This window comes from Metopolophium dirhodum, chromosome 1, assembly GCF_019925205.1.
Source record: "Metopolophium dirhodum isolate CAU chromosome 1, ASM1992520v1, whole genome shotgun sequence".
NCBI lineage: Eukaryota > Metazoa > Arthropoda > Insecta > Hemiptera > Aphididae > Metopolophium > Metopolophium dirhodum.
The window spans coordinates 105110335-105254513 of NC_083560.1; the positions used below are offsets into that span (position 1 = coordinate 105110335).

General features: G+C 28.4%; 5 protein-coding genes and 3 pseudogenes across 7 annotated transcripts in view; 4 read left to right on the forward strand and 4 right to left on the reverse strand.

Moving 5' to 3' along the window:
- LOC132937069 (peroxidase-like) overlaps nt 1-3686 on the forward strand; it is a 12880-nt gene extending 9194 nt beyond the window's left edge. For all 3 annotated transcript variants that reach the window (XM_061003899.1, XM_061003900.1, XM_061003898.1), the window contains 4 exons: nt 2533-2686; nt 2805-2981; nt 3056-3245; nt 3312-3686. In XM_061003899.1, the coding sequence (XP_060859882.1) occupies nt 2533-2686; nt 2805-2981; nt 3056-3245; nt 3312-3508 (718 nt within the window). In that variant the 3' untranslated portion in view covers nt 3509-3686. The remainder of the gene's footprint in view (nt 1-2532; nt 2687-2804; nt 2982-3055; nt 3246-3311) is intronic.
- A 21859-nt stretch (nt 3687-25545) lies between these two features.
- LOC132937544 (trehalase-like) lies at nt 25546-31773 on the reverse strand. The gene is made up of 3 exons (XM_061004366.1): nt 31043-31773; nt 30622-30755; nt 25546-26114 (listed from the first exon to the last, which is right to left on the reverse strand). Exons 1-3 carry the CDS (start codon nt 31771-31773, stop codon nt 25546-25548), a joined length of 1434 nt encoding a protein of 477 aa, XP_060860349.1.
- A 34587-nt stretch (nt 31774-66360) lies between these two features.
- Nucleotides 66361-67885, reverse strand: LOC132936173 (E3 SUMO-protein ligase KIAA1586-like). Its single transcript, XM_061002862.1, has 2 exons — nt 67067-67885; nt 66361-66968 (listed from the first exon to the last, which is right to left on the reverse strand). Exons 1-2 carry the CDS (start codon nt 67346-67348, stop codon nt 66537-66539), a joined length of 714 nt encoding a protein of 237 aa, XP_060858845.1. The 5' UTR covers nt 67349-67885; the 3' UTR covers nt 66361-66536.
- Nucleotides 67886-70605: 2720 nt separating this feature from the next.
- On the forward strand, nt 70606-73505 carry LOC132936607 (uncharacterized; annotated as a pseudogene).
- Nucleotides 73506-99583: 26078 nt separating this feature from the next.
- LOC132935347 (uncharacterized) lies at nt 99584-101809 on the forward strand. Its single transcript, XM_061001872.1, has 2 exons — nt 99584-99860; nt 100213-101809. The coding sequence occupies exons 1-2, from the start codon at nt 99804-99806 to the stop codon at nt 101536-101538; spliced, it is 1383 nt and encodes a 460-aa protein (XP_060857855.1). The 5' UTR covers nt 99584-99803; the 3' UTR covers nt 101539-101809.
- A 977-nt stretch (nt 101810-102786) lies between these two features.
- Nucleotides 102787-106917, reverse strand: LOC132936777 (peroxidase-like; annotated as a pseudogene).
- A 305-nt stretch (nt 106918-107222) lies between these two features.
- Nucleotides 107223-109157, forward strand: LOC132949185 (peroxidase-like protein 3). The gene is made up of 4 exons (XM_061019954.1): nt 107223-107461; nt 108547-108759; nt 108906-109023; nt 109101-109157. Exons 1-4 carry the CDS (start codon nt 107223-107225, stop codon nt 109155-109157), a joined length of 627 nt encoding a protein of 208 aa, XP_060875937.1.
- Nucleotides 109158-126794: 17637 nt separating this feature from the next.
- Nucleotides 126795-135716, reverse strand: LOC132949194 (trehalase-like; annotated as a pseudogene).
- Between the last annotated feature and the right edge of the window lie 8463 nt (nt 135717-144179).

Genomic DNA, 144179 nt, shown 5'->3' on the forward strand with positions numbered 1-144179 from the left:
TACAGCGAAATAAGAAAATCGCTATCTTAGAACTCAAGTAAATATTCAATCTTGTAAAAATTTGAACTTCAAACGTTCATAAAAATTTAATTTAATTTTCAGGTAGCATTTTTTTTGATAAAAGTAGAAAAATGTATTAGGAATTTTAGTTAAAATTTACAAATCTGAAATTTATGGAGAAAAATGTTTATGTTTCTTATTCAAAATAAATTGCACATTTCGTAGTTTCTTATATATTAAGAGCTATGTATTAAATTTTCAAAATTTTTGACCCAACGGATAAAATTCTATTGACATTCCTAGAAAAAAAACTAATAAAATTGGAAACTGTAAATGTCCGTATACAGTTCAAAACACATCAATATATTTTGAAAATGTTAGTTTCTAGAAAATGCTACCATTTTTGTTTTAAATTTCCCTGCGATTTTGAAAACTATAGAGAATTTTAAATTTTGACCTCAGGAATGCACCAACTAGAATTACTTTCCCTTCCAACAATATACTTTATGTTATACTTAGCAATATACTGAGATGTTTAAGAAAATCAAAGCAGTGGTACTGCCCCAGGCGGTGATGACAGACACAAAAATAAATTAATATTTAAAAAAAAAAAACATCATTGTAAAGTCATTACATTCCTTTCAGAATCTAAAATATATTGTACATTCAATAATAATATGTAATCACTTTTCTTTTTTTATAAATAATAATTTTTATTTATTAATAGTTTTTCCTTGTGATTGTGAATCTTAACACTCAACATTAATTTTAATCATTAGACTTGTATGATTGTATTGAAAAATTGATTATAAGAACTGGGTAGGTGTAGTGACTTAAAAAAGGACACTGAGATGAATTTTCTAAATTGAGATTAGTTTTGAGTTAGTGAGTCTTTAATAATTACTAATATTATTGTAAATTGAGCAAAGCCCCCCACAACTTAATTTGGTACACAGACTTCTTGCATACCCTTACATAAATGTTTGGCTACGCCTATGTTTAACACCTATAATCAATACAGACTTCATTTAACTATTAATAGTTACTTAAATAAAGAAATTACAATGGATATTCTTTTAAATACCATCGAGAGACTATTGCAAATATTATGAATTTATATTTATACTATTGTGACTATTGTGAATTTATATTTTATTTAATTTTGGAGAACTTTTAGACAATGTAGGACAAAAAAGACACTGAAAAAAAATCCACGGAAAAAAAGTTAAATAAAAATTAATAAATATATAAAAATAAATATAATTTAAGTATTAGTAATAATAATAATATTAGTAATATTTTAAAAATATATTAATAAGTTTCAAATATGATATTTAAAAAAAAAAATTATTCAACTTAACCAACTACCGTATTCATAATAACAATAAAAATAGACTGTAAAATATTTTAATCTTACAAACTGACAAATCATGTAAATCTTTTACTGCTCCAAAAAGCGATGTCAGACACACCAAAAAAAAAAGACACATCATTACTATAGAATACTATTGATTTTATTATAAAATTAATAATATAATAATTGAAAACAACTGAAATTTATAAAAATTAGAATTTAAATAGCTCATAAAAATTTAATTTGACTTTTTTATAGACATTTTTTTTTTTTTTTTGATAAAAGTAGATAATCTTATAAGGAATCATGTATTACATTGAAATACTTGGACTAAAAAAGAAAAATTTTATACAATATAGTAGTAGCCTTGTATTAAATTTTCAAGTATTTTTAATCAACAAATAAAGTTTTATTGACATTCATAAAAATTAAGTGAGTAAGTGGATGTCGGTCTGGTGTACAGTAGGTTACAAGTGTGTCACTGTTAAGGATGGTGTAAAATTTTAATTCAATGAAATTTATCAAATCAATTATTATAGTGACCCCTTGCGGAAAAAGGAAAATAAGTACGTTCTATTGTGTTTTGAATTAAAGAAATGAAATAGGCGGAATATTGGCACTATAATTTTTTTTATTTTCAGTGATTCAAAAAATCTGTTGATTACGTGCTGTCGGTAATACGTTGGTTCCTTCTAAATTAGAAGGACTCAAGATTTTATATAACATGCACTATTTGGTTTAAATAAACGTATACCCATCCACTGTTCATTTTTAAAATGTAAGAAGGTAAAATTGCTGAAATAAAACTCAATCACTGTTTTAGATCAGAAACAAGTTTATTGGTACACGCGAATTGCGGTGTTATAAATTAGAAAAATTCTACTGTCACTTCAGCACAGATTCCTTCGTTGTTTGACCTATCTACATTTAAAAGTTACTAAAATATATTTGCACCTATACTACCTATATTATATTAAATACAATTATATTGACGACTGTCTACATTGTAGACTCAACAATATAATATGACAACAATAAATACATGTGCCAACCTAAAAATTGATAATGTACACAAGAATATATTATTATGTCGATTGCTGTGCTTTTGTTTCTAAAGAGAATCATCGCATATAGCCTACTTATAATTACTAATTTGTATGAACCTACGTATTTTTTAGTTTATATACGGAAGGCCGAATGATCAACGCAAGTCTTTCACTAAAGGAACATTACAACCGACCAACTGGTTTACTATTAAATTACATGGATCAGCTTGTCAGAGGGCTATCTACGCAGAATACACAAAAAATTGATATGCTATTTACTAAAACGGTAGGTTTTTGAAATACAATCAATATAACGCAATGACATTACATTACATAATCCTTTTAACAGACTATATTATACGTTTAACTATAATTTAACATTAGTGATTTAAATTTTTTATCAGCTTACAAATCACTTATACAGTGTTTATCCAAACCACGCGTTTGGAATGGACATCGTCAGCTTGGATATACAACGAACCCGCGATCATGGTATACCAAGCTACACAGAATTTAGAAAATATTGTCGACTAAAAGCTATCAGAAGTGTACAAGATTTATCCAAGATCATGGTTGAAGGCGTAAGTTTAAAAGTATATTAAATATTAAATAATGATATAGTACTTAATTTATTCCTGTATATTATAATATTTAGTCAACTGATAGACTATTGAAGCAATACAAACATTGGAGAGATATAGAGCTATTGGTAGGTGCATTGTTTGAGAAACACGAAGAAGATTCAATGGTTGGTCCAACGATGAGATGTATTATTAGAGAACAGTTTATAAGAACTAGAATGGCAGATAGATATTTTTACGATTTACCAAATATATTCAATGAATGTTAGTATATCTGAAATATTTTTAATGAATGATTCTGATTTTAACTATTTTTTTATAATTTTTAAGATCAACTGACAGAAATCAGAAAAGTGACGCTTGCCAGAATCTTTTGTGATAACAGCAATAATGTCACAATGATGCAGAAAAAAGTATTTTTGATACCTGCAATGGCTGATTTGCACCTCTGTAATTCCCAATCAATTCCAAAAATCAACATCAATCACTGGTCAGAGATGGTCGATACATTTCAAAAAAAACCTTAAATTTAATAATCAATAATCAGCGGAAGTACCTTCACTGGATGGTTTGTTCCCTCAAGAAACTCAAGCCATTGCATTTAATTTTATTTAAAAAACATACATTAGGCTTATTATACTTTTTTTTTAGTATAAATTGTATAAGTTCTAGATTAAAAAAAATAATCAATAATCAGCCTTTTCTTTCATTTTACCTATATATCTTGTTTTTAATAAATATTCTTAAATTAATTTGAGTCTAAAATTTGCTATGTTACGCACTTGTAAGACGGAGACAACAAATTTCACTGTAACGGCCCATTATGGCCAAAAAAATAAAAAAAATTTTTGTCTGTCGCAGAAAAATTATAGTCAGGCCAAAATACAATCATGATAAATTTTAGGTATGTATACTCTGCAACACCTCAAATGACGGCTCTGGTTTTGCCCGAATCCCGATTTTTATGTTTTACATAAACTACACCGTATTAATATGACAATATGAACTACCCACACAGCATTTGTCAATCAAAAAATTGTATAAATATTGAATTTGATATGGATTTAGATATTTAAATTTAAAAGTTAATGAATTATTGATAAAATATATTAATTTTTACGCTGTAACCAAAACATTCTATATTTATGAATAATATTTATAATATTTTAAAAATGATTAAAAATTGAATAAATCTTAAAACTCATAATTTATTATTCAATCTTTATTATTAATATTCTACCTTTATTTTCTATTCATTGAATAAAACATATTTTATTTCCAATAGTAATTGGAAATTAAATATATCTTATAATGTAACATTAAATAATTTAACTATATTAATATTTATTTTTTGTTAATAGGTACTCATAATTTATTTAATATTTATAATTATTATTCTATTTTTATTTTTTATTCATCGAATAAAATATATATTATAATTTTATTTTAATCTTCATTATCATAATAATAAAAAATAATATAATATCGATTACAATATAAGATATTAATAATATGCTTAGCAGCTATAGTCGACAATAAAATAATATATATATTCATATTATAGTAAAACCAATAAACGCGTGCAATCACAGTTTACAACATAATATATATGTTATAGACTATAGTTATAAGTATATATTATATATTTGTGATACGAAAAATAAAAATTAAATTACAAACTTGAAACTATACATATAGAACCGAGCGAACATGATATTTTATGATATTTGTAATTTTGTGTATATTTTTTTTATATTGACATGTATGTGAATGCTCAATAAGGCATATGCCATATAATATTATATGGTATAATATAATATTAGGTACTAATTGCAATTAAAAAGCATATATAGTTGCTGAAATAGTTGGTGGATATATATTTTGAACTTAAATCACCTAATACGACATTTTATTAATCTTTAAATATTTTGGTAAGTGAAACAATATAAATTAGTTATACATAATATTATATATAAATATAGCGGTACCAATTATAGGCACTAACACTAAACAATTTTATGAATCTTCTGTTTTTTTTTAATTAAGCTTGACGTGTTATTGCCAATTTTGCTGCTGATACTGACGACTGTCTACTGTACGTATTATTAACTTATTGTCTTTGCCACTATACTTTCAGTAATTCAAATATGTCAAACAATAAAAATATTAGTAGGTCTACTAAACATAGACGATTTTTGGAGGATCTGGAAATGGTAGATTATTTGTATGACAATGATAAAAATGTAGAATGTGAATTACAACCAAGTACATCATATGAAGTAGATAATAATTTAGCCAATGAAAATACTAATTTATCAGTATCAAATGCCAATAAACTATTTACCGACATAAAATTACCAGGTAGTATATCTCATGCAATGGGTTTTCGATTAAATCTTTAAATGAAGCAGATAATGAATTTGAAAATAATTTATTTTCTTCAAATTCTGATTTTGACTAGGATTTTGATACAAATGATCAGCTTAAAATTAGTTCTCTGTTTGATATGTATGAGGACGAAGATTGCATTTTAAAACCATTAGCAAAATGGTCAGTAGCTCATAATATCACGCTTAATTCTTCGTCTTCATTACTGAAAGTATTAAAATGTTATAAATGTTTTAAAGATATCCCAGTTGATGCTAGAACTGTATTAAAAACAGATAAACCTAATCAATGTAATGATATTCAAATTGTGTCACCTGGTTTATATTATCATTTTGGGGTTGCTAATGGCTTAAATTGTCTTGATGATATGCTGGTGCATTTTGATGATGTAATTAAAATTGTAATAGAAAATGACGGATTACCCCTTACAAAAAGTTCCTCAAGTACATTTTGCCCAATTTTAGAATATGCTCTGTACCCAGCTATTAATCCTTATAGTCAACATAATATATTTATAATAGGGTTGTACTGGGGAAAAGAAAACCCTCAATCTTGTAATGATTATTTAAAATATTTGGTGTCTGAACTTAAAGATTTGTATACAAATGGCATGCAAACAAAGTTTGGTAAAAAATGGTGATAGTTGATACTTTTTGTTGTGACTGCCCTGCTATGAGTTTTATTGTTTAATTACTTAAATATGGTTTATTTATATTTAATTTATGAAGTGCTGAAAAATCTACAAGCTAATAGTACTCTTACACAATCTGCAGATGGTCGTTATGCTTCAAAGTCATCAATTGTGAAACAATTATCTTTTAGTGATAATAATACATCTATTCATGAGACCTCCAAGAACAAACATATGGGTAAATGTTTTAAAATAATATCATATATAATTTGTATAGTAGTATGATGGGCAGGCAAATCAAATATTGTTTTATTTATTGGTAATATATATCTTGTTGTCAGTGTTTTTTTTTTTTTTAATTAAGTGGCTGTAGCTTTTATATTTTTTCTTGTGTAAGAATTTTAGCCTGTAAGTATAGCAAAAATATCTAATTTTATATATTTATTTTTTATATAGTTGATCAGACAAATCTTGAACATGATTATCTTGATAAAAACTCAAATAATAAAGGTACTGAAACTACCTGCAGTAATGAGGTAATATCAACTGATCTTGAAATTAGTAATTTCTTCATGCAATTTTATTTGAACTACCTATATATAAACAATCAAAAAAGTTAATATTTCTAATACGATATAATAGCTGATAATGGAAGCTCAGAAGTTATGCAGAGACACCTCAATATGCCATCAATCAAATTACAATCAACCAGACCCCAGAAATTTCTAATTCTGTATCAGTTTCAAAGGGTTAGTGTAATAAATAAAATAATATTAATTGTAAAACATCCATTTCATAATTACTTAATACTTTAACTGCACATAATAATAAATAATAGTTAACCATTTATTTTAGTTAATGCATATTGTGTCAAGTATAGGATATAGTTATATGGAAATGAAACTTTCATATAACTATAGTTTTATTTCTTATACAATCATCAAAACTCCCATTACTTGATTTTAGCTATGAATTATGATGATATATAATATAAATTTAGTTAAAGTAAATTAAATCTTACATTTATTATTTCTCTACATTTTGAATATCTATAGGGTTCTGTCCAACAATTTACAAAACTATACTAAAATAATTTTATTTTTTTTTGTGTTGGTAATTACCTCAAATAATAATATAAAGAGGTATAAATTATACATGAAGTACAAAAACTTTCAAAAACAAAGTGTATTTTGTTTAAAAAAATATCTGGAAAATCTAACTCAATATAGCATTTATGAATTTATGGGTGTAGCTGTGAAGGCTGTAGACCGCCTGAATTTAATAGAACATGTTTAAAATGTGTTTTATTTATGCATACCATTACGTTATTTATTTCAATTATTATTTTATTATTACTCGTACTTAAATATATTTATCTGAAAAAATTCCCCAAAAGCATGCCTGATAAATAATTAAAATATACCATAATATACCCAATATATCACCGTCTAAAACGTGTTTTATTTATCTTAAACATTCAAGTTACTCTGTATTTTTTTGTTTGGGTGCATTATCATTCAAAAAATCAGTGGCAAGTTACAACTAAATGCGCTAAAGATAATAATATGATATAATCACATATAATATAGAGTATAGGAGTGTATCTAATATTATGGATCACTGCAATAGTATATGAAATAATATGATATATTTATATTATAGATAAATAGGTATAAATAAGTAAGTACCTACTATGTATAATAGCGCATGATTTATAACGGAAAAAATAAAATGTAAAATCTTAATTTATGCTATCACCATTCACCACAATAATGATAATAACAGGTCATAAAATACTTACAAGTATCCAATGTTCTGCAAGCCTATTATTATTCTATAATGTGCACACGGGATATTCTACAACACACGCTCCGTGACTCCGAGGAATGGCCATATATAACATTGGACGTAATTTATAAAATTACTCATTATTAATAAATTTATATCATTGAGTTTAAATGCAGAATGATAATACATCTATTAGATTTTAAATTTTGTTTTAAATATTAAACAAGTTATATACCTAGATGGCTAGGTACGAGTAGAATTTATTCGTTTGTACCCATATTTTGTTATATGAGCGTCTAAAGATTAAATTATGAAGAAATTCGTCAATATTACAAAAAAATTTAATTATTTTGTTGTTAAAATTAATGTATACAAACTTAATTTGTGTAGGTAAGACATTAAAATTGAATACGGATTTCCTCATAGATAGTTCTTTCGAGGACTTGAAACTTTTACGTAGGCACCTATATCATTTGACTTAAGGTACACAATGGAATTTAAAAAATCATTAGATTAATTTTAAGCTAACTGTTACTTATTTATTTATTACTATACTAATTTAATACTATTTTAGTAAACCTTGCTAAAATTCAAAATAATTATTTAGTCATATTTCAGATTATTTTTTAATAATCATTATATTATTTTCAATACAATTAAAATCGAATAAATTGTTTATTTTATATTTCATTAGGTAAGAACCGTTCATTTTATAATTAATAGGTATTAAAATATACACATTTTTATTCATTTATCTGTATTTTTAAATACAATTATTATAAAAGTGTTTTTTATAAGACTGATGTGCGCTGCAGTTCACATACGCGACCAGTATCAGTTCTTGTGAACCCATTAAAAATAAAAATATGTCCGTATACCAAATAACGTTTAGTAAAAAAATTTGCGTCCGCTGTGAAAAAAAATTGAGTCTTTGACCTGGAAAATTTTAATTCTGTAAAAATCTTAAGGTTGACTGACATTAACTTCTAGAACTTAATCGAGGCGTGTTTTTAAATGTAAGTTTCTGACTTAGATAATATAGTTAAGTAACATTGTGTACAATTTGCACATATTGTTTATTACGATATTTTTTTGACCGACTTTATAGGAACACCTTAAATAAAATACAACATCATTGAAAACATATAACGATATATTGCTGTAATATTATTTTAATTGTTATACTATATAGCAGTGGTTCTCAATTTTTTTTGTACCGCGACCCAAATTTCCTCCGAAAAATTTTTCACGACCAACGTGGTTTAACTTTTCAAAAAGTAGTTATAAAAAACAAAATTTGTTTATTACTTTTATTAGGTATTTATTATTTTGTAGGTTTATAATCAATATATTTTTACGAAATAATGTACTTTTAATAATGAGGCGTATTAATACCCGTCGTAATAAATAAATATACGACGAATTATTATTTATAGAAGATTGTCTTAGATTGTATTTATTATAACTTATTATTAATAACTATCAAAAACAATAATGCAATGAAGTTATATCACTTATATGTGGCATGTGCACTACTATAGGTCTATGTTCGTTAATTAAAAAAATTTTGGTGAGAATTAGGTGTGCAGTAGCAAAATATCTTCATTTTAGACCCTGGAGCGTGTGTGTGTTGTCAATAATATTATATAAGTTCGGAATGTAAAACTGATGAGTACTGAATGGTGTTTGATATTGTATATTATAGTTTGTAAGTGTATGGTCATATCATATTTGTATGTATAAATATACTTATGTATCGTATGCTAACGATGTGTTTTATTGATATGTAAGTATATATTATATACATTTTAAGTATCTATGTATATTGTATATAAACTATATTATAATATATTTGAATGTGTGTTTGTTTGAGATGTATAACGTGTAGATATGTATGTATGTATGTAGATATGTATGTATGTATGTATATGTATGTATGTATATATGATATAGTCGATAGAAATGTACATCAGAATATTATATATATATTTTTTTTAACGTGTAAATAAAAGGGGAAGTCATGTATTTGAAGGGGAAGGTGTAAAATATATGTCGGTCACGTGTCGGATCGGGTGGCGGTTGTGATAAGTGACGAGTTATGTGTGTTGCGAGTTGCCTATACTTAATAATTTATACAAGGTTCGGAGGAGCCTGTACTACGAATTGCCTATACAGAGGAGCCTATGCTTTTGCATGTAAAATTTAAGAGGGAGGAGCTCCAGAACCTACATATTCATACTACTTATGTAAAAAATGACTAAAGCATTCATAATTAATAAATTAATTGATAAAAATGGTATTGCGATAAAAAATGGAAAAAATATTTGTGATGGTTGGTAAAAAAAATAGAAAACAATATCAAATAAAAAGGTTATGAAGAAAAATCATGGGAGGATAATAAATAGAAATGTAATCACCACATTATAAAATTGACAATAATAACGAATATAAAGATTTTTTCATATCTTTAACGAAGTTAGACACGTATTTAATCTTCGAGTAAAACGTTTAGTATTTAATATATATCACTTGCACAATCAATCCTAAATATTATGGAATAATTACAAGAGGCTAAACATAATATTATAACAGTTATTTATTTATTTACATCAATCTATGAAAAATAACCGTAAATATCTTAGTTAAATATTTGTTGAAAAAATCAAAATATACTAGTAGTTAGCGATTATATACTTACTAATTCACTATAAAACAATATTAAATATTTTTACTGGATCATATTATAAATGTAGCCTTGTGTGACCACTCTCTCCACTCTCATTAACAGTTCATAATTACGCCACTGACCTATACCACCTTATATAAGATACTCAAACACTTTATATAAGAAAGAACACCGGACTTGCGACGGCACATACCAATCTATCCGCCGCAGGATTGCTTATTTTTGTTTTGTCTTAGATGGGTAATGACTGATTTGCTGGACACTCTAACATGTAGATTTTCGAATTAACATTTTCTTACACGTACAAAAAAAGCACCGGACATACGCTGGGGGATTAACCTAACCTAACCTAACCTAACCTAACCTAACCTAACCTAACTATATGTACCTACAACTTTTATAATATATTTTATCATTAAAATTTTTCATTAAATTAGTGATATCTTATTATTTTTTAAAACACATGATATTTTTGAAATAAAATAAACTGAATTATAGACAAATATTTTTATTTCTATACTTTTTGTTTATATTTTCTCCCACTAAAACGCTTTAAATAAATTAAGGAAAAGTGGTCTTAAAAAGAAAAACTTTTTTGTGAAGACTGAAGAGTATATATTTTGTTTCAAATTTCATAATGTTTAAGTAGTTTTTATCGTAGTAGGTATATATTAGCAAGGTAATAAGACTCATTTGACACAAACAAATTAACTTCCGAACATTTCTCAAATCACCTTTAATGTATAGCTCTGAACAAATATGTTAAATAACATTATATCGTATTATTTCTTTCATATAATTACAAATTTTATTTGAGCATTTGTGGCCTTCCTATTACACATATTATTACTTAATTATAACTATTTAATAAATATGATCCAAACAAGTTTACATAAAAAAATCTTGCATCTAGTCATATAATACAATTTCCGATTTCGTATATTATAATATGGATCTAATATGTACCTACTGCGTATTCGTGTTCCTATAAATATTATTAGGTAGTGTTCTTGTCGCCATTACACACATATTACACACACACACATTACTTGGAATGATTAAAATTAAAATTTACTAATAGGAAAATAATATTTAAAAATATGTAGATATATAAATCGGATATCCAAAATGGAAAATTATAAAATATATTAATATAACTAGGTACTATAACTTGTAGGTTCAGTTATAATTATACTATTTTAGCTGACCACTTCTTTAATTATTGGGGGAATAGTTCAGTGAATAGTTGATTTGTCAACTACCGGCCCTAAATTCTCTGTAAATACTACTTGCGACTATGTCTCATATTATATGGGCCCTAATCATAAGTACATTATGAGTTAAATTATTTTCATCTAAGTTAATTCGTCTAAAATCTAAAATCGTCCAAAAAATATATTAGTTGTTTTTTAGCTTTACTTTACTTCAGGGCTTGCAAACGTTATAATAATGTTATGATTATAACGTTATATTTGACAAATAACGATTGAAATTTGTAAACGTAATTATAACGGAAAACGATAATCAAAAATAATTAAATACTGCAAAACAAAACATAACGATTAACAATATATATAATATATCATTAAACAAAAAATATCGCAAAACGTAATTTATAGAATATCATTACGAAAAATAACGCAAAACAAAATTATTTAAAAATTTAAAATCCATTTATTTAAAGGTATTTAAGGTATATTGGTTTCGTAGAAATATATTTTATTTCATGCTATTTATTTTTGTCTTAGAAAAAAATCTAAGAATTGATTATATTATATTCCGTATCTGGGACATTACCAACCCGCACTTTTTTGGAGTTATTGATAACTTTTAAACTGAATTGTCAATAGCTAATACCTAGTATAATAATAATAATAATAATGATTAATAATGCCCCGATAATTGCGCTGTAGAAGTATAGAGTATAGACTTATTTTGTATTCACTATTCACTCTGTACTTTGTATACTCTGTAGTCTGTACTACTGCGATCCTCTTAGTATACTGTTATTAAAACATCCGTTTTATTTATATTACCTAGCTAAATATTAAAACAAAAACGCTATCATGGGTAGTAAAGGTAGTATCATATATATACTTGAATACATTACTATTTACTTACATATTGGTGTTAGTATTTATTCCATTATTTGTGTATATAGTAATAGGAATACTATAATATTATAGTCTATACTCAATATTTCTATAATTTATTAGGCAATTGTAGCAAGGTATAAATACATTTCAAGTAATGTATTTCATGTACATTTCAGGTATATGTCAAACTAATCAGTGCAAATGTGTAAAACATAAATTACTGTCTAATTTTAAATGATATTTACATAATATGAAATGTTGTAAAAATGACTATATAATTCTAACACTTATAAAACTATAAATAAATAATAATGATTGATGATCAATTAGGTATAAATGTATAATACATTTAAAACAATAATAATTAATGGTTTTATTTTTGCTATTATAGGTAATATAATGTGTAGTGATTTTATATAATTCCTAGGTAATTTATTAAATTAAAATATTAAATAATAATTGGTATAGTATAGGTACCAACGTAATTATATAAAATACCTGGGTGTTTGGTATATAGAATACCATTTATACCAATATTGAATATTAATAAGATAATAAATTATAATTTTCTGGTAACGATGTTGAAAAAAATTAAGTAGTAAATTATTTACTGAATTGTTGGAAAATGTTGGGTAAAATAACGTTTTTATTCTTAATAATGATAAATTCAAAACTTGGATAACGTTTTAATTCTGAATAACAATAAACGCAAAAATTGTGTAACGTTTTAATTCTGAATAACGATGAACGCAAAAATTGTGTAACGTTTTAATTCTAAATAACGATAAACGAAAAAATTGTGTAACGTTTTAATTGTAAAGATGTACATCCTCTCCTTTAAACTTTCCTTTCAGTATAAGTTGCTTCTATCACGTTGTTCAGTAATTTTTTTATCGCTAACCGTGTGTCGTTGCACAGACGCGGTTGGTTGATATTTCGCAACATTATAACAACCGATCCAACCTTTAATTTAAGATTGTGAGGTGGAAATCCTGGTAAATCCAGCGAGCTTAAAAATTCCGGTGGATAGTTGACTACATCATCTTGGTTAGTTGCCGAATCAACTGATTTATATATCCTCGATTCACCTGTAATTTGTTCTTGAATTTTTAAATTTAATTCATTTACATCTATGTTTTTTGCAGCCAATATAGCTCGTTCGCTCAACCAATCATGGTTTCTGTAATTGCGAGCAATATCTGGATACACCTTTTGAATAAGTTCATATTTTGATCGAGTTAACTGACAAAAACTTCGAGGAAAGTTAATGCAGCCGGTCAATATGTCTACATGAAATTTGCCATAAAAAAAATAATAACCAAACACTATAAAATAAAATAAAATAAATAAGCAATTATGTTATATAAATTTATGGATTGTCAGTGTTCAAACTTAAATAATATTTGTTCTTAAAAAATATATCTGTCTCCTAATTTGAATGACAAAATTATATTTAATATGATTATGTACCTCAATATGTAAAATTTAGTTGTAACAAAATTGAATAAATGCAATTTAATGTACATTTCGAGACGAATCGAATAAAAAATTTAAAACCGATGAATATTTAAATCATCAAATAATTATATTGTGTTTCAAAATAATTAAGGTGTCACTAAAACTGAATCTATAATATAAAAATGATCAACTAATAATTATGATTAACTGCTATAATACATACCTTGAAAGTTGGCATAAAACTTTCACGAACTACATTGAAGTCATTTGAAAGAAATTGCTATATTGTTGGATATTTGTCAAAAAGTGTATGGAATCTGTTCCTATTCCTGAAACCAATGAGTACAACGGCTCTGGTGGTGGATCCAATGGTATCAATTTCACTTTACCATTTGCGCAACACAAACCATTGGCCTCGTTTTTGTATTTCAAAGCCTTACAATATGAGCAAACTGAGTTCATAGAACCAATAACAACACACTGGTAGTTACTGTAGTCAATTGACACATCGTAACTAAAAGCAGCTCGATTCAAGTTTGCGCGATTATTAGTTGAATTTCGCGTTCGCACTTCACGCGTTTGTGATATCCGAATTCTTTCACGTTCATTTCTGTCGTCACGTTCTTGTGGACTTTGGTTAGATCGGTAATTAGCTTGGTTGGTAGCATTTCGGGTTATTCTACCTAAATTGCTTCGTCGTATAGGAGGCATATCAAAATTAAATTATTATGTTTTTTTAATACAAATTTTTTTAAGGTATCCCAGTAATTTTTGTTTATAATTTATTCAAACAATTAAATTGAATAAATATTGTCTTTAACATTTCCATGGCAACAAAAAAATATTATGGTTTTAATTTATTTTTTATATTTTAACGGTTTCGGGTTCAAATCACAGACATCAAAAATATTTTTTGCACTTTTTCTACTTATTCGGTAGACTTTTTAAAAATGTTCGTTCATAAAAACCTTCTCCTGGCAATTCAGAACAGTTAAAAAAAAATTTCAGCCAAATCGGTCCAGGCGTTGTTGAGTTATGCACTTACCAACACATTTTGCGATTCATTTTTATATATAAGATTTAAATAACTCATGTGATCTGCTGAGCGTAAATTTGCAATTTTACATACTTGTAAGATGGAGATAACAAGTATCTTTGTAGCGGTTCTTAATGTAGTTACATAATGTTGATATTACTTCAATGGGATTTAAATTGAGATAGATTAGTTAAAAGTTACTCGTATTTTTTTCGTTAACTCATTAAGTTAAAAGTTAACTTTGAAAAAAAAAAAACTTAGCGTTAGTGTAAAGTTAAAATTTGCTAATCAAAAATAAAAAATTCTAGACACATAATAATATGCTTTATTATAATTTAAAATGATACATCAAAGTAAAAACCCATTCAAAAATTGTCATTATTCTTCGAACAAAAATTAACTTACTTTAGATACTTTTGAAATAAAATTAACTTGAAATTAACACGTTAATCTTGAAAAAAGTAACTTATTAAGTTAAAAGTTAATTTGAAAAAAAAAAATTAACAAGTTAATTGATTTAATTAAAATTAATTTCACGTTTTAACTTAATTTTAACTTTAACTCGTAAATCCCCAGCCTTGCTAATATATACCTACTACGATAAAAACTACTTAAACATTATGAAATTTGAAACAAAATATATACTCTTCAGTCTTCACGAAAAAGTTTTTCTTTTTAAGACCGCTTTTCCTTAATTTATTTAAAGCGTTTTAGTGGGAGAAAATATAAACAAAAAGTATAGAAATAAAAATATTTGTCTATAATTCAGTTTATTTTATTTCAAAAATATCATGTGTTTTAAAAAATAATAAGATATCACTAATTTAATGAAAAATTTTAATGATAAAATATATTATAAAAGTTGTAGGTACATATAGTTGTATTTCTGAACATTTTTAAATTTTCTAAAAATGGGAGTGAAGTTGGCATGTAAATTAACGCAGATGACGAATTAAGCTTGGATAAAAATGTATATAATATATATAATTGCGCGTCATAAATAAAATGTAAAGCATAGCTTATATATTTTTCGTCGCCTTCAATAGGCTTTTCTGTATATTACAATATTTTTAACTAAAGCATTATTTGCCTAAGCTTGTTAGTCTTAGACGGTGCTGACTGACTTGCTTAGACAAGCACTCAAACCCGAGCATTCGGTACGGACACGGCACCCGGCAAAAGAAAACCGTACCACTCAAAAAAGGTCGCATCGCGTCAGCGTAAGAAATGCCCCGGTGTCGATGCTAGTGGGAAAAGAGTCGTTGTGAGTACTCTGGATAACGGATCCTTCAATCTCATCCCGTGGGCGACGAGGACAGCCCCACTGAAAACCCGACTTAGCTAACGCCCGAACGGTAACAGTGCCCGTCGAGCTGTGTGGCGTGCGTCCGGCCGACGCGCGCGTGTACCTCGCGTGCTCGCGCTCGCCGGCCGCGCGTTCGCGACATATGTGGATGGCCTCGCGGGGGCTGTCGGGAGTAGCACCTTAGTAGAAGGGGAGCTATTTGACTGGGTCGAATCCAGCGCTCGCCGACGTGGTTATACGAAACCCACCGATCTATCTCGAACGAGAGCAGCCGGTGGGGGACCATCAGCCTGGCGCCAGGGCGCCCTGACGTAACCCGTCGGAGGGATGTTTCCGCGTCACCCAAAGGCGTGAAGGAGCCGCCCTCGCGACATATGGCTAAAGGTGTAAAAACCCCCGAGGGAATGGTCTTATAACTCCCCGTCACACAGTGGTTAGTAATGACTTGCTTAACACTTAAACATGCAGGTTTTTACATTTTTTTTTTTGATATAATTATATATACAATACAGGTACATGTTTATATGTATTGTATTGGTTAATATAATATTATGTATCTATATGTTATTTTTTTTATGAATTATAATAAATAGGTACAATATATTATAATTGTTTGTATTTATATTGTATAGTTATATAGTTTGTATTTTTCGTAAATTATTTCATAAGTTGTGTAATAGGGTTTTCACTTATAGGCGCCCAACGTCGGGTCTGCAATCCACCGCAGGTGGATTGTCTACTTGATATGCTGTAGCACATTGTCCGCGATCCGACGAATTCGGATTGCCTACCTAGGTGGCTAATTGGATGTTAATCGATTTTGACTTGAGATGACTGACTTGCTAGACAATCCAACTCGGGTTTTGACTTTACGCTTTTTACATAAGAAAGAGCACCGGATATGCGACGGCACTACCACTCTATCCGCCGCAGGTGGATTGCTTATTTTTGTTTTGTCTTAGATGGGTAATGACTGATATGCTTGACACTCTAACATGCAGATTTTCGAATTAACATTTTCTTACACGTCCAAAAAAAGCACCGGACATACGCTGGGGGATAGTATCATCATTGAATTGCCGGTTTTCATGGGCCATGGGAGATTTCTAGACACTGAATCTTGACTGTCAAACGTTCCCACCTTCGAAACGAGACCGCCAAAGAGCCAGGTCATATCAGAAATTCTTATCACCTTCTATATGTATAAGTGCGACATTTATAATTCGAATGTGTCTCCAAAATCGGTACTCACTTACAACTAACACGGTCAAGGGGTCCAACTATTTTTTCAATTATTCACCTATCTACGCAACTAACAGGGTCCGCAATCCACCGCAGGTGGATTGCATACTTGGTGATATACGCTTCGTATATAGTATATAGTCCGCCTACCTATGTGATTTTATGACTGATAACTAGACAATCAAATAAACCTATCGACTCTACACTTTTTAACAATTTTAACAACCAAAAGCAGCGGAGAAACGGGAGATGATCCTGGAGAACGTATCCAGCCTATCCATTTACAACGTTCGTGACGGATTGCTAGACGCTCAAACTTTTAAACATTCCCGCCAAAGCGCCAAGCCTTATCTCCAATCCATATCACTAATCCTTATCACAAATCCTAAACTGTCGTCTTACAGCCTTTGCGAGTTTTATATTCCAAAATTGGTACCCACTCTCAGCGAGTCCAACTTTCCCAAAGTTTCACTTAGAGCTAGTTATTGTTATAAAACAAAATAACTATCTATTTCTATAAAATCCTATTTATGATTAGAATCATCAGTTTAAACTTTAATTTTTTTAATATTTTAACTTATTTTAGACTTAAAATAAACAACAATACATATTTATAATATGCTATAGTACCTATACATAATTATACAATATTATTAAAATATTCTATAAATTACTATTCACTTACTAGTTAACTTTTCAGTAGGTATTACTGTGAACAATATTGTATTTCAATAGACACAGCTTAGAATACTTTGAATTCCCCATTATCATTTCTTCTTTTTTTTTACAACAAACTTGTCCATAGTATAGAAATAAAATAAGTAGGTAGTTAACTTAAGTTAACAGAATAGGTAATTAGTAAATTAAAATATTAAATAATTAATGTTTGTTTTTTTCTACAAAACTAAAAAAACACGTTATAAAACTTGGGACACAGATTTATCATTCAGGGGACACGCTTTGATTTGCAGGGGACATAATAACCTAACCTATTTAAATAAATCATATTGTCGTTGGTTATCGTGTATACTAATTCGCCAAATGTTTTGACAGTACCGAGTGGATAAAGGCGGCGAAATAGGACTCAGTTCGGGAGAATATTTAATCCAAGATGGGTTTGGCTGGTCCAACGGAATCGTGTTGGAATTTCTCCAACTATACAATTCTACAGTCTCAGTACAAAATTGGGATGTAACGGCAAAAAACTGCAGTAATGACGTATTGAAGAAACTAATCAATTCAAATAATAGTAATGATAATACAAAAGTAGATCATACTTGATGTAAATACAAATTAAATAATAAAAATAAATAATATAAAAAGTATAATGCATTTGATTACCTTGATTCAAACTAAAATCAGAAGAAAACTCTAAATTTGTATTTTTAATATTATATCCATATTTTGTTCCAGCTTACTTCTTGAACCTATATTATGAATATAGTATAATATTAATCAACGAACAAACAAATTTAAAATTATGATAGATAATTTTAGGAATTTTAGGTCAATAGTTATAGTCTGTCAATATTTGATTTTAAATGAAAAGTTAACGTAGAGTTGTGAGTAATTTAAAGTACCTAATTTAAAGTTTTTAAGTATGTATTTTTTATGGTTATTAGTGGATGGTTTAGAATACTTAAATATTACGTCAGTCATAGATTGTTAATTACAATTTAACTTTTTGTTATAAATATTTTTTGATTCAGACATTTAATTTACTCTACATTTCCAAATTAGGAAGTTAAAATCGGAGCTAAAAAATAAGTTATAACACATTAACAATAGCAATTTACATAAGGTGAGTTTCAAATTTTATGTGAGAATATTTACCATGAAATATTAAAATTAGGAAAAAATTATCTACCTAAGTAAAAATGGTTTTGAATCATATTATTATCTAGACAAATTACCTAGAAATTAAATATGTTTTATTAATCAGAAAGCGAATGTATGAAGGGTAACATTTAAAATTAAAATGGAAATTATTTTTGAAATAACATTAACATTCATGTACAGTTTAATTTTGAATGCACCACCTACAGTCTACACATATAGTAAATTAAATAATTAAAATAAAAACATTATAATATTTAGATGCTTATGTCTTATTTTATTTTCAGTGCCTCGTATTACGTGACATTGTTACGCAAGGCTGGGCATTAACGAGTTAAAAAGTTAAAGTTAAGTTAAAAAGTTAATTTTATTTTAACTTTTTAACTTAACTAATTACTTTTGGCTTTTCATTAACTTAAATGTTAACTTATTAAATTTCTTTCTTAATTAACGTGAAATTAACGAGTTAATTTTTCATTTTAAGAAGTAAGTTAAGTTAATTTATTTTGTTTTTAATTTTATAATATTTCATTATTTCAATCTATTTCGTTTTCATGTCAAAAAATATGTATTGTAAATTGTTTAAAGTTAAAAATTGATATCATTCGAATCTTACTTATATGGAAATCTGTATGAAGTAATAACACTATATCCTATAATTTAGTTTTGGGTTGGAAAAAAATTAAGTACGTTAGCGTTGTATAAACAAATTAACTTTTTTTTAACTTAATAAAAAGTTAACAGAAAATGTGTATTAACTTTTAACTTAACTGAGTTAACCTATAGTTAAATTAACTTTTAACTTTTATTTTTTTGTTATTGGTGCATATTAACTTAACTTAACTGAGTTAAAAAAAATCATTAACTTGCCCAGCCTTGTTGTTACGTGCGTTGCCCGTGAATCCACGCGAAATTGATTCCGAATTATTCCGATTTATTCGCGAATAATAAAATTATGAAAACAAAATAATATCGTTAAACGGTGTTATAAGTATATTTCTTACTGTCATTGATCGTCATTGATGATTACCCATTTTCCAGGTAATAGTATTAATTGATTTTACCTATAATACAATTATGAAAATAAAATATGTTTGACAAGTCAATGCGGCTATACAATATTATCGGTAGGTCGTTGTCAGCCCTCGAGTTTCACTATCGACCGCCGACTATGACTTCATTTTTGACCATCCAACTATTAACCACCGACTATATATCGACTACCTCACTGTAGACTTTATCATAACTATCTACCGCCAGACGTCCCGGTCGGTTATTTACACGATGTGAGCTAAACATCGCGTCAGCATAATATATATTTCATACATAATATATACACATTTGTTATTACTAACACTCAGCATATTAACCGTGCTCAACGTAGGGAGTAATGTACTATGTCGATGACGATAATCGTTACAATACCAATCAAGTAAAATACTATGAACAACACTTGATGCGTAAGTATTTTTATGAAAGGTAATATAATTTCACTCTTCATAAATCATAACTCACTACCTGATGCTATTAAATAATACAACAACTTACATATCACTACCGATATATATATTCTAATTCATGAATGTGTATGGGAAATATACATGCGTTACCAGTCACCGTCACCACCAACAAAACCTATCCGACTCAAGTAAAATGTTTTGTTTCACGCTTACGTATGAGAAAACGCATACGCGTATGCACATACATCACTAATGTGACCGACACATATTATATTTCATCAGCACATACCTACTTACAACAGTCATACAGTCATACAGTCATACAACAGTCATATCACTTGTATAATATTTTCATTTTACCGTGTGTATACACACAGGCATATCACCTCCGCCATATATCATTGTATAAGTTATAATATCGGAAAAGAAAGATAATTCAGTAGATACTTTATGCGGTTTAATACCAAAATCTCGAAATACACAATAATTAACGTTACATCTGTAGTACTATGGTAACATCTTTATCAATTAGACATTTATAAATTATCATATTATTAGCCATTTTTCATACACGTTCATGCTACAATGAGCATATATATATACAAATGCATATTTATATTTTTAATCAATCATACATAGGTACATTGAAATATTGTATGAGACTACATTAGACTAAAATCATAACTTATATACACACACATGGATTATAGGTATTTAAGAGAAAAAATAAATCTCTTACTGTTATTATTATACTATTATTCGTCAAGTGCAGTGGGAATTATTTATATATAACAATAGTAGAAACTATTATCGAGTATCGACCCATCAATTAGTTCTACAGTTACATAATGAACATGTGAAACATAGTATGATATGCAAACCCACATTAAATCATATACATATTCGACATTACAAACACCTAAACATATAATATAGATTACATAAATATATATACATATATATATACAATCTCCATATATAAAACACGAAACCGAGGGCGACTTTTCGTACCGATATAGTGGCTATTGGAGGGAAAACGGATTTCTTTTGTGGCGCTCAATCAAAATTTTTGAGACGGCCAATGAAAAAATTCGATGGGCGGTCTCCCAGGCCTCTGCTTTGTAATATTATATATCAGAAAAAAAAGGTATATTTACAAAGAACTTAGAGATTATAAGTTTGTATAGAAAATATTATCAGAAAAAAAAAAGGTATATTTACGAAGAACTTTGTATTCATATTTAAAGATTAAAGATAAAAACTAATATTTTTTTTATCTATTAATATAAATAATTTAGTATATGTATGAAGATATCAATTTCTTCAGATTTTTCATCTTTACCCCCTTTGAGGACTTCCTGCGTCTTCGCTCGGACCTTATTCGCGTTCTCCGCTAAATTTACAGACCACGCGCGGCCGTCCTTTGTTCCCGGCGGGCCCGCCGCGGCGGAGATAACGTGCAAACCGAGTCGCGCGTGTTTATCGATAATTTTTTAGAAAAGTCGAGTTATACCACTTAACGTCGCGTAGGTATTACTATATACTGGGCACTAGCATAAATACATGCGTCGAAAAGTTCGATTTTTTATTGATATATTTACATGTTTTTTTTTTTTTTTTAATAAACTGCGTTATTATTATATTATTATATTTGACTGCCTTTTGTCCTTTTGCCTACTCGGTCTGTACATATTATATGTACATGTATATATTATAATAAATAATAAATGTATAATTATTAATTATATAATAAAATATCCAAGCTCGAGTCGAGTCGACTATACCATAGGTATGTTTAGTCATGAGCATAAAATCAAATTAATAACTAACCTGTATACTATATGACTTAATGAGTATCTATTTATTTATTAATATTTATTATATTATAGTAACTGTAGCAGTATTTGTATGCTACATTAAATTATTAATGACCAAAATAAGAAAGTGGCTATTTGATTACCTCAACCAGTTAACTTACCTGACAACTGTAATATTATATATTGATATTTTTATTTGTTCATATATCATAAGTAGGTAGGTATATAATATACAATATGTTTTTTTTAGGTTGTGTAGTATATCGTTTGCATTGTGTGTAGTTATATACTACGGCAAACGTCATTCGAGGTGACTGACCTGCTAGACACCCAAAAAAAATCGTTGGCTATATGATTTGCATGGACGTCCGAAATTTTTAAAATTTTTTTTGACGTAATTTATTACTTATTTTTGCTTTTTTGGTGACAATAATCAACGTTGTCCGCTATCCGACGCAGGTATACCTGATTGACGTGACCCGGCCGTCGCAAATTGTCCGCTATCCGACGAAGTCGGATTGTCTACCCGCGGGATAACTGAGGTGACTGACCTGCTAGACACCAAAAAAATCGCAGTGGCTGTATGATTTTTTTACGGAATTTCGAATTTCCAGCGGCTTAACCCGGGCTACCACGTCGAACCGCGGTGTCAACCGCAGAATCAATTTCGCGTGGATTCACGGGCAACGCATGTAACAATGTCACATAATACGAGGCAATAAAAATAAAATAAGACATAAGCATCTAAATATTATAATGTTTTTATTTTAATTATTTAATTTATTATATGTGTAGACTGTAGGTGGTGCATTCAAAATTAAACTGTACATGAATGTTAATGTTATTTCAAAAATAATTTCCATTTTAATTTTAAATATTACCCTTCATACATTCGCTTTCTGATTAATAAAACATATTTAATTTCTAGGTAATTTGTCTAGATAATAATATGATTCAAAACCATTTTTACTTAGGTAGATAATTTTTTCCTAATTTTAATATTTCATGGTAAATATTCTCACATAAAATTTGAAACTCACCGTATGTAAATTGCTATTGTTAATGTGTTATCACTTATTTTTTAGCTCCGATTTTAACTTCCTAATTTGGAAATGTAGAGCAAATTAAATGTCTGAATCAAAAAATATTTATAACAAAATGTTAAATTGTAATTAACAATCTATGACTGACGTAATATTTAAGTATTCTAAACCATCCACTAATAACCATAAAAAATACATACTTAAAAACTTTAAATTAGGTACTTTAAATTACTCACAACTCTACGTTAACTTTTCATTTAAAATCAAATATTGACAGACTATAACTATTGACCTAAAATTCCTAAAATTATCTATCATAATTTTAAATTTGTTTGTTCGTTGATTAATATTATACTATATTTATAATATAGGTTCAAGAAGTAAGCTGGAACAAAATATGGATATAATATTAAAAATACAAATTTAGAGTTTTCTTCTGATTTTAGTTTGAATCAAGGTAATCAAATGCATTATACTTTTTATATTATTTATTATTATTATTTAATTTGTATTTACATCAAGTATGATCTACTTTTGTCTTATCATTACTTTTCTTTGAAATGATTAGTTTCTTCAATACATCACTGCAGTTTTTTGCCGTTACATCCCAATTTTGTACTGAGACTGTAGAATTGTATAGTTGGAGAAATTCCAACACGATTCCGTTGGACCAGCCAAACCCATCTTGGATTAAATATTCTCCCGAACTGAGTCCTATTTCGCCGCCTTTATCCACTAGGTACTGTCAAAACATTTGGCGAATTAGTATACACGATAACCAACGACAATATGATTTATTTAAATAGGTCTGCAGATATAGTAACAAGTATTAAAAAATGTAAAGTCTACCAGGGGCTAAAATACTATGTCCCCTGCAAATCAAAGTGTGTCCCCTAAATGATAAATCTGTGTCCCAAGTTTTATAACGTGTTTTTTTAGTTTTGTAGAAATAACAAATATTAATTATTTAATATTTAAATTTACTAATTACCTATTCTGTTAACTTAAGTTAACTACCTACTTATTTTATTTCTATACTATGGACAAGTTTGTTATAAAAAAAAAGAAGAAATGATAATGGGGAATTCATAGTATTCTAAGCTGTGTCTATTTTAATAATATTATATAATTAGGTATAGGTACTATAGCATATTATTATAAATATGTATTGTTGTTTATTTTAAGTCTAAAATATGTTAAAATATTAAAAAAATTAAAGTTTAAACTGATTATTCTAATCATAAATAGGATTTTATAGAAATAGATAGTTATTTTGTTTTATAATAATAATTATAAAAGTTACCTCGATAACACACTTACATGGTAAGTGGTATATAAAAGTAGTGGGAGGGGGGATTTTGTGTGTTTCGACCCTCAAAGTTTTTTTTTTTATATAGAAAACTGTCAAAGCCCAAATGTAAAAGTGAAATTAATAAGTGCGTGGTGTGTCCACTGAAATCAGATGTATTTTAGACCCTACAGTCTACAATTCACCCGAAACCTGCCTATCAGTTAAAAACCACCTATACCATGTTCAATTACTGTCCTGCAGACCAATTGATATGTTTGTGCACACATTTTTTTAGCAACTTTAAGCATTTGCCTCAAATAGTTATACCCTTATGATGGTTATGTACGTTGTGAATTATTAATATAAATTGATAGTCAAAAACATCCTAATGAAATGTACCTATATTTATAATAAATTAAAATAATATTGTTTACACTGCACAGTATCCCCTTTCTACCCTATAAATTGTTTTATTCAGCTGCTTCATCAAATCGGACTTACTTTTTCATACATCTTAGAAGTGTTGTAAAATGGCACATAATTTGTGCACAACCATTTGGACGCTAGTTCTGACGCAATTTTTTTCGCGTCTTTATGACCAGTGCTCTCTAACGCCATAACTGTGATGTATTGGAGTGGGGGCCAAGCATTCGGCTGGTCCCACTGTTCAGCCGATTCGCTAAGTGTGGTTGGTATGCCCCCATGAGTCTTCAGTACATCCGCTTTGTTCAAATAGTCAAGCACTCTTGTGACGAAGTATTCGGTTTGGTTTTTTGCATAGCATCCAGTCCATAATGGTGATATGTTTGTAGGATAAAAATATTTACGTTTAACATTATTAATTACATCGAAGTCTAACCACACTCCGATTTCTTCATCCCAAAGAACAGCTGTCACTGCTTCGTTCCATTCCAAAGAAATGTTTTCGTATTTCAAAGCCTTTACAGTGTTATTCATCTCTCGGTAGAAATCACTCAATATTTTAGCATTCCAAAACATTAAGGCATTTAACTCTACCGGGACAATTGACCTCGTTTTTGTATTTGTGAGGTTTCCTGCAATCATACAATGACATCAGTTATTGTACCTATGCAACGTTTTTGACCACATCATAACCTAAGACAATACTTATTATCCGATTTAATGACACTTTATCTCACTCCCCTTTCCCATTTTATAATGATACACACATAAAATATATTTACATATTTAATACATCGCTCGTTTACCATTGAGTTCAAATATTACATTTTTTAATGTAAATTAGATAAAAAAAATAAAAATAAAAATTATAGGGTAACAAAATTAAATCATTTTCCAACCGATGTGGGGAATATGAAAATCATATATTGATCAGAAATGAAGTACCTTATTATATTTTATATCATTGAGACGTCGTATACTATCAAATTCGGGATCAAGTTTTAATTATGTGTATGACAGATAAAAGTAAAATAAAACTAATATTATGCTGCATATTAATCGTTGTGGACATGTTTCTAGAAAAAATATAATAAATAAAACGTTTATCAGTTGAGTATAATAAACGTGATAACACATTTTAGGTACACATCATTTATGACATAGACTTTAGAAAGTATAACTATAATAGTTAAGCCTACTGTAATTTGAATAAATTTTCATATTCTATACATTAAATATATAGTGAATGAAACTATGTTGAAATAGTGCACGAAAAGAGAAAAATATTGGTAATAATGGTAATATTTATAATTGTAATAATGACCACATCATATATAGACATAACATTCTAACATTATATTCTTAATATCTTAGTATTTACGATAGTTCTTTATATAATTGACATTTTATCATATACAATGCAGTATTGTAGTTTTGCTGGTACCTACTAATCAATACTTTAAGCTTTGTTTAAACTTATAAAACAGTCTTAAACCAATAAATTGATTTTATTTTAACAAATAAATTAGATGAAAATATATACCGATGTTAACAAAAATAATGCAACCATCCACCGTGATCCTATATTCGTGATATAATTGGTGACTAACAAGCTTAGGCAAATAATGCTTTAGTTAAAAATATTGTAATATACAGAAAAGCCTATTGAAGGTGACGAAAAATATATAAGCTATGCTTTACATTTTATTTATGACGCGCAATTATATATATTATATACATTTTTATCCAAGCTTAATTCGTCATCTGCGTTAATTTACATGCCAACTTCACTCCCATTTTTAGAAAATTTAAAAATGTTCAGAAATACAACTATATGTACCTACAACTTTTATAATATATTTTATCATTAAAATTTTTCATTAAATTAGTGATATCTTATTATTTTTTAAAACACATGATATTTTTGAAATAAAATAAACTGAATTATAGACAAATATTTTTATTTCTATACTTTTTGTTTATATTTTCTCCCACTAAAACGCTTTAAATAAATTAAGGAAAAGCGGTCTTAAAAAGAAAAACTTTTTCGTGAAGACTGAAGAGTATATATTTTGTTTCAAATTTCATAATGTTTAAGTAGTTTTTATCGTAGTAGGTATATATTAGCAAGGCTGGGGATTTACGAGTTAAAGTTAAAATTAAGTTAAAACGTGAAATTAATTTTAATTAAATCAATTAACTTGTTAATTTTTTTTTTTCAAATTAACTTTTAACTTAATAAGTTATTTTTTTCAAGATTAACGTGTTAATTTCAAGTTAATTTTATTTCAAAAGTATCTAAAGTAAGTTAATTTTTGTTCGAAGAATAATGACAATTTTTGAATGGGTTTTTACTTTGATGTATCATTTTAAATTATAATAAAGCATATTATTATGTGTCTAGAATTTTTTATTTTTGATTAGCAAATTTTAACTTTACACTAACGCTAAGTTTTTTTTTTTTCAAAGTTAACTTTTAACTTAATGAGTTAACGAAAAAAATACGAGTAACTTTTAACTAATCTATCTCAATTTAAATCCCATTGAAGTAATATCAACATTATGTAACTACATTAAGAACCGCTACAAAGATACTTGTTATCTCCATCTTACAAGTATGTAAAATTGCAAATTTACGATCAGCAGATCACATGAGTTATTTAAATTTTATATATATATTTATAAATATATATTCAGTTTTCAAGTGAGTTATAAGCATTTATAATTTACACCATCTTATATACGCATAACTTGTTAAAAAATTTAACCATCTTAAAAACCTACACACAAACACAGATAATATTCTTTCCATCAAGTTTAATAGTAGGTCAGTCACCTTATTTTTAAACTAACGAAGCTAAACGTGATCTGCTTACGCACTTTTAAGACGGAAACAACAAATGGCTGTGTAGCCGTGTGAGACTCAATATCTCAAACTTATTTCTGTTTCCTCCGAGTTTTAACATAACGAGATTTATACAATCTACACACTTACCGCTATTATATAGCTTCAACTCATCAAGTTAAGTTAATTTAAGAAGATGTAAGTAAAGTAAAGCTAAAAAACAACTAATATATTTTTTGGACGATTTTAGATTTTAGACGAATTAACTTAGATGAAATTAATTTAACTCATAATGTACTTATGATTAGGGCCCATATAATATGAGGCATAGCCGCAAGTAGTATTAACAGAGAATTTAGGGCCGGTAGTTGACAAATCAACTATTCACTGAACTATTCCCCCAATAATTAAAGAATTGGTCAGCTAAAATAGTATAATTATAACTGAACCTACAAGTTATAGTACCTAGTTATATTAATATATTTTATAATTTTCCATTTTGGATATCCGATTTATATATCTACATATTTTTAAATATTATTTTCCTATTAGTAAATTTTAATCATTCCAAGTAATGTGTGTGTGTGTAATATCTGTGTAATGGCGACAAGAACACTACCTAATTAATATTTATAGGTACACGAATACGAAATCGGAAATTGTATTATATGACTATACATTTTAATTATTATAATATTACATTTTTATATCAATAAATAATAATTATGTATAAGTATATGTCCAATGTTGTATTAAATAATCCGTGTTAGACCTATGTTCATAATTTTACAACTATTATTTAAATAATAAATATAATAGGCGGCCAAAATTTTAAGCTACTTATTTTGTTTGTCTCATGAACCAGCTAGGACATAAGACACCGAATCGTAATTCGTAAATTAGTAACACCCACTATATAGTCACTACCCTGCAACTCGTACTATCGTAAATTAACTTACCTATACGACTATATTATACTATACATACCTAATATATAGTAATACTTATTATATATCAATAGAAAATAATTATAAATCTGCACAAATCATTAATATTCTTGGACATTTTTATGAATTATAATATTTCATAACGCAACAAAATTATAAATAAATGGTTAGTATACAATTAATAATTTAAAAACAATTAATTAATAAAATAAGCTCGAAGGTAACACGTCAAATTTGTTAAGAATACAACAGTTAAGTTAAAAATTAGTTACAACAAAAATTAACGAATTATTTAACTTCGTTACTATTAACTTAAAATTTTAACTTAATTTTAATTTTTAACTCGTTAAAGTCTTGCCTATAGGCTATAATATGTAATATGATGCTTGGTACGATTTTTAAACTATTGTTGATATACTAAAAATATCATTATTTTATTCAAAAGGATTTAGATTTCTATTTATAAAACCCACCTACTCAACAATTTCAAATGCGTATATTTCTATAAAAGTAATGTAAATACAAAATTAACAATTTTAAATCCAACATGCATTTTTAATTTATAATATTTAGGTAGTTTTTAAGTATTCCGAATGAATTAATGAATTTAACACTACATGCAAGATTTTTTTATGTAAACTAGTTTGGATCAAATTTATTAAATAGTTATAATTAAGTAATAATATGTGTAATAGGAAGGCCACAAATGCTCAAATAAAATTTGTAATTATATGAAAGAAATAATACGATATAATGTTATTTAACATATTTGTTCAGAGCTATACATTAAAGGTGATTTGAGAAATGTTCGGAAGTTAATTTGTTTGTGTCAAATGAACATACCAGGTAAGTATTTTTTAAGAAAATAACAAAACTGAAATTTTTTCGAACTTAAATCACTATTTAATAGTAGGTAGGTATTGCGAATAATTTTTCAAACTATAGATTTTATTCTACAGGTACCTAACTATAATATTAATGTATTGTTATACACTACCTACACATTTTCCGCACACGCGTGGTAAAATAAAGTGTATTTTGTAAAATAATATTAATGATAGTAAGAAATAAAAACCATATATACATAATATTCGCTTGAGCTATAGATACAAGGAAAAATGTCCGGTAGAGTTATAAGTACATAGAAGTAAGTACGCTGAGCCCAAATCTATTGTTTTAAAATAAATGGCGTTTTTATTTTATTTTGTTGTTACTTTTACAGTATCTAACAGAGGAAACTTTTTTTACCGATAATTAAGCAAACGCAGAAAGCACAATTCATTTTGAACGATTTTAAGCGTCGTTGGAAATATTTATAATAAATACAAAAACTAGTAAGTTATTTACCTTTATTTGTTCCATTTAGGATGAACCAACGGCTCGAAAAGTCCCAACCCGATTCCGCTGCAGCCTTGAGCTCAGAGTAAAAATTTTCTTTTTCACTTTCAGTTTTAAAGAATTGTGCCTTCGTGATGTCTTCCCTGTTATACAAAACATATTTTGAAATTATAAAAATTTGAAATGTATAGATATTTACTAATAACCCAAATTACATATGTATGATTCGTAGGCAAATAGGAAATAGGTAGTACCTAATATACACTGTGCCACAGAAAAATTAAATAATTTTGAAATCATAACAAAACGTGAATTATTAATTCCCCCCATGCTAGTGTTCAATCAAAAATAATCATTAACATCAATTAATATTTATAAGCCCATAAATTAAACTTGAGATAACTTCTATGAAATACAAAACTGTATTTACCTGTATGATTCGGGCCGTGGTCCTGTTGAATAATCCCTGTATACTGCAAGCGTGTAATTTTTTCCGTTTTTGCTAATTGTTACGTTGTGCTGTGTCATCCAGTACTGGAATTCAATTTCTAATGCATGAATATTTTCTATCACAAATGTCATGTCATTTGTTGCATCGACATAACTTTTGATCATGGGTGTAATCATAGGGGGCTGAGATCGCTTAGCATAGTAAATTCTACCTCCGTTTGGTACATGTCCAAACGTTTTAATCATTGAGATATAATTACTTATCATACCTTTTGCAGTAATATGCATTTCGCATATTAATAAGCCTCTAATTATCCAGAACGAGTCCCAATAATATATTTCACGGAATCTACCACCTGGTATTATAAAGGGATTTGGTACGTAGATTAATGAATAGTTCGTGGGTTTCAAGCGGACGTCATCTATGATCGTTCTACCGAGTTCTGTCCATATTACATTTATTTTACTTGCCCAGTCTTTTAAATCGTTATCCTTAATGCTTTCAAGAAATTTTGGATGTTCGACCCAATCAGTAGGAATCCATTTTTTTAATTCAGAATCTTCTTTCTCGAAACATGTGTTGATGGTTTCATTCAGAATGTTTAGATCTTTGCTCCACTCGGTTGAAATGAAGAGGTTTTCAATAACATCATAGTTGCATTTAGTTTTCATGTCCACAAAAGTCTTAGAATCATGAAATAGTTTAGACATCTGTACGGTATGCAGAATAGGTCCTTGACAGAAAATTTTACTGAAACAAAAATATATTAATATAAATTATTAAATTAAATTAGAATGTTTTTAATTAATCTAATAGGTACTATTAATTTTATCTTAATAATATTCACTGTAACTAAATTTAAATGTCCTTTTTTCAAACTATTAACTACTTTTTTTTATATAAGATATAATATTGTGTCATTTTTGAAGATAATCCGTATTCTTAAAGTTTAAGTTTTAAGGTATCAAACATAAACTATAAAAACAAATTACAAGTATACATTTCGTTAAAGGTTTTATCAGATATTTAATTTCTCAATTTAATAGATGTAAAAATATAAATATCCTTGCATAAAAGTAAGGTAAATTATTAAGATAACTAATTAATTGAAACCACGATTTTTTCCTCGATACATTTTGGTCAGATTAAAGCTTATCTATTTGATGTTTGACATAAACTTAGTAAATACAACCAATTTTTTTTATTTCAATTATGTGATAGCTATGATTTTAATAAACATCGATATAGCATTATGTTAATTATCTAATGGGGGACGAAGTGGCGAGCGGTCTAACGCGACGGATTCGGCACAGCCGGTCCGAGTTCGATGCTCGACCACCGGGCGGAATTTTTCTCCGTGCAAGTCACGGTGTCCGGAGAACAAGTGCCGCCATCCCCCACCCGGGCATGGCAGATACCTACGGGTGCCCAAATTAAAAATTCTGCCAAAACAAATCACGAGTAAACAAATCTACAGTACCCCCCCCCCCCCCCTACAGTACCACAGGCTAATGACCTGAGTAGTCGAAGCCTTAACCCAAATAAAAAAAAAAAAAATTTTTAATTAATATAGAGAAAATAGATTATGAGGATAAAAATCAATGTTTACTGTAGTTCTGAGATTATAAAATAAATGTTCTTAACTTATAAAATGATATATTAATTTAAATAAATATATTTGTATTATATTTAAAAAATTATTAGTATGGTCATATACACGCGTTTAGATTTGTTGACAATGTCGTATTTTCCATAACCCATTTATTGCCGAATTTCAAATTTCTTCTCATAAATCATAAAGCTTAAAAATAAAACTAATAAATCTGTTCAATTTTACATTTTATTTTTTTTTGTGTTGGTAATTACCTCAAATAATAATATAAAGAGGTATATAATTATACATGTAGTACAAAAACTTTCAAAAACAAAGTGTATTTTGTTTAAAAAAATATCTGGAAAATCTAACTCAATATAGCATTATATCATTTAAGACGGGATTTTTTCACAAAAAAAAAATTTAAAAATGTATTTTATAAAAAATTCTAATTTTTTTTTTGTTTTATGACGATTTAACAACAATACATTTATTCAATTTTATTTATCAAATTAATTTGTCTTAAGTAAACTATAATTATTTATATCATTAACTAATTCAAGTATTATTTAAATTAACAATATTATTAATATGTCCCGATGAACAAACCCGGTAACTACTATGTTCATGGCGAAAAAATTATAATTTCCATTTATAACATGTGCCATTTCAATTGTAAAAAACAATATAATTACGTTAAAAAAAATAGAATATTAAATTATACGTACTTATACCACCAAAAACAAAAAGGATAAAAACTCTAACACAAAATTATTAGGTTTAAAAAATCTTAATATTGCTCTCTTGTAAAATTTTTACGTTTGTGAATTACAACTGTTACGTCTTACCATCGATATGTGAATTTCTATTTGTACCAAATGAATTAAAATATAACAAAAATATAATTTAAGACCTATTTTACATTTTTACCTGTCACAAGTAGCAGTAGTTGAAACATTTGCCGAAGAACTCCAAGTTCCAAAAGTGAAAAAGACTTGGAATATTATAAAATATTTGACGTCCATCATTTTGCAGCAGTGTGTACCTTATTTCTGTTGGCTTACTATGTTGACAACCGTGAAACTGACAGCTATCCACAATGTCGTGCGACGCTTTATATAATATGATACATTGATAGGTACCCCACTATATTGTCGTAACTTGAGGAATTCGGTGGGACAATTTTATTTTTTGTCATTCTAACCAAAGATTAGATTTACTATAGGTATCTGTAGTTTAACGTCATATCTGAGCTAAATTTTTAATATTATATTATACCTATACATATTTGATAATAGGTAGGTACCAGAGGTGCCTGTATAAGAAAACAATGCTGTAATTTTATGTGGTATCTCCGTTAAAAACATATTTTTACCTATGACTTTAAGTATTTACATATAGAGTTGTTGACCGAACGTGCTTATTCACATTTTTCGTATGATTGTAAATTTATTCAAATTCTTATTTCAGGAATTTTTTTTTAAATACTTACGAATTTTATACCATTTATAAAAGTTTCTTATGGCGGTAAAAGCTTCATTTTTACAAATGAAAGCCAAAATTTTACATTAAATGGTTGTGAAGCAGATAATTAAAAAAAAATACATATGAATATAATTTAAAATATATAAGTAAACACTAGATGGACAATAATACCTATTATAATTTATATGTAGGTAATAATACTATATATAATAATCAATGGTACATACGTAATAACTATTAGTATACATAAAATACGAGAGACTTTAACGTAGTTAACTAATCTGCAGCCCCTTTATTTCGATCACTGTCCTCCTGGGGAGTCAAAATCGTAAGTTAGCCCACTCAAACCCCCCTCATTCCAAAATTATTCAAACACCATCTTTCCATCTTGAAATGTAATATCTATATAACTTAAAATATTTAATAAAAAATATGTGGATGACAAATTATAAAAAAACTTTTTAGGTTTCTAAACTTAAGTTTAGAACAACATAATATATCCCCGTGACCCGTCCATCCGTTATTGACTACAGTTACAATTGTTGATATTAAGATATTAATTTATTGTATAAGTACTTAATATAATATGTAGATTCATACTAGACAATTTACATTATCGTACAAATATTATTAAGAAACGTGATATTTTAGTTCGTGGTTTTAATTTTTACAAAAAAATATATATTATATAAAATATTTTAAATAAATATAATGTACTTTAAATTTGTTTTTTTTAACAATACAGCAAATGTACCTAATATAATTTTTGAATCATAACTGAGATATTTTTTTAGATGTTTAAATATGCTTGTCAACTTCTCTTGGGTGCTACATTGCACTGGTTTCATATCTATGGACCTTCATAACAATTAATAATTTAAAATTTTTACAACCATATTTTTACTCAATCTGGTGTTGTCTCAATCGTAATATATTCATTGACAAATAGTTTTTAATTTTTGACATACAAATTGTTCTATTAAAATTCTTAATCAACTTAATCTAGCGTTCGAAATATCATGCCTAGCGAAATCAGGACAACAAATAAGCTTCGCTCCCACACCCTCATAAGTGATAAACCGGATGGCTACTGACAATACACAAATAAATTCATATGATATTAAAATATTTTTATATGTAATTTAATTTAATATTCAATATTAAATCAATACTAATTTTCTATTAGCTACAGCAAATTTGTCAATAATTGTTTTTGTCCCCAAGCTATTCGTTACATCTCTTTCAATATTTATTATTGATAAATTTAAAAATCGATCTTATTTCATCGTGGTTCTCTGCCAAGTTTTTAATCTCCGCATTGATGAAAACGAACGTTTGCCTCCACCTAATTGCGCCTATGAATATGTATTCTGTCATTAAATTAAATATATTCTATAATCAAAAACATACTCATAAAATATAACACTTCCCTTCCATGTAGTATATCCGTAGAAAGTTTTTAATGTTAAAAGCCAAATATTCACAAAATACCTTGGTTGTATTATATGAGCGATGCATATTTTGTGAAATTAATGTTATTAAATTATAATAAAAATTTATTTTACCATTAAAAAGTAAACAATATACACTAAAATACGTTTTTACATAATTTTATTCATTGACCCTTAGTTTTATATTAATATACTCCTATTTTGTTTGTAAGATAAATTAATATTTTGAATAGTTCTGATTTTCCATGCACTTTTATTATAGATCTAATATTTAAAAAAAATCTTTTGAAATATATCTAGAAAAATAATTGCAGTTATTATTATATTATTGTACCTATGGCATGCCATATTATATTGCTATAAGTATTTTTAAAGTTGAACTTCTTTTTGTAGGTACCTGGGGGAAAAAAATAACGCGACGGTTCAGTGTTACGTAAGTAAATAAGTAAGTCCATAGTCAATATCAGGGGTCACTAACTAATTTCTACGGGGGTCCGTTTAGAAACTTACCAAACTTCCCACGGTCCAAAACATATTTAAATACCCAATGACTTTTTTACACATTAACAATTAATTAACATTCCTACCGAGTTGTAACATAACGTAGTTTGGAAATTCTTAGATTTCGTTTATTTTTTACATACACGATAATGCAGCGGCACGAGCGTCTAACGTTTATAACGTACATATCAGTCGACTTCTCGGAATTATTTTTTGCACCTATAGGCTTTCAACGTAACGCTCGGTGAAGGAGACACGTATATAATATTATATATTATGTATATCATACTCACAATATCGGAAAATATTTTATAGTTAAAAATGTATAAAATGATCAACTTTTATAGCTAAGGATAGAAAATTTAAGACAAGGCTCCACGTAAATAGGTCAATATATACATTTCTTAATACACAGTATAATTTCATCAAATATACTTGGTAATATCATAGGCTGACTGGCCGTTTTCGCTCAGAATCGTTTTTCTTATACAATGATATTATATCATTGAATTCAAATTTAACACCATCCATTACAGTGACCCACTTGTAACCTACTGTACAGCAGAGCACGCTAGATCACCAAGTCGATCCATTGGCCGCCCAATTATGAATAGACAACTACTACAACGACATCTGATATCTTAACCGTGTGAAACTATACGACGTATTACAATAGTTAAGCTATATAATGTTAAATTGATCCTTAATCCGGGCTTGTTTAAACCCATACTCGGTTATAAATATATGATTAGCAATGATTTTTGACTACACACAAAAAATATCGATAGTGAATGCTTACCCCAAGGTTTACGAATTACTATGTTAATGGTTATGAACTATGTATATATACATTAACTTTTGTATATCATAAGAATATCATGTTTAACATATAATATATTCATATGGTTTCGCAACAAACACAATTTTATAAAACCTAATATGTATGCTAAATATAGAAAAAACCTATGTTTATAAAATTTAAATTAAGTTCAATAATTATAGGTCAGATATTATAATTCAGTTCCAGTTGGTAAGTTTCGTCTTATTGTCATCATAATTGGAGATGGAGTTATTTTAGTTTTTGCTTGCATCGTTGGTCGTACCTTCAAATGCATGTGAATGATATGAAAAACTTCAACCTGAATCTGCACATATTTGACGGTGGATCCAGCACTTTTATCTATTGACAAAACAATGACTTAACTTGGATATTTGCCTAACTTTGAATTTCAAATCAGGTAGGTACCTATAGTCGTATTACTCGTATACAATTATTCAAAAGTTTCGTATTATTGGATATAATATCTTCTTTAGGTTATATGGTATAAAAAAATACAATATTTAACAGGTTATATTATCTACATAACATAATTGAATTGTGTATTACCGATTACTGATATCAATATGATAAATCGTATAAGAAAACCATACATACTATTAATATCATTAATACATTTACAATTAATGTACTCAAATTTGTATGGTAATTTATACTTATGAGAATTCATGTAGTATATAGGTGTGGGCATCCCGAGTACACACGTGGTCTAATCGACAAATTATGAGGCAGTGCCCGAGTGTGTCCGTTGTCTTATCGACAGAATAAATTGAAGAGCCCGAGTGCGTCCTCGGTCCACAGCTATTATAAGTACCTATTTTAGATAAAGTAATCGACTAAAAACTTTTAAAACACCGGTCCAACGATCGAATATGATAGTTCAAATGTACAACTATAATACGTTATACCATCTAAGATTTTTGACAACAATTATACAAAAAGCACCAAAATTAAATTAAATGGGAATACTTTATTTGTAAAATTAAACTATATTGCTACATTAATTTAAAATTCAGTAAGTACCATCTACTGAAAAATCAATAATTATGTATTATTTTATGCCAATTTTTCATAAAATTGAAAAAATTTTTATACAATATGAAACTTGAAAGTCAAAAATTAAGAAATCAAAAAACTAATTTATTTCTTTTGGAGAGCAGTATATAGGTGTATAATTGTACAGCTGTACAATTTTCAAAGAACATTCCGATTCATATACTATCATTGTAGAGTATTGTACCGATTATAGGTATCGCTCATATTATATAAATACAAGCTACGACATAAGTCATAAAACATAATAAAAATCGTAGGTAGGTAGGTACCTATAGTCTGTAGTATATTATACTATATACCTAATCATAATTTTGGTGATAATATATTATTAATATACCTACTATATTTAAAATGAAAATACAATTATATTGTCCCGCATTTTAATGTGTTCCTATATATTATAGCCTTGTAAAAAAAATATACTGGCATACATTTACTTATATACATATATTTGTTTATATGTTTGTTTATTATGAATATTGTAGATACCTTTAAAATATTGTTATAATATTTTGAACAAAATTATAAAATGTAATGAATATAATATACCAATTCTATTTCGGTAAAAAACCTTAAAATATTTGGCTACTAATTGCCATCACTTGCGTCTTCATTTTTAAATTAGGCGCAAAATGTATTATTTGCAATAACGACGAGAGGTCCTAAGGTATATACTATATACAATAAGCACACTCTACATAATATACGTACCGTCATGGCTAGGTATATATAAATTACGGTATACCTATATAATTACAACTAAAATAATATCAACGCGTATTTTGGTGAGCTAACTATTTTAGTCTCTTTTATTTTCTAATTTATATATTAACTAGCTCTCCGAGCGTCGCTTGGGGAGACCCCCAAACCCCCCGAATTGGCGAAAAGTTTTAACCGATGTCGGAAGCTGCAGTGGTCTTTAGGTCTGGTCGTCGGTCTCGAGCCGGTTGGTGTGTGATAAGGAGGTCTGGTGATAAGGAACTGTGATAAGGTTAGAACCCCCGTGGTTCGACGTGGTAGCCCGGGTAATGCCGTCGGAAATTCGAAATTCCGTAAAAAAATCATATAGCCGCCGCGATTTTTTTGGTGTCTAGCAGGTCAGTCACCTCAGTTATCCGGGTAGGCAATCCGACTTCGTCGGGTAGCGGACAATGTGGGACGGCCGGGTCACGGCATCAGGTATGTAATCCAACTGCGTCGGATCGCTGACAACGTTCTTTACTGCCGCAGAAAACGCAACATTAGGTGAAAAAAGATTTTAAAATTGGGGCGTCCATGCAAATCATATCGCCGCCGTGTTTTTTGGGTGTATAGCAGGGCAGTTACCTCAGTTATCTCGGTAGGCAATCCGACTTCGTCGGATAGCGGACAATGTGCGACGGCCGGGTCACGTCATACGGTATGCAATCCGACTGCATCGGATCGCGGACAGCTTTCATTACTGTTACCAAACAAGCAAAAATAAGTAATAAATTAAGTAAAAAAAATTTCAAAAATGTCGGGCATCCATGCAAAGCATATAGCCAACGAATTTTTTCGGGTATCTAGCAGGTCAGTCACCTCGAATGACGTTCGCCGTAGTATATAACTACACACAATGCAAACGATATACTACACAAACCAAAAAAAACATATTGTATATACCTATCTATGATATATGAACTAATCAATACGTAAATATCAATATAATATTACAGTTGTCAGGTGAGTTAATTGGTTGTGGTAATCAAATAGCCACTTTCTTATTTTGGTAATTAATAATTTAATGTAGCATACAAATACTGCTACAGTTACTATATAATATATATTAATAAATAAATAGATCCTCATTAAGTCATACAGTATACATGTATAGGTTAGTTATTAATTTGATTTTATGCTCATGATTAAACATACCTATAGTATAGTCGACTCGACTCGAGCTAGGATATTTTATTATATAATTAATATTTATAAGTTTATTTATTATAATATATACATGTACCTACCTACAGACCGATACAGTGGCTATATCGTGTATATTTATGCCAAATCAAATATATAAATACCAATATAAGGAAGCCACGGCGTGACCGAGTAGGCAAAAGGACAAAAGGCAGTCAAATATAATATAATAATAACGCAGTTTATTGAATCAAAAAAAACATGTAAATATATCAATAAAAAAAATCGAACTTTTCGACGCATGTATTTATGCCTGTATATAGTAAAACTCGACTTTTCTAAAAAATTATCGATGAACACGCGCGACGGCGGCACTCGGTTTGCACGTTATCTCCGCCGGGAACAAAGTACGACCGCGCGCGGCTTGTAAATTTAGCGGGGAGCGCGAATAAGGTCCGAGCGAGGACGCAGGAAGTCCTCAAAGTGGGTAAAGATTGATATCTTCATACATAAACTAAATTATTTATATTAATAGATTAATAAATAAACTAATCAATAAAATATATAAGTTTTTATCTTTAAATATAAATACAAAGTTCTTCGTAAAATATACATTTTTTTTATGATAATATTTTCTATACATCTTCAAACTTATAATCTCTAAGTTCTTCGTAAATATATCTTTTTTTTCTGATATATAATATTACAAAGCAGAGGCCTGGGAGACCACCCATCGAATTTTTTCATTGGTCTCAAAAATCGCCTAAGGAGCGCCACACGGGTCTCTGCTTTATAGTTAGCGATTTATCAGTATTATCTATTTGTTTCAATTAAGGACAATTTTGTAAGAACAGCTGAATTTACTAATGAAATGTACTATTTTTGTGGTATTCACATCAGGTAGGTACACCTCCCCTCTTTCTATTTTAATAGTTTTCTCTTTTTGCCGATCACATAATGATGATTCTTTAGTGTTAAATGTAGGTATCTGTAATAAATAATAACTTTGAGTTCAGATAATTTCTTACATAGGTACCATTTATATCAAATAAATTATGCCTCTTTAAGTAATAAATGAATGTTATATCTCTCTTATTATAACTGGCATTATTATTTGTTGAAAAAACATTGTCAGCCATTTCACCCCCACTTACAATTTCGGAAATATTATCCGATAGTGATTGCTTATAATATTGTTTTTTATTTATATGCGTGCGTGTACTTATAATATTTATTTTATTTGTACAACACTGAACTTCAACGTATTTAACACCACCGTAATATACTATATCTATACCTGTAATATTATATTATACGGTAGGAACTGCAGGCAAACCAGCGCAGAGCGCTTCTACTATATATAATTGAAATACCACGTGACGAGGAATCAGACAAGCGCGTTATGACGTCGCTGGTTTTTTTTCGTACAAATTGCTTAATTAACCGAACCACGTAAGTACTGGACTTTTGGACTGTGCCCTACATGGTTATATTATAATTTATAACACAAAGCCAATAAGCTGTGAATTCATATTCAAGTAAGAATGGTCAAGTGTCCCCCCACCACCAATAATATTAAGAGTATTGTAGGGTTGTGCATATTATGTGGTATATCTCATAGCTAACAACATAGTATGAAATTGTAATACAGACAAACATTTACTTGGAGATCTTATATTATATTATAATTTGACTCTTGAAATTTGAGTCATTATAGAAATATACCTAAATAGGCACATGATTCATACGGAGTCTGTACACTATTATATTATGGTTTACTATTTAGTATTTAGTACCTAAAGATAGTTATAAATGTATATCTTATGTAGGTACCTATATTCAACCTAACTAGGGAAGAAATTACAAATAAAAATTCTTAAATAAGAAATGTGTAGGTAGTATAGATGATTATATTTTAGATTAATCGTTTGTAAATTATTTAGTGATTTCCGATAAAACGTGTATAATATTAAAGGTATGTTCTTCGATTGTGTTATCAAAATCAATAATATTTTTGAAAATACGTTAGTATATTTAGTATAGTTCAGATGAATAATACTTATAATATTATGGTAATATTATAGACGAGTCATATACCTATCGAAATTGAGTACCATTTTATAATTAATTATGGTAATGATTTTTACATACGCTTAAAGATGAATACTTAATGTACCTACTTAGTAAGTAGTAGTAACTTTTAATAGATATATATATATATATAAATTATAATTGTAATTATTATAATACACAGTGATATTTTAATTTTTATGTGAGTTATGATATTTTTTAAATATTTATATTTTGCATGCTTATAACTTGCTTCATTAATTATTTAAAAAAAAAATCCTTTAGAAAACACAGATAATTTACACCCTTTTGCGTTTAATAACTAATCAATTTACTTTAATATAAGAGCAATTATAAAAGCTAACCACATGAAATTAGAACTTACCAGTTCCTAGAGAATATCTAAGAACCGAAATCTTTTTTAGTGGAACCATTATATTTTTCATAATCGGAATCCATTTACATAAACAATAATTTTATTGGTTTTAAGAAATAAATGAAAATTTTCTTTAAATTTAGTTTTATTTTAACAGGTGTGCATTTATCATATCTACATATTTTTTTGTTTTGATAACTATAGTTTTTACTTTTTTAGCTCCAAATAATCACGTTATACTACCGACAACAATTATTTTTATCTATAAAAATATCACGGGTTGTAATTCTGCACTCGTAACATAACGAACGTGGGTACGAAAAACAATAATGTGTTTTTCCAACGAGTCAGTTTGTAATACCTTCAAGTAACAAGTTATTTAGGTGATTATTTGTTTTGCTCAAAATACGGGCTTATCAACAAAATGCGTTATCGAATGATTTTAGTTTAGCCTTACCTACTTCCTTGGAGGGTATATATATAGAAATAGGCTGAAGTAATGCGTATGACCAAAACGTTCAAATTACGAAAACAATAAATTATAATGTACAAATTCCATTATTATGAAATATCGTAGTAAACAATTGATCTAGATTATATAGAGACGTATAATTTTTTTTATATAGTAATTTTAATTTAAAATGTGGACACAATAAATTGTCAATTATATTTAAACAGATACCAATGGTTTTTTGTATTAAATGAGTTACCAGCGTTCTTCAGCACAATTTGTCGTAGTTTATATTTTCGCATATAATATTTAACGTATTTAGGTACCTATCCAATGAATCCCAAATTAGATTCAAATGTGTTGTTCGATTATTAATTCATCGTATATAGTTTTTACAGTGTGTTTTGGTAGGGAAAACTATCAAAAAATTGTCCGATTACGTCAAAAAGACTCGTGGCTGCCTATAATTTAGGCCAGAATCCGAGAAAATGGTGCATACGTGTTTCTTTTGACCAACAGAGATTACTGTTGTACTTGGTTCACCAACATAACTATAGCGTGACTATATATTGTTGACACCTGCAGGTCTATAGCTCAGAAAGTCACATAGAAACTGGCAGACGTATTTTGACATGCCTATAGGTAATGGTGGACGTTCGTGAGTGTTAGTGAAGTCTACTGATGAAGTATACAATATTTATTGGCTGATGGTACAATAATTATTATTTACGATGTATTAAGCAGTGTCGTGTAACATAGGGTCCAAGTATTGCTCGGGCAACACCTTAAATATGGGGGAGTGGGTATTGATACATGAAAAAATAGATCATTTTATAGGTCGGTATGACAGTATTATGAGGGATAGGTCTCCTAAAATTATTTGAGCAGCACCAATTTTTTTTATGATACACACCACTGGTATTAAGTATCGCTTGCCTGAAAGGCGTTTGTGACATTTTCGCCATCTGATACCTGTAAACCCATTTCGTGTGAAATCGTATGATTGGCGATATTCTAAAGTACTTCTATTAATTTATCAGACATGAAAAGACAATAATAATATGGTAACATTAATAATCTCAGTAGCTCAACGCTAAAACTGGCAATGCTGTTAAGTTATTACGTATTTTAACATGACCATAATATATATTTTAAATTTTAATATTATATTAATTCTACTCGGAATTTGGTCGTATTTCCCTATTTACGTACAAAACATACTTAAATATTACTAATTTTTTTAATAATCGCACGTAGCCTGTTATCAATTTATATAAAAACGTGAAAAAATATTTCGGCATTCGAGTGTAAAACCTTGTACCTAATCAATATAAGCATACACATTATATGAACGTTTAATTATATCAACAAAACAAATAAAAAAAATCTATTATAAATAGTATTACTATATTTACTACCTAGACATTTAGCTGTTATCAACTTATAAGTTATAAGTTAATATCTATGCGGCTATGCACCATGTTAAATATATTTAAAATTGTATTGTTTAATATAGTAAATAATATTATATTTAAAATATTATGAATTTATGATATATTGTTATTAGGTGTAGAACGTACCTATTTGCAGCACACTTTGTATAAACATTTTATATAGCGCTACCAAAGATCGACAATGTACTATACCTAACCGCCGCTAGTAAAAATTTTCCAAACAACTAAAAATATATAAATTACTTAAATAACAAATAACAATATCAAAAAACATATCTTCATGAAATAAACTTAATAAATACTACAAGATGTTTAGATTAATACATTTTAAGATATTACCTATTTAAATCACAAATGTATGCACTCCGTAAATTACTACAGTAATTAGGTAAGTAGGTACATGATATAAAAATATACTATTATAATAACTTTAGATATAATATAATATTATAAATGCAATATTTTCAGAATATAATATTGATTCAACGTAAATGTTTTTAAAATGTCATTGTGTATAGTACCTAAATAATATAAGATTTATATAGTATTATAGTTTATAATAGCACAAAAAGGAGTATCCTTCATTATTCATTTTTATTATAACTATTAAATAATTCAATAGTTGGCTCTTATTTACTGGAACGATTACATTTTCTAATTAATACCAAATCAACCAGAAATCAAGAACGTTTTTTAATCAATAATATTTCTAAAACGTACTCAAAATTATCACCTACAAATATACTGATGTCTATAGGAAACACTATGGATATTAATTTTAGTTAATAATTAATTATGGTTATACAATTATATACCTCATAATATGTTCTTTTTTATATATACAATTGAATGTAAATTGTATATTATTCGTACCTAATTCTATTGTATCTGTGTCACTACACAATTTTATATATATTATTTTGTAAATGGAGTTTTTTCGTCAATAAAGATAATAATAATAACACTACTAAGTTGTATTTGTAGAAACTTGAAACTTACAATGATAAATATTACTTATTAGTTACATAAGTTGAATTTCTAACGAGTGGCTCATTAATATTTAGTTATAACTTTAAGTATTTAAAGTTAAAGAAAAACCTAAATAATACGACATATTGTAAATAAATAAATAACCTGCATACTCAATATATTAAATAGTTACTAATAATTTGTTTACCTAATTAGAAATAGAAAATAAATAAATATTTTACATGTTATATAACAATCTAAATTACTATAGTAATTACTATATTGAGTACTACCGATACCTCAAACGCAATTAAATTGGACTAAAAGTAGGTATTTGTTTTAAATGGTCGTATTCAACGTTTCTTTCTCCAATAAGTACAAAAACAAAAGTAAAATTTAATGAATGAAATTGAAAAGTTGTATAAATTGTTTTATAAATGGGTAAAATCAACGAAATTGTAATAAAATTGAAAAAATCCAAAAATTGCACTTGAAAATGTGTACTTTATTATTACCAACTAATTTGTTATATTTTTAATTGTTTTTAAAATATTAAATTATTTATCTAAATGCTGCTTTTATAAATACCTACTAGAGAGTAGAGGTTTGGTCGAGCTGTTTGAAGTTCAAAAATCAAACCAAACTTTAGGTGTTCGGTTGGAGTTTGAAAGTCAAACCAAGTTTTAAAAAAACCAAACCAAACCGAACTCGAACAAAAAAGTTTGAAAATCAAAATAATTCGAAAATTAAAATAGTTTGAACTCAAAAAATGTACGAACAAGCTGCAGCAAAAAATTCTAACATGTCAAACGTTTTGAACTAAAAATGTCCCTAGTGTTTATTGTTGTGTTTATTTTATCTTTATTTTATCTATTTCTATATAGTTATATACTATGTGCTTAAATTTTAAATATTATAAAAGTAAAATTAAAACCACGATATTGTCCGGGCATTGATTATTTCTTGTGCCATTGAATTTTTTTTTTTTTTTTTTATCAGGGTTAAGGCTTTGACTACTAGGTCATTAGCCTATGGTACTGTAGGGGAGGGTACTGTAGATTAGTTTACACGTGTGTGTTTGTTTTGGCAGAATTTTTAATTTGGGCCTCCGTTGGTATTTGCCATGCCCGGGTGAGGGATGGCGGCACTTGTTCTCCGGACACCGTGACTTGCCCGAAGAAAAATGACGCCCGTGACCGAGGTATCGAACTCAGGTCGGCCTTTCCATCCCCCGCAATTGAATTATTTATAGACTTGGATAATTATTTTGGTTTTGTACTATTTATAATTCATAATTTATATAATCGAAATTCGTAACACGCTGAACAATATTAAAAGCTAATATTAATATTGATTAATGTTTATTGATTATAGTTATTCATAAAATTAAAATATATTTATCATTAGTATTTATTATCATTTATATGACTGAAATCATTTTATTACATTTTAAATTTTTAAAACATTTTGTAAAACCTAACAGTTTTTACTCTACAAAAAAGAGATGGGTATAAAATATGTATAATACTATAATACTATAATACTATAATTCTAAAATCTAAACTAAAGTGTTAGAACCGATAAGACTTCAATTAAATTAAAATTTGAATAGTACTAAATTGGTTATTACTTATTTTAGTTTGACATAATCATAGGCGTCCGCAGACTTAAATTTCTGGTCGAGCTTAGGCAATTATAGTGCCCTAATATTTTGACAGCGTCCATATTTTTTTTTTAACACATAAACTTGATGTATTAACCTATTAATGTCCATAGTACCTAGTACCTACTATAGTTATTGTATTTGCATTAAGGTTTAATGTTTCTATAATGTTTTTGTTAGATTAATAAAATGTAGATAACGGTAGATACACACAATTTTTTTTGATTTTATTATACTTTCACGACAAACAAAATTTCAATGATCTCTACGAACATATTATTATAATAAAATATATACGCACATTTTACTATGCCCTTAAAAAGTTTCAGGTCCAGCCTGGGCTTGACCGGCTCACCCAGTGCGCACACCTATGGACATAATAACTCACCAGTGTTCAGAAAAGGTAATCTTATTAATTTATCTATATAAACTATAAAGAGAAAGATAACTATAATATACTTATAACTTATATGTAAATATAACATAATACATATATTATATAGTATACTTAAACCTAATCATACCTACGACTATAAAGTATGCAGCTTTCATAATGCCATTTAATTCAAAAGTTTATTATGGGATCAGTTTGGTAATGAAATATAATAGTACCGGTGTGGCCCGATGTTGAATAAAACTATCGGTTCGAGTTCGACATCACACTAAAAAGTTCGGTTCGAGACCATATTTTTGAGTTCGACCCATGACCCACCTCTAATACCTACTAAATGTATATAGTTATAATATTATAGGTAACCGCTCTGCTGAACTAAGAAGGTACTACAGTAGGTGTGGAGTGTATCTCGTAATTGAATAAGTCACTATAATGTATGTATTAATTATAAATTCAATAATAAATCATTGCTCACGAGCAACAATTTTGAGCAAAGATGCTATATTTTATTACCTACTAAATTATTTCATGATATATTATTTACATTGACATTAAAGTAATTTATTTTGTTATTAGTGTTGGTGGTTGATAGCTGTCGCGGCTGAACACAATTAATAATATGTATAATAATATGCTAAATAAGCTAATTTCGCCAAGATCAGGTCAAGGTCGCGTTTCACGACCATCGATGTCCCGCGCGCCTTTCCTGATCCACCAGTCATCGCCGTATGTTGATTAGCAATATATAATATAATAATATTATTATATTATCACCACCGACCTTAATATTATTATAATAAGCACCGGTTTATTGTTTTATTATTATTTGAATTATTAGCGTATTTATAGAATCGAGATTTCGTGCAACAAAAATTTACTATTTTATATTATTACTTACACTTTTCACTTTCCATCGTATTGTGATATTTTCACTTTCACTTTTTCCGTTCTCGTATAATACTATACATTCCACTATCATCGCACTGCCGTACATCGCCGCGGGTCAGTAACCGTACGCCAACAACAGCCGGCAATACCTGACGACACCCATTACTCCGTCGATCTGTCACGGCTGCTCAAACCTTGGTTGGTACTGTATTGAGTTTATGTAAAAGTTAATGTAAGCTTTTAACTTCAAAGTTGCAGATGCAAATATCTAACTAATTATTCTCTAATCTCTATTAAATATGTAACTAATATTAAGTCTCTATAATATGTACCTACATTGTTTTAAGTTGTACCTATATAGGTAAGTAGTGGAAATCCAGCAATGAGTGATATTTAGAATTCACTGTTTTATGCCTAAATGATTGGTACTATATTTTATATAGTTAATGAAATGGTGTTACAGCTTAAAGATTTATTTGTAAATAGAAAAATAAGAATGGATTCCTATTGTATAGTATACCCACCATAATATTTTATAGGTCGAGAGTGAACATTTATCTGGAGTGAGTGCGTGCTGAAGGTATAGTATAAAAGATGTCTGTCCATTATTCCAGGCCGCGATCCATCTTTTAGTAGGAATGAAGGAGTGGTCTATCCACTCTTTTATTACCTAGCTATATGTTTTATACCCGCCCACTTAAACGGCCGATAAACAGATGCTCGATGCGCATTAATTCGTCTCTAATCGATTTGTAAGCCTCGCTTTACTAAGTATTCAAATGCAGTCTTGGTTACGGGCTGTGAACGGCGACGGCTCGTGCGTGACGATGCCACTTCTCCGTACTATGCCACGCCTCGGAATTTGATGACCACGTAAAATATTCTTTTTTCTACGCGTTCGTTAATGTGAACGATTGTTATAATATATTATTATGACATTTATAATTTATACATAGGTACCTAATACGTAAAATATAATACTTATTATATACATATTACCTATATATTGTGTAAGCTGTACGCATATTTGTAAAATATTCAAAGATTATAATATTTTATTTTATTAACATATTACCATTGATTATAAATAGGTACTATTGATCATGTAATATAGATATAATAATAGTATATAGTAATAATGTAATACCGTTACATAACTGTTCGGGTTTCAATGAACTGCTTCAAATTTCGTTTTTTTTTTTATTTTTTAATATACTTCTGAAAGTTTCCGCTTAGTTAAGGTAAGTAGGTAGTAGGTACTGCATAGTAATAAGATGCTGAAATTTGTCGTATCCTACACCACTGCCCCAAAATTATTATGGATTATCCAAATAGATGACCATGTAAAAAAAATTTAACAAACACTTAAGTTTATAGGTCAATGTTTAATCAGCAGAATTTTTCAGAACGACGATAGACAACGCAAATTATATGTATACAATATTATAAGCGTAATATAATATTGTTAAATTAAAACGGTGATTTTTACCATCTAGATATAGTTACCTACATTTAGCGTTAAGCATCACTGGTGATACTGTAGTATAAACGTTCGTGAAGTTGGCCCACCTAAGTACTTCAATTTTTTTTAAAGCTATGCCATTATTTTGCAAGTTATTTGCAAGTATTTGCAAGTCTATTTTTAGAATTTGCAAGTCCAAACTTTCACCGTGAATCCAAAAACTGAAAAGGTGGGCCAACTTCACGTAGCCCACCCATTTTGACCGAGAACTTCAAAATCGGTATCAAACGAAAGCTAATGATTAGCAAGTATCTGAAAGCCCCTTTTTGAAATTTGCAAGTCCATCAGGCGGCCGCTATAAACTTTTGAACTTGTGAAGTTGGCCCACCTACTTTGTCCTAGAACTTCAAAATCAGCACCAAATGAAAGCTACTGATTAGCCAGAATTTGCAAGTCTGGTTTTAGAATTTGCAAGTCCATCAGGCGACCGCTATAAACTTTTGAACTTGTGAAGTTGGCCCACCTACTTTGACCTAGAACTTTGAAATCAGCATCAAACGAAAGCTTATGATTAGCAAGAATTTGCAAGTCCAGTTTTAGAATTTGCAAGTCACCCGGGCGGCCAGTAAGAGCTTTCAAAGTTTAGAAGTTGGCCCACCCAAGTTGTCCCAGAACTTCAAAATAGGTATCAAACGAAAGCTTATGACTAGCAAGTATTTGCAAGTCCAGTTTTAGAATTTGCAAGTCACCCGGGCGGCCAGTAAGAGCTTTCAAAGTTTAGAAGTTGGCCCACCCAAGTTGTCCCAGAACTTCAAAATAGGTATCAAACGAAAGCTAATGAATAGCAAGTATTTGCAAGTTCGTTTTTAGAATTTGCAAGTCACTCGGGTGGCCACTAAGAGCTTTCAAAGTTTGGAAGTTGGCCCACCCAAGTTGTCCCAGAACTTCAAAATAAGTATCAAACGAAAGCTAATGATTAGCAAGTATTTGCAAGTCTACTTTTAGAATTTGCAAGTAACTCGGGCGGCCAGTAAGAGCTGTCAAAGTTACGAAGTTAGCCCACCCAAATCGACCTAAAACTTTGAAAATGGTACCGAACAATAGCTTTTCATTTGCAAGTATTTGCAAGTCCAGTTTTAGAATTTGCAAGTCATTAAGGTGGTCGCTAGAAGTGGTTTCTTACTTTTGAAGTTTTACTGTTGCCATTTTTTATTCAAATTAGTTTTTTATTTTTATCGGTATCAATAACACATATTTTATTCGTTTTTTAATTTATGATTGATTATATGTTGATGTGTTGATAAAAAATGAAAGCACTGTCGAAGTGTTATGGCAGTATGGCACTATTATTGTTTGACCATAAATTTAAGGCTGTGTACGCCTATGGTATAAAGTACTCCTTATAAGTAGTCTCGCTGTTTCTCAAAGACCTGAAACTTCAAAGTGGGTAGGTATCAAACGAAAGGTAATTATTATAACAAACATTTGCAACTTTGCAAGTCACTATGGCAGACGCCATTAGCTTTTGAAGCTGTGAATTTTGGGCCAACTGTTTCGATCGAGAATTTTATAATTGCGGTTATCAAATAAAGCTAATAATTTTAAAATATGCTTGTGGCTCGCTTTTACAATTTAGAAGTTACTCAGGGATTCATATCTTATAACCCCTAATTAAGGCTTTCAAAAATATTATTATACCATTCCTTGTACCACGTTTGTATTGATTTGTACGACACTCCTCGCTGTTTTGATTTTTGGAACCAAATCTGCAGTTTTAATCGTTTAGTCTTTAGGTACATTCCGTTATGTCTGTATGTTGTAACTTACAGTGTACCATAGGAGTTTAACCTACAGTGTAGCTTATGCATATTGAACATAACATAGCTTAGGTATATTAATGTATGTTGTATATACAATGGATTCAATATTTATTTACTATTTATTTAATATTTATTTTTTTATTTAAATTAATATTATATTACATTTTACTTAATATAGATTTTTTTTTAATAAATGTAGATTTATTTTATTCAACTATCCTTTTAGGATTCCGTACGGTAAAGCGGGTACCTATATTACTAAGGCTCCGCTGTCCGTCCGTCTATCACCAGGCTGTATCTCATGAACCATGGAAGTTAGAAAGTTGAAATTTTCACCGATTATGTATTTCTGTTTCCGCTATTACAACAATTAATACTAAAAATCCTAGAATATAATATAATATAAGCAGTGTTGCCAACATGTTTATAGCTGATGATGGTACGGAACCCTTTGAGCGCAAGTCCGACTCGCATTTGAACGGTTTTTTAATTAGATTTAGATTTTTTTCATTCATTTTAAATTTTTTATTCAAATTAGTTTTTTTATTTTTATCGATATCAATAACACAGTTATTCGTTTACAATTTGAATGTATGATTGTATGTTGATGTGTCTTCAAAAAATTAAAGCACTGTTGAAGTATTAGGGCAGTATGGCACTATGATTGTTCCAGGCTCGATCAGAAATAAATTGAGGCTATGGTGTACGCCTATGGTGTACATTATAATATAAAGTATTCTTTATAAGTAGGTACATTCACTGTTTCTCAAAGAACAAAAAAAATATTGTGGACCAACCTTAAATGCATTCGTTTAGAAGTTTGGAAACAAAAAATAGTGTATATTTTGCATGTACAACAAAATAATTATAAATATATAAACTTGAATAAAAATTACAAAACATAAACGTTATAATTCATGTTAGTTTATAATATCATAAGTCCAAAATGGTAGGACATATGCTGGTTCAAAATTCCCAGCTTCAAAAGCTAATGGCGTCTGCCATAGTGACTTGCAAAGTTGCAAATGTTTGTTATAATAATTACCTTTCGTTTGATACCTACCCACTTTGAAGTTTCAGGTCTTTGAGAAACAGCGAGACTACTTATAAGGAGTACTTTATACCATAGGCGTACACAGCCTTAAATTTATGGTCAAACAATAATAGTGCCATACTGCCATAACACTTCGACAGTGCTTTCATTTTTTTTCAACACATCAACATATAATCAATCATAAATTAAAAAACGAATAAAATATGTGTTATTGATACCGATAAAAATAAAAAACTAATTTGAATAAAAAATGGCAACAGTAAAACTTCAAAAGTAAGAAACCACTTCTAGCGACCACCTTAATGACTTGCAAATTCTAAAACTGGACTTGCAAATACTTGCAAATGAAAAGCTATTGTTCGGTACCATTTTCAAAGTTTTAGATCGATTTGGGTGGGCTAACTTCGTAACTTTGACAGCTCTTACTGGCCGCCCGAGTTACTTGCAAATTCTAAAACTGGACTTGCAAATACTTGCTAATCATAAGCTTTCGTTTGATGCTGATTTCAAAGTTCTAGGTCAAAGTAGGTGGGCCAACTTCACAAGTTCAAAAGTTTATAGCGGTCGCCTGATGGACTTGCAAATTCTAAAACCAGACTTGCAAATTCTGGCTAATCAGTAGCTTTCATTTGGTGCTGATTTTGAAGTTCTAGGACAAAGTAGGTGGGCCAACTTCACAAGTTCAAAAGTTTATAGCGACCGCCTGATGGACTTGCAAATTTCAAAAAGGAGCTTTCAGATACTTGCTAATCATTAGCTTTCGTTTGATACCGATTTTGAAGTTCTCGGTCAAAATGGGTGGGCTACGTGAAGTTGGCCCACCTTTTCAGTTTTTGGATTCACGGTGAAAGTTTGGACTTGCAAATTCTAAAAATAGACTTGCAAATACTTGCAAATAACTTGCAAAATAATGGCATAGCTTTGAAAAAAATTGAAGTACTTAGGTGGGCCAACTTCACGAACGTGTAGTATAAGGATTAAAAAATAAAAAATCAAGACTTTATAATTATATAATACAGTAAAACTTCCGTTAACGGTAACCTCTATGTAATGGTCAATTTTTTTGGTCCCGTCGAGTGTTATCCTAGTGTTGTCCTACCTCTGTAGGACGCAGTGGTTGATTTGAGGGGGCGACGTGACGACCCCCCATAGGGCTTTTTTTTTTTACTTGAATTATAGCACTGTAAGATATAATGAATATGAAATTCATAAGTCAAAAATATATCTTCAAACTTAATAAATTATATAAAAAAGGTATTTTTTTTTAATATCTTGTCAATTATATTGTTATTTGATTATCAATACAAATTATCAAATTTAAATAACAAGATTATGTTCAAAACAAATTTGAAATTGGTTATAACCATAAATAATAAAAGAATATTTTTTTGGTTATAACCACAATTGACTATTACTAATATGTATATATTGAAATTCTATGATACCAATTCGCCCTCTCCTTATAAAGGAGCTTCAGATCCGCTACTGGTAGGACGGACACCTCTAAATAGCGGTCATTATTTACAGTCCCTTCGGTGACTGTTATATGGAAGTTCTACTGTATATAATATTTCTATACTTAAATAAAAACACAGGATAACTAGTGGCGATGGCCGTATGGAATGGGGGTAATTCAATATTTGAATATACATATACACGCAATCTTTTTACTTACACAGTTTCACGCGACACATGCAACACATAAAGTATAATATTCAACACCTCTCCGATCAGACGTTTAGTAAAAACAAAACAATCAATTATCATCGGCGCCAGCCGACACCGTTGTAATTCATATACCTACATATTATATTGTATTATACTATAAAACCCCCTCGGCCTTCAAAAATTATACGATCAAGACATTCGGTAAAAATAACACAATAAATTACCAGTGGCACCTTTGTCACACATCACAAAATAAAATAAAATCATAAACACATCAATACTTTAACATTAAGTTTTAATCGATGCATATCAAAAAAAGGGATTACACAAATATCATTCTATAATATAAGGATCATACAGAATCGTCGTGTCAGACTGTCTTTTACACAAGAGGATCCGATGCACACGTCCATGCTAGTATATGCACTTCGACAATATTTTTTGCGATTCAAAGCGAGTGCGTTCATATATTATGTATGTATGTATATTGAGTTATTCTAGCATGCGGCTTGAGTGTATGACTGTCTAAGACTCGCATTATCGAACAAATTCACCTTGTAAATTATTCATTCACCTATATATTTACTTTTTGCAATATAAGGTTCTACACTATTACTATCATCGTATTATAGGCCATATATAGTATTATTACAGTTAAACAATTATCTATTTAGAATATATGTGTAATAATAAATGCTCATTAACTTAAATTACATTTGGTTGGCGAATTGACTATTTGTACTCTATTGCTACGAATGTAAGAATTTTGAGAGCATACGCGTGATTATAGTCACGTCCCAAATCATAGATAACAAGTTCATATAATACTGGTGTTCGAATCATATCAATATCATACATAGAACTCAGGAGAAAAAATATCCCTTATTATACCTCAGTGGCGATCAAACGGGGGGGGGGGGTGAGGGGGATAGATCCCCTTCCATGAATTTTTTTCAATATTTATAATTAATTATATTCTATAATGCATTAAATTGTGATCTATTTTTTTTTCTTAAAACAAATTGTCAACTATTGTAAATTTCGACAGAATGACAGAAGATGTTTATACGTGTTTATATGACGTGACTATATTATTATCTAGACTCATATCTAGGAACAGTAGGAATGAGGATACTATTATTATTATTAATATTTAGTTGTTTACACAAAATATAATTTGGGAATTATCCCACTCGATGATCGAGAATTCTCAATAACAACCAGCTCTACACTTTCCCAGAACATTGGCCCATACGGGTGATAGCGCGATCGGTAGGAATATTTTACAATATTACGTAGCTCCAGCCCCAATTCATTAGTTGGTTGAAAACTTGAAACATCGATTGCTTATTATTTGTCATAACCAGGGTTCGGAACTTTATGCGCTAAACAGCAATGAAATATGTGCTACGTATGCACTAAAAAAACGCAAATATGCAGTATACTATGCATATATAATTATTTTATAAAAAAGATATGTTTTAAAGTATAATATTATAAAAAAAAAAAAATATTTTTGAATCATAAATATTTTATTTAAATTTTATTTTTGATGACTTGAAGCTGTTATACTGAATCTAATCCCAGAATCCTAAATTCCTAAATTTAAAAAAAATAGAATTTATCAAATACAGCGATTATTAAATAATGTTAGGTATTAATTGGTATTTATCCAATATATTTACAACATTTTCATAGTATTTACAATAATAAAGTACGGCATTGATCCAGGTACCCCAGCTGGTTATGATTGGTTCTGGAGATAAAGGGATCTCCGGTGCGAAATTTTTGAAAATTTGTATACGTGATGGTGCTTTTTTAAATATTTTTTTTACGTTGAATACGATAATATGAACAGTACCTAACTGATTTCGTACTTCCTTCGAAACTCTATGGAGGCCATGAGCAGCACATGTACCATTTTAGAGTACAGTGCGTTCAAAGATTTCCCACACTTTATATCATATACGGTACTATTTATTTGTAAATCATTTAATTTACAATATTTAACAACTTGTTTATAGTTGATTTCTCGTACACTTTAATATAAAATGCATTTATATACTAAAAATCTTTAAATATTCAAAACCATATAAATTTTATAAAATATACAAAAATATACAACATACATTTTTGTATTTCAATAGTATGGTTCATGAAACGAATTTGTATGGAATCGGACTTGAAATATACACCTTCCTGAGAAAGATGCAAATGCATACAGTTCCGAGCACTGGTCATAATTCATAATAGTCATAATATTTAGCTTATTAATTATCACCGTGATTCGTCTTTGTTCTTTCGTACTCGTGTTTTCTACTGTGTGTCCGTGTAGACGTTTAGTGCACTAAAGTGTAATACTATATTATACGCCATACGGTCGGTGTCTTTTGTAATATTGACTATTTTGTCTATTTTACATTTTCACAACTACTATGTCTAATAAAAGAAAAATTACTACTAGTAGTAGCTATTTTGATGCAAATTGCTCTACTTCTAAACGCTCCGTGGATGAAAAAATAAGTAAGATCACTAATATCGTTACAGAAAATCAAGTTGTGGACTTAGCGGTAGTATTTTTATTATGGCTGTTCATTGTGGGGTTATAAATATAACATCCAACGAAGTACCTACTGTACGAATTAGCAAAATAAAACGAAAAAAAAGATTTACTAATATAGGTAATCAAAATATTGTTAATACTATAATATATTTGTAAAGTCTGTATACCTAAGTTTATAAATAAAGTTTGTATATACCATATTTTTATAAACTGATATTAGACATAACCATAAATTATATTTTTAATGATAAAATAATACACGTTGAAAAATCAGCCATATCCCTCCTCCCGCCCCCCCCCCCCTTGACAAAATCATTAGACCGCCACTGATATACCTAATAAGTGTTAAAAAATATACAAATCAAAACACGTAACATATACGTATATACGCCGCAATGACTTCGAGCGTCGAACTCAACCCCGTATCTACGAATACCTATTATTACATACTCAGGTAAATTAATTATAATATTTCATAATATATTTTTATTTATACATCATTATAAGAAATTAAATATAATAAAGTATATAGTAGAATAATTATACGTATCTACCCTATAGACTAATGAAATAAAATCACTAATCAACGTTAAATAAAACCAGAACGAGTAAACACATACCTATTTAATATGTTCATCCATAATATATCATACATTTTATTACGTAAGCCAATATTAATTTATTATACCGTTTAACACATAAACTTTAGTAGCAGAGCTTGTCGTGGGGTCATCAACATCCCCGTCCATACAATATTTTACGTAGAATATCACCTTACACATTTACACATTTACATTTACCCTACACACTTCATTTTTCTATAATTGTTATTTTTCCATTTCCGTTTATCTTTTCGTATTTTTATTCTAGGATATCTAGGATAAGTTCAAAATATAATATAGTTTATAGAATATATACCATTATATACCAACATAATATTATAACTAGCTACCTGGTTATAACTCATAAGTAGGTATAGTTTATACAAACGATCTGGCAAAATCAACAGAGTGGTTCAAATTGTTTGCACACCTTGGCTAATACGAAAAAAAATCAAAATATATAAATATTTATGTTATTTTTTTTAAAATATATATTGAAATACGTAAAATATTAAACAAATGTTATTTGTTTGTTAATATGTATTAAAATACGTGAAATATTAAACAAAAAGTTTTATTTAATATTTATTTTTAAAATTATAGTCATAATAAGGTGGGTAAGTGGTTACCGCTCTGCTGAACATTATGTACCGTGTGGGTCGCTGTAATGGATACCTATGTAAAATGTTAATTCAATGATATAAAATCATTGTAAGTATACGAAAAACGATTATTACCATTGATTGTAGTTATTATAATAGACTAACTATTGTGCAGATATTCTAAATAAAATGTATTGTAACGTTTAGTTAAGGTTCAATTAAGGTCATTCGTGTATATTAATCTTAAATTTATATTATATGATCGGGTATAGCCGTATAGGTAATGCGCCGCGCGTCAGTGTGCGACACCTCCAACACCACCGTCCGCACACTCTATCACCTCTTCCCGCAATCAAATTTTCGTAAATTAATTATATTATTAACACTATGTATATTACTGACCTCCCACCAATTATTTCCAAGACCGACGACCGGCTAACGACGGCCGTCGGTTTACGTACTCACTCCTCTTCTCTTCCTGCCACCTACGGTGACACATGGGCGCAAATTATTATTGTATATCAACGTTTTTCTTATGAAAACATAGAGTAGCGATCGTTGAAGTTTTCTCGGAGATGCCCGCGGGAAGAACTTTTGGTGAAAAATGATGATCAGAAATATGTCGATATCGACGGGTGTCTGATCCCTTTTTTTTTACTATCCACGTATTATTATTATTTTTTATGTATCTGGCCGGTACAATCCGTATAGTGAATTATACATTTATATATAGGTAATATACGTTCTAAGCGAACGACCGGTACAGCCTAGGGGAGCTGTTGGGGATTACCATTTATTCTTACTAGAATTATTACTAAAAATATCATCGTTTGGTCAAATTTTATTATTGTCTTTGTTATTTTATAAGTCCGAGTTTTACGCCCGTTAAGCTTTCTAGACACCAACTTAATATATTTTATTTTATTTACCTAAATATTGTGTATTGAGTTCTATTTTGTAATTATTATTACTGCAATACCTGTGGTTCCATCCTTTTGTCCCGGGGCCTCTCATTATATTATTTATTACAGTATAAGAAATCTACGATGCTCCGGCCCATCGGCTCGTGGTTGGCGACCTTGCTCAAAGCGGTGGGCAACCACATGACGCTCGACTCATGAGCAATATGTCTCGAGTTGTCACAGACCTTGCCAGGATTTTCGAAAAACATACAACGAGTCTCAAAATATAATTTCCTAATATATATAGTAATAATAACATTTGCTCATAGACCACTTATAATGGCATCTGTATATAATATATTATATACAATTTTTCCGATGGTTCGGTGCAAACTATTTAAGTGCGCACGCTATAGTCACGGCATTGCCGTAGCGTTGCATTGAGAATTATAATGATTACAAAATTAGGTATATTACAATATTATCCGCTATGCATTATGTTGTGAATATTAGGAAACAGTACGTCATACTTACGTGCTGGATTGTACAATATAATTTTTTTGCCCAAACGGAATAATGCTTTTTTTCAGAAATTAATCCACCCAATAATATTGGTCACGGACAAAATTTCAACCTCCACATTGATTGCTATAGTTGTGATGGCGTATATTTGCGTCGCAGAGTTGGTGTAAACCCGTACTGTCGTCCAGCGTCTACTCACGTCTCGGGTGCTGGAGTGCGGTTTCTTCGATGCGGTGATGATTTTCTGTATTGTTTAAGTTAATTTAAGTAAACTGGTACCATGTACATGAATGTTGTCTCTCGAGTAATGACCAATATGTCTCGAGTTGCACAGTATATTATAAAAATAATGTGGGTACCTATATTTTTTTTTTTAATTTTGTGCCTCCTGACCTGGGTCAGTCTCGCTAAGTCTTTGCTACAGTTCTGCGCGTCATAATTATACATACTACATAGGTAATCGGTATGAGTATATACCTACATTATAATATACAGTATTATCAACAAGATTATTTTAAGTGGTTTTTTGTTATTATTTAGTATTATTTTACAGTAAGTATTTACGTTTTTGGTCACGCGTAATCGAAATAATTGTAACTTAATTTCGTTGCAATCACAATTTTCTCTCCACTGCTAAATCGACCATAAGTCATAACATTAAACATATTATGTTCTTCCGGCATTCTGTATTTTTTAAACCGCAATCCTTGGTGTTAGTTGTTTGGCACGTTCTCAGTAGTCACTATACTCACGATATAGCCTATTATAATATTATACTATAGTCGGTAACATACGGTTTCACACTTCCACCTTCTTCATCGGTATGTCCTGACATTGTCGTATTCGTCGATTTTCAATCGATCGTTTTTGATCACATACAACTTGTATTATTCGTGAGTATAAAATATACGATATAATAATATAATATACATTATTATACATTACGTCCATAATTGATGTATTTTCTATACATAATAATCAATAATAATACGTAAAACATTAACACGCCATATTTTGTATTAAGCATAGTGTATATTATTTTCACTATTGTTATAACATAATACAATATATGTATTGTATTTAAATATATAATCCATACCAATTATATATTATAATATTGTTATTAACTTTTGAATCAATACTTTCTTATCATAGATCGATCCAATTTAGCAATTATTCTATCCAAAACCATGAAATGATGATGACAGCTCTAGTAAATCTAATAATTTAGGTAGTTGTGTTAAAATATTTCATTGCCAAATATAAGTCTAAATGCAGCTATTTTTTTATATTATCATCACTATGTTACGGGTTGTTATCTATAACATGTATATGAATATACGAATTAATACGTGATAAACGATAGTTACATTACCAGCTATATCGTATTTCATAAAACAAAATATGTACCTATATAGATAATAATAATATCAAATATTTCTTAGATGTTTTCGTATCAGAATAAAATACGCACCACAAGAATAACCTTGATATAAATATTTCATATATACTATCACTAAATATCCGCTAATCTGTGTAAACCACTTATCGTTCGTCAAGGCTCACGCGGCGTTCGAAACTGTCGTTTTTTAAGGTTTTGTTTCTACGTATTTTCAATAGATTGTATATTCGTAAAAACTAAAAATTATGTTATGGCGAAGCGGTCGGCTATACGGGTACGGTGGACCTAGCTCGCAAATGGCATAAGTTCCAGTGACTCTTCGGGGTTCCGTGAGGAGAGTGTCCGATAAGGCACCCGCCTGGTGTGCAGCTACCGCATGGTCACAAAATTCCTACAGTGCTAACCCGGATGCGATTATTCGGTAGCGACAATGCCATGGAACTACATACGAATCTATTCGAAACGAAAACAAAAAAAAAAAAAAACATTTCGTCCGTCCGTTGTGGACGTCGTATTTTCTTCCCGGAATTTATAAAATATTATATTTTATTATAATATCTGAATTTCCATAATAAATATAAATATAAATATAATAAAATATAATATATTATAATTATAATATAAATATAAAAAATAATAATAATAAAAATAATAATAATATAAATATTATTATTAATTGTGACGTTTTAAAAACATAAACGCGTACGTTCAAATCACCTATAGGTATAGTATATACTGTGTGTCCGTGTTGTCCATTTATTATGTCAATTATTCTTATAAGTGGCTTGTTATTTTATTTTTCAACTAAATAAAACAATTAATGTATATATTGTAATAGTTTTGCTTTTATATAATATCTCAAGACGTATCTGTAACTATACCGCATTCATATATATCGTAAAATTTAGAATATTTATTTTATTTAGTCTTATTAGTTAAACTGCATACATCTGTCCATATTTATATTTATAATTATCCTCTTAAAATAGCTACAAACTAATATTGTCTTTTATCGATAGATATAGATAGCCAGTAATGGCTAGGAATGTCTTATTTTATTAAAATAATAATAAAAAAAAAAAAGTATCATAAGCAAATATATATGACAAATTTGTATTTAAATTTAAGTTTACTATCCCCGTGCGCAAAGGATGAATTTTAATGCGATAACGCGATGTTATTGGTCACAGACTTATAGTGTATATACATTATGTTGATGTGTTCATAATAAGACAAATAAAATAATTTACATAATATTTAAACTTTTATTTAAATTTTTAAAAAAAATTCTTTCTACTTAATTTACAATGCAGTGATGATAAGCAATAACATGTTTGTGTATACCAGCTAAATTATATTAAATCCAGAAATGTGTACTGATTTATTTTTATCAAAACTCATTATGTACACAGTAGTGTATACAGCGTGATTGAAAAAAATAACATATTGAAACAGATTGATATAGGAGTTATACAATATACATTTAAACAAAATTGTATGTGATATGTGCTATGAAGGGCATTTAAATCCAAGCCCTGCTTAAAATGTATAACTATTTTCCAGCCCACAGGGATGGGTTATAAGTTAGAATCGATAAATATATAATATATGATGCAAAAACACAATCAGGCAGTCTTTGGTGTAAGGTATAAGTGTCAAAAATTACATTTTTGGCTAAAAGTATGATCAGAATCAAACATTTTTATATTTTTTTGATACACATCACGTAAGTCAACTATAACAACTCATATTAGAGAATTTGTTTTGGTCTAAACATTTTAAGTCACATATTGGGTACAAAAGTACAAAACACGCATGTCTAGTTAATATTTGAGAATCTGACATAAATAATTTTAAAATGGTCTGAATATCTTAAGTCAAGTTATTATTGTCATAGTTATTATATGTTTATAATTTTAAATGCATGCCCTGTTAGTGTAGGTCATATAATATAACGATTTTAAATTTCTACATAAAATTTAAGATAAAAGTATAAGTACATATTATATTTATAGATGTATATGACATCATTATCAACGATTTTGAATGGTTTTTCAATGTTTTTTTTCTCTTCCTGAAAACTAGGCGTTTTTGACTTACGTAATTTATACCATATACACCAAATATATATTCATGAGGTTGAGCTCAGGTAATAAATTTTCAAAATATTTTATTTCTATTTCTTCTAGTAGCAAATACGACAAACCGAAAAAATACGTACTTAGGTACCTATATGTAATATTACATCAATCTACCAAGAAATTTATGTTTTTATACTCGTGTATAATAATGCACTTTTACTAGTATTCGACATAACCAAATCAATATTATACAATCAATATTGAATACACGCAGATCCATCCAAAGATGACTAAGTTTGTAAAAATTTAAATTTTAAATACTTATTGAAAATTAATGTAACTGCCTATGTGACCAGTTCTGGCGCAGTTAAAATTAAATGTTATCGTAACTACGACAATCACAATATTATGTTTCTAAACAAACGACGGCGGCGCACGCGTCTGTATTATCATAACCGCGCTGTCCCACGATGTCCTTCACACAGTGGCGCAACTAGGGCTGAAATGTTTGGGGGCTGTAGCCCCCACCTGACATTACATGAAAAGTAACCCGTGGAGGCGATGCCCCCACACCCTCATATATATGTTCACTTAAAAATATAAAAAAATCAATTATTTATTTACTTAAGTATTTAATTTACCTTATTTTTTAATATTTATATTATAATTTTCAAACATTAACAATGATATATTTTGCTTAATACATTTATATTATATATTATAATATATCCCTGAAATAAAGTATTACGTTTCCTAATAATATTTTACGATATGTAAATAATAATAATTATTATTAGAAGTACCTAGATTTAACAAGTTTTACTTAATATAGGTAGATACAATATTTAAAAGATTATAAAATAAAAATATTTTGAATGATCGATATAAGTAATAAGTAATATATAATAATAATATACCTAATAAGTAATCTTTTAAAAGAACTATTAACATATGTTATCAAATCGTGATATAAAACAAAACAATATTATTGTTAATTTTTGAATATTATTTATTATATATTAATTTTTTTAATTAAAAGTATACCTATATTATATAAGTATAATAATTTATTTGTAATTAAATATTAATAATGTAATAATTACACTAATTACGTTTTAAAAATGCCATGTGGTTGTCAGTATAATATTGTTGTCTGGGGGTTATTTTTCCTAGGGTCGGGGATTTTTTTCACGGGATTTTTATTCCGCTTTTACCTATCTCAATGTTATAGTTCATATACTGCATATAGGTATACTGTAAAATTATGTATAATAATCTTACCAAATACAAAATAATTTATATCATACCGACATAAATTGTTTCCTTAAAACGAATACAAGCATACAGATTATGATGTTAAACACATATTTTATCATAGGCAATATAAAAATTAAAAAATTAAATAATAAATTACCTTTTTTTCCAAAACAAGAAAATAAGAAATACAGTTTAATTTTCAAAGATTTGTTAATATTTTAGGTAAGAATTGAATAATTTATTTTGAGGAGGTTATTTTTTGGAGGGCTAAGCCCCCCCCTCCTTTTTGCGCTTATGCCTTCACAACCATATTAATTATTATATATATAATAGTTATATAGATAATATAATATAATAAAATAGATAATATTATATAATAATATAGTTAATATAATATAGATAATATAACATAATAATAAATAAGTCACCAGTATCTATAACGCGAGAATGAACATTTTGATATTTAGGACATTCTGTTTCAAAGGTACTTATCAATTAAATAACAAATAAAATGAATGATAAAACTCCTTGCTAGATTGAGTGCACATAATGCATGCAGGCTGTCTCATCCACAGTCCGAACAACGGCCTATTTTTTAGTTAATATAGGATTTCCTTATCTTATCCACACCCACTCAAACGGCGACTAACCAGATGCATGAAGCATTTATTCGTCTCTATAATCTATTTGTAAGGCTCGCATCCCAGCTTACAAATTCAGTTATTCCTATGCCACACCCGAATTTTAATAATGACGCAAAATCTTATTTTTTTCTCCGCGTTCGTTAATGTAAACCTTTATATTTATATATTGTATATTATAGTCGTAATATAGGATGTAACAGAAAGAACTGACAAAAAAAAATTGATACTACTTAAACGTATGACAAAAGTTGATAAAACTAATGATTAGTAAATAGTTTAAGAAATATAACCATGATGTTAGCAAGTTTCCAAAAAAAAATATTTTTTAAAAAGTTATTGCGTTTTAAATTAATTTAATCAAAAAAATTTGATGTTTTAAAACATTCTAAAAAATAAACTATTTAACTTAGATAAATATTTTTACCATCCAAATTTTTCTTATAATCAGATTCATAAATTGGCTATTTTGAATTTATTCAAAAAAAATTATACAAATTAAAAATGTTTATTTTCAGTATTAAAAAATTAAAATAATTTTTTTTTATTACACGTGTAATGCAAGTGGCCAAAAATTATATATAAAAAAAAAATTAAAAAATATTCATTAGAACAAAAGTTATTCCAAGTAACACCCTGTATTATTATAAAATATCAATGCACTTATAAGTTATAAGTATAAAAAATAAAATTGTATCACCTGGCCTAACCAGTAATTGGTCTTCTAATATAATCAGTTTGAAAAGCTATAAGAATAATAAAAAAAATGTTTATATAAGTGATTTAATTAGGTATGCCTATAGCTAGTGATTCTAATAAAAATTAAAAGGTCAATTTAACATTTGTCACATATGAGCTATTTGGTTTGGGTTTCGTCCTTTTTGATTCCAATAAATGGTTGATTCTATAAACCAGTGATCACATAGAACTCACTGTAATTATTGTAGCTTATTATTGCTGTGGACTAATCGGCCGAGTACAAAGATTAATGATAAGATATCCAAATTCCTTAATAGAAATTTGTTGTTACATACTACAACTTACTAGTATACCTATACTAGTATCAACATTGCAAAATCGGGCGATGGCTATAGAAAGTTATTACGTACTAACTATCCCAGCCGTGTCAAGGATTTTTTTTTTTAAATTTATTTGTAAAAAATTGTATATACCATATTTCTACTAATTATGATAGTAATATTAGCAACTAACTATAAATAAATAATAAAGTATTATTTTTTCTTGAGTTAAAAGAAAACTCATGTTTGAGACATACGACCCTTTTACATAGATATAGCCGTATAGGGATTGAAAAAATAAACTATAAACACCATCTAAGTTTTAAGGAATCTATTGGTATAACTTTTTATTAAAATCGGTTTAGTAGTTTTTGAGTCTATTAACTTCGGATAAACAAACACGGGTTAAAATATAGTTTTCAAATTTCAAAGTTTTAAATAAAAATTATTATATCCGATCAATTATATTATATGACATTATGACATTATATTATATTACATTGTATAACCTGTGGCAACATGTGTATATACTATACTAAGTATTTAGTATATATATATATATATATATATATATACAGAGGTGTTCCCAATATTTTTTTTTGAGAGTATACTAAGACTAGTCGAGGTGAAGATCCATGATTTAGTAATAAACATGAATATTTAATAATATACAAATATTTTTACTGTGGTCTATAATTATAAAGGATGTGTTAAAAATATGAAAAAAAAATCAAACTTTTAAAAAAAGCTTGAAATTACCTTTATAAGTCAATAAAATATGAAAATATACAAATACTAAAAAATTTAATTAAATAAATTGTTAAAAAATAATTTCTGCATCTTATTTTCGTCGTCTATTTCTTTTCTTTCTTTACCTCTAGGAGTGGAAACGGCAGAACGGTGATCTCTTAACCAAATTTTAATATAAGGTCTAGGATTAAAATCTGCAACTGAAGGGCCATTGATAGAGATGAACATCAAATCTGACACATTTTCAATGTTTAATCTAGTCCTTAAATCAGTTATTGTCAAATTCATATCGGAAAACCCTCGTTCACAATCAGCTGTTGAAGTTGGGAGTATATTTAATGCTTTCATGAAACTAGAAAAAACATTTCTTAAACGGAAGTCAACTACACTTTCAAATTCAGAAAAACCTAATGTCCGTGATACTCTTTTAACTTCATCTTCTCCCTTTGCATCATTAGTTGCTACTTTGAACACTTCATCAATTACCTATAAAATAAAAGACGATTTATTAAAATATTTATTTATTCTGTTTAAATAATCAAAATATTGAAATAAATTATCAAAATAATAGTTTTTTTCTTTACCTGAATGTCTTCTAGCATTGTTTTATTTTTTGAGTCATCAAATAAGCGTTGACGCATTCTGTCTACTAAATTTTGCAAAAATTGTAACCTGTTAATCCCTCCTGATTTTGTCATTGTAATATTGACACCTTTGTTAATTCCTTTCTGAATAGCTTCTATAATTTCCTTTTCTTTTTCCCCAGGTTCAGCTTTCAGACTTTCTAAAATTCTAATCGTTCTATTTATCTCCGACTGGGCACGCATTAGAGTTGTTTTTCTGGACTGTAATATACAAGATAACATTGCAAGCTCAGAAAGAACATCGTAAAAAAGTCCAAGTTCCTCCAAAAAAGAAGAGGATTCTAATTTTTTTTTTTATGCCGTTTGATGTCGCATCATGTGTTTTACTAACATGTAAATATATTCCCGGATAATTATTCCATATGGCTTTTATAGATCGAAAACTGCTTGCAGACCAGCGTACATTCAAAACACGACCTATTTTTTTCATTTCAATGCCTACTTCAACACAAGATTTATCTAAACCCATTGAATTTTTAGGACTTTGATGATAGTAAGCGTAGAGTTTGTCCATTAGACTTTGGAAACGAGAGACTCCAGTACAATCTTTTATTACGTCATGTACTGAGAGTTCGAGGCGATGACATAAACAATGCCAGGTAAATAGATTCGGAATTTTTTCGCGTAGTTTAGTAGCAACTCCAGCTTTCTTACCCGTCATTACACTTGCTCCGTCACTGGCAAAAGCAATCCAGTTGTCTAGCATTTTCTGAGTAACCAAAACCAGTTTTTTTTTTTACTTTTGTATATAATTTGAGAGTATACGCAGTATACCCATAGTTTTCACAAAATATCTTGAGAGTATACGGCGTATATGTAGTATACCCTATGGGAACACCTCTGTATATATATATATTTGATATACGTCCCGTCGTTCAGTATAATAATTGTTGTAGTTCCTATATTCAAAAATCGTTCTTAAATTATATCGAGCAAACGGAAAGATTCATCAATAAAAGAAAAAACGATTCATTATATTTTGATAAAATGGAAAAATGTTCTGAAAGAAAAGCCACATTAATTTTGTAAGCTCCCCAGCTTATATAAAACAACATTTTTCAAAAATCTTACTCTAATTTATGAAAATTGAAAAAAGAATTTGCCTCTTTTTGAAAACAAAAACGAAAAATTACATATAGGCATGGGTCTTAAAAAAAAACAAGAAAAATAATATTAATTTATAACATTTGTCTTGTTTGATTAGACAATTTACATGCCAATATGCCCAATTGGCGTCATTTTGGAGGTGGCAAGGTGGGCATTTGTCACTGTCTGATTTTAAAAGCAGCCCGATGTGTCGGTGTCCGGTTTTCTATTATATATCATAGCGCAAAAACAAACCTTTATTTATAGGAAAATATTTCATTATGTTGGTTTACTTGGTTCTAACCAATTATTGTCATAATGCGATAAATTGGTAATTACTAATTAATAGTTGGAATATAATGTAGACGCATATATGCGTGGACGTGCATGAAAGTTGGTAAGTACCTACCTATGTGTGTGTTTTATGAAATGAAATGAAACATAATTATTATTAATATGTTCTTGCGAGCGAATCGACCGGTCACCTGTTGTTTTATAAGTTACCTATGTTTGGCTGGTCAAAAATTGCTCCTCTATTAAAAACTAAAATGACGCTACTGTGCATCCAATTATAAGAATACCAATACGAAGATGGAGTAGGTGATTTGAACACTCGCGTGTAAGTATCTATATAATATAATATTGTGTTAGTCATAAAATATGATTATTATTTATTAGCAGGGGTTGGGACTTATCACTTATATCATTTTCTTATTTTTATGGTTATTGACACAACATGTAGCAGAGTGCTATGGAAGTGTATGTAATATTACAACACATTCGATTCACAAATTATGAAATTTGAAAGTGATTTTTTTTTTAAAAATATGCTTATTCCCAATTTTTTTAAAATTATTTTTGCTTTTTTGCATTTCTTTGCATAATTATGATTTATGATGATACACGCCACTAACAAAAACCTAGATATTTTAGTCAATTTCTGTTTTTTTTGTTTTTATTTAAGGTAAAGCTATAATCTATTCCCCGTAAGTTGACCCACTTTTTTGTTTTGCGCACACGGTGTACATGATGTATAGAATATGTTGTGACAATATTATAGTTCACTACGTATACACGTGGTGATTCGCGACGTGAAACTGTAGAACTACAGCAGTGAGCTATATTGTCACATAACGTTTTCACCATCATACTCTTGCACCGTGCGCAAAAAAAAAAGTGGGTCAACTTACGGAAAATAGAGTATAGAACTAAAAATAATAGTTCTCCTATACCAAAAGCTTACCATATATACCAACCAATCACAGAAAAGTATTTGGTAAAGAACTCATGAACTTGCATAAAAGTTTAGCATGATTTAAATATATTATTAATTTATTCTTATTAATTTAATTTGTGTCTTATAATTTATAAACCTTACCTACATAAAAATCATTATTGTATAAAACTATTAAAACTTTATAGATTAAACTACAAATTGTATGTTTCTATATAGGATACTGTCAAAACGGTGCGCAAACGTATAAAGTTGTTATATTTAAATTTATAAATATTAACTATTGATCTCAGTATCTCACTGTATATAGGTACATGTTAATTTATTACGTTATATAAATTCAATATTTTTTCATGAACATTTTTTTGAGCTATTTATAGACATTTGACATTTTAGGTTCTAAGTGCGTATCAATAAATATATTGGTTTTATACAATGATGTGTGTGTTTTTTTTCTGCCTGTTGTCAACTTTTAGGGTAGTAAAAATGCTCCGATTTACTATAGTAAGTATACTTACGCATCTTTTCTGATATAGGAAAGTGAATCAAGTTATTGCATTCCGGAGGTCAAAATTGAAAATTCTCAGTATTTTTCGAAATTGTCAAATGGGGGATGGAAAAATTCTCCAGCCCCCCAAATGAAGCCATCGATAAACTCATATACCCTATGAGATAGCTATCTGATAGCTAACTAATCGTTAAAGTAGGTTGAATAGGATGGTACCGACTTAAACCGACTAGTATTATTATTATTTATTGACTATTATAATAGTTAGAAGTGAGTAGTGGTACTGGAGAAAAGGGCGGGGCGTGCCGCGTACCGAACGGCCAATACTGCGGACTGTAATCTAAATAATGAATAATGCTGAAAGAATATAGTGATGATCGAGATGACTGTGCCGAGAACATTATATCCTACATTTATTTTGTACATAATTTTACATCGGTACGGCTTTAATACCATTATAATACCAAACTCTATTGTCTATATAACCTATATTATTCCTAAATTACGATAACTGCCGACAACGATGCCCACCTTATTCACGTAGTTTTTTGTAATTAATATTATTAAATAATGATATGTTAGCAGGTACCTACAAAATGTATTACAATAATGAATAAACATACAATTTTTTAATTACAGAGTACCTTCGTAATGGAGTCTGCCAGAAATAAAAGCAAGCTCACCGTGAGTGCCAAACAACTTTGGGATTTGAACATGTGAATTGCACAAAGCTTTTGGACACTACTTCAAAATTATTGAATTGCCTCCATGGCGTATGCAACTAATGTATTGATTTAGGTTTTGACAAACCAGGTAAGGTGTTCTTAATATTCTGCTTATCGGCTTATCTATAATATTATATACATAGTTTTAAATTTTAATCATTAAAGACATAAGATAATATTTATCATATATACAATATCAATGATTATAATATGTAAAGTTTTGTCAACAATTTTAATATTATGTACCTAATTACAATAGTTTTAACTCATATAGCACTATTTTAAGCTGACGGAGTATAGATTATATGAAATTAAAATGTTGAAAAAATTCCGAAAATTTGTTAAGTATTTTTCAGTTAAAAATTTATAAAAAATTTTCTTTTTATAGGTGAAAGGTAACTAACATTTAAAAATTTAATAGATGATTCCCTACAGATAACAAGTGTAGGTAACCTTAACCTTAATAAACACGTTACCGGATAGTAATATAAATTTTTTATGAGTATTTGAATTTAACAGTTTTACGATAGTATACCTTTTTAATGGTAAATTAACGAATTCCCCTCAATCAATTTTTTCAATTTATCAATTGATGTTTTACAATACAAAAACAAATAAACTCTTGAAATTTTCACAAAATGTTTATATTAGCATTTATTTTTTATATTATTTAGTTTGATTACTTAGTTCTTACGATCATTACAATCACATGCCCGACAACTACTGTAAAGCAGAGCGGTATACCCATTTTTCCACCTTTTTGTTATATTGGGTGCAGTTTATTTTGAATAGTATTCTATATAATATTATCAATCATGTATTCTAAATATACCTGCAGTACATAGGACATACCTACAACCAGACAACCTACTTATTACGGATAATAAATATGTCATTAAAGAACATATTTTATTAAGTAGATACTTATAATATAATTCTATAAAAAAGTATAACTCTTATTTATTTTATGGAATTATGTCTATAAATAACTTTTTGAATACATCAGTTGATCATCATGATCTATTTAATTTGCGTGTAAAATATTAAAAACACATTTTGAAGGAATGGTTTCGAATACAAACTTTTTTTTTGTTACAAATAATAATATATAGTTATATCTACAACCTATGTCTTATTATATGAATAATACCAAAGACTGAAGGATGCATTTTAGTATGAATAAAAAATATAATATTTAGAATACTTCAATGCAATTAATTGTATTCGAGTTCAAAAAAATGCATAGAATTACTTATATTTGATTTACTTTATAACGGTAGTACAAGTTTGTTTATCTTTTTTTTTATTGTTTATTTAGGTCAATTCGTATGCGATTGTGGAGTGGTAACTGACATTTCAAAAAGACTCTTAAATTGTACATTATTTTGTGAACAATTTGATTAAGTAATCATAAGTTTTATAATATTTACATATATTATATACCCAGCTTGTACTTACCTATTGTATACAGAGGATACGTGTGCAATTTAATGGAAAACAATGGCCAGTAGTGGAGGGGGTACTTAATTAGGTAACATTTTAAAACGCAGTTAATAATTACATTTGATGATTAATTGATTTATTGACATCATTTCAATACCTCTTGGCGATACGGCATTAAGTCACATTTTCTCCACCACTCACAAATTGCACCTGTATAAAATATTAACTAAATAAATATACTATTATATGTAATACCTATATTAATATAAGTATGGTTTTAATTTTTCATTCATATTATGTTTTAAGAGTATTTTAAGAAATAATTATATGGATGAGTACCAAAAAGAAGAGTATGGTCAATACACAATATCGATAGTCCCATGTCCAAATTGCGATGATGTAAGTACAAGTACCTATATATATATGAATAAGGAATTGTAATATATCTTTGTTTTTAATAAAATACAAATCACGTACAATTATGTTTGACGCAAACGGGCAAACGTCTAAACCAAAATATAATATGTAACAATATTTTTTTCTTTTTATAAAAATGCATTAATTGTTTTAAGAACTAATTCAATTCTCAAAAATATTATAATAAAAAATACCAATTATAGGTAATCTAATTGAAAATATGTTGAAAATATTTCTCGTAAAGTATATTTTGTGTATAATAATTTATGTTTATTTTAAATGTTTTAAAAATAAATCTTATAATGAGTCGTAAATCGAATCTTATAGAGTAGTATCTAGAACATGACATTTTTTTTTTATATAAACTGACAATTTTAAATTAGAAATTGTATATATTTTGTATTAAATTGTTTTTGGAAATATTCAAAATTACCAATTTATTTGTAAATCTAATTTTTAGATAAAGTGACTGTTTACTTTGGAATTTTGGTCGACTAAATGAACATTAAACAGTCTACAGTCAATATGAGTCAAATACTAGACTGTCATTCAGACGATGTTATACGAACCCCGCGCCGCCGCCTCCGTGAATGATACACGTCGCGCGTAATGCGCTGCGGCGGCGACCAACCAAATTTTCGAAAAAGCTCTTCGTCATGCACAATAAATTAGAGCTTATCCTGATTCAGATTATTATATTTTGTTTATTTCTGTACGTTTAGCTCATTCTCGAGAAATAGAGTGGACAATCATACATAGGGCCGGCTCAGGCGAAAATAGTGAACTAGGCAAAACCAAATTTTGCCGCCCCTAACAATATTATATTATCAGTATTTTGAAAATGCCGCCCTCTTTTAAAGTTACAACACAACATTTTTTTTTTTAATTTTAAGTTTACTGATGTATTATTGTGGTAGAAATAATAAAAATATTTTTGTAAAAATCCGAAGTCAAAAAAATTATTATTTATCCAGATAAGTCATAGAGCGGACAAGTGAGCAACCGCCCATGTTTTACGTGAAAAAGTAGTTTGATTTACATAATAATTTTAATAACTTACGATAGTATTTCAGAATTTTGTTTTTCATAATCCTAAGTATATTTATGTGCTTAACACGATGGTGTGATTTAAAATTCAATATATCTTGTATATCCCTGCAACAAAAACACTCCGCTAAACTCCAAGTGAGAAAAAAATGGCTTTAAAATTTGTATTATAATTGTATAGCTAAGTCTTTGAACTATATATATCATTTATGTTAAAATAGTCTGCTAAATAATGTAATTTAGCTTGGTGACTTTAAAAGACTTGGTTATAGTAATATACACTGTACATTTTTCAATGATAGTACCTACCTATAACGAGTATATGTACTCATTATGCAATAGTATTTTGAAATTTTTAACTTATGTCACCAAGCTAAGTTCAATATTATTCAGCAGATTATTTTAACATAAAGTATATCTATAGTTCATAGACTTAGCTATAACTATCACAACTTTTAGAGCCGATTTTGTATACCTACTTAGCGTTTTTTTTTACACAGAGTTTGGCGGAGTGTTTTTATTGGAATATCACTAACTTTTTGTTGATACCTTATTATTTGTATAAATCATTGTTACGCGACTAGAAATTAGTAATAACGTGCTTTAATTTTAATAATATGATATCGTGATTGAGACTGAATGTTGCCGTAGTATGATCAGTAGTGGGCTGGATAAGCGGTGGATCGGGGGGACAATATTATATTTTATGATATTTACGTTGCATTCCTATAGGTACAAAAAATCGGACTTCAAATTACTTTAACATTTTTGGTTGTTACTTTTATGCCATCCAGGCAATCTGCTTGCGAGTTCCTATCTGCACAATATTTCTGATCGATTAATATCTTATATTATTATATTTATTTTAATTTTGTATCTATTTAATCGCCAAAAAGTATATATTTTTTACCAAAACAATTATATAAAGATTGTACCTAAACATCAATACATTATTTTATTAATATTAACTTAAATAAATTTAACACAAAATAATTCTATCTCATGATTGTTAATACCTGGATTAATACTGTTGAGCTCGTACCTACTTAATTTCAGCACTCAAATGTTGATAACGTTTTAGAACGGTCCTTTTATGTGAAAAGATTACACCACTTAAGGAAAAGATAATTTTATTAAAGAAAGATTTCGGAAAGTTAACGTCTGTTAACTTCGACGTTCGGTTTTATATGATGTTCTATCTAATTTATTGATGATAGTCAACACAGTACTGCTCGTCTAGCGGGGGACACGGGACGTTGACCCGGTGACGGGTTCTGTCTGTGTATATACCAGAAGGGTTGTGTCAGCACATTCCTGTCCTCGCTGGGCGATTAGTTCATGGAGTTATTGCGCATAAATGCATAATTATATATTATAATAAATAAGGCTTAATATATAGCCATATAGGTGTACTATACATTATACATATTATAGCATTACATTACTATAGTATTACATGATTAGCAGTGGTTCCTAACAATACCTACCATGTTTAAGATTGGACTCTAGAATTATAATTACGAATTTATGATATAGATATACTATAGATAATTGACCTACTGAAAAATATTGGAATTTGAAAATCATGTACAATTTATTATGCGCTATATTCCTTTTAAAAAGTCAATGCTAACTTCCAAGTCATTTTTATAACTTTTATACGCTTTTAAAATTATATCTGATTATACTTTATATTAGGTTTTGTTGTGACTTCCTGCCGGGTTGGGTTAAGGGTTCAAGGCAGACCTTTTTCTCGTCGCTGGTCCCGAGGTTACTCATCGAAATTTGTATATAATTATATCTAATCTACAATCCACTTTCCTATATTATGTTTTAAGCACTGCGTGTTTCTGGTTATAGTGTAATCTATTTTATATGAATAACTTCTATCGACTATCGTGGTATATCCCTATTAACTTACGAAATTATTAAGAATTATCTTAACATTTTTTGATAATCGCACGTAGCGACCGTTATAATTGTATACATAACACTCAAAACAATTTAACCATATAAAATGGTTGGTATAAAAAATATTGAAGAGTAACTAACTATAATCAATTTTAAAATATTTGTAACTATATACATAGGTCATATAGTAATGTCAAATTGTCAACCATCAGAGTTAGTGTATTTTTACATTTTTCAAAATAAACAAAAAAAAAAGGTGGGTAAATGGAAGTCGCTCTGCTGTACAGTAGGTTACAAGTGGGTTACTGTAATGTATGGTATTAAATTTGAATTCAATGATATAATATCATTGTATTTGTATAAGAAAAATGTTTCTGAGCGAAAACGGTCAGGCAGCCTATGATATTACCAAGTATATTTGATGATATTATTGTGAATAAAGTAATTTATATATTTACTTATTTACGTAGAACCTTGTTTTAAATTTTCAATTTTTAACTACAAAATAATTATTAAATTTTAAATTTGATAAATTTAGTCAAAATTTGAACTTTAAATGCTTATAAAAAAAAATTGTGCTTATGTATTTTTAATATTTTTCAACTGCTATTGTAACATTATATCAGGAGCCTTGCATTAAATTTTCACGCTTTTTTACCCAACTAATAAAATTGTATTGATATTTATAGAAAAAAAACTAAAAAAATTGAAAACTGACAATGTCCGTAAACAGCTCAAAAAGAGTCAAATTATTTTCAAAATTTGATCGTGTATAGAAAATACTAATATAAACATTCAGTGAAATTTTCAAGTATCTACAGTCATTTGTTTTTTAATTACTACAAAATAAGAAAATCGTTACACGAGAAATCCAGTGAATATCAAATGTTGTAAAAATATGAATTTCAAACGCTCATAAAAATTTAATTTAATTTTCTTGTAGACATTTTTTTTTTGATAAATGTAGACAAACTTATGGATAATCTTGTATTACATTTTCAAATCTTAGATTTAAAAAGAAAAATTTTTATGAATTCTCAACTCAAAATAATTTGCTAATTTTCGTGATTTCTTCGTATTTTGTCAATATTTGAACTTTAAATACTTATAAATAAAAACTGTGACTAAGGATTTTTAATATTTTTCCAAACATCATTGTAACTATATAGTAGGAGCCTTGTATTAAAATGTCAAGTTTTTTCAACCCCAACAAATAACATTTTATTGATATTTATAGAAAAAAAACTAAAAAAAATAGAAACGGAAAATGTCCTTGAATTGTACACTGTTTTAAATGATTAACAAAACGTTTAAAACAAATATTTTTAATTTATGTTTTAAACTTAACAACCCTGTCAACCAATATAATTTAGTACAAGTATTATAGTACATATTATACATGTATAGTTAAATTAAAAATCTTATCATTCTTGAACTAAAAAAGTTTGCATAATTTTGAGAGTTAAGTAATTTTGAGTTTTGTCTATATGAGATTTGAACATTAAATCCTTATAAAAAAATTAATGACTACTTATTATATGATATATCTTAAATATTTTTAAGGCGGATGGCGGCTCTAAGCTATTGGATTTTTCATGCATTTAGACCTATATGAGCTGACAAAAAAATAAATATACTAGGTATTCTAGTATTCCAATTTTAATTTTGAATACTAATTTGAATATTATGTTTGCCTCTTTTCTATGTTTTGTAAGGGACATTTTTTAATTTTTTATCTCATTGGCCCTTAAATTACCTATACCTACATATAGATATTCATTTTTATAAGTTATGTAAGTAATTTCTTTTGGAACTGCAGTAGGTACATAAACTTTCAAAAATATCGTAAATCTATCTCCTTTACCTACCAAACATAAAAATTAGAACAGAAATTAATGAATTCAATTTTTTTTTCAAAATTAAAATTAGACTAAAACTATGTTGATTTTTTGCCAGCTTATTAGCATAATTCATTGCCGCGTACTCACGTAAGTACAAAAATATTTTCGATGACATGTGCCTCTTTATATGTGCGTACGTGTGTCGTGTTCTATAATATTATAATGTAGTCGTTTCGTCCACCCACAACTGCAGTATGGGTAAGGAATCCACACTCACAAAAATAATCATTAATAATAATTTACGAGTTAATACGACTGACCCAGTGGCCACGGGGGACGAGATGATATAGCTGTCTAAAGTTTACCCCTTATACTATATAGCCACTATAAGAGTCGACGCGGCTCTAAACGATTGAATTTTTCATGCATTTAGACCTCTAAGCTGGTGAAAAATAAACATACTGATACTTCTAGTAGTTCAATTTTAATTTTTAATACTGATTTCAACTCATTAGCCTCTTTTCTATGTTTTGTAGGGAAAACTTTTTAATTTTTTTGTCTTATTGCACTTTAAAGACATTAAGTGCAAGTTAATTTTGAGAAATTAAGTAAAGTAATTTGGAACCGTAATACGTAAACTATCCAAAACGTCCAAAATCTGTTTCCTACAAATCACAGAAAAGAGGCTGACGAATTCAAATATTTTTTCACAATTGAAATTGGATCACTAGAAGTATGTAAATTTTTGTTTTGCCAGCTTATTAACATTATTTACTGTCGCCAGTGAACAAAAATATTTTTCGAGAATGCTTTCGTTGACTTGTGCACGCGCGTACGTGTGCTATGGAACATGGTCGTGGCCGTTCGCACGCAGACGATAAATATGAAATCTATTGTTATTGATACGAGTTCGAATTTCTTCGAAATAATAATTTTATGTTTTACACATCATATAGAACCGCACTCACACTAATAATCATTTATGACTAACACAAAGATTACAGGCGATGAAGACAAGATTATAAATTGTCTAAATATTGTTTTAATAAGCCACAAAGAGGCGCCTTAACGTATAATAATTTTATTTTTATTAGCTTCTCACCAAAAGTTATTAGGTAATATAAATATCTTAATATAAACGAGGTCGTTACGATCGAAAAAAATCGTTCGGTGGTCCGGTATAAATCATATATCAGCTATTGAAGTAAAGTAGGACAAAATTATAAAAAGCCCCACAACAATTGGCGTAGTTGTCAAGATACATACAAACTTAGGTTTTTATTTTTTGGCGTTGGTATGATATTTAATATAGATTTATTTATAAGACCAACGTATAGACGTATAGACATAACTGCGGTAGTTATTATCTTACGAAATACGAAATACCTCCTCTCTCACGACACCCAAAATTATTGATTTATGATATTATTTATATTTATATATCATATTATTAAGTATTAAACGGGCAAGGCCCTGTTACAATAGACGACAACATTACAATCATTATGATAATGTATAACAAAATGGGAATCATGAACTAAGAAGTTCTTCTTAGTTCATGATAGGAATATAAAATTAATAATGTTAATAATAGGTAATAATAGTACTAATCATAGACATATAAGTAAACATGTCTATGGAAATGTGATATGTATGTGATATGCATGAGCGTCACGGTTCTTTGCTTAGTTGTTAATATTTTTTAATATTTTTGTATTGTGCAGTGCAACGACATATTATCTTGTTAGTATATTATAATGTGTTAATTTTTACGCCAAATAATTTATATAGATATTAATTATTACGTAATTATTATTATTATTACAAGCTATGAGATATGACAAATTACACAATACATTATACGAGTAGACACTTGTAAATTTGTGGCAACTAAATTTCGAAGCATATACCTATTGATCATTCAATTTTTTTTTTTTGTTATTTTTAATAATATAGTGTAACGTTGGTATTAGTGTACTAATAGTGTAACATAGGACGATTCCGATAACATCACGTTTATCTTTATTGTCACTCGTATATTGTTTAATGATTGTTTATATTAGATACAACTGATTTTGAAAAAGCAGCGATGATCTCTATTTCAATTGAATTTGGACCCGGTGCCACTTTACTGAATTTTCGGCAATTATTCATTATAACATTTGAAAATTATATTTTATGTTTTATTTGCCACCTCAATTGTAATACTTTTTACTAATCTACTGTCAAATACCAATTTAGGAGGGGGTACGGTATGTATTATAATATTATATTCTACAACCCGCATTGAACTCCGGATTTTTTATTTATTTTAAATAATAATGTAAAATTGTTTTTAAAAAAAAATCTTGAAATTGTCTTTTTTAGACCTATTTTAAAAGTTTAAGATTAAAATATTGAACAACTTTACAACGGAGTTCAATGTGGGCTGTAGCCGTTTAGTCGTGATACCGATACGATTTCTTATTTTTTTTTTCCAGACGAATATGCAAATAAAATATGATTAATTAGATTAGACTATATGGATTTGTTTGTAACATTATCCTATTGTTTTAGATAATATATAATTACGAGTTTTCAATAAGCACAAAAATATAACCCCTTATTTATTTTTCTGTGTGTATGTTCTATAGCCATGGGTTTGAAGCAATTATTTTGACAAATCCATATGCTTTTTCGCATTTATTATGGTCAATCGTGACTTATTATTAAGTTTTGATATCCACTCCCATTTATTACAAGAAAGTCGTCTTGGAAGTTTTATGGTCTTAATTATCTGAGTCGATAACTGTACTACACATACGTATAATATTATATATAAAGGAATTACACTTCAAATCAGCACCTATATTACCTATATATAATAATGATATCTTACGCCACTCGGTCAGCTGAATATAGGTACTTCAGCCACATTATTGTGTTGTTTTTTTATACACTTTTAATAAAATAATAATATGTATAATAATAAATAACAATTATGAGAGAAATCCAACCACAAAAAATTGACACTGAATAAGTGCCATATTTCATAATAATATGATTTGTCTCAAACACGGGTCAATGACACCTAAGTTATGTACGTAACATATATAGTCACACGATAGCGACGGAAATGATAATATTATATTGAAATATATGCAACTATGAGTGTGCGAGTGCAATAAAAGAATTTGTGCAGTTCAAGCATTATAAGTTATAACAATTAAAATAATTATTATACATAGTACATAACTATATATTGTATATTTCCAAAATATGAAATTATAATTCATATTATTATAATATTAGTATAATATACCTATAGCCTATAATCGCAATGCGTATACTCCATTGTATTCGGTGATGGCTATCAGCGTAATTTATTACGTGGGAGAATTTGTCAATTTCGTATAGGAAATTTATATACCCACCCATAAAACATTTGTAATTACGCCACCGGTAGCTTTAGAGGATGTCAGCGCACTATTTGTTTTCTCTCTCTAGCCCACGTGAACATAGACAAAATGCATGTGCGCAGAATCGTTTTTTCTACGTTTTTAAGTAATCTTAGAGTAAAATCACTCATCACAAAAAAGAAAAAGAATAATATTTTTGAGGGAATGAAATATCGATTTTTCTAAATATTGTTTCAAAACAATTTAAACATAATTTAAATTTACAACATTTTTTGTTTATTTTGAAAGTCGAATACAAAGTCAAATAACAATAAAATATAAAACCGATATGTCATTCCCTCTAAAATATTATTCTCTATCTTTTTTGTAATGGATAATTTTACTCTAAAATTACTTAAAAACATAGAAAAAACGGTTCTGCGCAAAGACGTTTTGTCTATGTTGCGCGTGGGTCAGAGAGAGAAAACAAATAGTGCGTTGACATCCTCATAACTCCGAAATGGATTGTTTATATTGTATAATTGCATGTAAATTATATTACTGTACCAATTCGGAAACATTTTAAAACGATTTTTCTATTTATCATTATATTTTCACTCTGTTTGGTCCGTATTTTTATGGACCGGACCGGACCAGTGCATTTTAATTTAGGGTGACCACTGACTATATTTAAAAAAATCAAATACAGGACAAAAATACTATCATATTATTATATTTTAATAATTTAATAATTAATATTTTTAAATTAATAAGTATTTATTTTATTTTTTTGTTGTCCGATAAGATAACGCTTGTGCACGGCATATAGAGGTATAATTGGGCTATTGTTAATATTTATTTATTTCGCAATATGCTCACATTTGATAATGAGCTGGTCGCGCTGATCGGTAAATATACTATTATACGTACGGTTTACGTCGTCGACAACAATGTGATGCCATTAATAATGGTAAAAACAAAAATACAAAAATACAATTGAAAAGTATAGATTTTTATATTATTCTATTCAATAATGTCATTTCAAAAATTTCAAAAATTATAAATTAACAGTAAGGCAAAAAACGGGATTAATATGGAACAGACTTGAAATTACGGGACAAAAAGCGTCCTGAGATTAGTTTGTCAGGACAACAATACACAAAGCCGAAATAAAGGATGATCCTGTATAAAACAGGACGTATGGTCACCCTATTTTAATTATGATTTATGACCAAGACTGGACTGGATCTTTCTATATTTAAACGGTTGAAAAATACTGAGTTCGGGACGTTTTAAAACAATAGAATAGATACTATTTTTACACAAATATTATGTTGACTGAATCATAATCATTTCAATAACAAAATAAATTAAAATGAAATACATATCATTTTTGTTTATACATTTTGAATATAAATTTTCACAATTTATTAAGTTGTTTTGAATTTTTATTTTTAAGGCAAAATGGCTGTTTCCCTGTTATTGTACAAAGTCCTCCCGGCCGACGAAAATTCTTCAACCAGCCCACGGTCTGGATTGCCAAACATGACTCGGATACTCAATGCATTTTGTCCGAGACCGCGCGCTGACCAGCTCCATCAAGTCTCTACCCGAGGAAGCATACCACACCGGCACCTCGTTTTCGACCGTTTTTTCATCGTATCCAATATATTTTGATGCCATCGTAGAGTACAACTACAACCATAATTACCTGAACAACAACAATAATTGCCCTGGCGGGCGCAGCAGCGACTAACGACAATCCATTGGATACAACTCAATTCACCTGTTGTCAAGTATACTCTCCCCTTAACCTTCCCATTTTTTGCAACGCGGTCCGTTGTATTCAAACAAATATTAAAATATTTTTTCTTACAGAAAACTATACAAATGAATCATATTTTGCGCAATGCACGAGTATCCAGTGGAGCCTAAACGCAAAAATACCATAATATTAGCTGTAATGTTAAAATATATCCAGATTTATCCTCATAATCCCCAAATTGTATTATATACAAATGTATTTGCCATGTTGCCCCCAATTATAATATTCCCATGACTGATATTTTATATTATTATTATCCCCCCCCCCCCAAAAAAAAAAACCTATTATATTATTTGTTGTTTTGATGCCATGTAAAATAAAACCACTTAATTACCTTTAAGAAAACTCTCTTTTTATTATTATTGGTGTCACCTATTCTCAGATATAATTAATATTATTAATTTCAAATTTGTGAACCGTCACAATCAAAGTCACTACGCAGAAAAAAAATAAAGTACTTTGTCTTAAAAATGTCTTATGTAAATTGACCTGACAACTAAATTATGTTTCCTCAATATTCAAACAATGTTAAAATTTTAGTAATAATATTATAAAGAATATTATAATAACATTTTTTAAAGATTCATTAAAATTATGATAAAATTATCATGGTAAAAAAATTATGTTTCTATAATGTTGTTTCATAACATTATAAGCAAAATATAGCTCTTTAACATTTCCACTTAAACATTAATGTTTTAGATATTTTAATAATGTACTAATATTCAGAAAACATTTTCACAAGTACAAAGAAATATAAAAATCAAATATTATATTTAAACAATAAGCTGTAAGTTTAATTATAATATATCATTCTTGTTGATTAATTTTTAATATAAATGAGCACAATTTAATTAGGTCGTTTTGAATTTTGAATTTATTTTAAATGCGAAACGTCGCATGTGTCAAGGCAGTTGTGTTATGTTTATAACATATTATGTTTTTTCGGAATATTATTGTACTTGATGTTCGTTATAATTGGCAGTTGCATCTGAACAAATTGTATATAACTTTTATTTAATTTAAATGTTTAAATATATTATTTGTTGTAGTAAACAATATGGTATTATAATTTATATTTTATGTTTATTTTAAACAGATGACATTTAATTTATATTAGACATTATTTATGTTATACACAGATAAAATTAAATTTATAGTACCTACACATTGTAAATAAGTTACATTCCTCCATCAAGACTACAATATGCGATTGGAGTTAATTAAATTGCTAAATTTAGTACCATTATTGTGATTTTCTTTATTAGTAATTTTTAATTAAGGCACCCGGTGCTGGCTATTTATTAAGGAGCAAATTATTGGCAACCTAATTGACATATCGTTACGTGGTCGCACGATCTCGTGAGTGTGTACTGTGTGTTTGTGCAGTAGTGTAGATGGTTATGCCCACGCACTCGATAGTACATGACTATCCTTTAGAAAACCTATGGGAATATAATGAGATGGCAATGCGATATTGAAACCGCATTTCAATATATCCTACAACTTCAATTAAATCATAAATGTATGAATATAATATTTAGATATTGTTCTGAAATATACATATATTGTATATATATATATAATGCATAGTATCTGATTAGTGACGAATGGCGTATAACATATATTGCAAGCACGATAACAGGACACGATCCTTGGAATGACCAGGCGTGGGAATGAATTGATAATTAATTAAACAATGTCCTGTGAAATCCACAGATATGTCGATTGACTAAGGGGAAGTGGGAGAGCAGGAGGCCCTATAAAACCAGACCCGAAACGGCCTGTAGATTAGACGTGTGACACCACAGTACAGACGAGCACCTTCACGAAAGATAACTTAACAACTTTGTCGAATTAGACTTAGAATATTTTATGCAGAAGAATTCAATAAACAACTTACACTTTCAATCAGTCTAATTATTCTATTATTTCTTTCTATAATTTCATCAAAATGTTTTAAATGTAACACAAATAAAAGTAAATTTATAAAAAATCCTACAATTGGACATAATATTTACAATAAAAAATTAAATGACACAGATAAAATGATATTAGCTAAAGAACTTCATAAACCCCTTAGAAAAAAATTTCCTAAACGAAGAATTTTTACTAAAGGTATTGATGATTTATGGGCTGCTGATTTAGTTATAATGAGAAATTATTCTGATGAAAATGAGGGTTATTCTTATATAATAACTGTTATAGATACGTTTTCAAAATTTTCTTGGGCTTTAGAACTCAAAAAGAAAGATGGAATTAATGTTTCAGAAGCATTTCAAAAAATAATAAAACAAGCTATATCACAAAATCATCAAGCACCAAAATTACTTCACGCAGATAAAGGTTTGGAATTTGAAAATAAACATTTTAAAAAAGTTTTGCAAGAATATGGAATTAAAATGTATCACACCTAAAATGAAGAAAAATCGTCAATTATTGAAAGATTTAATAGGACATTAAACAGTAAAATGAGATTACATTTTGAAGTTACAAATTCTAAAAAATGGATTAAAATTTTACAAAGTTTAATAGATGAATATAATTTCAAAGACATACATCGATCTATTGGTATGAGACCTTGTGAAGTAAATAAATCTAACGAAGATGTTGTTTTTCACAAATTATTTTCTACAAAAAACAAACCTAAACCAAAAATTAAATTTAGTGTAGGTGATAGAGTAAGAATTACAGCTTCTAAAAAACATTTGGTAATAAATTTATTAAAAATTGGACAAAAGAAATATTTATAGTTAATGAAATTTTATACACAAATCCTATTACTTATAAAATTATAGATTTAAACAATGAAGAGATCTTAGGGAGTTTTTATAACCAAGAGTTACAAAAAACAAAATTTTAAATAATATTTTTAATAGAAATTATTCTATTAAAAAATTGAATGTAAAAAAAAATAATAAAGAATATAATAAAGAATGGATGGATTAAATAAAATTGAACCTTAAATTAAAGAAAATGATAACAATAATAAAATGGATGTATTAAATAAAAAAATATATCCTGCTAAAACTTGTGATAAATGTAATTTAACAGTTAAATACAGCAGTTGGTCTACTCATTTAAAATCTTATAATCATCAACAAAATGATATAGATCAAACAGTTTTACCTTTTAGATTTAATAAAACATACAAGGGTATACCAATTAATCAATATAGACTAAAAAATTTTAATTATTTGAAATTAATGCGAAATAATATGAAAAAGGTGGATAAGTGGATGTCGCTCTGCTGTACGGTAGGTTACAAGTGGGTCACTGTAATGGATGGTGTTAAATTTGAATTCAATGATATAATATCATTGTATAAGAAAAACGATTCTGAGCGAAAACAGTCAGTCAGCCTATGATTTTACTAAGTATATTTGATGATATTATTGTGAATAAAGTAATTTATATATAACCTATTTACGTGGAGCCTTGTTTTAAATTGTCAATCTTTAGCCATAAAAGTTAAACATTTTATACATTTTTAACCACAAAATAATTAATAAATTATAAATTTGATAAATGTTGTCAAAATTTGAACTTTAAATGCTTATGAAAAAAAATTGTGCCTATGTATTTTTAATATTTTTCAACTGCTATTAGAACGATATATCAGGAGCCTTATATTAAATTTTCACGCTTTTTTACCCAACAAATAAAAATTTATTGATATTTATAGAAAAAAAAACTAAAAAAATTGAAAAATGACAATGGCCGTAAACAGCTCAAAAAGAGTCAAAATATTCTCAACATTTTATGGTGTATAGAAAATGCTAATATAAACATTCAGTGAAATTTTCAAGTATCTACAGTCATTCGTTTTTTAATTACAATAAAATAAGAAAATTGTTACATGATAAATCGAGTAAATATCAAATGTTGTAAGAATATAAATTTCAGACGCTCATAAAAATTTAATTTAAGTTTCTTTTAGACATTTTTTTTTTGATAAAGGTAGACAAACTTATGAGTAATCTCATATTACATTTTCAAATTTTAGATTTAAAAAGAAAAATTTTTATGAATTCTCAACTCAAAATAATTTGCTATTTTTCGTGATTCTTCCGTATTTTGTCAAAATTTGAACTTTAAATGCTTATAATTAAAAACTGTGACTAAGGATTTTTAATTTTTTTCATCTGCCTTTGAAACAATAACCTAGGAGCCTTCTATTAAATTTTCAAGCTTTTTTAATCAACAGATAAAATTTTATTGATATTTATAGAAAAAAAAACTAAAAAAATTGAAAACTGACAACGGCCGTAAACAGCTCAAAAAGAGTCAAAATATTTTGTAAATTTTATGGTGTATAGAAAATGCTAATATAAACATTCAGTCAAAATTTCATGTCCATACGGTCATTTGTTTTAGAGTTACACCAAAAACCAAAATCGATTTTCTCGAAAACAGATTTTTGTGTAAAAATTCCCGTTTTTCCTTAATTTTTCTTTTGTTTTTCACGTCGCTTGTGAAAACTACTGGGAAATTTTTACTTTTGACCCCCCAAAGTACCAACTAGATTCACTTTCTTATCAGAAAAGTTACTATTGAAGAAAATCCAAGCACTTTTACTGTCCTAAAAGGTGATGACAGACACAAAAATAAAAATAAAAATAAAAAAAAAAACACACATCATTGTAAAATCAATACATTCATCGCTTCGCTCAGAATCTAAAAGTATAAAAAAAAATAAATGTTATGTGAAATTTTGTGCTTTTGAATACTATGAAAATTCTGAGAATGTTAAATATAATCTAAATGAAATTCCAATTGATGGAAATATTTTCATTATTAGTCAAGGAGATGTTTATTTTGGAAATGGAAAGCCTTATGTTTCTATTAAAAAAAAACTAAAAAAATTGAAAACTGACAATGTCCGTAAACAGCTCAAAAAGAGTCAAAATATTCTCAACATTTTATGGTGTATAGAAAATGCTAATATAAACATTCAGTGAAATTTTCAAGTATCTACAGTCATTCGTTTTTTAATTACAATAAAATAAGAAAATTGTTACATGAGAAATTGAGTAAATATCAAATGTTGTAAAAATATAAATTTCAGACGCTCTTAAAAATTTAATTTAAGTTTCTACTAGACATTTTTTTTTTGATAAAGGTATACAAACTTATGTGTAATCTTATATTACATTTTCAAATCTTAGATTTAAAAAGAAAAATTTTTATGAATTCTCAACTCAAAATAATTTGCTATTTTTCGTGATTTTTCCGTATTTTGTCAAAATTTGAACTTTAAATGCTTATAAATAAAAACTGTGACTAAGGATTTTTAATTTTTTTCATCTGCCTTTGAAACAATAACCTAGGAGCCTTCTATTAAATTTTCAAGCTTATAAATGAAATAAGGAATGGCATACCGAATCGACAAATTGACACCCAACTCTTATCCTCGGATGCAGACAGTTTTAGTATGCCCAATTTTACAATTGATATTTTCAAGGGTGGTCTGGGTAAAATTCCCTTGTCACACCATTTTTATGTTAATTTTTATGTACGTACAATATTAAAGTAGGTACGATAGTTTGTGTGTTTTGGGTGGAGTAACCCGGAGCACAATTTTGTATTTGTGTATAGCAAGGGAGTAGCACATACACGTTCGATTTACGTGAGTACTGTTTGTTTACCGTTAGTCCGCTCATATGTACGCTAAGGTAAGCAACTATTTATTATAGCCTGATAGTTGAATTTATATTATGATATCAATCCTTCTGGTAGAAATTTTGTAAACAGGATAAACAAAACAAAAATAAATAAACACCATAGTAAAACCACTAGCTTAATGACCTACATATTTTATCATCATTTAAATATGTATTACACATAAACAATCAAAAATATAGATTATTAAATATTAAATATAGACTTATATAATTCATATTAAAATCATGACATATAGGTATAATGCAAAAAGGTTATTTTAAAGGCTAATTATTTGTTATTAAATTTAAAAACTGAGAAAATTGACATATTAAGAAGGAACCTATATTTAATGACAGGTATTTATAATGAAGTTGTTTATTAGAAGTGTTGGGATTAGATAAGTATTTTTTATCTAGATAAAGATAAAGATAATATGATGAAATTGTATCTAGATAAAGATAAAAGATAACTGAATTCAAATCTATCTAGAAAAAGATTAAAGATAAATACATTTTTATCTAGATAAAAAAAAGAAGTTTTTTTTTAATACCTAATATAAAGTTTAACTTTTGAGAGTACAGCCTAGATACTACTTAGGACTTCAATATTATATAAACACCGGCTATATGTTTAAATTAATGTTAGCAGTGAACATTATTATTAATCAATAACTAAGGTAGATATAACTGAAAAAACATTTTCAAATTAGGTATAAATATCAAGAAAAAACTATTTTAAACAATTCGTTATAGAAAACTTTAATTATTATGAACCTTTACAACAGTTGTTGTATGTATTTAAATTTTTTTTTAGTAGATATACAATTATTGTTATTATGTAAAGTACATCTAATATCATGTATACTCAGGAGCGGACTGGCTGGGATGCTACAGCATCACTTGCCCTAAAATATATTTGCCTAATATTATTTATTATATATTTAAAGACTCCAGACCCCTAATGAACAGCAGATTGTTACCAACTTACGATTACTAGTATTCTATAACACTGTCCAACTTTGATTGAAAGTTGGTTGTAACTTGGTACTTATTTACTTTTTTAACGTATATTCAATATTTTTTTCAAAACAAAATAAAATATATTAATATTTTATAAATAATCTACATGTATTAAATTCGCCCCAACAATTTTTGTTATTTGCCCTTTCAATTGTGTAGCATTCCTTGCCATATTTTATCAATCCGCGCCAGTTTATACTATGTACATTGCATACAGTGGCGTAGCCAGGAACTTTTTATGGCATAGGGGGGGGGGGGGAGGTTCAGCAAATTTAAACTTACCATACTTTACTTCGTGGTATCGGATATTTATTTTTATTGTAAAAATATAACATATACATATGGTAAAAATTAAATTCATCAATTTATTAGATTTAAACAAATACAACTTATTAAACATTGTAAATAAAATACATAATAATTTATATAATGTCCGAATGTCAGGGTTAAAATAGTTATCACCTACAATACAATGTAATTACAATACTAAATCAATTTTTCTTTTTCTTTTTGCCAATTCATCCAACATTACTTCTGGATTAACTTCAATTGTCCTGTGAATATTTAGTTAGCGAAGCGAAGCGATAAATGTATTGATTTTACAATGATGTGTGCTTTTATTTTTATTTTTTTTTGTGTCTGTCATCACCTTTTAGGACAGTACAAGTGCTTGGATTTTCTTCAACAGTAACTTTTCTGTTAGGAAAGTGAATATAGTTGGTACTTTGGGGGGTCAAAAGTAAAAAGGTGGGCAAGTGGATGTCGCTCTGCTGTACTGTAGGTTACAAGTGGGTCACTGTATAATGGATGGTATTAAATTTGAATTCAATGATATATCATTGTATAAGAAAAACGATTCTGAGTGGAGACGATATGTCAGTCTAGGTATAAGACATATTATACACTTATCTATGGTATTAAAAAAAAAATTGACCTATAATAAATTCCAAATTAATCATATCACAATATCCATTAGGTACATATAACGCGTTATACATCAACAACAAACCGTGATACTATCATCATAATATATCGATGAAAATATTACAAATTAGAAGTTTCAAGTGCCCACGAATAATATTATACAATCACAACAAAATAACTAAAATAGTTATTCTAGGTTTTTATGTAATTTCGTCCAAATTTGAACTTAAAATGACTATACAAATAAACTGTGCTTGTGTATTTTTTAGATTTTTTGGTAACCGAATTATCTATTTACATGGAATCTTGTTTTAAATTTTCAATCCTTAGCTATAAAAACTGAACATTTTATAATTTATTAATTACAATGGTTGATAATTTTCGAGATTTTGATAAATTCTGTCCAAATTTGATCTTTAAATGCTTATAAAAAAAAACTGTGCCTATGTATTTTCAATATTTTTCAACTGCTATTGTAAAAATATATCAGGAGTCTTGTATTAAATTTTTACACTTTTTGGCCCAACAGATAAAACTTTATTGATATTTATAGAAAAAAAAACTAAAAAAATTGAAAACTGAAAATGCCCGTAAACAGCTCAAAAAGTGTCAAAATATTTTCAAAATTGTATGGTGTATAGGAAATGCTAATATAAACATTCAGTGAAATTTTCATGTATCTACAGTTATTCGTTTTTGAATTACAAGAAAATAAGGAAATCGGTACATGAGAAATCGAGTATCGAATATCTAATGTTGTAAAAATATGAATTTAAAACGCTCATAAAAATTTAATTTGACTTTCTTGTAGAAATTTGTTTTTTGATAAAGTTAGACAAACTTATGAGGAATCTTGTATTAGATTTTAAAATCTTAGATTTAAAAATAAAATTTTTTATGAATTTCTAACTCAAAATAATTTGCAAATTTTCGTGATTTTTCCGTATTTTTTCAAGATTTGAACTTTAAACGTGTATAAAAAAAAACTGTGACTAAGGATTTTTAATTTTTTTCATCTGCCTTTGAAACAATAACCTAGGAGCCTTCTATTAAATTTTCAAGCTTTTTTACCCAACAAATAAAATTTTATTGATATTTATAGAAAAAAAATTTAAAAAAACTGAAAACTGACAATGTCCGTAAACAGTTCAAAAAAAGTCAAATTATTTTCAAAATTGTATTGTGTATAGAAAATGCAAATATAAACAACCAGTGAAAATTTCATGCATCTACGGTCATTTGTTTTAGAGTTACACCAATAACCAAAATCGATTTTGTTAAAAATCGATTTTGCGTAAAAATTCCCGTTTTTCCTTAATTTTTCTTTTGTTTTTCACATCGCTTTTGAAAACTACTGGGAAATTAAAATTTTGACCTCCCCAATGCACCAACGATATTCACTTTCCCATCGAACAAGATACTGAAGTCGAAAATCGAAGCATTATTTCAACTACTTATCGTGTACACAGACACAAAAATAAAAAAATAAAAAAAAAATAAAAAAAAAAATAAAAAAAAAAATAAAAAAAAAAACACACATCATTGTAAAATCAATACATTCATCGTTTCACTCAGAATCTAAAATTGGTTGTATTTACTAAGTTTATGTCAAACATCAAATAGATAAGCTTTAATCTGACCAAAATGTATCGAGGAAAAAATCGTGGTTTCAATTAATTAGTTATCTTAATAATTTACCTTACTTTTATGCAAGGATATTTATATTTTTACATCTATTAAATTGAGAAATTAAATATCTGATAAAACCTTTAACGAAATGTATACTTGTAATTTGTTTTTATAGTTTATGTTTGATACCTTAAAACTTAAACTTTAAGAATACGGATTATCTTCAAAAATGACACAATATTATATCTTATATAAAAAAAAGTAGTTAATAGTTTGAAAAAAGGACATTTAAATTTAGTTACAGTGAATATTATTAAGATAAAATTAATAGTACCTATTAGATTAATTAAAAACATTCTAATTTAATTTAATAATTTATATTAATATATTTTTGTTTCAGTAAAATTTTCTGTCAAGGACCTATTCTGCATACCGTACAGATGTCTAAACTATTTCATGATTCTAAGACTTTTGTGGACATGAAAACTAAATGCAACTATGATGTTATTGAAAACCTCTTCATTTCAACCGAGTGGAGCAAAGATCTAAACATTCTGAATGAAACCATCAACACATGTTTCGAGAAAGAAGATTCTGAATTAAAAAAATGGATTCCTACTGATTGGGTCGAACATCCAAAATTTCTTGAAAGCATTATTACTTATCGTGTACACAGACACAAAAATAAAAAAAAAAATAAAAAAAAAATAAAAAAAAAATAAAAAAAAAACACACATCATTGTAAAATCAATACATTCATCGTTTCACTCCGAATCTAAAATTTCCCAGTAGTTTTCAAAAGCGACATGAAAAACAAAAGAAAAAATTACCTAATTAAACAGAGTGGGTTTATCTTTTTATTGTAAATTAAAAATATTACTTCACATACCATAATTTAAGCTTTCTTCTGTGATTAATTTTATTTATAACAAAAAGTAAATATTTGTTTTTCTTTGTTTTTAGTATTATAAATATGGTTCAGTCTTGGATTCCGTTATGTTCCCATATTTCTAATAGAGAAAACTGTAAGTTTTTTAGGTCCCCTGCAAATGATGTACTACGTAATAATTGGGCCAAAGCAGTAAGGTAGGTTGTTAACTTTAGTTCAATTTTTATACTATATCAAAATATAAAAATATAAATATATTTATTATGTACTATTGTTTGCCTCACCTAACCGGATGAGTAGAAAATAGCATAATCCACCACTCCGCCACCGACGCCTCCCACACACACACACAACACAAATTACTGTATATTTTATGTTTCTATGTCAATGTTGTCGTCCGTGAATCATTATTTAATATATAAATGTAGATAAGTGAATTATGTAATGCGGTCGCCGACGACCGATGTGCGGAAGATTAAGACGGCCGCCGCAGTCCACTTTCTCGCACCGGTGTTATCCAAAAGCGCAAATTATTGTTTTGTGTGCCGGTCGTCGTTCGTAAACATAATATTATATAGTATCACTTTGCAAGGCGCGAATCGCCAAATTTATAACATATTGTTGTTTGCATGTACGCAGATCGACGTTTTTTTTTTTTATATATATATCACTTGCACGAATTGCCGGTGTGACCGGTGAAATTAACTCCCAGTGATTTTTACTGGGGGAGTAATAATCGCCGGCAGTAATATTATTTCCTAAGCTAGCCGGCGATTATTACTCCCTCTATATTTTAACTCCACTTTATCTGGGGATCGCCGGAGCAAATAAACTGCAAGAATAAAATAAAAAAAAACTTATAAGAATTGTTTAGGTAGGATTATTCCATTACTTCTTATATTAATTATTAGATGATGATTTAAGTAAATATTAATCGTTTTATTTGTCACTATGCACGATTTTATACATACATAACTGGCTTTAAGTCATGTATCCCATGACACCGAGATGAACAATCCACCTTGTTAACTTTTTTTTCCTACATGAACCAATTGCGAGCACTAAATAAACGAAAATGTGTTTATGAGACTAATTAGATATTAAAAAAAATAATCTACATATAATATTATTATATTAAATTAGCTGATTCCGTGCACTTCATTGCCCGTTAAATGTATCAACTCTATATGACTCAAACTTTGTTCAATTCTTTATTTAATATTCGGTGTATGGTGTTTAAAATTTATCTTAACTTTTCCGTTGCCCGAAATAAAAATTCTGATTCGTAGCAGTATATTATCAGGTAGAGAATCTACCTACGGTAGATCGCGGACCCAGTGTCGGCCTGGGATCTAAAGAGCCCAGGAGGCAAATTATTCAAAGTGCCTCTCAAAAATACCAAATCTCAAAAAAATAATTTAAAAACGTTTTATAGATATTTATCACATAATATGGATTGATATATATATATATATATATATATATATAATATAAAGTAATATTATAATATCGATCAAACATCACAGTACGTATTTAAACATAACCATAGATTCCAAAATTATAATATAGTTATATATTATTATTACCACGGACTAAGATATTATGATTTTAGTATCATTAAAATAATAAAATGTATATTATATTATTTTTATAAAATTATTTAATGGATCCAAACACATACCATTGGGCTATATAATATATAGTAGGTAAATCTTGGTAAATAATTTCATTTATTTTTTGAAAAATACGGGTCGGGGCCTTGGAGGCGATCGCCTCCTGGCCGCCTGGACCAGGTCGACACTGCTGTTTGTAAGTAAATGCATGATTTAACTCTAAAGTATCAAAATTATACCAAGTTTGTTGTATTCCACCTATATGGTGGTTTACAATAATCAATTAATACAAAATCCTAACCTAACTGTATTAAAATCAGATGAAAAAAAAACCAAATTTAACCATTTTTAAACTAGCTTATCTATCTTCTTCCCATAGGTCTAATCCAGGGATGGCAAATAAGTGGCACGCGTGAGATTTTCGATGGCACTCGAAAAACTTTCATTTGTCCATATATATTTATATTAATAATATATATTTCACAACGACGTATTGTTATCTTATCTTTTTTTTTATTTAATAGTATTTAGTAATATTTAGAAATGCAGTTTGTCGCGTTCGGCTCTTAACAAAAATAAATATATAATAAATGTCAAGGGTGCCTTCACGACAAGGCGTTAGTTAAATATAAATACTAACAACCTTATGAATAGCAAAAGGAATTAATATAGATAATCCAACTGATATTGTGATAAATAATTGAATTTATTGATTTTATAAGTGATGTTAGGTACTTTGGTTAAGTATAATAAAATAAATAATAACAAGTGTGGAATGCCTATTTGGCACCCACCAGCTGAATAAAATATAAAGTAATAATAATATTGAAGTGCTTGATTAGCACACAAAAATAATAACAATAATATTGAATAATAATATAAAAACAGCTCGTCAGCTGGTTACCTGGAGAACTGGTGTCCGTTAGCGGCTTCGAACCAAACGCTACCGTCTCAGGATGCGCACATTTACACAATAAAAATACAATATTATAATAATTAAATGTGCAGCAACCCGAGAACGTACGACTAACGAGCCACCAGTTCAAACGAATAAATCACTGAACAGATGTAATTGACAACGACACAAAATTCACGTGCTTCTGTAAGTATCTTGTGGTACGCCCTGAATAGGGGAATAATATTAAATGATTGAACAGATCAAATGACTGAACGATACTTACAGAAGTAAATTCACAGAAGACGAGTAGTACAAGATGATTGAATATGTATGAAATATGAATGTATTGAATGAATGTTTGCTTCTTCAGCGAAAAATGAATGTATTTAGGTTAATGAAACAATGTGCTCTGGCTGGCAGTTGACTTCGACCGAACAGCTCGAGAGGCAAAAAGAAAAGAAAAAAAAAGAACGAATGTGTTGAGTTGAATATGATGCTTTTACGAAAACGAATGAATATTTGAATGACCAATGAAAAAACGCATAACTCACGAAAATGCGATCAGTACCACCTTAAACATTTAATACGACGAAATACAGACTTTCGGTGGCACTGAAAGCGGTACACAACTTTATGAATAACGAAAAACATTAAAAATACACGAAAAAATAATATGAAACTATAACCCTTAGATCATATACAATGGATGGAGCTACTTTAATCATTTGCTGTGTCCAACATAACCCCCCACTTATTAGTTATTTTATAGTGATTGTTGGCAAAACGCATGCGTAATAACTCGTTGTACCTTGAAATCAAATGGGCGGTGGGGATGGAATGTAAAGCAGCATAGGCGCAACGCATGCGCAATAACTCGTTGTACCTTGAAATTAAATGGGTAGTGGGGGGTTATGTTGGACACAGCTCGGTATACGAGAAATACACACATGGCTCCATCCATTGTATATGATCTAAGCTATAACCGTTGGAATACGCACATTGCCCACTATCAGTAAGATAACACAATGTCACAATCTGACGGTGGGACAAAGCGCGCACTCCCCGATCCGTTGTCGTGAATCACACACACACATGCACACACCAGACAGCCAGCTGATTTGCTGTTGGCGCGGAAACGAAAACATTAATTTGTTTGCGGAGCGAACACAGTTAATCAATTTGCAAACTAATCCAATTTGGACAAACAAATTTGTGAATATGCGAGAGCGTATCGAAGAAATGGAACGTCATCGAATACATAACAAAGAAACAGATTGCGGTGTTGACAACATAATATTAGAAGTATGGAATAATATTCCAGAAAATTTTACTTCTGTCAAAAAGTTGGCAATTTCATTGTTAACAATTTTTTCTTCAACATATGCTTGCGAAAGTCTCTTTTCGGTATTAAATCATACACATTCAAAGGCTAGGAACAGATTAATGGAGGAAGATTCGGCAGCATGTATTGCCTTGCAATCAACATCATATCAACCAGATATAAAAAACCTTTCAACCAATATGAAGCAAAAGATTTCTAATAAACAATAATAATTTAATATTTTTTTTACATTATTTCCATTTTTACATAATTTTCTACATCATTAATTTTTCATTTATATTTTGTATTTGTATTTTGCTGTGTTAATAAAAATAATAATGGCACGGTTGAAAATTTTTTTTGAATTATGTCATAAATTGGCACGTAGAAAAAATCCTATTTGCCATCCCTGGTCTAATCTATACACAAACATTCATTTATATATATGTTATAAGGTGAATGTCGACATTTGATGAATGTTGACATTCACCGAAATTTCTGGTCAATTTCTTCTTAGATGTAGAACTAGTGAATGTTGACATTTTGTAAAAAAAAATTGCAAACAGCACAGGGTCCGCAATCTACCTGCGGTAGATTGCCTACCTGATAATATACTGCTGCGAATCAGAATTTTTATTACAGGCAACAGAAAAGTTAAGATAAATTTTGAACACCATACACCGAATATTAAATAACGAATTGAACAAATTTCGAGTCATATAGAGTTGGTACATTTAACGGGCAACGAAGTGCACGGGATCAGCTATATATATATATTGACAAAAAATAATAATGACAACAAACATACCCGATTAACCAATAGCAACCAATACATAATTCACTATTATTATTTTAATCTGCAACAATATGTAGATGGACTAAATTGTTGTATTTTCGACATCAAGATTTCCTACTTTTCCGATGGATTTTCCTAAAATTTTCTTTCGTAAAAACCTTCTCTTGGCAATGACAAACATCTTAAAAAAAATTTAAGCCAAATCGGACCAGCCGTTCTCGATTTATTAGGTAACATACATTTTCACGCTCCATTTTTATATATATATAGATAAAAAAACTAGGTATTTCAGTGGTTAGGCCATGTCACCTTTAATTATGATAAAAATATATAATGAAAATATAATATTATACAATGACCGCAGCTGGTAACTTGAGGTACCTTTTATAATTTAGAAGTTAAAGTTTATAACTAGTAAGTGATAAACCACGATTTCTACAACGAATGAATACCTGTTTAAAAAAAAGAAATACCTATAAATGTCTTCGTTTTGCAATTTACTAATACTGATGCTGCTTGCAAAATATTTTTATACTTGGAATAAGATGGACAACAATTTAGTCAAAAAAAGGTTTGGAAGAAAATGGAATCCAACCTTTTGTTGGAGGAAAATGGACAGTAGAGGAAAACAGTATCTCATTTTTTGAGGAAATGGACAGGCAGCACCAGCAGCATTTTACATACAAGCTATTAGTCAAAAATTTATTATTTTGAGACTATTTTAAATATCGTCTTGGAAATCAAATATGTGTATATTATTTTCAAAATTATTCGTCATACTTCAGATTGTTTTTTTGGTAATAGTTATGTATACAATTTTATTTATGATTCGAATCAAATTATTAAACATTTATTTATTTTATATTTCATACAACACCATTTAATGTTTAATTAATATTAAAGTACTTCAAAATTAAAACATAATAAGTACATTTTTATTTTTTGGTACCTACCTAGATAAACAATTAACTATTAAGTAGCTAGTTCAAAGTTCCAAATCACCACATATATTATTTATTTTGTGAGCGCAAGGCGCTAGATATTATTATTTTTATTACACAGGATAGGTAGCAGCTGGCCAGCCGAGCACCGTCATATTTGTGAGTTTTTTTATTATATATTTATATATTATATATTATCATTGGTATTATTATTAATTTTTATATTGCTGTTGAGCCAAAAGGGCTGTATATTATAATTTCAATCACAGCTCAAATAGCTGTAGCTACAAATTATTACAAATCTATTGTCCTTTTACCAATAACACAGAAATTTAAATACCGTTATTTTTTTGTTACCATTCTTAATTTTACCTTTCTGTCAATAGTTTTAAGCTTACACACACACATGTGTATATATACACACCGACACACATCATTGCACCACATAGCTCACTAGTATTTACGCGGCGAACCCAACCAATAGTAGTTGAGCTATAACACCACTATACGCCACAACAGGTCGGTCGGTGCGTGAGTAAGGAGCGCGAAGTATTTTGGTGACCGGGCGGCATGCACTATCATTGTACATACCCGGCCCGTACAACTATTTATATTGGAAACATTTCCTTGTTATTATGTGTAGAAAATCAGATGCTGTACCCACAAAAAATACAAAAATGTGCAGTTGTCATTTTAAGGAAGGATTGAAAATCAATGGTCTTAGTATTTTTTTGTTGAATAAAAATTCACATTTTAATTTCGTTTCTCCAGAAAAATTCACAAAGTATGCTGCAATATCCTTTTGTAGTTTTTTCCAAGTTGAATTTTTATGCACGATATATGTTGTGACTAACTAACCATAATACTTTCGTATGTTTCAATAATTGTTATTTCTATGTGTGAAGAAGTATTTATTGAATTTGAACAACATTATTTATGTCCTAAGTATTATTTTCATTAGATAGTGCATGAACTATTTGTAATTACTAATGTATCTATTATAAAATGTAGATGAAGATGATTGATTTAGAATAAATTTTTCCATCAGTGTTATGTTGTATTTAATTTAATTAATGAATTTACATTTGTGTAGAAGAATGTTATTTTTAATATTAAAGGCGCCAAAAAATACTTGTTGAAAATGTAAATGATATGAATAATGAAGAATCTATGAACAATAAACTTAATTGTGAAATTGAAACTATGAGTATGCCCAATGAAGAAGGACCTTCCAGTAACAATGTTATAAAAGAAAAAAATCAATTGATTCAGTCACTTCAATCTATAGTCTGTCTCAAAGTAGAAGACACCGGGCGGCCGACCGGTTTTCGTTCGGTATGCGCATCTGCTCCCCTCCAGTTTGCGCGCCAGGTGATCTACGCGGTCGTCCACATACCAATTAAACAACCGTTATACAGTATACACCGTACACAAAATATTTTATTGCTGTCTGCGATTGACTACGTCTCGCTCTGCACGTCGTTTGCACTATCACTATAACCTAATCGTATTTTGATTTGTATTTTTTGTATTTTTGCCGTGTATAGTTTTTTTAAGTATATTTACGCCATGGACAACGAAGTTTCAGATTTTACATCACCAGCGAAGAAAAATAAGAGAGGAAAGGTAAGAAAATTGTTATGAAATATTATAATATAAAAAAAGTCTTTATATATATATTAATAATTCGATACTAAAAAAATATCCTGTACAATTTTGCAAGTAAAATAATATTTCGTTACACTCGTAATATTATTTACAAAAACAAAATATTTTTTCTGATTTTCATTTTTTTTTAATTTTTTTTTTATCTTTTAATGGTAATTTATATAATTTAATGTTAAAAGTTGATTGCTTAACATCATTTATACGTTATATTAATACAAGCATTAATTTCTTACGAGGATTTTACTCATTTTTATTTTTCAACTAATAGTATTCTATGCTTAAACACATTTTTTTTCTTTTTTCTTTTTAGTGGGTTTCTTCACAGCAGAAGGAAATGATTGTCAACCATTACAAAAGCAAAGTCCAAGCGAACCCAAAAATCACAATACGTGAAGCCCGGACAATCATTTCAAAAGAATTGGGGATTGGAGAAAAAACCATATCCAATACATTAAAAGAATACCGTGAAACTAAAACCGTCAGTTCACCAAATAAAGAACGGATCCATAAAAATGTGATTTCGAAGACGGATGATTTTGATAAATATGCCATAAGAAGAAAAATTCACAATTTATGGATAAATCGTGAGTTACCCACGCTTGACAAAATACTTTCGGTCGTCAACGAAGATGAAAGTCTACCATCTTTTTCCCGAGCGACATTACATCGACTTTTAAAATCGATGGATTTCGTTTACACCAAAAGAGGACGAAACAGTGCGCTTTTAGACTCCAATGAACTTATTCTTTGGCGGAGGAGATATTTGCGAAATATCAAAAAATATCGTGAGGAAGGTCGTCCAATTTACTATCTGGACGAAACGTGGGTTAATGCTGGAGACGTCAATACCAAAGTGTGGGTCGACAAAACTGTCCAATCTAGTCAACATGCGTTTTCCCAGGGCCTTTCAACTGGTCCCGTAAATCCGAGTGGTAAGGGGAAACGATTAATAGTCGTTCATATTGGCTCTGAAGATGGATTCGTTCCTGGAGGATTATTGTCGTTCGAGTCGAAAAAGAACACTAGTGACTATCATGACGAAATGAATGGGCAAAGTTTCCGTGATTGGTTACTATGTGTTTTGCCGAAATTAAAAGATAACGCGGTAATCGTTATGGATAACGCTCCTTACCATTCGGTAAAATTAGAGAAATGTCCAACAACAAATTGGAAGAAAGCGAACATTATTGAATGGCTTCAAAGCAAAGGGGAGGTAATTGATAGCACTATGATTATACCAGAATTATTGGATATTGTGAAACAACTAAAACCATTGTACGACAAATACGAAATCGATGAACTAGTTTCACAACACAATAAAACAGTGCTACGATTACCTCCATACCACTGCGAACTCAATCCGATTGAAATGGCTTGGTCGGTAATCAAAAACCACGTAAAATCGAATAACAAGACTTTCAAGCTTAAAGATGTCCAAAAGCTCTTGATTGAAGGCGTAAATAAAGTCACTGAAGAAATGTGGAGAAATTTTATAAGCCACACTGAAAATGAAGAGGACAAATTTTGGAACATCGATATGATTGTGGACGAGTTAATGGCTGAACGACAAGATTTAGTTATGACGATCGGCCAGAGCGATGACGACGACGATGATTCATTTTCTGATTTGGATTAATTGTGTATATAGTAACTGTAAATTTTTTTTTATTTATATTTGACGAAGATGTTATTCAGATTTATTTTTTTGCATAACGTATAATTTTTAAAGACTGTTTTCTGATTAATCATGTGAATATAAATGTAAATAAAATACCAATTTTTTGTTGCATAATTTTATATAGACGTATATTTAAAATGAATTGCACTAAAAATGTTTTTTTTATACCTGGTGTTTAAATATAAAAATTATGGTAAAAAACTATAATAAAGTTTCTTATTCATTTTTAAACCACAAATTTTTTGTTTTTTTTTATTTATTGATACTTGTAGTGTTATTTTTTGACGACAAAATGTATTTCAACATGGTTCAGAACATGGTAGAATTTGAAGAAAAAATATTTTCTCGAAATAATTCAAATATTATAGGTTACTTTACAGAAAAAATATAAAAATTACACAGTTATGCATTTTTAAACATTATACAACAATTTTTATAAATACCTTTTAATGAAAAAATAAATTATGAAACTTCATATTTGTACTTCTATGTACACACATTGTCAACGTATGGCGTATGCAGGCCGACGTCGATAGTTTTATTATTTTTCTATTTATTATTTGTACTCGGTGTATGCTACCGCTTTCGTATTGCCGTCGGAAGTTGTCGACTATTCGGTTTACGTCGGCTGTCGATTTCGTCTCATAGTGGGGGAAAATCGGGCAACGAGCTTCCGCGGCCGTCAGTCGCGATGCGCGAAACCGGTGTATTCTACTTTGAGACAGAGTATAAAAATGATGGTTTAAAAAAACACATTATATTTCTTAAAAACCGTTCTTTTGGCTACCACTCTATATATTCCAATAGCAAAATGTTTGATTTTTATTATGGCATTAGTAAAGTTATGTTTGATATTATTATTGAATTGGTTTCTGAAGTTCAAATTAATTATTATTGTACTTGGAGTGTGTAAAGTTATGTTTAAATGACCAAGTTCTTATGACTTTAAACTTTTGATTAAACTTATGTTATACAGACTTAGCATTCAGATTTGGAATTAGTGAATCTACAGTTGGCAATAATATAATAACTTTCATTAGCGTTCTTCATGATATTTTATTTGTTAGCTAAATGAGTAAAGTACCATCTCAAAATAAAAACCTAATAGAGGCTAATTATTGGTTATTAAATTTAAAAAAACTAATTATTCTTAATTACTGTTAATATTGTTTTTTCAACATTAATACATCAATGTTTTGTATGAGGTTATTTTTGAAATATATCGACCATTTCTGACCAGTGATTGATGTTGATTTTTGGAATTGATTGGGAATTACAGAGTTGCAAATCAGCCATTGCAGGTTTTAAAAATACTTGTTTCTGCATCATTGTAATATTATTGCTGTTATCACAAAAGACTCTGGCAAGCGTTACTTTTCTGATTTCTGTCAGTTGATCTTAAATTAAAAAAATATAGTTAAAATTAAGATCATTCATTAAAAATATTTCAGATATTCTAACCTTCATTGAATACTTTTGGTAAATCGTAAAAATATCTATCTGCAATTCTAGTTCTTATAAACTGTTCTCTAATGATACATCTCATCGTTGGGCCAACCATTGAGTCGTCTTCATGTTTCTCAAACAATGCACCTACCAATAGCTCTATATCTCTCCAATTTTTGTATTGCTTCAACAGTCTATCAGTTGACTAAATATTATAATATACAGGATTAAAATAATCAGTATATTATTATTGAATATTTCAAATACTTTTAAACTTACACCTTCAACCATGATCTCAGACAAATCTTTCATGTTTTCTATGTCTTTTAGTCCACAATATTTTCTAAATTCTGTGTAGCGTGGAATACCATGATCACGGGTTCGTTGTATATCCAAACTGAAAATGTCCATTCCAAACCTGTTTTCTGGATGAACAGTGTATAAATAATTTGTAAGCTGAAAAAAATTTTGAATCACTTATATTAGAAAATCTAAACATATAATACAGTCTGTCATATGGATGATGTCATCATTATTTATGAGTTGTATAAAATGTCATTGCATTATTTTGATTGTATTTCAAAAACCTACCGTTTCAGTAAATAGCATATCGACTTTTTGTGTATTTTGAGTAGATAGCCCTCTGACAAGCTGATCCATGTAATTTAATAGTAAACCAGTTGGTCGGTTGTAATGTTGTTTTAGTGAAAGACTTACGTTGATCTCTCAGTTTTCCGTATATAAGCTAAACAAAAATGTACATACAAATTAATAATGAGAAGTAGGATAAAGATCACTAAATGTGATGATTCATTTTAAAACAAAAGCACAGCAATCAACATCTCAATATATTGTTATGTTTTTTACCTAATGAAATTTGAGGTGGGCACATATACATATTATAAAGTTTGTAGAATGTAAACAGTCGTCAATATAATTTTATTCAATATTTTATATGTAGTATAGGTGGATATATATTCTAAAAATTATAAATTAAGTGAATTCCACCTGTTGAAGTTCTCTCTTTCTCTTGCACACACACGATATAGGATTTAAGACGTGTTCTTTGGCCTTTGCCAAACATATTAAATTTTCTAATGAAGGGATGAAAATTTTGAAAACAGATTTGAATTTGTCGTCGAGTCTTGAAATCTACTTTTCCGCATTTTTTATATTATTTCCCAAATTTATAAAAACGTTATGTTAAAAAAAGAGGAATTAAAAAATCGCGGTATTTCAATTTTTGGAGACATTTAAATCAAAAAATCAAAAATGTGGGAAAGTCAATTTCAAGTAGACTTGAAGACAAATTCAAATCTGTTTTTAGAATTCTTATCACTTGCTTCATCAGATAAATTGTTGTGTGTGTTAGACAAAGACAGAAAATCACGGTATTGAATAACCTTAAGACAAGCGTGGCAAAATGTGTTGGAGAGACAGTAGAATTTTACTATATTTTTATAAACGACCGCAACGCTCGCGCAGACATGGTAGTCCCGCCTCTTGTTGTCGTGAAACTTAAGAAGAGTGTAAATATGCAAATTATCGATAAGGACTAAGTGAAATATTTGTATATGCTCTGTACCCATGAACATGATTGTGGCCTAAAACTGTGTTTGGTTTTATTTCAGTAATTTTAACTTTCTACAGTTTAAAAAAGAACAGTTGTGGTACTTATTGTACTTATAGTCATTGAAGGAATAAACGAATAACTGACAAGCCCATACTATCATATTTCAGAAAACCTTACAGCGCTAATCTAATTTTTTTTAAATGATCCACTCTAAGTGTAGGAGGTTAAGCCGTCAAAGCATGTGGGGGCTTGTATGACTATAAAATAGTAGGTAACAAATTCATAGGTGAGTTCCAACATTTTGATAAATCATAATAGGTATATAACATAATATTTAATAAATATTATGTTATTTCCTAAATGGGAAAAAAGGTTGGGTAGTTATATTAGATCCTACGGTTCTTATTTTGTTGTATGTATTTACCTGAAAATGTTGGAGGATTTCAATAGTTTTAAAAATATCATGAATATTTATATTGTTATAATCTAGCAGTTGATTCAACAGCTTAGCTTATAAAGTCGCAAGTAGCAAGACCGATGTTGATTGGATTGATAGGATTTTGTTGAAATAATAATAGTCAGGTGTTGAAGAATAAGTTTGAATTTATAAACTGTCTCAGAAAATTCTCTAAGTCCAAAGATTAACACAATGTTCATACAGTCTAGCGCGAAGGTACTCGCAAGTAGAATGAGTATACACGTCTAATCTACAGGCCGTTTCGGGTCTGATTTTATAGGGCCTCCTGCTCTCCTACTTCCCTTAGTCTATCGATATGTCCGTGGACCTCACAGGACGTGATTCAAAAATTATCTATACATTCCCACGCCTGGCTATTCCATGAATCATATCCCATTATCATCTTTACCATATATGTTATATGTCATTCGTTAATATTCAGATACTATGCGTTATTGTTATATATATATATATATATATATATATATTATACGTAATAATCATGTATCATATTCACATGACTATGATATATGATTGGTTATATTTCTACTGTAAGCTTTTTTATATAGTTGTTCAGAAATGCGTACTATGGTTTAATTAATGTATTCTAAATACGAGTGATCGGCCATCTGGTCGTGGATCACCACCCCCTTTCTTATAGTATGTGAACCTGCTCGTATATGACTAATCCTTGATTACTTTCTTAACCTGTTTTAGGTGAGGTTGTTCATCCCATTGGAATGCGATCCCAAGGTTGCCTTGTTCTCTCGTTATACACCTACAGCGTATTTTAATAAGATTTATGACGTTGATTTATATATTTAAATTACAAGCTATTCTTTAACTAATCTTCTATGTTATCTAATATACCTTAAGACGAAACGATTACAATAATATAGTATGTAAATTATTGGGTTAATACAATATATTATTCTGCGTAGGAAATTATGTATACAATTTTTTTCCACCGTGGAATAACTTACATCCGTGACACGTAATTCTTATATTCGCGTCGGAACTTACAAAAATATTTTCTAGGAATTAATATATTTAATTTACAAGCTTGTACTGTAGACTATTGCCCAAGCACGTGCCACTCCATACCGATGACACTACAGACTAGCGTTCAACGTGGTACTTGATTCCAGAGATTAAAAGCATTCTAATTTTTACAAAATAATAAAGATTTAGCTATAACTTTTTTTAAATTGGAAACAGACATGTTTTTTTTATGCATTTATCCGCAGAATATTGTTATGAACAAGGTAATATTAATATTATACCAGGTCTGTACGAACCTGATGGTGTCACTAATCATGGAATTAGCGAACGGTAATATTGCGGTAGCGAAGCTGTTGCTGACGCTCGGGTCGGTGGTCTCGTTGTACGCGTTACTATACCCTTTCTTCGATAGTTCAAGCCCGTTCTGCCTGGTATAGTTTTCCCCGAGCAGCGCTGGCATCCACTCAGCGTAAGTAATGTGCTGTATGGACGCCGTAACGATTTTCCTGGCCTCCTGAAAAATACGTTCGTCGTCCCAGTGCGGGTTGACGTGGGACAGAAGTTTGGCCAACCGATTGTGTTCCCTCATCCACAATGTGTGCATAACCGTCAGTTGAGGAAGCGCGTTTACCCGGCTGTCACCAGCCCTATAGCACGTGCCGCTGCCATACTGACAGGCGTTTGATTCGGTGTCTTCCAGTGGCATATACTGCGGCTCTAGCGAGTCGCCTTGGCTTTTGTTATCGCAGCACAAGCTTGTCAACAGTTGGCCGTCCAAGTTGGTCCTCAACGACCACGTCCGTTTCGCCGACGAACCATATATCATCGACCCATCTAAATAATGAGTAGCTTGGTTCATCTGCGAAAAATAACCATGTTAAGAAGTTAAATTTGTAATTTTCTATGATTTTAGAGGAATTATAAAAGTTAGTTCTTAGCACTAAATTGGAATATCAAAAATGTGCATCACTCGAGTTTAGATCTAAACGGACGCTGCCTTTTTTTTGTAGATTGATTTCTTTTTTAAACTTAAATTAAAAATGTAAAGGCAGTATACAAACTTACCAATCTGGTAATTTTTTACATTATTTTAATTATTATAACAAACATAAATATACGTCTATGGTTATGAGTTATATCTTATAGTTATATCTTATATCTTATATGGCTCTTACTTGTGAAGAACTTTTCCAAGAGGCTAAGAAAATCGTGACGGCTTGCATACAGCACATCACGTACAACGAATGGCTGCCGGCACTGCTTGGTATTAACTACACCAAGGAAAACGGTTTGGGACTGGAACAAAGAACCACGTACGACGAGACTGCTGACCCGACAGTTAGCAATAGTTTCGCGACCGCGGTACTGCCGTTCACCAATTCCATGATTAGCGATTCAATTAGGTTCGGGCTTATACCGCATATAATATTATTATTGTCATTATTATAATACAATTATCGTGTATGCTGTTAAGTCATTTCGTGTTGACAGTTTTTAAAATAGAATATGTGGACGATATTGTCAGTATTCAAAAATATTCCTTTTAAAATTTAGGATCAATACGTAAGTGCAACAATATTGTCATCTTATTTGTTATTTCACCTCTGTGAACTTGTTAGCAGTTTTTCATATTTAAACATTGACTTATATATTTTAGATTTTGATATTCGGTACGAAAGAATGTATTGATTTTACAATGATGTGTGTTTTTATTTTGTTTGTAAGACTCCCTACAAATTTTCGTGATGTAAACAATAAAACAAAAGATTACTGGAAAGTAACTTTCATTTTTTATGAACGTATGAATTAAAATTTTTTACAATATTTTAGTCTATCAATTTTGGTATTTTGTTGTAACTCAAATATAATAAGCAAACACACTTTAGAAATTCATAAAAGTTTATCTTTTCAAACTTAACAAAAATAATTTTAATAGAGGTTTTCCAAAAAGTTTTTAAACCTTTATCAAAAAGAAAAAGTTCACTGAAAATCACGCTATTTATGGTCATGAGATATTATCGATCTGTTATTTTTTTTTTAACTATTAAAATTGATTATTTACACAAGTAGCCTAACACATGACGTCCCACTCAGAATCTTTTTTCGTATACAATGATTTATCATTGAATTCAAATATAACACATCCATAACAACAACATGCATGACACACATACAATGTGGTACACACTGGTCCAACTTGTCCACCTATTTTCTTAAAATTAAATGTCTACAAGGTAGTAGCGTATTGAACGTATAGGTTTAGATAATTAGGTACCAATAGGCAATATTGTTTCAATACATGATATTATTTCATTTATATCATAGACCAGAAAGTGCGTAAAAATATTATACCTACAATTGATTAAAGATGATACATACACAGTTATATATAAGAATATTGACGTTTGAAAAAATTTAAATAATAAAGTTGTATTGTGTTGTACGTAAATGCTACTTACTTCTAATTAATGTGCATGTTTTTGTTTAGTTTTAACTGGACTAGCGATGGAACACATCATTCTGCATCGTATGATGGTTCCTTAAAGAGAAATTACAACCAACCGATTTTGTTGGGCAACTTTGAAAACCCTTACGGTATCAATAGAATGCTAATCGGACTAACTGTACAGGCTACAGAAAAAGTCGATATGCTGTTTACACAATCTGTAAGTTTATTAGATACAATCAATATAAAAACTTTGTATTTTCACAACATGAATATTGATAACTTCAATATTTTAGACAATATTATTTACATATAGGTATGTTTTTTTAAATATTTTTATAGATTACAAATTACCTATATAATATTGATCCTAATGATTCGTTTGGAATGGACATTTTCAGCTTGGATATACAACAAAGCCGAGATCACGGTATTCCAAGCTACACACAATTTAGAAAATATTGTGGACTAAAAGACATAGAAAACATGCAAGATTTGCCTGAGATCATGGTGGAAGGGGTAAATTTGAAAAAAAATTGAAATTGTTAAATAATAATATGATTACTGAACTAATTAGTATGTTATGTTGTTTTTAGTCTGCTGATAAATTATTGAAGCTGTACAAAATATATACAAAATACAAATATTTTTAATTAAAGATAACTGGAGAATATAAAAAACGTGACGCTTGCCAGAGTTTTATGTGATAACGCTGGTGGTACGAATTCTATTATACAACATGTATTTTCGAGACCGAAGGTATATGATCATTTAATTCATAATTGTGTACCAACATCAATTCCGGAAATGCAATTTATTGGTTGGTTTGATAAATTGGAAGACAATTTTTTTGGTACAAATTAACACTAAAAATCAAATGTACAAATTTTAATATCAATTTTTTTTGATAATATAGTACTAATATAAATACTTTATTTTTTACATTTATTTACATTATTATTCACCTTCTTTTACGGACAACACAATTTAAGTTGCATGGTTTTACGAGATAACGACGTACCCAGTATCATTCACTGACTATATAATATCCCCAGTCTCGCCGTGTATCCCCTATACTGTGCAGTGTAAAACATATAATTTTAACCATCAATATACATTTTAGTAAGCCCTTTTTGAATATAAATTTAAATTTATCATTTACAACAATCATATCCATCATAATTATTTAAAACAAATACTTAAAGTAGCCAAACAAAACATGTGCACGGACATATCGATTGCGGTCTGCAGGACGGTAATTGAAAATAGTTTAGAAGGTTTAGCTGATATAGGTGGGTTTTACGTTAATTTAACAAATATCGGGAATTGGAGCTAAAAAATAAGTTATAACTAATAAGTATTAACACATTATCAATAGAAATTTATGTACAGTGTGTTTAAAATTTTATGTGAGCAGATTTTACCATGAAATACTAAAATTGAGAAAAAGGTACCAATGGCAAAACTGGTTTTGAATCATATTACCTAGACAAATTAGATATTAAATATTTTTTTATATTAGAAAACCGAAGTATGAAGGGAAACTTTTAAAATTAAAATAGGAATTATTTTTGAAATAACATTTATGAACAGTTTAATTATTAATGAATTTGATGGTTTGTTTATATTTATAGATCAATATTTGAAGCTATCGTTTGAATTTTGGTTTTAGTTTGTAAAATGTCAACAGTTAGTAATGACAATATTAACGTATGATATTCTGTCAGTTTTGTCAAGTGTCGTACACTTTCTATTTAATTACCTTTACCTACGTAATATAATTTGTATGTTATAGTGATTGTTCATACTTGTAATCACAGATTATATTATTCTACATAATAATGTCCTATTTTAATTTATACTTTTTAACAATTTTAACAAGCAAAAGCAGCGGAGAAACGGGAGATGATCCTGGAGATCGTATCTAGCCTATCCATTTACAACGTTCGTGACGGATTGCTAGACGCTCAAACTTTTAAACATTCCCGCCAAAGCGCCAAACCTTATCTCCAATCCATATCACTAATCTTTATCACAAATCCTAAACTTTCGTCTTACAGCCTTTGCGACTTTTATAATTCCAAAATGGGTACCCACTCTCAGCGTGTCCAACTCTCCCAGAGTTTGACTTAGAGCTAGTTTATTATAATATGAGTAGCAGATGACGACAGTTTAAATATTATAGCCAATACTATAATAGAAACTATAATTGACGAATAAAATATGTTACTTATTACTAAAACATTATCATAAAATATATTATAAAATTTGTAGGTACATATTATAATTGTATTTCTAAACTTTTTTAAATTTTCTAAAAATGGGAGTGAAGTAGGTATGTAATTTAACGCAGATGACAAATGAAGCTTGGATAAAAATTATTCATTTTGAAATGAATATAATATATATATTTGCGCGTCATAAATAAAATGTAAAGCATAGCTTAGATATACATTTTCATGGCCTTCAAATAGACTTCTCTGTATATTATAATATGTTCAATTAAAGCTTATTAAGCTTGTTAGTCAAAAATTATATCACGAATATACAGGGCTTGCAAACGTTATAATAACGTTATGATTATAACGTTATATTTGATAAAAAACGATTGAAATTTGTAAACGTAATTATAACGAAAAACGATAAACATAAATAAATAAATAACACAAAACAAAACGTAACGTTTAACAAAATATATGATATATCATTAAACAAAACATAACGCAAAACGGTATATATTGTATTCCATTAAACAAAATAATTAATTTCCAATTATTTAATAATACTTAGTATTATTCAATTATTTATTCGATCCAAGAATTAATTTTATCCCGTATCCGGCCTATCCGGGAGATCCCGTATTAGATTTATTTTAAAATTTAATAAGAAGGTATTAATAGAATAATTTAATTACCAATAGCTAATAATAGTGATACTCTGATAATATTGTACTGTACTATCTGTACTACGGTCGGAATTTATACCATTCAAGTTATTCAACTATTGTGTTCGGTGATCAGTTTGCTCAGATTTGTTCAGTCGTCAGTGTTTGTGTAATTGTATATTTTATATTTATTATTTTATAATAAAGTCCTTAGAGCCTAGGCAATTTATTAAATTCAATAATACATTATCACTTATAACTTAAGATTAATTATCATCATACTGTTTTATCATTTATTTTGTTTCCATTTCTTTACGAACTATGTATATTGTAATTTAATCTGTATCACTGTACTCTATATTTTGTAAATAATATGTAATTGGGTTATCTAACCCATTTAATTAAATAAATAAAATTACACAATACCTACTTAAAACTCAGAATAGGGAAATTATGTCCCCAAAAAAGGTCATAGTCATATACTTTTTAATTGCGGCCTGTGTACTTTTAAAACGGGTATCTAAATGCTTTTAAATATTAAATAACGATAGACGCAAAAATTGTATAACGTTTTAATTATGAATAACGTTAAACGCAAAAATTGTATAACGTTTTAATTCTGAATAACGATAAACACAAAAGTTGAATAACGTTTAAATTTTGAATAACGATAAACTCAAAATTTGTATAACGTTTTGATTGCAAATAACGTAAAACAATATTTTTTTTTCAAATGCAAGCCCTGCGAATATAGGACCACGGTGGATGGTTGCGTTATTTTTGTTAACACCGGTATATATTTTCATCTAATTTATTTGTTAAAATAAAATCACTTTATTTGTTTAGTACTGTTTTATAAATTTAAACAAAGCTTAAATTACTGGTTAGTAAGTACCCATAAAACTTCAATCTTACATTATCGTAAATACTAAGACATTTAAGTCTATAATGTGAGAAAGTTATTGGTCATTATTACAATTATAAATATTACCAGTTTTAATTAAAAAAAATCTACTTTTTTCTCTTTTCGTGCACTATTTCGACATAGTTTCATACACTATATATTTAATGTATAGAATATGAAGATTTCTTCTAATTAGAGTAGGTTTTACTCTATAGACTCTACAGAGTAAATGTTTCTATACCATTATTACAGCACGTGTTTTTACGGCATGCCTCAAGTCCGACCGAACTATTAACTTGTGTTCTACATAGAGCTGTTCTATGTCATAACCAATGTGTACATAAAATGTATTATATCGTTAATTATACTCAACTGGTAAATGTTTTATTTATTATATTTTCTAGAAACATGTTCATAACGATTAATATGAAGCATATTGGTTTTATTTTATTTTATTTGTCAGACGCATAATGGAAACTGGATCTGAATATTAATATTAAAGAGGTCTCAATGAATAAAATATAATTAGGTACTTCATTTCTGATCAAGATAATATATGATTTTCATAATCCCCACATTGGTTGGAAAATGATTTATTTTTGTGACCTATTATTTTTATTTTTATTTTTTTTATCTAATTTACATAAAAAATGTAATATTTGAACACAATGGTAAACGAGCGATGTATTAAATATGTAAATATATTTAACGTGTGTATCATAATAAAATTGGTAAGGGGAATGAAATAAAGTTTCACTTTATCGGATAATAGGTATTGTCTTAGGTTATGATGTGGTCAAAAACGTTGCATACAATAACTGATGTCATTGTATGATTGCAGGAGACATCAAAAATACAAAAACTGGGTCTATCGTCCCGGTAGAGTTAAATGCATTAATATATTGAGTGATTTACACCGAGAGATGAATAACACTGTCAATGCATTGGAGTACGAAAACATTTTGTAATGGAACGACGCAGTGACAGCTGTTCTACGGGATGAAGAAGTCGGCGCGTGGCTCGACTTCGATGTGGTTAATAATGTTAAACGTAAATATTTTTATCCAACAAATATATCACCGCTATGGACTGCGTGTTTTGCAAAAGACAAAACCGAATACTACGTAAGAAAGGTTCTCAACTATTTGAACAAAACAGAAGTAATGAATACTCCTGGGGGCTTACCAACTACCCTCAGGAAATCAGAAGAACAGTGGGATCAGCCAAATTCATGCCCCCCCCCCCCCTCTCAGTACATTACAGTTATGGCGTTAGAGAGCACTGGTCATAAAGACGCGAAAAAAATTGCGTCAGAACTAGCGTCCAAATGGTTGTGCACAAATTATGTGCCATTTTACAACACTTCTAAGATGTATGAAAAAGTAAGTCCGATTTGATGAAACAGCTGAATAAAACAATTTATAGGGTAGAAAGGGGATACTGTGCAGTGTAAACAATATTATTTTTATTTATTATAAATATAGGTACTTTTCATTAAGCTGTTTTTGTCTATCAATTTATATTTATAATTCACAATGTACAAACCCAAATAGGGGTATAATTATTCGAGACAAATGCTTAGAGTTTCTAAAAAAAAGTGTGCACAAACATATCGATTGGTCTGCAGGACAGTAATTGAAAATGGTATAGGTGGTTTAACTGCTAGGCAGGATTCACGTGAATTGTAGACTGTAGGGTCTAAAATACATCTGATTTCAGGGGACACACCACACACTTATTAATTTCACTGTTACATTTGGGCTTTGACAGTTTTCTATAGTAAAAACTGTGGGGGTTGTAATACACAAAATCCCCGCCCCCCACTTTCATATACTAAAAAACAAATTTGATAATGTTTAGAACATAAAATTGGGTTTGTTAAATAAACTGTTATAATATTATATGTATAGTATTATGTATGTAGATCCTTTTAGTTACATTTATTATAAAACAAAATAACTATCTAGTTCTTTATAATTCTATTTATGATTATACTTATCAGTTTAAACTTTAATTTTTTTAATGTTTTAACATATATTTGACTTAAAATAAACTACAATAATACAAATTTATAATATGATATAGTACCTAAGGTACCTTAGGTACCTAATTATATAATATTATGAAAATATTTATATGTTACCCATAAATCATAATTAATTTGTTAAACATTAATAAATTTGAATTAATATAGACATTTAAATAAGAATTAATGATAATTAAAATTGTTTTGATGTTTAAAAACATTTATTGTGACTTATATTCAATAATCAGTCATCACATTGGCATCATTCACAAATACTGTGGCTCGAAACGCTCAAGTTTGATGACTTATAACTATGTAGTAGGTACCTAATAAGTAATAAGTAATAATTGTGCTGTAAAATAGCACGCAGCACACGAAAGCAAAATACGCCGTATTGCCTGTATTATAATAAAATAACTGATGTCTATTGACATAATCATAATACATTTGGGAACTCTTATTAGGTATATTAATAATTTTTGATTGCTGATAGCTATATTGCTATAAATACATTGGTTGTTTGAATAATAAATTTCAAACAGCATAATACTAAATATAATATATAATACTATTATGCTAAATTATATTATATAATACTGTTATTAAAATAATTAAAATTATAACATTTTAATAATTTACAAGTAAACAAATTTATGACCACAAAATTTCGGCGCCCGTATATCGTTTCTGATAGGAAAGTGAATCTAGTTGGAACTTTTGGTGGTGGTGAGAGGGAGGGGTCAAAAGTAAAAATTTTCAAGTAGTTTTCAAAAGCACTTTGGTTTTTGGTGTAATTCTAAAACAAATGACCACAGATACATGAACATTTTACTGAATAATATACTAATGAAAGTTTTATATACTTACAAATTTTATCAACATTTAAAAATGTATTTTATACAATCAAAAATGTAATTTATTAAATATTAAATATAGACTCATAATTAAGTTGATTATAAGTACCTTTTAATTATAACGTGTATATATATTTAAGTTCAAAATATATATCCGCCAACTATTACATCAACCATATAGGTATGCTTTTTAATTGCAATTAGTACCTAATATTATATTATACAATATAATATTATATGCCTTATTGAGCATTCACATACATGTCAATATAAAAAAATATACACAAAATTACAAATATCATAAAATATCATGTTCGCTCAGTTCTATATTGTATAGTTTCAAGTTTGGAATTTAATTTAAATTTTTCGTATCACATAATATATAATATATACTTATAACTATGGTCTATAGCATATATATTATGTTGTAAACTATGATTGCAAGCGTTCATTTGTTTTACCATAATATGAATATATATATTATTTTCTTGTCGACTATAGCTGCTAAGCATATTATTAATATCTTATATTGTAATCGCTATTATATTATTTTTTATTATTATTATAATGAAGATTAAAATAAAACTATAACATACTTTTTAAAGATTAAATACATATTTTTTTAGGAAATGTATTTCATGTTACAATTTAAGTTGCATTCAATTTGCGATTTGCATTGAAAATAATATATATTTTATTCGATGAATAAAAAATAAAAATAGAATAATAATTATAAATATTGAATAAATTATGGGTATCTATTAACAAAAAATAAATATTAATATAGTTAAATTATTTAATGTTACATTATATTATTATAAGATACATTTAATTTCCAATTACTATTGGAAATAAAATATATTTTATTCAATGAATAGAAAATAAAGATAGAATATTAATGATAAAGATTGAATAATAAATTATGAGTTTTAAGATTTATTCAATTTTAATAAGTACTATATCATTATTTAATATTTAATATACTTTTAAACTTACGCCTTCAACCATGATCTTGGATAAATCTTGTACACTTCTGATAGCTTTTAGTCGACAATATTTTCTAAATTCTGTGTAGCTTGGTATACCTACCATGATCGCGGGTTCGTTGTATATCCAAGTTGACGATGTCCATTCCAAACGCGTGGTTTGGATAAACACTGTATAAGTAATTTGTAAGCTGAAAAAAATTCAAATCACTTATGTTAAATTATAAAAGTTAAACGTATAATATAGTCTGTTAAAAGAATTATGCAATGCCATTGCGTTATATTGATTGTATTTCAAAAACCTACTGTTTTAGTAAACAGTATATCAATTTTTTGTGTATTCTGCGTAGATAGCCCTCTGACAAGTTGATCCATGTAATTTAATAGTAAACCAGTTGGTCGGTTGTAATGTTCCTTTAGTGAAAGACTTGCGTTGATCATTCGGCCTTCCGTAGACTGTCGTCAATATAATTTTATTTAATATAATATAGGTAGCATAGGTGCAAATATATTTTAGCAACTTTTAAATGTAGATAGGTCAGAAAACGAAGCAATCTATGCTGAATTGATAGTTGAATTTTTCTAAATTATAACACCGCCAATCGCGCTTACCAATAAACTTGTTTTTGATCTAAAACTGTGACTGAGTTTTATTTCACCAATTTTACCTTCTTACATTAAAAAAAAAAACAGTGGCCCATACAATTATTTAAACCAAATAGTACATGTTATATAGAATCTTGAGTAATTCTAATTTAGAAGGAACCGACAAGCACATATATACTATCGTAATTCAACAACGCTAATTTAATTTGTTTTAGATAGAGTCAGTCTAAGTACCTTCCATATATAAACTAAACAAAAACGTAGGTTCATACAAATTAATAATTATAAGTAGGCTATATGCGAAGATTCACTTTAGAAACATTAATCAACAGAACATTGGACATATTCTTATATATAATTATTTTTCATTGATATAGAAATGTAATATAATATTAACTCAAATTTATGTTAAGACATTTTAAAATGTATAGTCATATTATAATACAATTTCCGATTTAGTATATTATAATAAAGATCATGTTGCCATTGCACACATTACTTGGAATGTTTAAAATTAAAATTTACTCGTCGGAAAAAAATATTTAAAAAAAATATAGATATTTAAATCAGGTATCCAAAATGGAAAATTATAATAGTACTATAACTTGTAGGTATCAATATAATTAAAATGGAAATTATTTTTGGAATAACATTAACATTCATATACATTTTAACAACACCACCTACAGTCTACACATATAGTAAATTAAATAATTAAAATAAAAACATTATAATATTTAGATGCTTATGTCTTATTTTATTGTTTAGTGCCTCGTATTATGTGACATTGTTACGTGCGTTGCCCGCGAATCTCCGCGAAATTGATTCCGCTATTATAAATACGTCGAATAATAAAATGATACCTATATGTAAAAAATGAATAATGCATTCATAATTAATAAATTAATTGATAAGAATGGCATTGCGATTACAAATGGAAAAAATATTTGTGATGGTTGGTAAAAAAAATAAAAAATAATATCAAACAAAAACGTTATGAAAAAAAATCATAGAAGGATAATAAAATTTAAATGTAATCACTACATTAAAACATTAACAATCACAATCCAAAGATTGCTTACATCTTTAACGAAGTTAGATACGTATATAATTTTAAAATAAAACGTTTAGTATATATATCAATCACTTGCACAATCAATCCTAAATATTATGGAATAATTACATGGGACCAAGCATAATATTATAACAGTTATTTATTTATTTACATCAATCAATTAAAAATAACCGTAAATAGCTTAGTTAAATATTTGTTGAACAAATCAAAATATACTAGTTGATAGCGATTATGTACTTAGTGAATTCACTATAAAACCAAGGCTGGGCAAGTTAATGATTTTTTTTAACTCAGTTAAGTTAAGTTAATATGCACCAATAACAAAAAGTTAAAAGTTAAAAGTTAATTTAACTATGGGTTAACTCAGTTAAGTTAAAAGTTAATACACATTTTTTGTTAACTTTTTATTAAGTTAAAAAAAAGTTTATTTGTTTATACAACGCTAACGTACTTAATTTTTTTCCAACCCAAAACTAAATTATAGGATATAGTGTTAATACTTCATACAGATTTCCATATAAGTAAGATTCAAATGATATAAATTTTTAACTTTAAACAATTTATAATACATATTTTTTGACATGAAAACGAAATAGATTGAAATAGTGAAATATTATAAAATTAAAAACAAAATAAATTAACTTAACTTACTTCTTAAAATGAAAAATTAACTCGTTAATTTCACGTTAATTAAGAAAGAAATTCAATAAGTTAACAGTTGAGTTAATGAAAAACCAAAAGTAACTAGTTAAGTTAAAAAGTTAAAATAAAATTAACTTTTTAACTCGTTAATGCCCAGCCTTGTATAAAACGATATTAAATATTTTTACTGGATCATATTATAAATGTAGCCTTGTGTTGCGGAAATTATGTGACCCCTCCCCAACTCTCATTAACAATTTATAATTATGCCACTGACCTATACCACCTTATATTATAAGATACTCAAATAGTCAAAAACATGAAGTATCTTTTTTTTTAAATATTAACTGTCACATAATATAATTTGGCGTTTGTGTTTTACTGCATTATAACACTATGCGTAACAACTATAGTATATAACAATACTATTTGATAACGAGTGTATGACCTATATTATAATAATATGAAACCAACCATTAACGAATCATTAAATATACTGTATGATAACAATAGTATACAACAAGATAGTAACGTTTCAGTGTAAATAATTGGTCCAAATGTCCAATAACAACGATGCAATTATTATGGATACTATATACTATACTTATTATGTACCTATAAGTAAGTACTAAAATACGTATTTTCAATACTTTCAAAAAAAAGAACTTAGATCAATTATTTTAAATACTTTCTTAAAGTATCTGTATTTAAAAGAAAATAGTATTATCAAATACTTATTCTTTTTAGTTTATATCCTTTCTATTTTGATTTTAACCGTGTAAAATAAAATAAAATATATTGAAAATTTATATAATAGGTAGAAGGTAGGTATGTTTGTTATTGTAAACTATAATTATCAACCTCGAAATCTAAAATCCAACAAAAAAAATAGATGATTGTTTTATAGTTACAAGTAGTATATAAATGTATGTCCTGGGACAGTGCATAAAATATCAATAAAAGATCACAAAGAAAACAATGTGCAAAAAGATCAGAAAATCGAAATGCAATAATAATTAAAATATTTTTTCATAATACTTATGTTATTAATTAATTAAATTGCAAATGCAATATTTCTTAAAAATATTTTTTAATAGAATTGTTCTATTTAAAATAAAAATCTAAATGAAAAAAAATGTATTAAAAACTTATATATTTAAACGCGTTAAATATCAAACATTTTTCTAATCTTTTTGATTTTGATTTCTAATTAGTGTATTGAGATGGTTTACAAAATCATTTCTATCTATATTTATTTTATGATGTCCCCAAGCTAATGTATCAATACAATTTTCCAAAATAAATCTTTTATCATCATAAACACTTAATGCTTTTTTGTTTTGTTCTACAGTAAAAATTTCATGTTTCTTAGTTCTAAATAAATTTTGTTTAATATATTTTGATTTTTTTGTTAGTAAACAATTTTCAAAATCATTAAAACATATTTTATTTTCTACAACATTTTTTTTAACACCTTTAGCTTTTTTAATTTCTTTTTCAGTATCTAAGATTCGATGTGAATATAATTTGGATCTTAAACCTATAAATTCAGTCATAATTTTTCCATTCAATTCGTCTTTGAACTTGCCTAAGACTTTTTTGTTAACTAAAGGTAAACCATAAATATAATCTTTTGGATAATCTGAAGTGTCAAAATGATCTAACATAATTTTCATATCTTGATAAAAATCATTAGTTTTTATTTCTAATATAAGTGAATCTGTATCTGTATATAACAATCTAACTCTATTTCCATATTTTTTCTTTATAATATTATAATAAAATTCATACATTAACATTTTAGATAAATCTAAAATACACATTCCTAAATATATTGGTTGTTTGAAAGTTATTTCACATCTTTTCATATGTACTGCAGCTAAATTTTCTGTAAAAATTGTTCTTCGATCAAAATTTGGTTTTGCAATTAATTTTTCTAGTTGGACTGCATTAGAACATAATCTTATATCAACATGATTTCGAACATTCATCTTAGTACGTCCATAAACACTGTTGTTCATTAATTTGAAATATTCTTTTTCAAACTCATTCTTAGCTTCTGATCTGAGATTAGTATTAAAATTAATATACACTTTTAACCAAGGAGATTGACTAAATTCTAACACTCTGTGAATTTTCTCTATTTTTAAACCTAAATTAATATATAATTTTAGTGTTTCATAATGTATTATATATTTTTTTTTGTCATACAAAGTTGTTAATAATTTTGGGAGTTTTTTGTCATCAAAACGTCTTTCCGGTGCTAAAGGGAAATCTGAATGTAGATCATGAAGTTCTTTAGGGTAAGTTAAATCGACTTCTAAAATATAACCTTTACATGATTCATCAGAAATATTCATTACATTAAAATCATTCAGATTATCAACCCATTTGAAATCTCCAGTAGGTAAATATTTACTCATTGCCCACCCATAAAGATTATTTGCATCCGAGTATTCTAAAAATATTGATTCCTCTTTTTTTTTAAATATATCTCCCATGTATTTATTGTTTGCTTTTGAATACCTTTGACTACATTGAGATAAACCACCTCTTATTCCATTTTCAAACATCAACAATTGATCGACATCTGTTAATAAATCTAATTTTACTTTTGTCATTCTTAACATACTATTCCATGCAAATCCTGGCGTTGTGTAATACCACATAGGATCTAATTTATAATTTTTTAAAGAAATGTCTCTAAAATTTTCTATTATATCTGTTAACAATAAAACATCGATGGTATTATATAAACTAATGAATTCACGCATATTTTGTATATTAAAAACTTTCCAAATTTTTTGTGAGTTTTCATATTCCTTTTTAGTTATATTTTTATCAGTGAGAGAACTATAAAATTTTTCAATAGGAGGTAAACATGTTTCATTGAGTTTTTCTTCACAATCCATATACTCATAGGGATAAGCTAACTTTCTAGTAACTAAATCTAAATGTTCTTCAGGAAAATATTTACTAAGTTCTTTAAATTTATTTTTTAAATTTAATTTTGAATCATTTCTTAAATTATTTGTTAACTTTTCTAAAGAACTAGGTAAAAATTTGAATGAATCTATAAATCTTAATTCTGTAGATAATTTTATGTTTTTACCATTCCTAGTTACTACACGTGATATCACTTTTGAAAAAGAAATATATTTTTCCTCATTATCTGCGATTACTTTTATTCTTTCATTATCGTTCCCAAATTCTTTTATAAATAGATGGGCATCATAACCTGAAAGATTATGAAAAACAATTGGAATAAAACGAGGATTTTGGTAATTAAGATTACATATAGAATGTGCTGCTCCTCTATATTCTCCAGTTAAGTGGTCATGATCCCGAACTTTTCTCATATTTTTATTTTTATTTTCTATTTCGTTTTTAAGTTTATCTTCATGCAATTTTAATTTTTTAACATCATCAGTATTTTTATAATAATCAATAGTGTCTTTAATTATTTTAAGTTTATCTTCATACAATTTAACCGTTTGAGGACGAAGAACTTGTTTTATAAGATTTTTTATTTTACTTTTTTGTTTCAAAATAAATTTGTTAAATTTACAATATTTTATAATATTTAATAATTTATAATATTCAATAGCGTCTTTAATTATTTTAAGTTTATCTTCATACAATTTAAAATTTTTAACATCATCAGTATTTTTATAATATTCAATAGTGTCTTTAATTATTTTAAATTTTTTCTCTAACATTGGAGGTAAATCTGATAAATATCTTTCACAAATATGACATTTATCAGATTTATTATAATAATTATTTAATTGTTCTGCATTCAATGATTTCATAGTAACTATTTTATCATATAATTCAGAAATAAGTATTTCTTCATCTTTCATACATTCATAAAATACTTGAGCTACGTTTGGACCAGAATATTCTACAGGAGGTTTATAATCACCATTACTATATTTAATATAATAACAAAAATTATTAGGTATATGTTTCTGATAACATTTTGTAAAAGACTCTGTATCATTTGGTTGACAAGTATAATATATTGGTTGATGTGTACATTCAAAGTCAGCATAAATCATAAAAGGGACTCTTAATGAATGATTATAATTTATAATTTTCAAATTCTAAAGTTTTATTATAGGGTTCTGGTAGAATTATTTTAGCTGCTTTATTATTAGTACAATAATGTTTATGGTCATTTAACATATTTTCTGTACCAAAACTAATTAAACACATTTTACACAAAAATCTTTTTTTAGTATTTTTAGTTTGTTGTTTACCTACTAGTTTCCATAAATCTTTAATCCAACAATAATGTCCTTTATTATCCTTATCATCCACTGTCAAATATAATAAATCTATATGATTAGTTTTTTCGATTTCATTTATTTCTAAAGGTACAATTACTTTGTTATCTAAACAAAAAATATTAATAGAAATATCTTTTGTTCTTTTAACAAATTTCGGAACGTCTGTGATTTTTATTGGAAATTCAATATCTTTAAATTCTTTATCAAATTCATGTTCCCATTTTTTATATTTAGTTACTCTTTCTCCATGTTCTTCAACAGGGTGTAAAGCAGAGAGTATTGCCCAAAGAAAACATTTATCATCTTTATTTTGAACATTTATAACAGCTTTTTTATCTCCAATATGTTTAGGTAATGGAATATATGAAGAACCCCTAAAAGGAACATATTTATTTATATTTATTCCCAAACTTAAAATTTGATGAAGTCTCCATTGAGATTTTTTCATTATAAAATCTTCTTCTTCTTTTACAATTTTAATTTTTGTATTTGTATAAAAATCATTTAAGTTAGAATTTTTTGTTAAAATTTTATTTAGTGTTTTAAAACTTTTTTCCTCATATTCCATATTTTCTTTATTAGTACCTCTCTTATATATAGCATACAACCAAATATTTACTTTTAAATTTGTTTTTTTTATTTTTTTATTTTTAATTCTTGTTTAAGTTGTCCTATTACTGGATTATCTAAACGATTTAAAAATGTTTGTATATCTTTAATACCCATATTATTTTTAATAATATAAGTTTTTAATCTATTTTGAAATACTGTTTCTTCATTTTTTAAAATAGGTCGAATCGTGTTGTTTTTTTCAAACATTTTTTCACTAAAATTAAAAACTCAATGTGGTTTGGGTATTATCTCTCTTGATATTCTTGGTCTTATACCATTATTTTGATGACGAATAGACTGCAAATGTTTAGACCAACTGTTGTATTTAACTGTTAAATTACAAATATCACAAGTTTTATCTGCAGGTCTTTGTATTCTCTCTTGTCTTGTTCTTACATTTGTTGTTGTTGTACCTCTGTATGTTCGTCTAAATCGAGGCATAATTGTTTGATCTGGATCATTGTTTTGATGACGAATAGATTTCAAAGGTCTAGACCAATTTTTGTAACTAACTGTTAAGTTACACTTATCACAAGTTTTGTTATCCATTTTATTATTGTTAACATTTCTTTTAACAAAAGATTCAATTTTATTTATATGTTCCATTTATTATATAGAATATCATTTTTTTTTTACATTCATTTTTTAATAAAAATAATTTTTATTAAAAATAACATTTAAATAATATTAAGATCCCATACTAAATTCACATATTTTAATATTTCCTAAATCTTGAATAAACTTAATATCATCTATAAAATGGTGAGTATAATCACCTGTTGTAATAATTTGCTCATTCGCTATTTTACAAAGTTCTAACCAAGTTGGTGAATGTAATAGTTTAGAAACATAAGGCTTTCCATTTCCAAAATAAACATCTCCTTGACTAATAATGAAAATATTTCCATCAATTGGAATTTCATTTAGATTATATTTAACATTCTCAGAATTTTCATAGTATTCAAAAGCACAAAATTTCACATAACATTTATTTTTTTTATACTTTTAGATTCTGAGCGAAGCGATGAATGTATTGATTTTACAATGTGTGTTTTTTTTTTATTTTTTTTATTTTTTTTATTAGATTCTGAGCGAAGCGATGAATGTATTGATTCTACAATGATGTGTGTTTTTTTTTTTATTTTTTTTTTTTATTTTTGTGTCTGTCATCACCTTTTAGGACAGTAAAAGTGCTTGGATTTTCTTCAATAGTAACTTTTCTGATAGGAAAGTGAATCTAGTTGGTACTTTGGGGGGTCAAAAGTAAAAATTTCCCAGTAGTTTTCACAAGCGACGTGAAAAACAAAAGAAAAATTAAGGAAAAACGGGAATTTTTACGCAAAATCTGTTTTCGAGAAAATCGATTTTGGTTTTTGGTGTAACTCTAAAACAAATGACCGTAGGGACATGAAATTTTGACTGAATGTTTATATTAGCATTTTCTATACACCATAAAATTTACAAAATATTTTGACTCTTTTTGAGCTGTTTACGGCCGTTGTCAGTTTTCAATTTTTTTAGTTTTTTTTTCTATAAATATCAATAAAATTTTATCTGTTGATTAAAAAAGCTTGAAAATTTAATAGAAGGCTCCTGATATATCGTTCTAATAGCAGTTGAAAAATATTAAAAATACATAGGCACAATTTTTTTTCATAAGCATTTAAAGTTCAAATTTTGACAACATTTATCAAATTTATAATTTATTAATTATTTTGTGGTTAAAAATGTATAAAATGTTTAACTTTTATGGCTAAAGATTGAAAATTTAAAACAAGGCTCCACGTAAATAGGTTATATATAAATTACTTTATTCACAATAATATCATCAAATATACTTGGTAAAATCATAGGCTGACTGACCGTTTTCGCTCAGAATCGTTTTTCTTATACAATGATATTATATCATTGAATTCAAATTTAACACCATCCATTACAGTGACCCACTTGTAACCTACCGTACAGCAGAGCGACATCCACTTATCCACCTTTTTGTTATATGTGTTTATGCAATATTTAGTGACACGCAACTGAGGTCTGAGACAACTGCAATGCGCAACAGCTCCAGGATAAATTACCTCATATAAATCGGTGATTACGTAATTTCAAACACAGTGATAAATTCTTATATTATTAATAAACTATTATTATCAGTATTTCTGGTACGGCTGTATGCGTCGTGGGTCTAAGGGCCCGTGTTCTGCTTTGCGTAGAATTTGCTATGTTACGCACTTGTAAGACGGATACACCACATGCGGGTATCACGTACTCTTACTACAAACTTGCGTGCCCGACGCCCGTATCTCATTTAGGGCCCGTTTTACAATCATAGTTTAAACCTCGGTTACGCCTAACCCACTGATTCTACCAGCCGAATACGGTGGTTTAACCTTAGTTTAACGATTGTAAAACGGGCCCTTAGACCCACGATGCATACAACCGTACCAGAAATACTGATAATAATAGTTTATTAATAGTATAAGAATTTATCACTGTGTTTGAAATTAGGTAATCACCGATTTATATGAGGTAATTTATCCTGGAGCAATTTTACAAATAACAACCGAAATTCAAATGTCGAAATTTCGTTGAAATATTGTTGACATATCAATATGAACGACCCGTCAAAATGCATTAAAAACTGTAAGTACATGAAAATTATTTCACAAATAATTCCCACTTTAATTCTAGAAGTTAGCTTTTATACCTCCGCTTTCTAATAAATAAAAAAATATTTAATATCTAATTTGTCTAGTTAATAATATGATTAAAAAACAGAATTGCAAAGGTCATTTTTTCCTAATTTTAATATTTCATGGTAAAATCTGTTCATATACAATTTTAACACTCCGTATATAAATTGCTATTGTTAATATGTTATTATTTATTATTTATTTCTTATTTTTTAGCACCAATTCCAGATATTTTTATATTAACTTAAATGAAAATCAGTGTATGATACAAAAAATATTTATAATATAATGTTAAATTCTAATTAACAATCTAAGACTGACGTTTCACATAAAAATTCTAAACTATCCACTATTAACCATCAAAAAACATATTCAAAAAACGTTCAAATTACTCACAACTATACGGTAACGTTTCCATTTAAAACTTAATATTTACAGACTATTAAAATCCTACTAAAATTATCTATTACATTTTAAATTTGTTTGTTCATTAATTAATATGATATTTATATTATAGGTTCAACAAATAAGTTGCAGCAAAATATTGATATATCATATTGTATTAAAAATACAAATTTAGAGTTTGATTGTAGTTTGGTTCAAGTTAATCAAATGCATTATACGTTTATATTATATATTATTATTGTTAAATTTGTTTTAACATTAATTAGGAACTAATCATCAATTATGAAGATTTATTTTAAATTTTGTTTAGGTTAGTCATCGCTGCAGATTGGTGTTGTTATGTTCCACTTTTCGGACGATGCAGTGAACCCGTACTTCTGCAAAAGCTCCAGGATTACACCATTGGTCCATCCGAATCCGGTCTGAATAGGGTACTCTCCATTACTTAAGCCTGCTTTTCCAGTTGCATTCACTAGATACTGTCAAAACATGTGGCGAATCAGTATACACGACAACCAACGTTAATATTATTTATTAAAATAAGTCTGCAGATGTAGGGACAAAAAGTATTAAAAAAAAATTACAGTCTACAAATAACGTAAAACCCGCCTATCAGCTAAACCATCTAAACTATTTTCAGTTACCGTCCGGCAGACCAGTCGATATTCGTTTGCAAAAATTTTTTTAGCTACTTTAAGTATTTGTTTTAAATAGTTATGATAGTTATGATTGTTGTGAACGATAAATATACATTTATAATCAACTCAGACTTACTTTTTCAAACATTTTGTTCTCTCTTTTGAACGCAAGGTAATTGTTATACAGATCCATTTGGAAGCAATTTTGGACGCCAAGATTTTAGCGTCTCTATGGCCGGTGTTGTCTAGCGCCATCACCGTTATATACTGTAAAGGAGCCCATGCATTGGGGAAATCCCATTGTTGTCCAGATTCCCTCAGCGTAGTAGGTACACCCCCCACATAATTCAGTATTTTTGCATTGTTCAAATATTTGAGAATCTTTGTTACAAAGTAATCAGTATTGTTCTTTGCATAACATTCAGTCCATAACGGTGATAAATTTGTAGGGTAAAAAAAATTTCGTTTTACATTATTTATCATGTCGAACTCAAGCTATGAGCCGACCTCCTTGTCCCATAATACTGCAGTCACCGCATCTATTCACTGCAAAGATATAGTTTCATATATCGATGCCTTGACGGTATTATTCATCTCTCGGTAGAAATCACTCAATATCTTTTCATTCCAATATACTAATGCATTTAACTCCACCGGGACGATTGACCTCGTTTTTGTATTTAAGAGGTTTCCTAAAATCATACAATGACATCAGTTATTGTATGCAACGTTTTTGACTACATCATAACCTAAGACAATACCTATTATCCGATAAAGTGAAACTTTATCTCACTCCCCTTGCCCATTTTATTAAGATACACACGTAAAATATATTTAAATATTTAATACATCGCTCGTTTACCTCTGAGCTCAAATATTAATTTTTTTAATGTAAATTAGATACAAAAAAAAAATTAAAATAATAAGTAACAAAATTAAATAATTTTTCAACCAATGTGGAGATTATGAAGATCATATATTATCTTGATCAGAAATTAAGTACCTAATTATATTTTATTCATTGAGACGTCGTATAAGGACTATCGTATACGTCAAACTCGGGATCAAGTTTTAATTATGTGTATGACAGATAAAAATAAAACCAATATGCTTCATATAAAGCGCCGTGGACATATGTTTCTATTGACTAGAAATAATATAAAAATGTAACGTGTATCTATTGAGTATAATAATCAACGTATTGATACATTTTAGGTACACATAGTTTATGACATAGACTGTATGTAGGATCGACGTACCTAATGTATTATCGTTATGAAACCATCGTTCGGTCAGTCTTGAGGCATGTCGCATACAACACATGCAGTAATAATGGATTGAAAAAATTTACTTTATATTTAGAGTAAAGATAAAAGTATAGAACCTACTCTAATTTGATAAAAACTTCAGGTTATATACATTTTATATATACTAAATGAAACTATTTTAAAATCGTCCACAAAAAGAGAAAAAAGTAGATTTTTTTAAATTAAAAATGGTAATATTTATAAATGTAATAATGACCTATAACAATCTGACATAATAGGCTTAAGAGGGACGGAGTGGCCGAGCGGATAAAGGTGTCAGTTGCGACACGCGCCGTCGCCGGTTAGAACACCGGCCACGGGCGGCACTTCTCTTAGGGCAGTCACGGTGTCTGGAGAGAAAGGTCGCTATCCCTCACCCGGGCATGGCAGATACCTACAAAACAAAATTAAAATAATAAGTAACAAAACTAAATAATTTTCCAACCAATGTGGGGATTATGAAGATCATATATTATCTTGATCAGAAATGAAGTACTTAATTATATTGTATTCATTGAGACGTCTTATACTATCGTATACGTCAAACTCGGGATCAAGTTTTAATTATGCGTACCTATGACAGATAAAAATAAATTAAAACCAATATGCTTCATATTAATCGTTGTGGACATGTTTCTAGAAATAATATAAAAATGTAACGTGTATCAATTGAGTATAATTGACAGATGATACATTTTAGGTACACATTGTTTATGACATGGACTGTATGTAGGATACGAGCTACCTAACGTACCTAACTATCTAACGAAAAGAGAAAAAAGTAGATTTTTTTAAATTAAAACTGGTAATATTTATAATATTGTAATAATGACCTATACAATTCTGACTTTATAGACTTATAGATTTAAGGGGGACGGAGTGTCCGAGCGGAGAAAGGCGTCGATTGCGACGCGCACCGTCGCTGGTTAAAACCCCGGCTACGAAACTAAAAACACACATATTCAAAACCTACAGTACCCTCCCCCACACTTAAAAATCACCCAATGGACTAAGTTTCCACGGGTTAAATAGTGAAAAAAAAAAAATAATAAAAATAATCATAGACCTTAATGTCTTAGTATTTACAATAGTTATTTATATTGTTGAAATATTAATAACCATAATTTTGTATTGAAGTTTTGTAGGTACCTACTAATCAATAGTTTAAGCTTTGTTTAAACTTATAAAACACTCCTAAAACACTCCTATATAATAAAGTATATATAAAGTCCTACAACCTTTATAATATATTTTATGATAATGTTATAGTAATAAGTAATATATTTTATTCGTCAATTTAGTTTCTATTATAGTATCGGGTATAATATTTGAACTGCCGTTACTTGCTACTCATATAACTAATATGAGTATCTATAACTTCAAATATTTAAATTAATTAAATATGTGTAGCCTACAAATAATGTCACACAATGTTATTGATATGAGATAAAAATTAAAAGATATTTGACTTTATGATCATTAAAATTTTTCATTAAATTAGTGATATTTTTGAAATAAAATAAACTGAATTATAGATAAATATTTATGTTTCTATACTTTTTAATATCTCGAACTTTTATCTATTTCCCTTGAGTTTCAACATAATGAGATTTATTGTATTAATATAATAATTAATATAGTCCCTACCCTAAGCTATTCTTTACCGTATAACGTATTATCGCATAGAGAGTGTATAAAGACGTCTTGACTATTTTGTGAAGGTGTACCTAGATGAAACCCGCAGCAAAGCAGGGCAAACTAACGATTTTTTTTTACTCGTTAAGTTAAGTTAATCTAAGAAGATGTAAGTAAAGTTGAGCCAAAAAATAACTAACATGTTTTTAATAACTTAGTTAAGTTTAAAATGGTTGGTTAAAATCAATTAACTTAGTTAAAATTAATTTAACTAAAAATGTAATTATGATTTGGGCCCATAAAATACGAGGCATAGCCTATTAACTATTCAGTGAACTCTCCCCCCAATAATTTAAGAAGGGGTCAGCTAAAATAGTATAACTATTACTGATACCTATAAATACATAGTTCCTAGTTCTACGATTAGCTAATGTAAATAAATATATATTATAATTTTCCATTTTTTTCCGATTATTATATCTATATAATTTTTTAATAATTTTTTCTATGCGTGAATTTTAATTTTAATCATTCCAAGTAGTGTGTGTGTGTGTGTGTGTGTAGTGGGTGTGTAATGGTTACAAGAATACACTACCTAATTAATATCACGAATACGTAGTACATATTAGATACATATTATTATATACGAAATCAAATTACATATTATATAATATATTATTACATATTGTACCAAAATTATATTATATGATTAAATTGTAATTATTATTATATAACATATTTACATCACTATAAAATAATTACATATATATTTCGTCTTTGGAATAAATACAAAAACTAGTAAGTTATTTACCTTTATTCGTTCCGTTGACCAACGGCTCGAAAAGTCCCAACCAGATTCCGCTGCAGCCTGGAGCTCAGAGTAAAAGTTTTCTTTTCCAGTTTCCGTTGTAATGGTGATGTCTTCCCTGTTATAATACAAACATTAAAACCCAAATTTAACATTTGTGAACCTAGAGTAAACATGTATGATTCGTAGGCAAATAGGTAATTACCCAAGGCTGGGCATTATAACGAGTTAAAAGTTAAAATTAAGTTAAAACGTTAAGTTAATTTTAATTAAGTTAGTTATCTCGTTACTTTTTTTTTCAAATTAACCTTTTACTTAATAACTTACTTTTTTTCAAGATTAACTAACCTAACCATATTATGTGTATGCAATTTTTTATTTTTGCAAATTAGCATATTTCATTTTTACACTAATTCAGTTACTTTTTTTCAGAGTTAACTATTAACTTAACGAGTTAACAAAAAAATACGAATACATTTTAACTTAACTTAACGAGTTAAAAAAAATCGTTAACTTGCCCAGCCTCGTAATTACTTAATATAATGAAGCACGGTGCCATAGAAAAATTAAATACATTTGAATTTATAACAAAGCGTGAATAATTATTGATTCCACCTATTCTAGTGTTCAATCAGACATAATCAGTAACATCAATTAAGCCATAAGTTAAATTTGAGATAACTTCTATGAAATGCAAAACTAAATTTACCTGTATGATTCGGGTCGTGGTCCTATGGACTCATCCTTGTAAACTGCAAGCGTGTAATGTTTTCCATTTTTATGAATTATCACGTTGTGCTGTGTTAGCCAGTATTTGAATTCTGCTTCCAATTCATTGATGTTTTCAATTACAAATTGCATATCATTTGTAGAATCTAAATAACTCTTTACCTTAGGGATGAGCATGGGTGGTTGTGACCGCTTTCTATAATAAATTCTTCCTCAATTTGGAACGTGTCCAAAAGTTATTACCATTGAGATATAATTACTAATCATTCCTTTCGCTGTAGTATGCATTTCACATATCAATAACCCTCTAATAATCCAGAACGAATCCCAATAGTAAACTTCACGGAATCTACCACCCGGTATTATAATGGGATTAGACACATAAATTATTGAATAGGACTCTGGATGTAAGCGTACGTCATATTTGATCTTTCTACCAAGATTTAGCCATATTGCATTTATTTCGATTGTCCAATTTTTAATTTTTCATCCTTTATACTGTTAAAATCTTTTGGTTCACGGATCCAATCAGTGGGAATCCAATTTTCAAATTCAGAATCTTCTTTTTCAAAATATTCATTGTAGAACTCCGTCAGAAGATCTTTAGTCGGTTTTGATTTGCAGGACGGTAATTGAAAATGGTTTAGATGGTTTAGCTCATAGGCCGGTTTTACGTTAACTGTGGGCTATAATTTTTATTTAATACTATTTGTCCAAACATCTGCAGACTTATTTTGGTTGATCGTGTATTCTCCACATTTTTTGACAGTATCTAGTGAATGCAACTGGACAAGCAGCCTTGTAATGGAGAGTACCCTATACAGACCGGCTTTGGATGGACGAATGGTGTAACCCTGGAGTTTTCGCAAAAGTACGGCTTTACCGCATCGTCCAAAAATCGGAACTTAACAACACCAGTCTGCAGCGATGACTAATCTAACCATTTTAAATCATCATTATTGATAATTAATTTCTAACTAATGTAAAAACAATTGACATTTTACAAATTAAAACCGAAAGTCAAATGTCGAAATTGCATAGAAATTGTATTGACATATTAATATGAATAACCCCTTAAAATGCATTAAAAACTAAACTGTACAATGTACATGAATATTATTTCAAAAATGATTCCCATTTTAACTCTAAAAGTTACCTTTCATACCTCCGATTTCTAATAAATAAAAAAATATTTAATATCTAATTTGTTTAGACAATAATATGATTAAAAATCAGATTTGCATAGGTCATTTTTTCTTAATTTTTATATTTCATGGTAAAATCTGCTCACATACAATTTGAACACTGTATATAAATTGATGTTGTTAATATGTTATTAGTTATTTAGTTATTTCTCATTTTTTAGCACCAATTCCAGGTATTTGTTATATTAACTTAAATTTAAAGGAAAATCAGTGTCTGATACAAAAAATATTTATAAAAAAATTGTGAAATTCTAATTAACAATCTAAGACTGACGTTTCACATAAACATTCTAAACCATCCACCATTAACCATAAAAAACATATTCAAAAAAACGTTCAAAAATTATTACTTACGATAACGTTTCATTTAAAATTAAATATTTATAGATATTTATTTCATTGACTAATATTATAATTAGGGTTCTAAATTTGAAATATTTCAAAATTGAAAATTTTACTGTTCTTGAAATATTTCAATGAAATTATGAAAAATATTTTTTCTTCTTTTAAACGTGTTCGGTTATAGAAGATTAAAAACAATAAATTGATTACATACTTAGAATTAAAGAAAAATATATTATTTTTGTTGATTTATTATTTCATATTTGTTATTTGTATATTCTATATTTTATAGTGCTGAAAAATATTCCTGGCATTATTTTGAGAGTAAAAACATTTTTTTACATGAGTTTTAAAATATTGTTGTATATAAGCGATCCAAAAGATAGTGGTTTGAAATAAAGTTGAAGTCAATTCCAATAATGAATGAAATAATAGTGTATTAATGTCGTATCATATGTGTGTATTTGTGGCTGAGTGATGTGAAGGTGCTCTGGGCTCATTATTTAATACTTAGATCATATAGTTTGTTATGACTATTATAGATTTGTTAAACAACTTATGAATTATATGTAAATATGTTACTTCCCAGCTTTGGTAATAACTGTAGGGTTCGGAAGTTGTAGGAGTTGCATATTTTTCTGTATGCCCTTAATTTATAGCAGACCGCAAGCTAAAAATCCATTTTATAGAATGACGAGCTTAAATAAAAAAATGAAAAGTGCATATTTTTGTATATTTTGTCAGTTGTAGAAAAAAGTGCATATTTCTCAATTTTCATATGATTTTTATGCATATTTCTCAATTTTCATTGGATTTTTATGATCGTTTAATTATTAATATTTTCTAAACAAATTGATGTTTTTTTCTAATAATTATGGTTTTATTATTTTATTTTCGATTAAATTAACAGTCGCGACGTACCTATTAACGGAGCGTATTTATCTTTATTGCACTAACGTCTATGCTATCGACGTTATCGTTAATCTAATAGCGATTTGTTCTATATAATAGTATATTTATAGGTGTATGACTGAATTATATGGGCAATTATATTTTCCCTGTCAGTCGTGTGTGAACTGTCGCGTGTAATAAAAATCTACCTAAGTGTTTTAAAAAATTATAATATGCCGAAAATTTTACAAACTAGAAAATTTGTTTTAGAATTCGGCGAAAATGTTTTTTCAACAGACGGTACTATTCTATTTTGTAAGATCTGTGAAGTTAAAGTGAATTGCGAAAAACGATTTACGGTTACTCAGCATGTAAAAACGAATAAACATGAGCGGTTGTTAAATCGTCAACGAAATAGTATGAATAAGGTATCAACTACACAACAGTTTTTCTCTTTAAGTGCCTCCAAAAAGCATTTTAACTGGTGAAGCAACGTCAATGGAAGGACTACCAGTAGACTTAAATGGGAATGACTTGGCTCACTTTAAATACGCACCCATAACTTCATCGGATGTTGAAAGAAGTTTTTCGCGCTACAAAAATGTACTTACAGACAACCGTCGTTCGTTTGAGATAGAAAATATCAAAAAAGTTCTGGTTATTAAATAACCATTTTAATGCAATGTATTTACAGGTATGACGGTTACAGTAATCTATATGTTTAATGAATTAAAAAAAAATTAATATAATTTTTCAAACAACTTTTATTCTATATATATTTTTAGATTGAAAAAATTACAATCCATCAAACACAAAATACAAGCCAAAACATTAAGCCAAACATTTTTTTGCATATTTAATAAATTATCTTCAGATATGTTGGTTAATTGATCTAATCCTAACAGTTCATCTACCAACATTTCTCGAAATTTCTAAACCAAACCACAAGAGTAATCCCATAAACTTTTCAATTTCATCGACGTTTGTTGGTGACCATTTAGAGAATCTACTGGACTTAGTTAGCCTGCTCTTTGAAAGAAACTGTTCAGCGTTACGATTAGTTTCTACTACCATAAGCTCAAAAATATCTGTACTACAGAATAACTTAAAATAATTTAAAGCTGAGGCATTATCAGGAATATCAATTTTGAAACCCGGAGTCTTATTGAAGATAAGTGGTTTTTGGTATGTTCCTGATACATCGAACCAAACGGTAGAAGATGTATTATGATTATTTTCAATGTTGAAATCCTGATTATTCCCTATAATTTAAAATAATATGTCAACTATATTAAAATATTTGATTTAAAATTATGAATAAAAAATTCTGTGATAAAAAATATGTCCCGGCCCAAATAATAATTATAAACGTCCGTATTGTAAAATACAATAAAATAAAATAAAGTAAAAATAATAATTTAAATTTAAAAAAAATTAAAATAAAAATTAATAATAAATATTAAATAAAAATTAATAAAGTTTTATTACCTATATTAGTCGAATCTTCTACTGAATTCTCTGATTCAGAAGGAAAATAATCACGATCAGCATCTGAATCGTCAAATTCACTAAAATCACTAAAATCACTCAATTCATCACAAAAAAGTTTGTTAACTATTTCATCATCATTAATGCAATCATTGATACGCTGCCTCTTTGGCCTGCTTGAGCTAGCCATTTTGATAACTTAATTTACAAAAAATTAAAACAAACACAATATGGAAAATAATAGTATGTTTGCCGTTTGGTCGCCGGCGGGCAAATGGCGTCAGAAGTAAAATCGTATTATCACCACGCCACATGGTCGCCGGCGACCATACAAAGTTATAACACTGTTTAAAATTAGTACTTATCGCTGATAATTTTACTCTTGGAATCGATTTAATAGCTACACTAGAACCAAAGATATAAATACATACAAATTAGTAATAACTTGGGAAAACACACTTGGCGTATCAATAAACGACCGCCGTATGACCGCCGGCGGGCACACGGCGGCTAACGTGTTAACATATTTTCATGCATATTTTACAATTTTTTTGTGCATATTTGCATGCATATTTTGTCTTTTTTAACTCCTATAACTTCCGAGCGCTATGGAAATTCTGATTGAATAACATAATATTTGATTTTTTTTTCAAAAATTCAAAAATTATCAAACATTTTTTTAGGCAAATAAGTTTTTTCAATATCCAAGATAGCCATTTTGTTAATCGTATTTTTTAAAACAGTTTTAAAAAAAATATTAAAATTTAATGGAAATCTTCCAAGTTGGTGCTAATTATTATTTTGAATTTCTAAGAATAATAGTTTATATGCATACGGGCATTAGCAAAATACGATTCGCATGCTTTAATCAGAAATTGGAACGCTGATATTTTATAAATTCAAAATTATAATTAGCTCTAACTTGGAAGATTTTCATTAAATTAAATTTTTTTTTTTTTGAACTGTTTTAAAAAATACCATAAACAAAATGGCTATTTAATCAGAATTTCCATACTTATTACTGTAAAAAATACTGTAAATATATTGATTTTCCACGGAGATACTAAGGGTGATACGGGACTTCTGGGACATAGGTACTTTATTTGTTTTAGTGTTACACCAAATACCAAAATCTATTTTGATGGAAACCGATTTTGCCTAATTTTTATGTTGTTTTTCCCGGCACTTTTGAAAACTATTGAGAATTTTAAATTTTTACCTCCACAATGCATCAACAATATTCACTTTCCCATCGAAAATGATACTGAAGTTAAAAATCGAAGCATTATTTCGACTACATATCGTGTACAAAGTCACAAAAATAAAAAGTAAACAAAAAAAAAAATAAAAAAACACACATCATTGTAAAATCAATACATTTATCGTTCCACTCGGAATCTAAAATTTATTCTGGTACGAATGTTAATCCAGTTGATACATTCCTGGGTCAAAAGTAAAAAATTCCCAGAACTTTTCTTATAGTAATTACTAATTACCTATTTGAAACAAAAAAAAATGTACCTAATTCATACCTTATATTGTGACTATTACCTATTAGGTATTATTGACGATGAGCGAGGCATATGCACTTGGCACTTTTATCTCTTTTATCTTTGACACTCTTATCTTTGAGCCCTGTCTTTGGAGGCAATTCGAGTATACCTAAACGGTCTGCTAGAATTGTACGTGTACTATCGATTATTCTATAAAATAATTTTTATATTATTCCGTAATGTTCAAAAATATTATTTTTTATAAGTATTTAATTTAATAAGTTTAATTGATTCTATATTTTATATGCAATTACTGGTATACTTTTTTTATATTTTATATTTAATATTTAAATTGAAAATGTTTTTACTAATTATTTTATTCTAACTTAAAACATACACTTACTCTATAATTACTACTTCAGAGGGCGATTTATCTATTTTTAATAATGTTAGTGTCACAGAAAATAGTAAGAAAAATAAAATTAATAAAAAAAGTAAGAAGCGTCGCCGTGCTAGATATACAGATAAAACTCGAATCAACCAAGTTAAGAAAGCTATAACAAAGTACAAAGCAATCAAACACCATGAAACTTTAGGGTTTCCGACTAAAATTAATTTACGCAAATGGAAAATTAAGAAATTATCTGGTCTAGCATATAATCCTACAATTGATTATAAAAATAACATTGGCACTATGAACCAAGTCAAAATTATACTAATTTTCAGGTGGTTATTCACGCTGTTAGAAAACCTGCTAATGGACACAAAGGCTGTTATAATGCTGCAACTACTAATGAAGTAGCTTTAGTTATAGTTGGGTAATTTTGTATGATATCTTTGTCGGTTTGGTGTTATGTATCCGGGTTCCTCCGGGAAAACGCTTTTCCAGGAGGACGGTAGTACGGTACACGTTTATATATGTTCATCCGCGCTATCTACATTGCGTGTTAAAATTAATTTACCGGCGCGTGGTCGAGACTGGGCACACTGCGGACACGAGATCACGCGGCGCACATTACGTTCATTAATTGAGTACTGGGCCACGAGAGTGAGCCACGTAAATGGTCGCTTCGTTTTGTCTCGTTACAAGATGTAGATATTGCTATCAAAATATATTATACATTTATACCTATTTGGAATTCAAAATGTGTTGCTGAAAAGTGGTATTCAAAATGTATGTAAGGCAGGTACGTGGGGGATGTTGGGGGCAAGGCCCCTCACGGGTCTCTGTTGAGTAATTGCGCCCTTGGAACGCAGTTTTTAAATCGTTGGATTGAGCTCCTCTACTTAATTTTTCCTAATTCGAGCACTGATTATAAGATATTCCCAAAATAAAATATTACATTTCCTAATAATATATAAATGACGATAAGCAAAATGTCAATATTAATTATAATTGTTATTATTAGAAGTCGATTTTACAAGTTTTATTATTAGATACAATATTTAAAAGATTATAAAATAAAAAATAAAAATATTTCGAATGATCGAAATGTCAAATAATCCAAATAATTATCAAATAAATAATCAATGAATGTAGGTAATTGGTATCTAATCTTTTTAAAAATACTATTAACATAATTTATTGTTTAAAATCGTGATATAAAACAAAATAATATTATTGTTAATTTTTGAAAATTATTTATTAAATTTTAATTTTTTTAATGAAAAGTAGGTATACTATAGATACTACTAGTAAGTATAAAATAGTTGTAATTAAATATTAATAATATGATAATTATTACACTAATTAGCTTTTAAAAATCTTTGATCAATCAATATCATGTACCTACCTAGTTGTCAGTAACATTGTAGTCTGGGGGATTTTTTTCCGGGATTATTCGTCGGGAGTTTTTTTCCGGGGATTTTTATTCCGCAGTTCACTGTTTCTATAGTTTATACTTTAGTTCAGTGCATATTCATTAAAATTATGTATAACAATCTTACCAATAAACCGACATAAATCGTTTCCTTCAAACAAATACAGGCATACAGCTAATGATATTTACCATATTTTATCATAGGCAATATAAAATAATTGTAAAGTTTAAATAAAAATTAGATAATTACATTTTTTCCCCCCAAAAAAAGTAAGAAATACAGTTTAATTTTTAAAAATGTATTAATATTTTAGGAAAAAAATGAATAATTTATTTTTCGGGGGCTATTACAAGTTTTGGGGGGCTAAACCCTTGAGCCCCCCCCTCCTAGTTGCGCTTATGGTTATGAGCCGTTCATTAGGTTTTTATCTTGTACCGACTGCCGATTCTCGCAGTCTCGCTATACTTTTGCGAATCCACTCCATAACCCATTACGAAAATATTGAGTTAAAACCAAGGCTGGGTATTAACGAGTTAAAAAGTCAAAAAGTTAATTTTATTTAAAATGTTTAACTTAACCGTTAACTTACTAAATTTCTTTCTTAATTAACGTGAAATTAACGAGTTAATTTTTCATTTTAAGAAGTAAGTTAAGTTAATTTATTTTGTTTTTAATTTTATAATATTTCACTATTTCAGTCTATTTTGTTTTCATGTCATAAAATATGTATCGTAAATTGTTTGAAGCTAAAAATTTATATCATTCGAATCTAGCTTATATGGAAATACTGTATGAAGTATATAAACACTATATCCTATAATTTAGTTTTGGGTTGGAAAAAAATTAAGTACGCGCGTTGTATAAACAAATTAACTTTTTTTTAACTTAATAAAAAGTTAACAAAATTGTGTATTAACTTTTAACTTAACTGAGTTAAAAAAAATCATTAACTTGCCTAGCCTTGGTTAAAACAATATTAACATTTAAACTATTTATTTAACTTTTTTTTCCTAGTCTTAAAAAAATTGGTTTAATTCAGGTGAAAATAAAATCCATTTTGCCGACTGAAAATCAAATATTGCCGAGTGGTGGGGGTGGGGTGTACACCCCTCCTTGACCCTCCTTTGGTTCGTCCCTGGGGGCTATAGCCCCCCAGAAATTTGTTTAGCGCCTTGTGTAAAAGTCTACTGTTTTATACGTTCATATGTGAGAACTGAAAACATTTTCTATTATTTATTTTGATGTCCGAAGAATATTTTTTTTATATAATATATTTTATTTGATAATTTAAATTTTAAATAAATAATTGCTAATTATGAAGAACTGTATTGATAAAGATGATTTTAATGTAGATGCTATTGTATCAGAAATTAACAAAAAAATTTTTCCACATTTACCAATATTAGCTTTTACAAGTAGCACTTACAATTCCAGTAAGTTCTGCTCCTTATGAAAGATCGTTTTCAGTAATGCGGCGAATAAAAACATGGCTGATAAATTCTATGACTAACGATAGATTTTCAAATCTATCGTTACTTCATATTGAAAGGGACTTAGCTAATATTATTAAATTTGAAGAGGTTCTTAATATATTTGTCCAAAAAAACAGGCGTTTAAACCTTATACTATAGTTATAATTTCCTATTTAAAATGTTTTTTTTAATATTTAATTAAGATACAAATTATATATATTAAGATGTATGCAGGTATATTATTTATTTATATTTTACTTTATAATGTTCTTCTTTAGTCCTTTTTATATTTTGTTCCTTTACATTTTTCTATAGTAATATTTGTAGAATATATATTATGTACCTGAATCATTATAGGCTATAGCCCTTATTTGAAGTAATTCCCAAGAAGTTGCGGCAGCGTCGTCGATACTACAAAAAAACGCTATAGCCCCCACAAAAAAAATCATCACGGTGATAACTAAATATTATGAGTTATGACAGATTGACAGATAATAAGCAATCGATGATTGAAGTTTTCAACCAACTATTAATTAATAACCTGGGGCTGGAGCTACGTAATATCGAAAATATACATACCTATTGCACTATCGCCTGTATGGGCCAAAGTGTAGAGCTTATTGTTGTTGAGAATTCTCGATCATCGAGTGGGATAATTTCCATATGATATTATGTGTAAATAACTAAATATTAATAATAATAATAATAATAATATCCTAGTTCCTAGATATGAGTCTAGATAATAATATAGTCATGTCATATAAACACGTATAAACATATTCTGACATTCTGTCAAAATAAACAATAGTTGATAATTTGTTTTTAGAAAAAAAATAGAACAACATTTAACGCATTATAGAATATACTTGTTTATAAATTGTTATAAATATTGAAAAAAAATTCATGGGGGGGATCTATTCCCCCCCCCCCCCCCCGTTTGACCACCACTGGGTATCTAATATAAATTAAATGTTATCTGTGTAAAATAAATATAAAATATGATACTATATTGTCTTAGCTACCAACAAATAATATATTTAAACATTCAAATTAAATTAAAGTTATTAACAATGTTTTCAGATGCAGTTAAAACGAACATCAAGTACAAAAATACACTGCCTTGACACATGCGACATTTCGCATTAAAAATAAATTTAAATTCAAAACAACCTAATTAAATTGTGTTCACTTATATTAAAAATTAATCATCAAGGATGATAGGTATATTGTATATTATAAATTAAACTTACAGCTCATTGTTTAAATGTAATCTTTGATTTTTTTATTTCCTTATACTAGTGAAAATGTTTTCTGAATATTAGTACATTATTAAAGTATCTAAAACATTCATGTGTTTTTGTGGAAATGTTAAAGAGCTATATTTTGCTTATAATGTTATGAAACAACATTATGGAAACATAATTTTTTTCCCATGATGAATGAATCTTTAAACGATGTTTTTATAATATTATAGCTACAATTTTAACATTGTTTGAATATTGTGGTAACACAACTTTGTTGTCAGGTTAATCTACGTAAGACATTTTTATGAGAAAGTACTTTATTTTTTTTTTCTGCAGTAGTGACGGTTCGGCCTTTTTAGGGGCTACTACGCACCCATCAGGTAAGGGGAACACTTACCTACGTGGTAACCTATGAGACATATCTTGTGGATACCCTAAGAACACGTCATATGCTTTGTTACGCCATATGAAAAAAAAGAAATAGACTTTGTTGCATTATAATAAATGAAAATAATAATATTAATATTATATGTGAGAATAGGTAACACTAATATTTCAAATAATATTAAAAAGAGAGTTTTCTTAAAGGTAATTAAGTGATTTTATTTTACATGCCATCAAAAACAATACAAGTAATATAATATTATAATAGGTTTTTTTTTGGGGGGGGGGGGGGGGTGGATAATAATAATATAAAATATCAGTAATGGGAATTTGATAATTGGGGGCAACATGCCAAATACATGTATACAATAAAACTTGAGGATTACGAGGATAAATGTGGATATATTCTAATATAACAGCTAATATGGTATTTTTTCGTTCCGGCTCCACTGGGAACCCGTGCATTGTGCATAATAATCATATTATGATTCTTTTGTATAGTTTTCCCTAAGAAAAAAAATTTAATTTTTGTTTGAAAACAACGGACCACGGGGTTACCGACCCCGCCACACTGTGACATGTCTGAGCAAATATTAAAGAAAGGAGAGCGAGTTGTGTTGAAAAAAGGGGAAGGTTAAGGGGAGAGTATACTTGACAACAGGTGAATTGAGTTTAAATATAGAACGGTCCAGCCCAGTCTTGGTCATAAATCATAATTAAAATTCACTGGTCCGGTCTGGTCCATAAAAATACGGATCAAGCAGAGTGGCAATCGAATAAAATGATTGCAATGATAAATCGAAAAATCGTTTTGAAATGTTTCTGAATTGGTACAATAATAGAGTTTACATGCAATTATACAATATAAACAATCCATTTCGAAGGTTAAGCTACCGGTGGCGTAATTACAAATGTTTTATGGGAGGTTATATAAATTTCCCATACGAATTTGACAAATTCTCCCACGTAATTACGCCCCTGATAGCTGTCACCGAATACAATGAAATAGGCTTATACATTTCGAGTACCTATAGGCTATGGTCTATAGTCTATACTATATTATAATAATATAAGTTATAATATCATATTTTGGAAATATATATACAATATATAGTCACTATGTATAATAAAATCGTTATAATGCTTGGACTGCACAAATTCCTTTATTGTACTTGCACACTCATAGTTGTTTATATTTCAATATATTATTATCATCTCCATCGCTACCGTATGACTATATTATGTTACGTAGGTACATAACTTAGGTGTCATTGACCCGTGTTAGAGAAAAATCATATTATTGTGCAATATGGCACTTATTTAGGGTCAATTTTTTGTTGTTAATTGTTATTTATTATTATACCTATTATTGTTTTATTAACAGTGTATATCGTGGGTCCAGAATGAAAACGTTCTAAATCGCATTTTTTTCAATAGTCACTTTTTAACTAAAATGGTTTTAGAATGCAAAGGCACATCTTTTCAGGTTAGGTTAGGCAAGTTATTATTAGTAAAATATTTCAGCAATACTATTGAAATACTATTTACAGTATAATAACACGAAACTAAACATATAGGCTATTCTACGTTCGATCCGTTTGCAAACTACGTGTATAAGTATAATACGTCATTATAGCACGCGGCGCACATTCTATGACGGGCGGATGGACTTTGTCGCTTATCTATTTACTCTTACGCCAAAAATGTATTGAACCAGTCTTGTCAACAATTTTACGATCATCAATTTTTTATAAAAGCTATTTTTATCGTAAAATTAATATATGATATGTATAGATCTTTTCAAATTTCAATACCATGAATCATACTATGAAAAAAGTAAACAGAACCCTAAATTGAGTCATTCTACTTTTCTAGCAAACGCTTCAATTATTATAGGTAGTTATTGATACAATAAAATTGAATCATCAGAAACGCTTTCAGGTGTAACTGCTTATTGCTTATTAATTCATGATCGTATTGTTAAATATGTACCTTTTACTAGAGAAGTAAGAAAACTAGAGTAAATAATAAATCAAAATTGTATATATTTAATATTTTATGTAAAATACTATTAACTGTTTAAAAAATTAAATGGTAATAAGAAAAAAAATATTTTTATTTATTTCAGAAAATGTTGAGAAAAAAAAAACGTTTTAGTAAGTCGTTTAAATGTTTTATTGTTTTAAATGTTGGATTATTTTGATCTATAACACATGAACTAGTAGATTCATAAGTAATT

Excerpts from the sequence above, each read along its gene's own strand:
- LOC132937544 (XM_061004366.1), bottom strand. The coding sequence starts at position 31,773 with ATGTCTAAACTATTTCATGATTCTAAGACTTTTGTGGACATGAAAACT. Across the intron at positions 30,756-31,042 it reads CCACGGCCCGAATCATACAG|GGAAGACATCACGAAGGCAC; the intron begins GTAAATACAGTT and ends TTTGTATAACAG. Across the intron at positions 26,115-30,621 it reads CCTAAATGGAACAAATAAAG|GAAACCTCACAAATACAAAA; the intron begins GTAAATAACTTA and ends GTATGATTGCAG.
- LOC132949185 (XM_061019954.1), top strand. The coding sequence starts at position 107,223 with ATGGCTCTTACTTGTGAAGAACTTTTCCAAGAGGCTAAGAAAATCGTG. Across the intron at positions 108,760-108,905 it reads ACAATCAATATAAAAACTTT|CTTGGATATACAACAAAGCC; the intron begins GTATTTTCACAA and ends GGACATTTTCAG. Across the intron at positions 109,024-109,100 it reads CTGAGATCATGGTGGAAGGG|TCTGCTGATAAATTATTGAA; the intron begins GTAAATTTGAAA and ends TGTTGTTTTTAG.
- LOC132935347 (XM_061001872.1), top strand. The coding sequence starts at position 99,804 with ATGGACAACGAAGTTTCAGATTTTACATCACCAGCGAAGAAAAATAAG. Across the intron at positions 99,861-100,212 it reads AGAAAAATAAGAGAGGAAAG|TGGGTTTCTTCACAGCAGAA; the intron begins GTAAGAAAATTG and ends TTTTCTTTTTAG.
- LOC132936173 (XM_061002862.1), bottom strand. The coding sequence starts at position 67,348 with ATGTTATCTTGTATATTACAGTCCAGAAAAACAACTCTAATGCGTGCC. Across the intron at positions 66,969-67,066 it reads CAATGCTAGAAGACATTCAG|GTAATTGATGAAGTGTTCAA; the intron begins GTAAAGAAAAAA and ends TTTATTTTATAG.